Here is a 119,065-nt window from a genome sequence, read left to right on the forward strand (position 1 = left end):
ATCTGGCCTTTGATCTTTAGCATTTGAGTGGTTTTACATTCGTGAGTGTTTATTGTGCTGATCCGTGTGCAACTCTGTTTTGAGTACTTCTTGGAGGGCTGGTGTTGTCTTGGTGAATTCCCTCAGTCTTTGCTTATCTGAGAATGTCATAATTTCTCCTTCATGTACAAAACTTAGTTTTGGTGAGTACAAGATTCTACACTGGGCATTATTCTGTTTCAGAAGAGTGAGAATGGGGCCCCAGTCTCTTCTTGCTTGTAAGGTTTCAGTTTAGAAATCTGGCATTATTCGGATGGGCTTTCCTTTGTATGTTACTTGTTTCTTTCTCCTTACAGCTCTAAGAAGGGCCTCTATAGTGGATATTTTGGTCAGTCTGATGACTACATGATGTGGTGTCTTCCTATTTGCTATGAATCTCCCAGGGGTCCTTTGAGCTTCTTTTTTTTTTTTTTTTTTTTTGAGACAGAGTCTCACTCTGTTGCCCGGGCTAGAGTGAGTGCCGTGGCGTCAGCCTAGCTCACAGCAACCTCAAACTCCTGGGCTCAAGCGATCCTCCTGCCTCAGCCTCCCGAGTAGCTGGGACTACAGGCATGAGCCACCATGCCCGGCTAATTTTTTTGTATATATATATTTTAGTTGTCCATATAATTTCTTTCTATTTTTTAGTAGAGACGGGGTCTCACTCTTGCTCAGGCTGGTCTCGAACTCCTGACCTCGAGCGATCCACCCACCTCGGCCTCCCAGAGTGCTAGGATTACAGGCGTGAGCCACCGCGCCCGGCCTCTTTGAGCTTCTTGACCCTGAATATCTAGAGTTTTAGCAAGGCCTGGGAAATTTTCCTCTATTATATCTTCAAATAGCTTATCCAACCCTTTCTTATTATTTTCTTCACTCTCAGGAATGCCCATAACTCTCATGTTACTCTTCTTCACATAATCCCACATTTCTTGTGGACTCTGGTCTTTTCTCTTACTTGTTTGCTCTATCTCTGTAACTGACTTATTTAATTGGAAGGTGTTATCTTCAATTTCTGATAATCTTTCTTCTGTTTGAGCTACCCTGTTCATGGGGCTTTCCACTGTGTTTTGTAATTCTTTGAATAAATTCTTCATTTCCAGAATTTTGGTTTGATTTTTGTTTAATATTTCAATTTCTTTAGTTAATTTTTCTTCCAAGTCCTTGATTTTTTTTTTTTTTTTGGTTTCTTTGTGTTGGTTATTCATTTTTTTCTTGCATATCATTGAGTTTTCTTGCAATCCATGTTTGAAATTCTTCTTCTGTCATTTTAGTGTTCTGAATTTGGTTCATGTCCATTGGTAGAGAGCTGCTATTCCCCTTTGGGGGTGTGCTTTCCATTTGATTCTTAATACTTCCAGAGTTCTTTCACTGATTCCTTTCCACCTTGATCAGCTGTTCTTCTTATCTTTAGATTTTTGTTTGAATAATGACACACCCTCTTCAGTCTCTGAGCTAGCAGGTGGTGTTTGTGGGTGAGATTCAACCACACTCTGTATCATGAGTCAGTAGAGACACTTAAAGTGTGTGCAGAGTGACCTCCCTGTCAGCAGGTGGCACTTGCTGGGAGGAGAAGGCTGCAGTGTTGTTTTTGGATCTTGTAACCAGCTTTTGTTCCTCTGGAGAGGCACCCTAGTGCCTCAGGTGGTGGATGGTGCCCTGCGACTTCCAGGTGTGTCTTTATTCTCCATCTCAGTAGGGGTAGGTGGAGGAGTGAGTCTGGGTGGAGCTGTGTTGGCTGAGCCTGCCCTCAAGCATCACAAATGCTGTTAGCAGGGGTCAAAGTTCTGTTTTTTATTCTGGGTAAAGGTGCTAGGGAGGAGCTCAAATGGCCCCACTCAGCTGAAAATTCTTTGTGTGTGTGGGGGGGGTCATCTGAGACCCAGAGTTTGGAGCAGGCTTCACTCCTTTCCACCCTCCCCTATTCTGCGGTTTCTCCTGGGCCTCTGCCAGCTGGCAGGACCTCAAGACAGTGGTTCTCCCCTGGCCGTGATGGCAGCCAGGAGGGTCCCTTCCCAGGATGGGCACACAGCCCTCCCATGGGACGAGGGTTGACTCTGAAGAATGCTGATCTGCCCATCTTCCCTTGAAGGTCCACACACCCCAGTAGGCTGATTCAAAAATATCCCTTCTGTGCTGCAGGGCAATGTGATCAAGACCTGGATGCAGGGGATCTGATATGCATGCCTATCCCCTGGGCTCTGGAGATCAATCCTGGACCCTGCCAGGGAGAGGAGTTCTGGTCTCAAGTCACTCATGGGGCACCCAAGATGGATCAATGTCTCTCTGCCTCAGGAGTTTCCCCAGTCTCCTGGAGTCACCAGGTAAGCGGAACCTGGGAGGGCTGGCAGGTAGGGAGCTTATAGTCTGAGTATTCCTCCGTCCACTGGAGGGCCCCAAAAGGAAAGATCCCATTCCCTGCAGGTGCCTCTGGGTGGTGGCTAAATTGTCTCTCTCAGTAGCCGTGGGGAGGGCAGGAGAAGGGGAGAATGAAGCAATATGGTGCCTGTCTATTGGCTTGGGTCTGAGGGGTGGGAGGTGCCCTGAGAGAATGGGAGCCTGTGCCCTGTCCACAAGAGGCTCACCACTCACTGGCAGCAGCAGTCTCTAGGCTGGTGTTTGCAGGTCTCTCCAACAGCTCAGGAGCCCACCAGCAGTCCGAGATGCAAGGGAGGGGAAGTTTAACCGCTCCACCTGCCCTTGTCGCTGGTCTCCAAGCCTCTCTGGGGCCTTTCTCCTTCCAGTTCCCCTCCACAACTTCTTCCCATGCAATCTCCTGTATTTTCAGGCACCTTCCTTCTGACCCTCATCAATTCTGTGTTTGTTTGCCTGTTGATTTTTTTTATTTTTTTGTAAAATCTGTCTTTCTTGCAGAGACACTCTGGCTGGTGGTTTTCTTGTCCATCATCTTGCCCCTCCTTGAAAACTTTGACAGTTAAATGTACATCTAACAATATGCCCTCCTGGGTGTTTACAAATAGTAAAGAATTTTGTGTGTGCAAGACTTTTATGTGAAAAATTGCGATTTTTAATATGCAGAACAAAATTTTACCACAAATACTGTAAATCACATGTTTAGAGTTTAATTTCCTTTTGTATGCTTCTAAATAAAATCCTTATATTTTAACAAAAGAAAATGTAAACATTAGAAGTGCATTTCCTGAGGCAGGAAGTTAGGATGATGTTTTCATTTGTATAGATATAATACCTCAAAGTAGATAATGTAATCTATGATGCTATGAAAAGCAAAACTTGGCCTAATAAACTATCAAAGGAAATGCCCTTTAAACATATAAGATTTAAACACAAATGGGTATGTTATTTTAAGTTAAAATGCTATCAAATACAAATTCAAATTCATGTTTCCCAGGTAAATTATTTACTTGTGATAAAGACTGGGTTCCTAGTTCTGAAATTTTTTTCTGAAAGTATGGTTTTTGGAGGGAAGTATGGTTTTGGAAGAAAAAATTAGCCAGTCAACTAAAAATAGAAACAAAAAATTAGCCGAGCGTGGTGGCTCATGCCTGTAGTCCCAGCTACTCACAAGGCCAAGGCAAGAGGATCGCTTGAGCTCAGGAATTTGAAGTTGCTGTGAGCTAGGTTGACGCCATGGCACTCACTCTAGCCTGGGAAACAAAGTGAGTCTGTTTCAAAAAATAAAAAAAAAAATGTTGTGGGAGGCATCTTATTTTTTAGAGTTGACACATCATATTATTTAAAATGCCCAATTCTTAACAAGCAATTATGAGTCATGCAAACAAACCAGAAATTATGGTCTGGACACAGGGGAAAAAAAACTATTCAATAGAAACTGTCCCTGAGAAGTTCAGTCATTGGACTTACTAGACAAAATCTTTGAACTAGTTAATTTTAATATGTTCAAAGAATTTTTAAAAAAATTCTAAAGAACTAAAGGAAATCATGACAATGTCTCTCCAAGTAGAGAACATCAATAAAGAGGTAGAAATTATAAAATAGAACCAAATAGAAACTCTGAAGTGGAAAAGTACAATAACTGAAATGAAAAATTCACTGGAGAGATTCAATAGCAAGTTTGAGTGAGCAGAAGAAAGAATCAGTGAACTTGAAGATGAGTCAACTGGGATTATCCAGTTTAAGGGACAGAAAAAAAAAATGAACAGAGACTAAGAAATCTGTGGGACACCCCCAAGCACATCAACATATGCATAATGAGTCTCAGGAGGAAAGAAGAGAGAGAAAGGGGCAGAAAAATATTTGAAGAAATAATAGCATAAAATTTCTGAAATTCGATGAAAAACATTAACCTATACAGCCAAGAAGCTCTACAAACTCCAAGTAGGATAAACTCAAAGATCCATCCCTAGAATCTAGACACATCATAATCAAAGTGTGAAAATCCAAAAACAAAGAGAGAATCTTGATAGCTACAAGAGAGGGGTCACTTATGTACAGGGATTTTCAATAAGATTAACAGCTGATTTCTCATCAGAAACCATGGTGGACAGAAGACAATGGGATAAGATATTTAAAATATTGGGAAAAAATAAACTTGTCAACCAAAAAATACTAAAGGGAGTCTTTTATGCTGAGACAAGAGGACACTAGGTAGTAATCAAATCCACATGAAGAAACAAAGAGCATAGGTAAAGACCTGTCATGGTCCATTGTGTGTTATTATAACAGAATTCCACTAACTGGGTAATTTACTGAGAACAGAGATTTGTTTCTTACAGTTATGGAGGGTGGGAAGTCCTAGGTGGAGGAACTGGCATCTAGTGAGGGTCTTCTTATGGCATCATTACATGGTGGAAGGCGGAAGGGCAAGAGATCATGACAGAGCAAGAGAAGGGAAGTGAGTTAAACCCATTCTTTTATCAGGAATCCACTCTCAAAATACCTAACCCATAACCCATTCCACGACAATGGCATTAATCCATTCAAGAGGTCAGAGCCCTCATGATTTAATCACCTCTTAAAGGTCCCACCTCTCAACGCTGTTGCATTGGGGATTAAGTTTCCAATCCATGCGTTTTGGGGAGACACATTTAAACTATAGCTGGAACTACATAGGTAAAAATAAAAGAGAGTATAAACATATTTTTCATTTGTAAATTTTCCCCTATATGATTTAAAAGACAATGGCCTAAAGCAATACTTATAAATCTGTGATGACAGGCACATAGTATAGAAAGATGTAATTTGTACAGCACAAACACTATGGAAAAGAGGGAGGAACAGAGCTATATTGGATCAAAAATTTTATATAGCATTGGAATTAAGTCAGTATTAATACAAACTAGTTTTTTTTTAATAAAAACCACTAAGAAAATAACTTAAAAATATATAGTAAAAGAAATGCAAAGGAAATTAAGGTAGAAAATTAGAAAATATCTATTTAACATAAAAGAAGACAGTAACAGAGAATAACAAAGATATAAAACATACAGGAAACATAGCAAAATATCAGATGTAAATCCTACCCTATCAGTAATTACATTAATGTAAAGAGATTACTCCAGTTAAAAGGCAGAGATTTGTAGAAGGGATTTAAGAAAGCCATCCAAATATATGCTGTCTATAAGAGACACACTTTAGATTCAGAGACACAAGAAGATTGAAAGTAAAAGGATAGCAAAAGGTATTCCACACAAACAGTAACCAAAAGAGAGCTAGAATGGCTACATTGTTATCAGACGAAATGGACTTAAAGACAAATTTTTTTTTTACTAGAGACAAAAAATGACATAATTATAAAAGGGTCAAGCTATCAGAAAAAATAATACTTATATACATGTATGAACCTAACAATAGAGCCTCAAATTGGGTTTGCAGGTATTCTGAAACATGAAACTGTTGAGAATTATACAATTTTGGGTTTCCCTTTAGATATGATAATAGCAAAAGTATTATTTTTACAATTTAAAGACAGAGTTTGGCCGGGCGTGGTGGCTCACGCCTGTAATCCTAGCACTCTGGGAGGCCAAGGCGGGTGGATTGCTCGAGGTCAGGAGTTCGAGACCAGCCTGAGCAAGAGCGAGACCCCGTCTCTACTAAAAATAGAAAGAAATTATATCGACAACTAAAAACATATATAGAAAAAATTAGCTGGGCATGGTGGCGCATGCCTGTAGTCCCAGCTACTCGGGAGGCTGAGGCAGTAGGATCGCTTAAGCCCAGGAGTTTGAGGTTGCTGTGAGCTAGGCTGATGCCACGGCACTCACTCTAGCCCGGGCAACAGAGCGAGACTCTGACTCAAAAAAAAAAAAATAAATAAAGACAGAGTTTGTTTTTGTAATAATAATTCACAGTTGGAAAATATTTTCACAGAAAAAAATGTTTTGTGTCTTAAATTGATATATCTGTAAGGATTAAATTTGGCGTCAAGGAATGGAGATGTAAATGTCAGTGGTTTAAATAAGATAGAAGTTTACTTCTCTCTCAAGTAAAAGGCCAGAGGTAGGCAGCCAAGGACTGCCAAAGGCAGCTCTGCATCCATGAAATGATCAGAGATACAGTCTCCTGAAATTTCACTGCCTCTATCTTTCCTAGAGTGTGACCTTCATCCTTATGGTTTATGACATCAACGTCTGTGTCCTAGGCAGCGGCTGAATAAAAAAACATACAAAGAAAAAGAGCATAAGCCATTTATTTCTAGGTATATTCATCAACTTTATTTATTCTGCAACTTTTTATTGTAAACATTTTCACAAATAGAGGAAGATTGGAAATATATGATGAGCTTCCATTTACTTTCCACCTAGACTCAATGGTGGTTGATGTGTTCTTTCTCTCTCTTTTGCCAAACATTTGAAAATAAGTTGTATACACCATATTTCACCCTTAAGATTTCACTTTGCATCTACTGAGAAAGAGAAATTCTCCTACCTACTCACAATATAATTATCACAGCTAAGAAAATTAACAATACTATCTGTTGTCTAGTCCTTATTCAAATTTTCCAATTGTTCCAATCAAGAATAACTAACTACATTTGTTTTTATATCTCTTCAATTTCTTTTAATCTAGAACAGTTACCTTCAATTCTTTAGGACTCATTAACTCTTTCAAGAGTCAAAATAGGTTGCTTTGTAGAATGCGTGATCTTCTGGGATTGTCTGATTGTTTCTTCATGGTGGTGTTTAATTTTTTCCTGTGTCCCTAATTTTCCTGAAAATTGGAAAGTAGGCCTAGAAACTTGATTAGGTTCATTTTAAGTTTTGGTAAAGTTTTGGCAGGAATTTTTCATAGGTAATGTATATTTTACATTGCATCACATCAGAAGCCACATGACATTGAATTGTCCACTATTAGTGATATCATTGCTAGATCATTTGTTTCAAGTGCTGTCCAGCACATCACTCCAATGTAAAGGTACATTTTTGAATTTGCAACTTGTAAGTAATCTGTAAGGTGATAATTTAGCCTGTGCATATATACTATTCCCCAAATACAGCTCGCTCAAAGGGCAATAATCCTTACCTGAATCAATGACTACATGGTGGGTTACAAAATGTAAAATTTTAAAATCTATCATTCCTGCTACATATATTGGCTTTATCCAATTGTCTCTTTTTTTTTTTTTTTTTTTTTTTTTTTTTTGAGACAGAGTCTCACTCTGTTGCCCAGGCTAGAGTGAGTGCCGTGGCGTCAGCCTAGCTCACAGCAACCTCAAACTCCTGGGCTCAAGCGATCCTCCTGTCTCAGCCTCCCGAGTAGCTGGGACTACAGGCATGCACCACCATGCCCGGCTAATTTTTTCTATATATATTTTTAGCTGTCCATATAATTTCTTTCTATTTTTAGAGGTGGGGTCTCGCTCTTGCTCAGGCTGGTCTCGAACTCCTGAGCTCAAACGATCCGCCCACCTCGGCCTCCCAGAGAGCTAGGATTACAGGCGTGAGCCACCGCGCCCGGCCCCAATTGTCTCTTCAAGAGAGTTCCTGGAAGATGTCACATCTGGAGAAAGACACCTGCTTACATAGCAGTGGTGTGCGTTCCGGCTGAATTGTGTCTTCTCTTCCATTCATATGTTGAAGCCCTGATCCCCAGTACTTCAGAAGTGACTGTCTTTGAAGATAGAACTTTTTTTTTTCTGCTCATTATGGGGGCACAAAAGCTCAGGTTATATATATTGCCCATGCCCCCCCATCCCCCGGAGTCTGAGCTTCAAGCATGTCCATTCCCTAGACAGTGCATATCGCACTCATCATGTAGGTATACACCCAACCCTTCCCCCCAGCTTCCACCTCTGTCCGATACCCAATTGGTGTTATTCCCAAATGTGGACTTAGGTGATGATCAGGGAAACCAGTTTGCTGGTGAGTACATGTAGTGCTTATTTTTCCATTCTTGGGATACTTCACTTAATAGAATGGGTTCCAACTCTCTCGAGGAGAACCAAAGAGATGCCATATCGCCATTACTTCTAATAGCTGAGTAATATTCCATGGTATACGTATACCACATTTTGCTAATCCATTCATGAATTGATGGGCATTTGGGTTGTTTCCACATCTTTGCAAATGTGAATTGTGCTGCTATAAACATTCGGGTACAGGTGTCTTTTTTATAGAATGACTTTTGTTCTTCTGGGTAGATGCCCAATAATGGGATTGCTGGATCGAATGGTAGGTCTACTTGAATCTGTTTAAGGTATCTCCATATTGTTTTCCACAGGGGTTGCATTAGTTTACAGTCCCACCAGCAGTGTATAAGTGTTCCTGTCTCTCCGCATCCACACCAACATGTACTGTTTTGGGACTTTTTCATAAAGGCCATTCTCACTAGAATTAAGTGATATCTCATTGTGGTTTTGATTTGAATTTCCCTGATGATTAGAGATGTTGAACATTTTTTCATGTTTGTTAGCCATTTTTATATCTTCTTTTGAAAAATTTCTATTCATGTCCTTTGCCCACTTTTTGATAGGGTTGTTCGATTTTTTCTTACTGATTTTCCTGAGTTCTAAATAGATTCTTGTTATCAGTCCTTTATCTGATGTGTAGTATGCGAAAATTTTTTTCCCATTCTCTAGGTTGTCTGTTTATTCTCGTGACTGTTTCTTTGGCTGTGCAGAAGGTTTTTGATTTAATCAGGTCCCATTCATTTATTTTTGTTGTTGCTGTGATTGCCTTAGGGGTCTTCCTCATAAATTCTTTGCCTAGGCCAATGTCTGTAAGAGTCATTCCTACCTTTTCTTCTAGAACTCTAATAGTTTCCAACCTAAGGTTTAAGTCTGTTATCCACCGTGATTTGATTTTTGTGAGAGGTGAAAGCTGTGTGTCCTGTTTTAGTCTTCTACCTGTGGCTATCCAGTTTTCCCAGCACCATTTAATAAATAAGGAATCTTTTCCCCAGAGTATGTTTTTGTCTGCTTTGTCAAAGATTAGATGGCTATATGAGGATGGTTTTATATTTGGATTTTCTGTTCTGTTCCACTGGTCTGTGTCCCTGCACTTGTGCCAATACCAAGCAGTTTTTATAATCACAGCCTTGTAGTATAGTTTGAAGTCTGGCAAATTAATACCTCCCATTTTGTTTTTGTTGCTTAAAATTGCTTTTGCTATATGGGGTCTTCTCTGATTCCATACAAAGTGTATAATTATTTTTTCTATATCTGTGAAAAATGATGTTGGTAATTTAATAGGGATTGCATTGAATCTGTAGATCACTTTGGGCAGTATAGACATTTTAACAATGTTAATTCTTCGGATCCATGAGCATGGTATAGTTTTCCACCTATTTACATGCCCTGTGATTTCCTTCCTCAGTGTTTCATAGTTCTCCCTATAGAGGTCCTTTACTTCCTCAGTTAAATATATTCCTAGATATTTTATTTTCTTTGTTGCTATTTTGAAGGGAACTGAGTCCTTAATTTGGTTCTCCGTTTGACTGTTATTGGCATATATGAATGCCTCTGATTTGTGTGTATTGATTTTGTATCCTGAGACTTTACTGAATTCATTGATCAATTCCAGGAGTCTCTTGGTTGAATCCTTGGGGTTTTCTAGATATAACATCATATCATCAGCAAAGAGTGAGAGTTTGATCTCTTCTGTCCCTATTTGGACTCCCTTGATTCTGCTGTCATGCCTGATAGCTCTCACAAGGACTTCCAATACTATGTTGAAAAGTAATGGGGACAGTGGGCAGCCTTGTCTGGTTCCAGTTTGAAGTGGGAATGCTTTCAATTTTTCCCCATTCAGTATGATGTTGGCTGTGGGTTTGTCATATATGGCTTGTATCATTTTTAGATAGGCCCCGTCTATGCCTATTTTGTTAAGTGTTCTTATCATAAAAGGGTGTTGAATTTTGTCAAATGCTTTTTCTGCATCTATTGAGAGGATCACATGATCTTTATTTTTGCTTCTATTTATGTGGTGAATTACATTTATAGATTTGCGTGTGTTAAACCATCCCTGCATCTCTGCGATGAAGCCCACTTGGTCGTGATGGATTATTTTTTTGATAAGCACTTGGATTCGATTTGCTAGGATTTTATTGAGAATTTTTGCGTCTATATTCATAAGGGATATTGGTCTGTAGTTTTTTTTTTTGTTTGTTTCATCCTTTCCTGGTTTTGGTATCAAGATTATGTTGGCTTGGTAAAAAGTGTTGGGGAGAATCCTATCCTTCTCAATATTGGGGAATAATTTATGTAGGATGGGCACCAGTTCTTCTTTGTAGGTATGGTAAAATTGAGGTGTGAACCCATCTGGTCCAGGGCTTTTCTTTTTGGGAAGGTTTTTTATTGCTGTTTCGATTTCAGATCTAGATATCAGTCTATTCAGGAATTCTGTTTCTTCCTTGTTGAGCCTGGGAAGGCTGTGTGTTTCTAAAAATTTGTCCATTTCCTCCACGTTTTCTAATCTGTGTGCATAAAGATTTTGGTAGAATTCATAGATGATATCATGTATCTCTGTGGCATCAGTCATGATTTCTCCTTTCATGTTCCTGATGGAGATTATAAGAGTTTTTTCTTTTCTGCTCTTGGTTAGTCTAGCCAGAGGCGTGTCAATTTTGTTTATTTTTTCAATGAACCAACTTTTTGTTTTATTAATCTCCCTTATGGTTTGTTTGTTGTCCTTTTCATTTAGTTCTGATTTAATCTTAATAATTTCTCTCCTTCTGCTGGGTTTGGGGTCGGTCTGTTCTTCCTTCTCCAGCTCTTTGAGTCTATTCATTAGATTGTCTATTTGTAAGTTTTCTGTCTTTTTGGTGTAGGCATTTATGGAATGAAGATAGAACTTTTAAAAAGGTAATTAAGTTAAAAGTAGGCCATTAAAATCCAATCTGACTGATGTCTGTATAAGAATAAATTTGGCCACAGAGAGAGACAACAGGGGCACATATACACAGAGGGACAACCATGTAAAGTGGAAGTAAGAGGGTGTCATCTGCAAGCCAAGGAGAGTGGCTTCAGAGGAACCTAGTGATGCCAGCACACTGATCTTTGATTCTAGCCTCCAAAATTATAACCAAAAAAAAAAAAAAAAAAAGCTGTTTAAAGTCACCCAGTCTGTGGTACTTTGTCAGGGCAGCAATAGCAATTTACTACAGATTTTAGTATTGAGAAATGCAGTGCTGCTATAACATGTCTAAACATGTGAAAATGACCTTGGAACTGAATAATGAGTAGCGGTTGCAAGAATTTTGAGGTACATGTGAGAAAAAAAGCCTAGATTGCCTTGAAGAGACTATTGGTAGAAATAAAGACACTACAGTCCTGGTGAGGCCTCGGATTGAAATGAGGACCATGTTATTGAAACTGGAGAAAAGCCAACTTTTGTTACAAAGTTGCAAAAAACCTGGCTGAACTGTGTTCTAGTGTTACGGAAAGTAGAAATTATAAGCAACAAATTGGTTATTTAGCTGCAGAGATTTCTAAGCCAAGTGTTGAGGGTGTAGACTTATTTCATCTTGCTGCTTATAGTAAAATGCGAGAGAACAGAGATGAATTGAAGAATGAATTGTTAAGCAAAATGGAACCAGAACCTGAAGATTTGGAAAATTCTCAGACCATCCATATTGCAAAAAATGAGAAAGTGTGTTCTGGAAAAAACATCACGTGTGACTAGGCAATCACTCCCAAAGGAGATCATGGGTGTGATTCATGGGTCTAATCAGCCATTTCAGCAGAAGCAAGAATAGAGATGAGGTTTTTACCAGCAGAAACAGTTATCTTGAACTAAAGGGGGACAAAGAGAACAAAATGAATAAAGGCTGCTGAACTTCTGAGGTTTTGTAGGACAGAACAATAGACCTATTCAGCTATGCACATGCATTATACTTGAAGAAGAGGCAAGAATGAGGTGGGACTGTCTCCTCTTTGGTTTCAGAGTGCACGGCCACCTCCTCTGTTTCACTGGGCTAAGCTGCCACCACCCAGGGTCTTAGGAGTGACCCTGCCCCCAGTGGGCGTGGAAGGTGGGGTCACCACCCTGGTGAACCCAGAGGGCCAAGCATTGAGGCAAAAATGATTATTTTGAGCCTTAAAATCTAATGGACTTTTCCCCACTAGGATTCGGACTTGTTTGAGATCCACGATTCCCTTCTTTCTGATTTCTTCTTTTGGGGAATGGGAATGTCTGTTCTATGCCTATCCCACCATCGTATTTTTGGAAACAGATAACTCGCCTCCGTTTTACAGGTTCCCAGCTAGAGAGAAATTTTGCCTCAGGATGTAAAGTACCTTGGCCACCCTTGATTTACACGGTATTTAGATGAGATTTGGAACTTAGAGTAGATGCTGAAATAGGTTAAGACTTGTGGGCTATCGGCATGGGGTGAATGTATTTTGCATGTGAGAAGGACATGAATTTTAGGGGGCCAGTGGGTATACTATTACAGGATGAATTGTCCCCCCCCCAAATTCACATATTAAAATCCTAAGCCCCAGTACTTTAGAATGTGATGGTATTTAGAGCTGGGCCCTTAAACAGGTGATTAAGTTAAAATGAGGTTGTTAGCATTGGACCAAATCCAATCTGACTGGTGTTCCTATGAGAAGAGGAAATTTGGGCACACAGACATTGGGGCCATGCGTGCACAGAGGGATGACGATGTGAAGAGGCAGCAAGAGGACAGCCACCTGCAGGCCAAGGAAAGAGGCTGCAGAGGAACCCAGCCCTGCCAGCACATTGGTGTGGACTTCCAGCTCCTTGAACTATGAGGAAATACAGTTTTTTTTCTGTTTAAGCACCAAGTCTGTGGTACTTTGCTATAGTAGCCTGAGGAAACTAATACAGTGTGTTACCTGCGAACACCCAGTACAAGGGGGACTGAAAAAGGTAATATTCTAAAAGCAGGGGTTCTATTTGAATGAAAGAAATGGAGAATTGATATTGTGGGGTACCCGCGACTCTGTCATAACCCCTGTAGAGATTTTGGAGGTGAAGAAGAAGAAACCCTTTTTTTTTTTTTAAGGGTTCATGTAGTGCTTAAGATTCAGAAATGCTGAACTAGAGAAACATCTGCAATTAAGGGCAAAGCTAATGTTGCACCTGCTCTGACAGAAGAGAACCTGAAATTCTTTCAATTGTTCAGTCAACAATAATTGAGTGCCTACTGGGCCGGGCAAGCCAGGCTGAAGTAGGTGGATAAAGGGAAGACTTGAACTGCACCTTATGAGGGTTGAGAATTGGGACAGGTAGTGGGAATTTGGTAAGAAGACATTCCAGATATCCTTTCAGATACGGAATTGTATTTAGACCAGGCTCTAGAGTTCAGACCCAAAGGCCAAGAAGTGGATGCAGTCCATAGCAATTATAAACATATTCTCTTGGGCCAGTGTCCTGAAAATAATTAAATGGGCCTTTGGTGAGACACCTAAGGGGTGGGTCACAGTACCCACCCCTCCCTATTGTCCTACACTGGGCTGCTTCCTGGTTAAGACAGTGGTTCGTGCCTGGACCGTGAGGACCGTGTGCTGGCTCTCCCTGATGTGTTCCAGATAACATGGGAACATGGTAGGCAAGGGGAAAGGTGGGCTGGGTCCTCACAGAGTTATTGTTTATCACTTGTCTCCTCTCCTTGCTCTTAAGAGACAGACAATGTCCTGAAATGATATGACCTTAATCAGGAGAGTTTGCTTGAGTAGAAAAAAAAGAAAAAGAATCAGTGGCTATACAGCATAGTGATTTTTTCTGAGTTATCTGTGGCAGACAGATAAAGGTGAAAAATTGCATTAAGGAACTAAAGTGACATAGTAGATATTAATCAGAAACTATGAAATCAAGGCAAACAACCAAGAAACACTGGATCAAATGTACACAGCTCATCCAGTGACCCTTAATGCAGCCCTGGACTTTGAAGAGTGGCCAGGGGGACACTAGAGGACAATGGGAGGACAGAGGCTATGCTTAGGCTTTGGCCCAATTTTAATAGTATAATTGTTATTGGATTATTAATGTGGCTTTTATTTGCTAAACTGTTTCTAAAGCTCTGACAACAAAATCTTTCCCAACATTTTAATCCCTGGGTCAAAGTAATAATATAGAAATTTCACTAAGATTGTAAAATTTAGCAAAGAGATATCTTAGGAGGGAATTTAGCAGAACTTTAAAACTCACATTTCTAAAACTCCATACTCCTAACTCCCTTTCTTTCTTGCACTTCTGTCATGAACTCTTTCTTCCTTTAATATCTGTTCAACTCTTGTCATTGTGCCAGGTTGCAGGGATACAAAAATGAATCTGATGTACACATGCACCTAAGTGATCACAGCTTAGTTTTTAGGCAGGAGAAGGAATAGAGGTTACAAGAAACAAATATGTCAATGCCGTGTTAGATTCCAACTGTGAAATAGATAGAGGCACATGACCACTGAATGGTCATGTTGTTTGTCCTTTAAAGCACCTTGGAAGACCTCGTCTGACTGAACTGGACATGCCACACCCTGTGTGTGGCTGCTGGCCACGGGTACAAGAGGCTGCTACTCTGACTCCAAGTGAAATGAAGGGGGAGCACTCGCAAGAAGTGGAGATGTTCTTGTCTGGTGCAGAGATACCAGCTTCTCTGGTCATTAGAAAACATATCTGAGGTCTTTGGTGCCAAACATGAATCCAAGGACATTCACTCATGAAGCTCAGAGAAAGTCCTAATGAACACCCTGGTTTCTCATTATTACTTGAGAGTAACTTTTAAGCTCCCTGGTAGCAAACAAAGCCAAAGAAAAGTATGGCTGTAATTGTCCTTTGAATGGAGGAGACATAAAATCATGCCCACATGATGAAATGAGGCATTACCAAAGTCTCGATGCTTCAGTATTACAGTGAACTTACCTAAGACTTCATGAGTTTGGAAATGCTTTCCCCAGATTACTGCTCTCGAGGGAACTTCTCCATCAGCGTAGAGAGGGTGTATGGGCTTTGGAGCCAGATGAAGCTCAGTGTAGCTGCTCCACCTACTAGGTGACAGGTTTGGGAAGGTTACTTTTTGTCTCTGAATGGTGAGTGACTAATGTGTGAAAAAGGCGTAATATTTACTTTCCAGAGTTGCTGAATGATTTAATTCTATATCATATTCAAAGGGTACTTACAGTATAGTATAAAACTTATTACTGAAAATTTCCTCTTCTGCCCCTAGCATTTAATAAATTCTGTTGTTTTAATTAAAAAATTAAAGAGAAAAGGCATAATAAGTAGGCATAATGGCAAAAGAAAGATTAACAGGAAGAATTTAGCTCACTAAATGGTTAAGATTAGAGGCTTACACAGTATACCTAACTTAGTAGAAAAGGAAGGGGGAGAAATTTGTTCTATAAGAAAAACACATAGGTTTCTTTAGGAAAGACAACTAAGTGGGGTTTCAGGAGGGAAAAAAGGAAGATAAGAAAGTTTGTGATAATGTATGTTTATGCAAGCGGTACTGGTCTTTCCCCTCGTCTTCCTGACTGTGAAACTGCATCCAGAGAGGAGATTTATGATGGGTTTATTCTCGGTTTTCTTCCTGGGAATAGACCTGCCCAAAGTGAGAATTTACGGCAGCCTCATTTCCCAGAAGTTGCTTCTTTGAGTCAGATAGGGGAAGTTCTGAGGCTTCTGTGTCTGTTGAAATTAGAAATAAGGCCTGCCTGGTTCCTTTCACTCCTCCCTTCCCTCCCCTCCCCCACTTTTAAGAACGAAGTTAAGATAACCCTCAACAAGCCTGTCCAGACCCACATTACTTTCTTTTATAAGCTCTTCTGAGCTTGTAACTTTGTTTACCTGAATGGGTCAGGCCTTTCTTGCAGTTCTTCTAGAACAGGATTCCTGAAATCTGATTCCTGCTAACCTTTGGGCAACATCCTGCAGATGTGTTGGGCGGGATAACACACTCAAGGTTTTTCTAATTTTTAAAAAAATCAGAACAGCTACATGTTAGTTTCCCATACTCATCATTAAAGTCAGCCTTTAGATAGGAGCCTCCACCTCAACCCTTGCCTGGAGACCAGATGGAAAGCTAGTCACTTAAACAACCATGACACAGAGTGCTGAGTGCAGAGACCAGGGAATGTGAGGACTGCACCCATCCGTCCCCTCCTTGCACTTCCATTCTCTGCCCTCCTCTCAGCCCTGCCCACCCCTGCCCTAGCCTGTTTTCTACATTGCACTCGGGGTGATCCTTTTAAAGCTCAGGCGAAATTATGTTACTTTTCAGCTCAAAATCCTCAAATGACATCCCATTTCTTTCGGAACTAAATCCAAAATCCTTACAATAGACGACGAGTCTGGGCCCTCGTTTCCTCTTTAAATTCAGGTCCCACAACCTATAGGGGAGCACAGGGCTCCAGCCCCACTATCCTGTCTGGGAAGTCCCCCCGGCTCCGGCTGCCCAGCCTCATAGCTTTTAAGTTGAGTCTGGTTAGGCCCTTTCCTACCTCTGGGTCTCTGCTCCTGGAAATTTGCCTTAGGGGCTTGACCTGACCCTTCTGTTTGTAATAACACTCAGCCATAACTCTTAAATGCTTTACTCAATTTATTTTTCTCTTGGCACTTGCCACCATCTGACATACACACATTTATTTATTTATTCTGTTCTGTCACCTCTCTCTAGATTGAAGTCTATGTGAGGGCAGTCACTCTGCTTTTCTTTGCCACTGCTTCGTTTATTTTGTCCTCTGCTGTATTCTCAATGCCCAGAATGGTGCCTTGCCCACAGCAGGTGTAGGTAAGCATGTGCTGAATGGATGAACACATGTTCATCATTCAGGGGGACTCCATGGAGCTTTGCAGGGCAGCAGAAGGTCAAGCAGTCTCTCTTTTATTTGTTTCCTTTGGCAACATAAATGGCCCAGGTTCTGGGTCCTCATTCCTTAGGGGTAGCTGAGCAGACCCAGGAGTGTCCAGTTCTGCTCCAAACAACTGATCGGAGAATTTCTTCTAACCCCAAGTCATACTCTCCCTGAGAGCTGTTCTAGTGAATACAGTTGTCTTCATCTTGTTACTTTTTTCAGTGATATTTGATGTCCTTATAATTTATGCTCAAGGAAGCAGCCCGGGTGGCTCCTTCCCCCATTCTCCAACTGTGCCAAACAGGCACCGGTCACTCAGGACCAGACAGAGAGCACACAGGACAGGTATCAGACTGAGGGGAAAGCGTAGGCAACATTCTAATTTTCCACTTTGAAAAAAATTTATACAAACTACAGGAAGTTGAACTCAGCAAGAGTCTTCTAGGTGGAGATACAGAGGCAGGAGGGAGGTTATGTTTGGCATTAGTGTATTGTTTAAAATGTAACAGAAACATAATTTGCATATCAGTATATAGTGACCATATGCCAAAGTTCCATTTTAACCCATTAAAGAGGGAACCAGTAGGATGACAAAGCTGCTTCAAATGAGAATGCAGGCAACTGACATATATATAGCCAGTTAAAAAAAGGGGTAAATAAAAGAAAACTCTTGGAATGTGGTTGATAAATTAGATAGAAAACTGGTTATGGTTCTAACCCTAGCCGGGGTCATTTGCATTTTTACAGGACAAAATCACTTACATTGCCATAGGGAGAAAACGCTTGTGTCTCTTCCAAGCTTTCAACTTAGTTTTCTACAAGTTAACTTTTGCCTTAAAAAGAGTTGTAAACTGCCCTCATTGTAAATAGGGAGTCAAAGTTAGAGTCCAGCGATATTTGGCAGGCTTGTCAGACGGGGCCCTAGCACGACAATGAAGGCCACAGGCACCCTTTCTGCCTTACTTGGCAAGTTCTGGTTCTAACAGGTGTAGTGCGGTGGTGCAAGTTCTACGTTGAACAAATGAGTGTGTGCTTTGAAGTCTGGGAGAGCGGGCCTTTCCTCAGGTGACACCTGTTTCCACGACCCAACTCCTTCCATTTCCAGTTACAGGTAGTTAGCGCCCTTTATCTCCTGTTATCCTCACATCTCCTGGTCTCTGCACTCAGCACCCTGCAGGACGGTGTGGTCTGAGCGACTCTCTCTCCCTCTAGACTCCAGGTGCGGTTTTCTTGTCCACCTCCACACACTCGGCCTCCAGTTCAGGGTCCAGTCCATCTCAAGTTCAACAAATGCTTGTTGAAAACCCTATGAATGAAGTGGGATCTGAGCTGCACTGTGAAAAAATAGTGACTTCGAGGAAGTGGGGTGGTCAGCACTGACACCGCACACTCAGCAGCGGTTCTCTGCGCGGGAGAGTGGACTTGGGGCGGCCGGGGGGGGGGCGCAATTGTGGTGAAGCCCAAGGAGGGTCGGGGCAGGAGGATGCTGGCATAAAAGGTGCCGCCATCTAAGCGGGGTGAGGCGGAGGGAGCCTTCTACTTCGGTCGGCCTTCCTCGCCTTTGGCTGTCCTTCCAATCACACGCGGGCAGGCGGGCGCGCCGTCCCGCCGGGCGCGGGTACCCAAAGGAGGGCGCGGCTTCAGGGCGCCGGGCGGAGCGATGGGCTGTGCACAGCCACCTCCCTCGGAACAAGCCTCACCTAGGCGACCCGCCTTTGCAAAATCTTCCTGGGTCTCCCTCCGGGGAGGGGCGCCCGGCAGCCCTTGCCCCGCCCCCGGCGCGCGCACCCCGGCCTCGCGGGCCCCCGCCCCGCAACCGCGCGTGGGGCCCGGCCCCGGGTTCCTGGAGCCCGCGGGCGCGCGCCGGGCAGGGCGTGTCGGCCGCGCGCGCCGGCGGGGGCGGAGCTGCCGGGGCTGCGCGGCGCGTTCCCGTTCCCCGCCCGCTCGCCGCGGGGCCCCCTGCGCCCGCCGGCTGCCGGCTGGAGTCCGCCGCCTGGGCCCCGGCGTCCGGGGAGGACGCGGAGGAGCCATGAGCCGCCGGGCTGGGAGGGCGGCGGCGCTGCTGCTCGGGCTGCTCCTGGAGGTAGGGCCGGGGCGCGGCCGGCGTGGCGCCGCGGTGCTGGGGCGGGGCGCCGTGCCCAGGCGCCGGGGAGGCCCTTCTCGGAGAGCCCGCGCGGCCGAGCGGCGGGAGCCGCAGCCCCGCGGACCTGGTGCGTCCCGGGCTGGAAGGTGTAGGGACGCCGGTGCCGGGGAGGCTCCCGCGGCCCGTCCTCGGCTCCTTTGTGTGCTTCCCCTTCTGTCCCCGCACCCCGCCCCAGCCCCCCTCCTGGAGGGCTCATTTCTCGCTCCCGGCTCCGGTCTGCCGCGTCGGGGAGTGACCTTTGTGCGCTGCGCGACCCTGCCCGCCGCGGGGCCGGCGTGCGGGTGTGGTGCGGAGTCCCCTGGCGAGGCGCCCGCGCTGGGGTCCTGGGCGCCGGGCTGTTCGGGGTCCCGACGCGAGCGCGGGGGCGGCTGTTGGAAATGTCGTGGGAATGCCGGAGAAACAGCAGAGGCGAGCACGAGGAGGAAACATTACTGTCTGTGAAAATGAGGCGCAGAGGCTTCAGATGCGGGCAGAAGATCCCACGGAGAGTCTGCGGGGCGGGTGTGCTGGGGTGTGCCCGGAGAGGGACCCGGCGCGGAAGTTGCGTTCTCTGATGGGGCCGCCTCCTTCTTCCTCAAGCAGGTTCTTTAAAATGGGAGCTAGTGGAATTCTGGGGTGTGGGGTCTGAGTTAGGGTTTGTTCAGCTCCCTCCTCAGCTTCATTATTTTGAAGGAATTTTGCATTAATGAAGTCAAAGTCAATGGGTAAAGAGTAACTTACATCTCTTCGGTCCTCTCTGTTTTGGAAAGTCAAACTTTTTCCGTTAGTAGTTGAAGATTAGTGCTGGAAATGACTACTTCGTTTTCTTCATTTATTCAAGAGTATTGTTACAAAATGTTGGAGGAAAAGGCTTAGCTCTCTTGAGAAGGTTGATGACATAGCCAAGATTTCCTGTTTTTGGAAATACCCTCCTAGCTTGGTATTTAATGTTTTTGTGGAGTGCCTCCTCCACTTGCATTCTTTCCGTTTGTTCAGAATTTTAAGACCTTAGGAATCATATCCTCTCAGCGATTGCCATGGGGAACCAAGGAGAAGTGACTCAGAGAGCACTGTTTACATGAAAACAAATGTGTGTGTACCTGAATGCATCTGTGCCTACACTTGTAATCCTTTCTGTAAAAAAAAAAAAAAAAAAAAAAAAAATCGGTGCTTGATGAAATTACCGAGAGTTCCCTTCATTCTGGTGTGTGCCACCCATGTGTCCCAGGCCTTTAGTCTGTGTGGAACTGTGCCCTGCTCCGAGCCTAAATGGCCTGCGGACTCACTTCTTTCCAAAATAGCTGATTTATTGCATAGAAATTTATCTGTCATCTTAATAGGCGTTCAAGTTATGTCTGAAAGGCTGAAACGACTTTACAAGAAGAAGTGTGACATAAAACTGAAACCTCAGTGACTAAGATGATACTTTCACGAAGTAGAATAGCTGGATGATTGGCAGTTTTGTTTTCAAGGGGGGTGGTGTGGTGTAACCCACTTCTACAGGGTGATAATCCTAAACGCTTTATCTGTGGTGGAGAAATATCTTTCTGAGGAATTAAGGAGATTCTTTTATAATCCATCACATGGAATTTTGCTGCATGAGATTTATATCTGAGATTTTGCATCTTGAATTGTTTGCCCTGAATGTATTTTATCAGAATACCTTTGATGCTTTTGAAGTCCCGAGTCACATACGTAAATGTGCATTTACAGTTGCAGAGGCTGTGAGGAGGCCAAGGGTTCCCTTCGAGTGGAGTGCATAGAAACAGTCGAGGGAGCTGTTCGATGACTTCTAGTTTCTCACTGCTGACTGCGGCTGCAACCTGGGACATTTGCTTTGTGTCTTCGTTCTGCTTGAGCTGGTTTAAAAGTATAAATTTGCCGTATAGTTCATCATACACCACCTGGAATGAAGGGGGCCTTGTGGCAGTGGCTGTCCCAGTCCGTCCCACCCTCGGGTACCCTGTCTGTCTGACACCATCTGGGATCACGCATGGGGGTTTTATGTTAGTGAGAGGTCCTTGAGTAGGGAGGGATCTAAAAACTGCTTTGAGAAGGGCTTCCTCCCCTGCTTCACCATCCCTTTATAGAAATTTACTTTCTTGTTAGACGCAAAACTGCACACGTATTTTCATGTATTAGTAGCAAACACTCGTAGAATGCTTACCCTGTGCCAGGTAGTGTTCTGGACACTTTACAAATATTGTTAATCCTCTTAGCAATTACGTTTATCCTCATTTTTTATTTCAAATGGAAGCTGTGGAATAACTTGTCCCATGTCTCACAACTGTGAAGTGTGAGGGCTGAAGATGTAAACCCCAGCCGTCTGGCTCCAGTGTGGACCCTCATGGTCTCTGTACACACGGAGGCATGTAGAGGATTTGCACGTTGTTTATCCCAAGGGCAGTGGTGTCCCTGGAGAAGTGTGTGTCCCGTGACATAGGTAAAATCAGCAAAATACTCTTTAAAAACTCAGTCACCCTTCCTTAGAAGGACTGTATAACGTAGTGTACAAACTATTGACAGTTTGGAGTATAAAAATCTGACGCTGTTAATACCTGTGCCTGGACAGCAGGCCTTAGCAGGACTGTGCCCAGAAACCCTGGTTGCGTGCTCAGCCTGAAGCCGGCCGGGCTTTGGGGAGGAGCAGGCAGGGAGGCATCTTACAAGCTCATTACCAGAGTGACCTTTTCTATTAACTTGGAGTTTCCTGTGAATGACAGGAGCAGCCAGTGAGGGCCCTGATTTTATTTCCCTGCCCCAGTCACTTCATGCCAGCTGGTTAAGTCCCAGTACCTGGGTCACAAATGTTGCAGATTCTCAAGGGTGGCCACAGGCTCTAGTTCCCAAGATTAGGGGAACTTCAAAGCCCTTTTTGTTTGATTAAATTCTAAGGTTCTATGCTTTTGTCCTGCTGGCTGGCTTGCTTATATGAGGTCCTGCAAACAGCCTTTGCGGGAAAAGAAGGTACTAAGCTTTCTCCTAGTAGCTCTGCTGAAGCCGTCCCGGTGGCGTGCACTTGGCTGCAGCCGCACTTTCTGATACGCTTGTGGAGCCTGGGGTGGGAAAGCAGCCACAGGCACTGCATGAACAGGGGCACAGCTGTGTTCTAGTAAAACTTGGTTGACAAAATAGGTATCACACGCTGCAGTGCCCTGACTCCTGATGTGGAGACCACATAGAGGTGCCACGTGGAGGGCAAAAGGCCCTGAGACTTCGTGGAGAGACAGAGAGAGGCCAAGTTATCCCAGAGTCCCAGCTGAGCCCAACCTTCCAGCCAGGGCACCAGGCATTGAGCCATCTCAGACATTCCCTCCAGGAGAACCCCAGATGACTGCATCCTTGGCCAATGTCACATGGAGCAGAGGAATCCCCAGCTGAATCCAGTCAACCCACAGACTCCTGAGCAGTAATACAATGACTATTGTTTTAAGCCACTAAAAGTTTAGGGTGGTTGGTTACATTGTATAAGGCAGGGTTTCTCAAATTCAGCACTATTGACATTTCGGGCTAGATAATTCTGTGTGGTGGGAGACTGTTCTGTGCATTGCAGGCTGCTTAGCAGCGTCCTGGCCTGTTTAATTTCCTCCAACAGTTCCCAAAGAAAATCTCTCCATCCCTGAGGGAAGACTCCAGAAACTTGGGCAGTAGCAACTGATGGATCCTTGTCCACATGGAAAAGCAAAGCTTACATTCCAAAACAGAAACTCAAACGGGGAAAAAAAGAAAACACTAATGTAATCATCCGTTTTCAATCATGGCCTCTTAACAGGACTCCCCAGGGAGCCTCTTCAAAAATATGAAGCAGTTCCCTGGAAGAGGCTTCCCTTCACTGAGGATGGACTCATTTTTGTTGAAGGGACCAGCCTCATAAGCTTTCTGATCCTTCCCTGGGACCAAAAGCTGGAAACCCTTAAGCCAGGTTGACTTGTAGTTCAATGTTGTTCGACAAAAGAACAGCTCTACTTTGACTGGAAAAAGGAGAGGTCATCTCTCAGAGAGAGACGGTTGGAAAGTAAATACTATCTTTTGAAACTAGGGAAAGTAAAAGGATTACTGAGTGTTTTCTGAAGTCCTGTATGTTTTGATGCCCAGGATTCTCAAAATTAGAACCAAGTTACGTTTAAGAGTGTTTTTTATCTTTTGCCAAATGATTTTTCGTGCCCTGGAATTCCAACAGGTGTGACAGTCCCTGGCTGCCAATTTTCTGAAATAAACCTTTGCAACCCCCCCCCCCCACTCTTCAGAGTGTTTAGAATCTGGGCAACATGCAATTTGAAAGAAGATGGAGCCCGTCTGGAGTCTGTTGTCTCTGGCAGCTCCATGGGAGGCCGGGTTCCCATGCGTGAGAAGTGGCAGTGATAAATGATGCTGGGAGCAAGGACTCTTCTCTGATGTGGGGAAGGCCTGGGTCCAGGTGTCTGAGCAGGCCCCAGACCAGGGGCTGTCCTTGGCCTTTGCTTTTCTCTTTTGCTTACGCACAGCCTTAAAGGCTAACTGCAAGGAAAGTGACCTCAGAAACACATGGCAAGGATAGGATCAGGCTACTGGCCCCTTGGTTAGCCTCCAGTGCAGTTAATTTTCCTAGAACTCACCTATCCTGTCCTGTTGATGAAGCCCCTCAGATGTCAGCCTCTCAGCGAGGCCTGTCTTGACCACCCTGTTTAAAATTCCATCCCCATTCCCTTCCTAGTCTACCTTACTCTGACCAGTACCCTCCTCTGCCTCTACCTGTTATCTTCAGAATATGGTGGAATTGACTTTCCACCATGTAAGGACTTTAGGGGCAAAGATTCTGCTCTGTTTTATTAACTGAAATATCCTCAGCTCCTAGAACGGCGCCTGGCCCTGAGTGGGACTCAGTAAATATTTGAGTAAATAGATCAATGGATAATGGGGGGAAGGGCCTGAGTGAGACTACATTAGTGGGGGGGAGTAGGCATTTGATTAGCTGTGGGCTCTGAGGGGGAGGCACCTGTGCTAGGTGCTCCTGGACTTGGAGCTAACCGATGTTTCAGCACCTCTAGTGACAGAAACTCATGTCTCTCAAGACAAAGCATCAAGGCTTTGGACAACTTCGATTGTCAGTTTTCTGTTAAACTGAAGGGCAATGACTGTACTGTTTCCACCTGGCCCAGTTCTGCTTCTCAGCCTGTGGACAGAGCTGCGTGGTCTCCGGCAAGGGTGTTCTGCTCCAGGTTCTGTTTCCTTCTGTTGTTCTCCCGAGATGTGGTTTCGAATCACCTCACCATCCTCATAGCCGCAGTTTGAAAATTCTGCTGAGCTAGAAAGCGAACAAGAACTCTCATGGTCTGGAAATGGTGGCTTCTAGAAAAAGGCCACTTAGAGTGAATCCATGTGAACCAGGGATTAACATTTCATAGTTAATAGTGGGGAAAAAGTTTGATTGGGACTTTGTTTTGAAAAACAGAGCTCAAATTGTAAAATTAAGTTAATTGCATCCTGAGTACTCATTTTAGAATAGAGAGTCCATTTTGGGGGTGGAGGAGAGTGTAATTTTCCCTGATGCATAGAGTATTAGGGGTGCTCATACCGTGGGCTGAGAAAGAATTCTTGACTCAAAGATTAAGATAGGTTTTAAAGCAAGTTCATTTTGCTTTCCAAGGGAGGAAGGGGATGGCTTGAAGGGAAGAAGAAATGCCGCCTGAGGATGAGTAGCTTAGCTTTTTATTGGAGTTATGAAGAGCAAAGCAGTTGTTACTATGAAAAGCAGTTTGCTGTTCGGAAATGGGAATGGAAGGCCGTTGTTTTATCTGACTTCTTGGAATGGGGTCTGGTAGGTGCTGAAGGGGCTACATGCCCCCTTTTCTGTTTGTTCAGTATTTTCCAGTTCCGCAAAACAACTCTTAAAAAAAAGCAAGGTAAGCCCCCAGGCGGTCAAGAAAGAAGCCGAGCTGGGGCCAGCACACCTTTGTGTGCAGCAGTGTGTTTGTGTTAGATGATTGACTAGCAGTGCCATCTTTTCAGAGAGGATGGTTTTTACTTGACTTCACACTTTAGTGGCATGATCACAGTTTGTTTTTCTTTCAGAATCATTTACTCTAGTCAGTAAACCCCCACCCCCACCTCCAGCTTCTCTTAGTCCTTTTTAGTCGTTTTCATTCATATCATTCTCCTTTGGGCACCTTTTGGGTGATTATTAAATGGCTTGACTGCCAAGTCTTTTGTCTGTCACTTTCGTTGGTATCTCGAGCTGCTGTGTCTCTGTGGGATATGAGGCCAGTTTGCTGTGTGCTGGTGTGGTGCTCGCGAATACTCTCCTGTGGTCCTGTGATCAGAGATTGGTTTGGGGCAGCCAGTGTTGAGTGGGCTGTGGGGTTGGTGAACTGTTCTAGAAGGAATGAGTGCAGTGGTGAGTACTCTTGTCACGAGACCTTGGGCTCCCCTCCAGCTCTTCCCGATTGGCACTTACTGGAACAAGTGAGGATGCTCTGGGGTTTTTTTTCCTTCCAAAAAAATAGTTAGCTTTATTTAATATATGTTACACCTTAACATTTAAAATATCATGCACTAGTTAAATATTTCATCAACAACAGTGTACACAAATAAAATATTACACAAAATATATTCAAGAAAATGTTTTGGCCTTTGATGCTTTGTTCTATAGGTGTGGTTTGGCACTGTCACAGCTTTTGTTTGGACCTCATCATAAGTGGATGAGATTATGACGCCACCCCTGCAGCTGGGAGGCTCACACTGAGTTTGTAGTGAGACGTAAATCTTGCAAATCTTGCTAACAACATGCGTTGCTGCTGCACTTCAGCTCCTCACGAAAGTTGTGAAGCTGTTTGCTATTTTTTTAAAACACAAGTGGAGGACTATACGTTGATTCTAATTATGTTTCATTTTACTTCATTTGTCTTAACTTCTTAAGCCTGTCAACTTCTGTCTGAATACTGTTTTTTAAAAATCCAGTATCCCATATTGTTTTGTGCGATAAACAAATTTGGTTATCATGCCATGGTGGGTTTCATCCGACTGATTAATAGAAATGTTGAACAGAGCGGAGTCAGATATGCAGACCTCTTCTGGATTGAGACAGGTGACTGAGATTTTGACTTGGAGAACAGGGATATCTTTAATTTTTAAAAGTCACAATTTAATTTTAAATGCTGGTTGGAGCGTTTGTCCTTGGTGAAAAGAGATCTAACAAATGAGAGTCTGAATTCAGGAGCAAGATACCTAAATTTGGGAGGTATTTGTACCTGGATACTGTGGAGCAGTTGAGAAGGAGCCTTCCAGAAGGCTTTTGCATTTGGGAATTGGCAAACTGTGACCTTCACTTGTCACGGTTAAAGATAAAGTGGTCAGTGAAGACAGGGTGGCAATGAATAAAATATGGGGGGGTGTGTGTGTGTGTGTGTGTGTGTGTGCGCATATATATACATATATAAAAATAAAATTTCGGGAAGCATGGCAGTGTACGTCAAAGTTCTTGACAAGAGAACAGTGTCCTCAGACCAGAACAAAGATCCCATCTTATAAATTGGGTTTGAAATTACATACTTGCTTGTTTCCAGCATGTAGTATTTCTGGGGGGTAGGTTTCATGTTTGGATGGTGCCATGACCATGTATTATGGAGTGACACTCTGTGTGTTGGCTGAGAGTCTTTGAGAACATTACTTAAGCTGTTGCTGACTCAGTTGATTCGTCTGTAAAAAGAGAAATGCCGCAGCATCGATGGAGGCCCTCGGAATTTAACTCATGACACAGGCTGGATTAACAGGGTGTGAATATTGTCCATCATTGCCAAACAAAGTCCCTCTGCCCAGGTTCCCTGCACATCTACAGAGAGAGAGGGTTTTGATTACCCTTCTGTTTAAAAATTGTGCGTGCTTGTTTTTTTTAGTCTATCTGTGACTGGTTTGAGATGAAACCTGGTCAAAAGTGTCCATAACAAGGAGAAGGAAGACTGTGAATACTGGCATCCATGGCTCTTAATCCGTGCGCTGGGTGAAGCAATACAAGGGCACAAACTGGCCCTCTCCCCCCCGGTTGAGCAGAAGGCAGCAGCTCCTTAGGTCACATCAGGACTTCCGATGAACTGGGAGTAAAGATGAGTGAAACCCTGTGGCTCTCCAGTTGGCTTCAATGTCTTGGTGTTGTAAAGGAAAAATAAAAATCCCAGGACCCCCCAGAATTCATTATGCCTGAGAACTGAGTCACACAAGCACTGCCATCCTCTCTCCAGTGAAGTGCAAGGGTCTTCTTTTAAGAAATGAAGCGGCTTAGAAAATGGCCTCAGCAGGGTTTTTCTTCCTTGGTGAACTGGGTGTGGTAGGGAACAAGGAAGCCTGGCTGGCAGGTCAGCCTCACAGCAGCAGCCCTGGGAGAAATGTTTTGTCCAGACCTCTGAGGGTGTCAGACTCTGCAAACCTGTCCCAGATCAAAGGGGCGGGTTCTGGCTGCACTTAACCAGTTCTCTACAGATGGGACCCCCGGCATCCCAGCCTGCCCTCAAACAGCCTCCCAGCATTATTCCTGTCTGCCTGCAGCCGTCTCAAAATATGACTAAGAAATGTATTTTCAGTTAAAACATTTATTTCCTTCAGCCCTAGAAAAACCCCCTTCAAGATATACAGCCCCTATAACATGAGTGCATATCAGTTATAACCTTAGGACTGTGGCCTGCGTAAATGTTGATTACAAGTTTATCTCCACAGATGCCAACCCTGGAAGAGATATGGCCACTCGTCCACCCACCCTGAGGTGACAACATTGACTATTTCCTCTGTCTGCTTTTGTGAAATGTTAGGTAGATTTCCTGAGTAACACATAACTCTGCTCACCTCCTTCACCCTGCCTTTTTCCTGGGCACCCCTATTTTTCCTTTAAATATGAAGTGCTCGACCTTCTACAGCAAGCCCTGTCCACAACAGATACTTTGGGGGCTATATTTTTTCCAGGCACATCCTTGAAATCTTGGCTTAATAAACTTCAATTGAGTGTGACTCTCGTTTTCAGTCACTTATTATTTAACTCAACAGTGTTTTGTAATTTGTTTCAGTATCATCAAGAGTCAAAATGTGACATTCTGAAGAGGTGAGGCCAGACCCTAACCCTTATGGGGAGTAGGGTGGGACGGAGTGTGTGTGTGTGGAGGGGGGGGGGGGTGCTGGTGAGATTACCTGTGCTCCTTGTTCCTCTCTCCCTTAGTTGGAGAGAAAGCAGCCGGTGTTGGGAGAGAGGAGCAGGGTCTCCACAGCCTCAGCCTCACTGGGATAAAATCTCTGTAACCTCTGCCCTTCTTTGCTGCCCTCCAGGTAAATTCCAAACACTGCCTCTTGCTTTAGAATCTTTTGAGAAATCTTCCTTTCTTTCCTTGGTTCTTATTGCTTATGTTTTATCTTGAATCTTTTTCTCTAGCTCAGAGGTTGTCAGAATTTTGTTTGTGTACTGTCTTAAGGAATTTTAAAAAAGTATATATCCTCTCAACGTACTTTTAAGTTGAACATACAGGTTGAACCTTCTTAATCAGAAAATCCAAAATCCCAAATGCTTCAAAATCCAAAAGTTTTTGAGAGCCAACATGTCACCACACCTTGGAAAAATCCACACCTTGACCTCATGTGATGGTTCACATCAGAACTTTGTTTCATGCACACAATTATTTAAAATATTGTAGAAAATTACCTTCAGGCTATGTGTATAAGGTGTGTATGAAACATAAATGAATTTCATGTTTAGACTTAGGTCCCATCCTTAAATTGTACATGTACATATATGCAAATATTCCAAAATCCAAAAAAATCTGAAATCTGAAACACTTCTGGTCCCAAGCATCTTGGATAAGGGATAATCAACCTATATAATCTTTTTTATCATAAATTTAAAATAGTTACAATAGATTTGACTTTCGTGTATTCTAAGAATTGTTTAAAATTAAACTACAATATCTCTCTTTTAATGTATTCTGTGGAATCTAAATACCATTAGCAATTTGATGCTGATTATCATTCCTTTAAAATTATGCAGTCTTCTCTAACAATCGCAATTATAGCATTCCGTTTTCTCTTTGAACTTCTACTTTCCCCAAAGAATTTTATTCTAATGAAATATAGGCCAGGTGCAGTGGCTCACGCCTGTAATCCTAGCACTCTGGGAGGCCGAGGCGGGCGGATTGTTTGAGCTCAGGAGTTTGAGACCAGCCTGAGCAAGAGTGAGACCCTGTCTCTACTAAAAATAGAAAGAAATTATATGGACAGCTAAAAAATATATATATGGAAAAATTAGCCAGGCATGGTGTGAGCCCAGGAGTTTGAGGTTGCTGTGAGCTAGGCTGACACCAAGGCACTCAAGCGAGACTCTGTCTCAAAAAAAAAAAAAAAAGAAAAGAAAAATATATATTTATGCTTGAAAACCTGTTTTTGCTCTGTCAGTTTTTGGTAACAATATGCATCTGAATTAATTTTAAAACATTTCCTTAGATACACCTCTTAGATTAAAAAATGACTGACAGATGGATTTAGCATTGTAGTTATTGTATAGTTGAAACTATAAATGTGTTACAAATTGAATATTACTAAACATAAACAGTAAAATTTACTGGAAATAAATTTCTGAGTGAGATAGATGGGGAGTTTTTCAATTAGGGCATGTATTACTGATGGACATAGAAAAAGTTTCATGTTAAACTTGTGAGTAATGTGCCCAACTAGCATCCTGATCTATGATTAAGTTAGCTTTCAATTTAACGGAAAGCAAAGAATTTGAAAACACCTGAGATGCAAGATATGTGTGACAAAGAAGCCCTCCCTCACCTGGCTTTAGTTGACATCCTCCGAGCCCTCTTAGGCCTGCACCTTGGCCTTCTGTGTCTGTCCTCGCTGAGCTGGGTTTTAGCAAGGGCCCTGCTATGACATCCTCCACCCTTGATATCTGATCACCTTGGGCTGTCTACAGCAAGAATCCGCCCTTACCCGGACAACTCCTCTTCGTCATTTTCCATTCACTGACGCCCTCACTCTGCTCCTTGGCTGTAAGTCCCCACTTGTCCTTCTTGTACTCGGAGTTAACTCAGTCTCTCTCTCTCCCCTATTGCAATAGTTTTGAATAAAATCTTCCTTACTGTTTTGACAAATGTCAAAATAATTTCCCTTTAGCAGTGTCGACACCAGTATTTGCAGTGGCCTTAGGCTGGTACCTTGGATAGTTTTCAGTTCTAGACCAGCACATCCCAGCAAGATTAGAAACTGGAGGGAGGTGTGCCTGTCTTTGTCAAGGGTGTGAAGGGTGATTGTGGAAGGGGAACTAGCACTGCCACTTGAGCAACATCTTGACCACCGCCTGTGTCCTCAGGCAGGTCAGTCTTAGGAAAGAGGACCCATGGGAGTCGAAAGTTTGGAAATTGAGTCCTTTAGCCATATGGAGTGCCCATTAGAAAGTTTCTGGTACCGCCAGAGACTTCCCTGCCATCCTCAGCTTTGGGTGCATGTTGGAATGAGAATGGGCAGCTGTTACCAATCACCTGCATGGGGCCCGGGCCGTCTTTGCTTTATAACAGCTGCGCATTGCTTCTGATGCTGAGGGCTGCAAGTCTTCACCCTGCCCAGCCAGACTAAACTGGTTGCTATGCACAGGTCCCTGAAGACACCACACTTTCTCCACCTGCCCCCGCCCATTGTTCCCTCAGGTATGAGTTAGGTGCCTGACCTGGACAAGCCACTCCTAGGTGCTCTGAGCTCAGATATTTTAATTGCCTATTTGTTAGCTGTGAGTTCTGTAGACCTTAAGTCCCTGGAGGACCTGCCTGTTTCAGAAGATTTTGGCAGATGCAGAGGGGATGGGATCAGGAACTCACACGCAGAGGGTAGCTTCAGGAAAGAGGAGGGGGTTTGAGGGAGGAAGTGAGGACGGGGGTAAGAGGGAAGGTGCAGATAAGAGCTTGGGGCAACACTGGTGGGATGCTTGTACCTCTTCGTTAGGGTGAGCCGTGGAGGAGAGCTGGGAAGCACCCAGGCCTCCCAGTGGTGGTGAAGGTCTGAGAGCTGTGGTGGGAGGGGTGCTAGGAGGGGTGCTGGTAAGGTGTGTATGTGCGTCTCAGAGCAGCCGTGGTTGAGGCTGAGTCCTGTGGCCTCGCAGTGGTGCAGGAGCAGAGGACTAGGCAGCCAGCGACGAGGAGACTGATGCGGCAGACGCAGCAAGCTGTCAAGGAGGAAGAGTTCTAGGGAGTCATTGTTACAGTGGCTGAGTTAGAGTCATTTCTGGAGTGTGTGAAATCAGAAGGAAGTTGATGGAACATGAACAGGGCATATTGGTAGAAACTTGGAGGGTGCATGGGAGCGAGGCGAGGGCATGTGGGCCTTGGAGTGCAGGGAGAATGAGGACGTTGTGCTACTAAGAAAAGAACTTGCAGCGAAGTCTGCGTTAGTTTCCTGTTGCTGCTGTAACAAATTACCACAAACTTGGTAGTTTAATCCAATACAGATGTATTCCGTCGCAGTTCAGAATTCCTAAATGGGTCTCACTGGGCTTGATTCAGGATGTCAGCAGGGCTGCGTCCCTTCTGGAGGGAGACCTGTTTTCCTGCCTGCCTTCCCTGCGGTGGTCCCTTCACGACCTTCAAAGCCGGCATGTGGCGTCTCCCCTGACACTGTGTGGACTCCGGTGACTGCACTGGGCCCCTCTGAGTGAGCCAGGAGAATCCCTTCATTTCAAGATCCTTAACTTAATCACATCTGCAAAAAAGTCCCTTCTGCCATGTAAGGTGACATAGTCACAGTTTCCATGGAATAGAATGAAGACATCTTTGCGGGTAGGGGAGGCATTATCCTGCTTACCACAAGGTTGAAAAAATTATTGCTTAAAATGTGTATTGTAAGTAAATCACTGTCAGTGAAGGTTTTTACACCCATTACCGCATTCCCAGGTTCTTCTGGAGGGCGCTGTGCAGGTCTGAGCCGAGCTGCGGCTGACCGCACTGCCTCCTGGCGGGAGGTGGGTTAATTAACAGAGGTGGGGGTTCCTGGTGAAAGACACAGTAGCAAGACGTGGTGGTTTTATCAATTGCTGGAAGCTGAGGTTCAGGTGTGACTGAATTCACCTCTGTGGCGCTCTGGATAAATTGCAGTAGGGAAAAAGCTTCATCTCCTGAGGCCTCGGACAGATTGAGACCACAGGTTACTTGATGCTTTTACACTTCCTGGCAGGAAAGGAACCATCTTCAAAACCATGGCGTCTTGGGAGTCCACCCACTGTGGTGGCTGATCCGTCTGCCCAGGGCACAGCCGGTTCTGGGGGCAGCGGTTGCTCTCAGAGCCGTGCCGCTGGGGAGGTGCCATGCAGGGGGCTTCTTAACTGGCAGTCAGCGTGGTCAGGGGATGTGTCCAGTGAGGCTGCCGAGAGGGGAGATGGATCTATCCAGTGACTGTTGTCACCACTAGAGCCAGTACCTTTGGAGCTCCCTCCTTTTGATCCGAATGCAGTTGTGTGTCCAGTTCTTTGATCAGGTGGCACAGGGTCACATCGACGCCGTTGTCCAGGGGATGAGGGGCCCAGGCTACAAGAAACCTTTGCTATCCACGGGGCAGTTGTTGAGCTGGCTAAGTTGTTGACAAAGTTTGAGCACAAATAAAATTAATACAGTTTTTTAGAAGGTAGAATCCAGCTTTCCAGTGAGCCTAGCTCATTTCTAATCTTGAAAACTGACCTTTTCTTTGCTTTCTCTTTTGGTTTTTAGCGAGTCTGCATTAACACTGCTGAAAAGGTCTCAGAACACTAAAATAGCTTTCTTTGTCAGCTAGCTTTACTAATGACGCCAGGGTTTGGTGTCGTCCCTTTAGCTGTGCTATATTTTAGGCTGTGGTCTGAAGTCCTTACTGTGTCTTTTGGCTCATTGGCTGCAGAGGGTGGGGTAGGACATGGGTTGTGGGGGTGGGTGCATCTGGGAGGTGGGGAGACTCCAGGCGTGTGGCACAGCACAGTGGCCCCCGTGCAGGGATGCACAGCTCCGGGGAGGCCCAGCAGAGCCGGTTGGAATTAGTATTAGCCGGGCATTTCCAGGGCGGGAGGCTTCTCTCCGGGTTAAGGCAGTATCTGCCCTCCCTGCAGTTGTGCACATGTAAACAAGTTAGCAGGTGTGAATCACACCCATCATTTGTATAAGTTTCCATTTGGTTGTCTGGAGGAAGTTTAAACATCAAGCAATTGAAGGATTTTCTTTTCAAATTCAACATTCTTTTTAATTTAATTTTTGACATGCAACAAGGTGTAGGTAATTAATTTATACAACTTGCTGAGTTTGGAGAAAGCTGTGCACCTGGGAAACCATGTCCACATCTATGCCATAAACCTTTCCGTCACTTGCAAAGGTTTCCTCCCACCCTCTCCTGATGATGATGATGTTGATGATGGGTGTGATAAGAACACTTAACATAAGATCTGCCCTCTTAGCAGGGTTTTAAGTATATACTACAGTACTGTTCATTATAGGCACTGTGCTGCCCAGTAGATCTCTAGGACTTACTCATCTTGCATAACTGAAACTGCGTCCCTTTTAACTGACACCTCCCTGTTCTCCCTTCCACCAACCCCTGGCAACCACTTCTCTGTCTCTACTTACAGGGGCCTGCAGCGCACTTGTTAGACTGTGAACTGATTAGTGATAGGAAGCCCACTTGGAATGGCACCGACTGAGGACGTGCATCACCTGGCATGATGCGGAGTCCCAGTGTTGGGGTCACCAGGCCTGGCTCCTCAGAGGCTTGGTGCCGTCCCCAGGGGCTTTCTGCTTTCTGTCCTGCCATTCTCAGGGGCTAGTCCGGCCCTCAAGTTTCTGTGGTGGGTTGTAGCAGCTTCTCAGGAGATGCACACGGTCACCATCCAGAGCAGCTCTGAGGACATGTGCGCCTTGCTATGTTGTGGGCTGTAGTGCTTGACCTCTCTCCAGGACTCCCTAGTGGGACACTCATTGTAGGTGAAGATGCTGTCAGATGGGTCCTTAAGAATCAGTATTTTGAAACTCAGAATCAAGCCAATTCAAATATAACCAGACATAGAAACGTTGCTAGCATATGCAGTTCTTTAAAGTTTTTTTTTTTGAAGCTTCATTTGAGTGTTTTTTTAGACCGTCCAACATTGTTTCATTTCTCCAGATGATGGTGATGACGTGATAACTAGCACTTACTAGGTGCTTACTATGCTGCGAACACTGTTCTAAACACCTAGTGTGTAGTCTCTACAGCACCGCCCCAGACTCAGTGCTGCCCATAGGCCCATTGTGCAGACCTGCAGGCTGAGGCACAGGGGTTAGGGAGTTTGTCCATTCTAGCCCACCCAGGACACCAACTCCAGGGTATTGGAATCACTGTTCCCAAGTAGGGAAGTTAGGGTTTCATTTATATGGGCAGACACAGAGGAGTTTTAGCAGGATTGCAACATTATTCATGCAAGGTTTGTGCATAGTTACAGCAGTTGATTGGTTAAGGCAGTGTTTCTTTGGGGAAAGGGTACATTTAACTTTTTTTTTTACAGAGGGTATAGTAGTCATGGGTTTTTCTGTCACTTGGTCTAAGCAAAGCAGGACAAGAGAGGGGGAATTAACCTACAACACGGGTCATGAATTAAGGCAGCAGGAGTTTAGTCCCTGATGTCCTTTAATTCTCTCTAGTCGTTGTACAGAAGAAACATAAGAAAGGGAGTTAATCTGTAGTCTGAGAACAGAAGTTGTAACCAAATGTGACTCAGATCACAGTCACATCTCTCACAAGGCTCTAAGTGTTTTGTGGGGCTCCAGCAGCTTTTAGATTTTATTTATTTTCACAGACTTTGGAATCTATGTTCTTAAATACTGTGCTGTGCTCTCCCCACAATGCCCCCAGCGTGTAAAGTTGATGTAATCACAGCATTTTTGTCTGTGAGGTTCCATCACGCTGGCCCGAGAGGAGTTCTTGCTGGTGATTCACATGTTAGGCATTTTGGTTGTGTTATGAGACAGAGAAATTCAGTTGTGTTACCCTAAGTGATGTGTCTTTACTGTAAATGGGATGTGGAAATTTGGAAGATGGGAGTTTGGCTCATGGAATCCTGAGGTGGATGGTCAGATGTGTGAGCTGGAAGGCAGCTTGGGAACCGGCTCACGGTGGCCGTGGAGACCTAGTGCCGTCTTCGTCTCTGCAGGGCGAGCCCCTGCTGCTCCCTCTCCAGCCTCTCTGGGCAGCCAGCAGCCACCCAGTCCTTTGTGCCAGGGTGCAGGGCTCAGAAGGGGCTCGGCAGGCCAGCTGGGCTAAGGGGACCCCAGAACCAGTCTGCAGAGGTTCCAGGCGAGTGCAGCGGCTGTCTGCGTCCTGCATGTGAGTGTCATGCGTGTGAGTGCCCGGTCCCCTGCACAGGTGGCGAGCCAGAGCGCCCAGCACACAAGCCCGTGTTCTCATTACCATGTACGAATTATTAGGGAGGGGAAATCTAAGAAACATCTTAGAACATATAGAGAACAAGCGAGTTTTGGTTTATGGGCTATTTTGGCTTATTCACTAATTTATGTTTATTCTGTCTTATGTTCATTAGCAGAGCTCGTTGAAGAGAATCCAGTGCTAGCAGTCTTTATAATATTATAGTCCATGAAAGGCCTTTGTACGTAGAAATTATGTGAGTGAAATTTGGCTTACTGTTTCAGGCTTACCACAAGGAATTATGTTCCCAGCCAGGAGCCTGCTGCCTGTATAAAAAATAACCCACGACTCCTAATAATGAGAGGCATGGGCTGGGGGGATGCAGCAGAGCCCCCACCCAAGGATCTCTGGGTGCTCGAGTTTAGGAAAGGGCCCCTGGGAGCGATAGACTGTACCAGCGTGGGACTTCCACCTGACATCTGCTGGCTAAGGATTGTCACTCATTTTACAGCTGTGCAAACAGAGGTTGAGAAGTGATTTAACAAAGGTCATCTGTGCAGTAAAAAGTGGTGGTAGGAGTTGTTTTTTCCAGTTTTTATATGTGGGGAAACTGAGACACTGCAGGTTAGTGATTGTGCCCAGTACGCCTCCAGGGCCGGATTTGAGATGGGAGTGGGGTGGGGAGGGCTGGAGCTAGGGGAGGGGTACACACAGAGCCCTCTCTCTCCCTCCGTGTCTTTCATTCCCAGCTCCTGTGTTTTGCTTTTCTTTCTCTTTCCTTCTGCTCCGTCTAAATCTTCAATGACAATAAATTCTGAGCAGGGTAGGCAGCAGCTAGGGTTGCCAAGATGCATCCCTCTGGGACATGCCTGTCACGGTATAGGCTTTGTAAATGGCACCCTCTGAGCTGTACAGTGCACAACCTATGTGGCTGAACAGATCTGGGAGCAGTCCTGCTGTGAGGCTCTAGGATCCGGAAGGAAACAGTGCCTGGTTGCTAGGCCTAGGAGAGGTGTGTGTGGTGGGAGTGGAGGTTGCTGAGACTGAGGGCAGGGAGTGGGGGCTTCTGGAAGGGTGGAGAGAAGTGTCTGCTTTTCACCCTAGTTTGTCTCACTGGTTTCTTTAAGGAAAATATTTAAACCGAAACCAAAATCATTAGGCCTAGATATATAATCTAAATATTATTTGTTTTGTAGTAAATGACTTGGAGTTTATAGCCAAGCCTTGGGGTCTGTGTCATAGGAAAACATCCTGTGGCATCCCAGGCTGATCTTTTATTGTCCTCACTTTGGGAAGCAGGCCCCTTACAAAGATTTTTTACTGGTACAGCACAAGTAAAAATGAAAATGTATCCCCAGTAAAATTCTGCTAGGTGGTAGAACTAATTGCCAGGTACTACCTTGAAAACTTCCCCGCCAAAATCCTCCTTTTTGAAAAGCAAAATTTATGAATCCAAAATTTAAAAATAGCCTGTATAACAGATGAACTACAGTTCCTTTCTAACAATGCCTCCTGCTGGGGCAACACATATATTGGGAATGATGTTACGCGATATAATTAACTCGTCTGCCTGTACTGTTAGTCCCTGAATGTTTCCAAGTTTGATTTATTTTAGGCAGATTGACAGTTGTTATTACGTTGTCAAGCATTTGTCATTTTTGTTGTAGCAACAACGCTGAAACCCAGACAAAAAGCTCCAACCTGACTTTGATTAAAATAGTGCAAGGGACAGATTTGGGTTGCACATCTTTTCCTAAAGCATTTGAGCGTTTGTTAGTGATTGGCAGCCAGCAGCGTGTATGATTTTTTCTTTGGGTCAAAGAGCACAGTCTGTGAAATCCTGTCTTGTTTCTGTAGTGCTCCTTCACCTTTGTGGGTTTAGCACAGCGGAGTGACTCAGACCCTGGGAGGTCTCTTGGGAGAGCAGGGCTCCCCTTGCTGGCCTCCTGGCTGGCTTCTGCAAGTCAGTGCCGTGGGCCAGCCCCGGGGCAGCAGACCCCTGCCCTAGGAGGAAACGTGGGCTCCATGAGTGCCCCCACCCAGTGTTCGAGGAGGCGTGATGTCGTAGGAAAAGGGCAATTTGGAGCCACACAGACCTGGTTCCAGCATTTCCTCTTTGCAGGTCTCACTGTCCTAGCTTTTTCCTGGGCTTTGTGACACTGGGAAAATCATGCTTGTCTTACAGAGGTGTGTGAGCTTCGAGATCCTGTGTGAGCGTGTAGCTCTGACAGGTCATAGACGTCTAAAAAATGTCAGCTGCTGCCCTTGATGTGCATCATCGGCTTTCTGGTTGGGACAGCCATTTAATTTAAGGTAGGAATGGGAAAATATTTGCTACCGCACTCCTGGAGAGTGTGACGAGAACAGCTTCTCGGGAGGAGAGGCATTTTGTACTGTGGTTTTAAAATCAGCTCACGTACCTTCTTTTTCTCCTTGCTGTTTCCAGATCCGTAAGGTGCTGGTATTTGTGCATCTCCCTCAGTCCCCAGGGGCCTGGCACACACAGTGCGTGTGAGTAACCAGCGAGGTCAGACCTCGGCCTGTCCGGCCACGCCTCTCCAGGCGTCACTGTCCCCGGCCAGGCACCCGACGTCTCTCTCCACCTTAACACTTTTGCCAACTTAACACCTGTTTTGTGTTCATTCTCCTGCTTCAACTTAACGCCCTTTAATGTTCTCCTTCAGTGTTTTTCTGTTTGCCCTCCTGCCGTGTGCAAAGGGAGGACCGGCTCTCTTCCCCTTCCTCTGCCCTGAGACGTCACCTAGTTGACGTCTTTGCCACATGGTGTTTCTTTCCCTTGGGAGAAAGGAAGAAGACCTCCCTGCTCTCTAATTTTGTGCATTTAGACATTTGCTTCAGATGGGAGAAGTGACTTTTGGAGTATGCTCCAAGGAATATGCGGTCTGATTTAGCACTGGAAGCATTTTGTGCTGCTTCAGGCCTGAGGGACGTTTTGGACAGCGGAGGCACACAGAAGGGTGTGCTCTCCGTGCCCGTGGGGTTCTGGTGTCCCATGTCCTGACATTCCAGGGCATTACTTTGATCTCAGTGAAAACCTCTGTTGACTCTAGGAGCAGTCAAGCTGCAGCAAGCATGGCAAATAGGTTTTATTTTGTGCGAATACCTGCTCATCTTGCCTGCTCGTCTTGCCGGTAGCAACAGCCTGGAGTGTTTTGCTGGCGAGAAGTCGGGAAGAACACTGGGACTGCTGAGGGAAGGCAGCTAGGGGAGGGTGGGGCTTGCAGCTTGTTTTCCCTGCAGAGCAGATAGGCGATTTGCCAGCCAGACCAGAGCACTGTCAGGAGCCCCTCTGCTTCTGATGGTGCTCTTCCTTCCTGTGGGGATGTCCTCCCTCTCTGTCTTCAGTGCTTGTTCCAAATACAGCCTCCATCAGGAAGCCCACCCTGATCCCTTCAAGCCAGTGAAACCATTGCTTTATTTGTTGTGAAAATAAATGATGCATTCTCATTGTGGAATAATTGGAAAGTAGAGAAATATACAAAGAAACAAAGATATGACATTCATATTTCACCACTCCAAGACAGCAGCCTTAACATTTCCTTGTGTTTCCTTCCAGCCATTTTTTTTTTGCATTTTCCATACAGTGGTCATTAATGTATGTCCATTAATGTGTGTACTCTCCTATCACGACCATTTGCATTCTGTTAACGATTACCCTCCAACATTTCAGTGGCTTTGTGATTCGTGATTTTGCTAATGATTGACTCACCAGTGCTCCTGATGTTGAATAGCTTGTTCACCACTTTCCTGTATTGTAAGAATCCTAAAATGAACATCTTTGTAAGTTTTGGATTTTTTAAAGGATGGATTTCTAGAAATGGAATAACTAGACCCGAGCTTATTGACAGATTTAAAGACATCCAGTATGTCTTGCCAGCCTGACGTTGAGAAGGTTTATTTTTTTAACCAAATTTATATTCCTTCTAGCAGCATATGAAACCATGGGGTTAAATATTCTATCATTGCTTCTTTGGGCAAAAATAAGTGTTCCCTGTGTTATTAGATGGAGATTTTTAAGATCTTGACACTTACTTGCGTACACTGGCGTTGGCAGATTTGTCTCCCCAAGAGAGGCTGTCGAACGCGGCACTTGCTGGGTCCCCGCACCTGACAGACTGCCTCTTGGGCTGCAGTTGCACCTTCGGTGCTGATGACTGCATTATGCTGTACCAGGAAGTGGATTCTGCCAGGGGTTCTTGGACAGATGTAGGGAAGGAAATGCTGTGTTCTCCCCCAAGCGTTTGCCGGTCCCCCCACCCTTCTAGGGAGTAGCACCGCAGCACAGGTGTTTGGTTCCCTTGACCTGGGCCACGTGGCAGCACCCAGGCCCATGCACTCGTGATGTAGATGGACGAGGGAGTTTTCCTGGTCAAGGAGGGCAGTCTCTGCGGCAGAGCAAGTCTTCTCCTATACAAGATTTGGGGACGCTGTTCTTTTCTTCAGAGAGGAAGCAAGTGCAGGCTTTAAACATGGGACTTTTTAAAAAGGGGGATTTCTCTCTTTTTTCTTTTTTTCTTTTTTCTTTTGGCAGAACTGCCTAGATCTGAAAACGGGGATTTCTTATAGAATGGTCCCGTACTCTCTTCTCTGGAAAGAAGAAGTGTTCTTTCAGCGGTTGAATGTGTGTCTGTTTAGAATGCACCATTTGGGGCAAAGGAAGTAGATAAAACTTTCTGCTCAGGGCAGGTGCTTCCTCCTTTTGTTCTGTTCCCAGGGTGGCTGCTCTGTGCACAGGGTTCACAGCTGGCTTTGCTGCAGTGTCAGCCAGCGCGTCTCGCTCCCGACAGTCACCTGGGCGTAGACGGCTGCACCCAGGGTGGAGAAGAGGGAAAGTCCTCTGCAGGAGGCTGAGCCCTGCTCAGTCCCAGTCGAGAAAGTGATGTTCCAGGCCTTCCTCAGCTTTCGTCCAGACCAGCTGTAGGTGTGAGAATTTTAGCAGAAAGGAAGCCGTGGGTGGTGTACATCTACCACCAGTCTGCCTGTTCCAGGGGAGGCTGTGCACCTGACCTTGGGGTCGCCTGCCCTGAGGGAAGGGTGAATGATGGGGAGGCTCAGACCCCTGCTCATTTTTTTGTTCCATGACTGTTGATATAAATGAATGGGCTTTTAGTGTTTGGGAGTGGTTTGTAATGAACTGGTCCTTTCTCGCTGGTCACACCTTTAGGTAGTTCAGGGTCCCTTTGGAACAGCTGTCTCTAACTCTGTGGACTGTCGTGGTCTGTGGCAGCCTCTTGGATGTGGTGATCTCCCTGCTGGGCAGGACGCCCTGCTCCTCTCTGTGCCTTGGGGGTGGGTCTGCCCCCAGGCCCTGTGTCTCCAGGTGGCCAGTCCTGCCGTGGTCACCCAGGCTGCTCCTGCACACAAGTGGTGATAAAGCAACACCCCCTTCCGTGGGGTGGGAAATGCTGAGATCTCACCATCCTAAAGTACCTATTGCAGAACCTGTAATGTTTGCTGCTTTTCCTCCGTCTTTCCTTTGCTTCCTTCTAGTCTGTCACGGAAGGGTGCTGTGATTGGACTGTGTCTCCCAGGCTTCTGTATGTGGTCTTGGGCCGAGAGGAGTGTGGTGAACTGCAGCACATGGCGGGTCGGGTAAAGATGATGAGAGTCTGTCAGGGAAAGTATGCATGAAAGAGAGCTTCGTGATCACAGTGCTGACGTGCTCACCCACACGCTGCACGTCCTCCTGGGTGGCCTCAGCAGCCAGCCTGCTCGGGAGTCTGTGAGTCATCTCAGTGCTGAATAGGTTTGCCCCCAGTGGAACTCATGCAGGTCCACATCTTAGCCTTAATGGGAGAAAATGAGCAGGGAGGCAAGCCAGGGGTCCTCCCAGATAGCCCCATGTCCTGAGGGCAGAGGGCCGAGCCCCTGAAGACAAGGTGGTCAGTAGCTGATCTTCTCAACCTAGGGTCACTGTGGTGTTCTGGGAGGAAGGGAGGACTCAGCATAAACCTGGCATCTCCTCGTGGAGTCTCCGTTTAACTTGAAACTTAGGGGGTATATAGTCTTTTAATTGATAAATAAGTGAAAACATATATATGAAATTAATTGCAGATATATCATGGAATAGAATACAACTAATGTAAATAGAATGTGATAGATGTGAACTTTTAAGATAAAGCTCGAGATGTCAAAGAAATTTTGCATTCCGGTGAATATCATTAAGACCACATCTGCACTCACCCAGCTCCCGTTCCCAGAGTCTGCAGCTGTGCTCTTGGATGGCTGTCAGGGGCATTTTGGTGGAGAAGTTCTGATAAGGAATGAAGCAGGTGACTGCAGCTCCTGGTGTGCTTTTCAGAGAAGTTGGAAGAAGAGAGTCTGTGTGCAGAAGGTGGTGGGTGCACTTGCCTGCTGGGCTTGGGGGTTGCACGGATGCACAGCCTGCCTGGCAGGATGCACCAGGGAGTGACAGAATGGGAAAGAACTCACCATGGGAATGGTACCTCGGGGACAGGAGGGGCACCGGCAACTCTTAGGTCTAACTGGTTGTTGATTTGGATTTTTCGGGAAAAGTGGGACATCTATTAATAGATTTTTGTGTAGTTTCCTTATCTTAAAGCTATATTGGGTGAAACAAAATGTATCTGTGAGTAATGAGTAGGAGATGATCATTTCTGACTCAATTTCCAGGAAGGCCTGTTGTCCCAGGAAGGGGTTGAATGATTGGCACCCTTAGTTCTGAGTGTATGGAGGTCTTTGTAAAGGAATTTTGGGGCTGTTTCTTGAGTTTATGTGAGATTCTGTTAGCTCCCAAGAAGTTGGCACGATTTATTGGTACCCAGAGGCTTAGGTTTAAATTATAGATCCTTAGGCGTAAATGTCCAAGAAGAACAGGGCTTCACTAGAAGTTAGCCCAGATATCCCTCCTAGCCTCAGTGTTTGTGTGGCATCAGAATTAGAAAGCCTCAGAGGCCACCTGGCCACCCTCCTCATGTGCATCCTGCCCTGTAGGGTTGCAGTCTTCTCCCCCGCAGGGGTTAGGAACCGGGCCTTCACCGCAGGAGGTGAGCGGTGGGCCAGTGAGCGAAGCTTCATCTGTATTTACAGCTGCTCCCCAGCGCTGGCATCACCGCATAAGCTCCGCCTCCTGTCGGATCAGCAGCAGCACGAGACTCTCACAGGAGCGCGAGCCCTGCTGCACACTGCGCATGCGAGGGGTCTAGGCTGCGGCTCCTTATGAGAATCCAATGCCTGGTGGTCTGCGGTGGAGCCGAGGCGGTGATGCTAGCGCTGGGGAGCGGCTGCACATACAGATTGTCATTAGCAGAGAGGTTTGACTGCACAGTATATGTAATCTGCTTGAATCATCCCAAAACCATCCCGCCACCCCCTACTCCCTCTCAGTCTGTGGAAGAATTGTCTTCCGTGAAACTGGTCCCTGGTTCCAAAAAGGTTGGGGACCACTGCTACAGGGGAATCACCCCTGGAGTCTCTCGAACCCTCCCAGTCTGGATGTTAGAAGGCATCAGGTGAGAACAGTAGAGTCAGCCCACCCACCACTACTTCCTGGAGCTGTGTGGACCTCACAGCTGCTAGGGCTGCTGAAATCCGGGTCAAAGGGATCATGCACTGCCTGGCCTTCTGCCCAGCTGGGCAGTGGGCACAGTGTGGGCCAGAGAGCCGCGTCTGCTGAGTAATCTCTGCTCCTGCTGGCTCGTATATCTGCGAAAGGAAGGCTGTGCTTCCCCTCCACGTCCCAGAGGCATCGGGGGAAGATGCCTGTGGCTTCCACACGTGGAGGCCCTTCCCACTGGTTTGGGGGTAAAGACCTCAGTCCTCATAGCAGGGGCTCCTAGGCCTGCATGACCGCACCCCACTCCTGCCCAGCCTCTTCCCATCACGCCTGCCCTTGCCACTTTTGTGTTTCTAATCCACGGCCTTGATTCAGGTGTTTTCTTGTTATTGTTTTTCAGTGGGGGGCACAATGTCTTTGTATTTTTTAAATCAATTTTTAGTTTTGGAATAATTTTAGATATACAGAAAAGCTGCAAAGCTAATACAGAGTTCCTGTATCAGCTTACCCGGTGTCTACAAATTTAACATCTTCCATTGCCATGCTACATTTGCCTGAAAAAGCAACCAATGTTGGTCATTGCTATAGGCTTTACTTGGATTCCCCCAGTTTTTCCATTAATGTCTGATTTTCTGCTCCAGGATCCAGTCCAGGGTGCCATATTGAATTAGGCTTAATTCAGTTTTTGAAAACATTTCTTGCTTCCTACCACCTCATGATCTATAAGATCATATAATTACACCTTTCCCTTTCCTTAAGTGCCCTCTTTGTAAAACCATTCTCAATTTGGTGACTCCCTGGGAATTACATCTTCATCTGTGTGCCGGGTTCTCTCTCTGTGTCTGCCTCCCGTCCTCACTGCCCTGCGACTCGCCTGGGTGGCACCACCCTACTCTGCCCTCTGCTGTGTTCTCAGCTCTAGCACAGCCCAGAGATATGGCTTGCTCAGTACATATCTGGGAGATGAGTGAACAGCCGGCCTCAGTAAGACCTTCCTTTATAAACATGGCTTCAGCTCCCCTGAGTGATAGATCTGTCAGCATACGTGGAGCTTGTTGGGCCAGCAGCCTGAGACACAGAGCAAGAGCAGGTGGTTGTATCTAAGCACAGCTAATCCCCGAGGTGTATCAGATGGGATGTGTGACCGGGGTGATCCGCAGGCTGTGACTACAGCTGCAGTCACGCCTGTTTCATTTTTCTAGTCTTGCTGGGATGTGATCACACCTGTGTTTATCTTAAGGCGGGCCAGAAAGGGGGAGCAGAGGAGAATGTACCTTTTCCTTCCTGGCCAGTGGGCTTTTGAGTGCCCCTGTGCTGACACACATCAGGTGTGTTGCTGCTTTGTGCTGACATCAGCAGAGGCCAGGACTGACCAGGCACAGCAGGCTCATCTACCTCGGAGCACCAGGGGCTGGAATAGTGTGGCTGGATGACCCGCCCGCCCCCACCACCCCATGGAAGAGTGTTTTTCTCCTAGCGTGGGCTCAACCTGTGCCTATCAAAGAAGTGGTGGTCACAGGTGACGTTGACCATAAATGACTTTTGCTGTGTGCAACAAGTTGATTTCATTTTTAAAAATTATTTTTTAAATTTTAAATAAAGTAATATATGCATATAAATTGAAAAGCTTAATAGTGCCGAAGTTTAAAACTAAAAATAATGGGCCCCTTCCCTGTGCCTTGCTCTCATAGTCTGCTTCTCAGAGGCAACTACTTTAAACTCTTTTTGTTACTTTTGCTTTTGGTATTATGTCTTTTTTCCTTGTATTTTTAAATGGCATTTATTTCTGTAAGCCTCCTCAGACCCTTTTTGAGATTGAAGCCAGACATAAAAACAAAACGAAGCTGTTTAGCGATGGCATTGCCTCTGTCCCGGTGCCATCTTGGCAGTGAGTTCAGCAGTAAATTGTGCTGACGTCTCGGCCAGCATCCATGGTGTCTGGAGGGCTCAGGGGCCTTCAGCCAGTCTGCCCTAAATGTTCACATATCTGGCCTCTGCCTCAGGTAGGACTGGACTCGGCAGCAGCAGAACCCGGAATGTGGCGAATCCTTGAGGCTGACGGAGGACAGGACCCCAGCCATGTGGGCACTGCCTCCGTGGTCTAACCAGCTGGCCTCCCTGCAATCAGGGCCGTCTCCGTCTGTGCAGAGATGGGCTGAGGGAACTTACAGACACACGGTGTCCTCAGCAAACAGCCTGGGCCAATCAAACGCAAGGACAGAATGGGAGTTAATTTATTTTGTGAGCTAAGTGGAAATTTGTTGGCTAGCCAGGGAATTTAGCCAACATTTATGCCATCATTTCTGTGAGAAAATGAGCCCCAAATTCTAAATCATCCCTAAGTTGGGGACTATTTATGTTAGTTCTTTTTAGTAGCTGTTCCATTATTTGGGAGGAGCTGTGTGTAGGCCATACCTACGTTGCCTGTATAACATACATACATAAATAACATGCTTATCCATTGGACCCGATTACTGTCCATGTAGCTGGCTCAGCCATTTTCTGAGCCTGCCCATGGCGTCACTGCCCTATCCAGGGCTGGACGGCAGACCGCCCCGGCCTCCGCCCTGGCCTCCGCTCCGGCCTCCGCCCTGTCTGCAGACCTGCCGTCTGAGAGGAGTGCGACTCCATCCACATCAGGCTCTGTGGGGCTGTGGTCTGGCTCATGGCAGAGCTGATTATCCAGTTGTGAATTATTCAGATCCTTTGTTTCCCTTCCTCTCAGCCTCACATTTGGCCCTTTCACTGCTAATTAGTTTTGTTTTAAGGACAGACAGAGAGGGAGGAATAGGGAGAAACTGAATTCAGTTTGTTTGAAGCTTTGTCGGAAAGGGGTGAATGCCAATTGAAATGGCATGCGTAAAATCGTCTGGGGTTTCATCTGTGTTGATCTTTTTCCTTGTTTTCATAGATAATTGGTTTGACGGTTTTAGTTTTTTACACACAATAAATGCACATACGTGGTTTTAAAAAAGGAATGACACAAAATGTGGGGCCCTTTTGCTCCCTGGTTCTTCCTCAGCCGCAGACTCTCTGCAGAGGTAGCTACCATTAAGTTTCCTGTGCAGCTCTCTGATATTTGTTTCATTTGTATACTCAAATATTTCTTAAAAATACACACACAGATGGGATCCTATTATACACAGTGATTCTGCATCTTGTTTTTTCTCATAAGAGATGTTGCTTGGAGACACTTCCTGAGCAGCAGCAGGAACCCACTGCGTCCCCTGGGAGTGACAAAGTGGCCTTCACAGGAGTGGTCTGATCCGCTCTCCAGATGGACAGCCAAGTAGTTTGTAGCTACTGCTGCCATCACACACGATGCTGGGTGAAACTCTTGGGTAAGTGTCTATCTTATGCCCTTTTGCAAGTTCCATGGGTGGGTACGTTTGTTGTCAGACTGTGGAAGGGTCACTGTTTGCAGTGATTCTCAGCTGGGCCACAGAATCTTGAGTCTCTGGACTATATGGAGGGTCATTGAGTGTGGTTTGGGTGCAGCCTGGCAGAATAGGCTTGTGTCCAGATTTTGAGAAGATATTTGAACATTAAGTTCCAAAAGGACCTATACATGTTGTCTCTTTCCACAGTAAATCTGAATAAGGTGCTAGACTTACTCTTTGCAACTTTGTAATCCTTTGGAGGCTGGAAGCACCACCTGGGCTTTGAGTAGGAAGGGAGAGGTTAGTTTGGTTGGAGACTGTAAGGCAGTAGTCCACAACCTTTTGGGCACCAGGGACCGGTTTCACGGAAGACAATTTTTTCGTGCATGGGGTGGGAGAGGTGGAGCTCAGGTGGTGACGTGAGCCATGGGAACAGCTGTAAGTATAGATGAAGCTTCCTTTGCTCTCTGCTCACTGCAGCTCACCTCCTGCTGTGGGGCCCAGTTCCTAACAGGCCATGGTGGTCCACGGCCCAGGGGTTGGAGACCATAGGCATAAGGGATAGTATTTGCAAACGTGTCCTGGCTTATAGCAAAATAGACTTTGCAACATTGCATGTTCCAGAAGCTCTTCTGCAGCGACAGGGGTGGCAGTAAAAGTTCACCACTTCAGCTGGTGAAAAGAGGTGTCTCGAAGCCAGGCAGCTTAGTGTGGCCAGGCCAGGCTGGAGGCAGATGGTCTGGCCGAGTGAGCCGCTGCCAGGCACTCTCCCTCTGGGCTGCTGTTTCTCTGGGCCTCCCCGATGGCTGGTGGAGAGGACTGGCAGGCGGGTGGGCAGGAGACAGTGCTGACTCTTCCTGGCTTCTGCCCCCACCTGGCGTAGCATTTGGCACTTACTAGTACTTACTCAGTAAGTGGTTTTTGGGAGAATGAGCTTTTGTGGGTGGTTTGGAGCAGTCGAAGCAGGAGGGAGAAGTGGGGTCTGTGGGAAGGTGGCTGCTCCTTGGTGGCCTGGGAACAGGACAGACCCATTCTTCATGCTTTCACAGACATCCTTGTCACGTCCTCAGTGAGGTAGACGTTATCTGCATTTGACAGGCAAGGATATTAGAGTCTGGAAGCGTCAGAGCTTTATTCCTGTGTGCTCTATAGTTGGCATTGTGCTCATGCCCCAGTCAGTGGCGGGTAACCAAGGGTGAGCTGCTGGCTGCGCCCCTCTGCCTGCATCTTTGCTGGCTCCTGGCATGCCGTGGAGTGGAACACAAAGGATCACACGCTTGGGTGCTTGGTGGGCTGATGGTTGAACTTGCTGAAGCCTGGCCCAAAGTTTGTGCTTCAGTTCTCGAAAGAAGAGTGTCGTTGAAGTGTTGTACATTATCTTCTACTTTGTCGTACTTATACGCCTCTGCTCTCTCAAATGCCAGTGTCCTGTAGCTGTGACCTGTGGGGCCTGGTTCACGTAGATTTTCTCATGGTACAGACACCCCTGGGTATAATGTGGGGGCTGAAGTGCCTAGTGACTGGTCTGAGGGGTCAGTGTGATATGTTCCCAGACACTGCTGAACACACTGGGTGCCCAAGGGTGCAAGACATGTGGTCAGCTAGAGGAAGCCAGGGGAGGCTGGTGGGGACAGAGGGCAGAATGTCAGTGCTGGCCGTGAGGGAAAGAGGACAGTAGAGAGCAGAAGCCCACCTGGGGAGCCGCCCTCCACACAGGTGCTGCTCAGGGTCATGTCGAGAGGCCAGGGAGTTACATCAGTGTTCAGTCTGATCAGGGCCAGTCACCAAACTTCAGGGTGTTTAGTCTAATCAGATTAAAATTTTGGAGCATGCAGAGGAGGAAGAGGATGTGTGAGCGTCTCCATGAATGTGTGTCCTGGACACTTGGCCTGGCCCAGACACTGGGGCACACAGACTGGAGAAGTGGGGCCCTTACACTTCAGATGCCCCTGAAGACCCTGCCCTGGGAAGTAGGCAAGGCCCTGGGTGCATGAGCCTGGCACGCGGAGTGTGGGGCAGGGCATGGCCTTCGTGGAAAACCTCAGACCAGCGTGGGGCTGGTGTCCACGCGCTCAGCCTGTGCACAGAGGGACAGCCCCCGACCGCATCATGGGGCTGCAGGCAGCGCTGCGCAGGCCTCCTGACTGACGGCATTAGGACCAAATAAGTTAATGTAAGCGGAAGTCCATGGTAAGCCCAAGTCTGATAGTTATACTTAAATACAGTCAGGGGCCCCAGGAGAAAATTAACAACTCACCCTCTGGAAGCGAGGGAAATTTTCATCCAAGTGACACTGAGGCCGGGCCTCCAGTGGCAGTGAGAACTATGAAGAAGCACCTTCCAGGTGCAGAGAGGTGGGCCTGGGCTCGTCCAGGGTGGCGGCTGGCAGAGGAGGCAGACAGGGACAGGACGTGCTGGTGGAGGGGGTGCAGCCAGGCCCGGACGTCAGAATTCAGCCTCCCAGGGAGGCCCGCATGGGGGCTTTGCCCAGAGAGCCCCACTCTTTTGCCTGTTTGTGTAATAGAGTCCAATGAAGATAAAATTGCATTAGGAAGAAAGTGATTTGGGAACCTCAGAGCTATAGGAGTTTGGTGATATCCTTCCAGAAATGAGTTGTTTGGGGTGGAAAAGCCATTGCTTATTTACAACACTTAGAACGAAGAGTTGTTTTGCTTTTAGACCTGAGTTCTCTGCCCTCCTTCCTGTGGGAGCTGTCCTCCACCTCCCTGCCCACCTGCCCCACACCTTCAGGAGAGAGAAGGATAGAAGGAAGAGGCCGGTGGGGTCATAAGAAACTGAGATCAGTGCTCAAAGTGGCCCGAGAGGGCGAGATCCTGAACTCATCCCTGGAAATACGTCGTCTGTAGCCATAACTCAGAGGAGAGCAAACGAGCTCCCTCAGCCCATGTGCCCAGGCTGTTCTGTGTGCGTATTTCCTTTAGTTCTGTAAACACACCCGTGTGTCCCTGCCCTCCTGTTCAGGAGAATAGGGGAGGTGAGCAGAAGTTAACACCCAGCCCCTGAGCCATTGTAATTACGGAGGCCCTGGAAGGGGGTGCAGGACTTGTAAACGGGAGGGTCCTACTGCCTTGGGGGAGGGGAGAGGAGAGGGCAGCAGAGTCCTCCTTGGTAGATTCATGCTTGGGAATAAATTCATGTTTTAAGTTCAGGCCTGAGGGATGAGTAGCGGGGAGGTGGCACTGGGGCAGGGAGGATGCGGTGGGTGGGTGTGGGGATGCATTGGTAAACTGAAGCCCCAGGGAACAACAGCATGGGACGTTTGGGGACAGAGAGGGGCTGGAGGTGCTTGGCCTACGATGAGCCTTGGAGGTGGGCTCGCAGGCCCAGGGGATGCCCGGCCTGTTCCCGAGGAGCCCTGGGAGGTTCTTGGTGGGGCAGTGGCAGAATCAGATTTGAGGCTTTAAAACCTCAGTTTATTCTAGATGAGGGCAGTCTCAGAGGTGTGAGTTGATTAGCATATGAAACATGCTCCATGTGATGTTATTCCTATGTTGGTGGCTGAGAAGGGCAGGCCAGGTGGGGATTTAGGGTTAAAACCCCTCTTTCCTAATCTCCTTGGGGAGCCCTTTGGTGGGTGGTGTGAGGGCTTCTCTGCGGCAGCAGCGGAGCCCCTACTGTCTGCATAAGTCGAAGCTCAGGGAAGGTCCCTGATGTGGTATCTCCCAATGTGCTGCTTCCTCTTTGGTGGCTAAAGGGAGGGAGACAGCACACAGTCGACAGTCCTCATCCCGAAGGCTGACTCAGAATGGGGAGTTTTTCTTCCTTGGCACAGAGAAATCTAAGTTAGAGAGAGATGATCAGTTATGGCCCTGGAATCCCCTAGAAGGGAGCTTCCCCAGATGGAAGCTGCTTGTGGGCTGGACAGTGGCTGCCTCTCCCACCCACCATGGACAGCACAGCGTGAGCGGCCCCTGTCCTTCCATGTCCATTCACGTCATTGATCTGGGCTGGAGACAGCTGATTGGGCGTTGGAAGTATTTGTGTGAGTTTGCGTTAAGCAGAAATGATCAAGTTGATTGGGTTCAGGATAGACACAGAATGGAAGCAGAAATCACCTTCCTAGCGCTTATGTTCTCAGTCCTCACAGTTTTGCCTATGTTTGCATAGCACTTGAGAAGTTCCTGAGTACTTTCTAATACTTGGACGGTGGTTGGGCCAGCGTGGAACTGACCCTCTCTTTCCCCCCAGATTCGTCTATGAAAGCTTAGCCCCTCACCATTGATAGTAAAGTCAGTTCATGATGGGAAATAGAAAGTCTCCTAGGTGCAAGGAAATAGCTTTTTGACTCTAGGTAATATATTACCAGATTTAATGAAAATGTGTATTGTCAGAGTTGAGGGGTGTGAAATTTGGTAGTAGTGAAAAAGAAAGAGGGAAGTATACCCTGCAGGGGTTCCCAAGGCCCTCCTGGGAAGGCACTGGTGACAGGTGTGCCATGAGCCACGGGGCGTTTCATGGGAGAGAAATAGGCTCCCTCAGGTTGCCTTAGTCGCGCGTTCCCCACACCAGGGCTGGACCACCAGGCTGGTGGTTGTCTTAGCCGTGGCGGTAACCAGTGCAGTTCCTGAGCTTCCAGTGTGCTCTGACTCACCGTGGGTCACAGGACCGTGTTCCCACCTGCCATAGAGACATGAGCAATTTGCAGTGAATTTTAACTGGATCTTTAGGTTTGGTTTTGCTAGAGCGTGATTCTCAGGAGTAAGCCCACACAGTACAGAGCACGACCAGTCGCTGGGAGGCACATGTGGCAGCCGCCGTGTGCCAGGCAGTCTGCGTGCATTGTTTCATGTAGCCCTCAAGGGGAGCTGGGAATGCTTCTCACCATTCTGTAGATGAAGAACTCAAAGCTGAGAGGCATTTGGTAACCTGACCAAGGTCATGTTGTGCAGGCACAGGAGCAGAGTGGGGCAGGAATGAACATCATGTGTTCATGCTAGTAAGTCACATTGTCTTTAAATATGGGTGACACCACCATTTATTCCACCTTTAGTCATGTTTTAGTCAAATCTCAACTCTTTTCAGTGTCTTGTACTCTTTACAGCTAGAATCCAGATTTATAGAAATTTATATGTCATCAGAAAATCCAACATACTCTTCTTCTAAAATGTAAGTCAGGCTGGGCGCAGTTGCAGTGGCTCATGCTTGTAATCCCAGTGCATTGGTAGGCCAAGACGGGAGAACTGCTTGAGCCCAGGGTTCAAGACCAGCCTGGGCAATGTAGCGAGACTCCATCTTTACAAAAAATTTAAAAAATTTGCCAGGCATGGTGGTGCATGCCTGTAGGCTCAGCTACTCCAGGAGGCTGAGGCAGGAGAATCGTTTGAGCCCAGAAGTTGGAGGCTGTAGTGAGCTACAGTGATGCCACTGCACTTCAACCTGGGCAACAGAGGGAGACCTTGTCTCGAAAACACACACACACACACACACACACATAATATATGGGGGGAGAGAGAGAACGAGAACACAACTCAGGTGAAGAAATCTTTATCCATTTTTTGGCATTTTGCTCTTGGAGCTGCTATACTTACTAATCTTTCTGCCATTTCTGTCTACAGAAGGTAAGAAGTTGATATTTTATCTTTAGTCTGGTGGTTAAGTTTTGGATCTGCTGGCAGATTTAGGCCCAAGTGGAGAGAGTGGCCTTTAAGTGTATATCTCTGTTATCCCATTTTTGGGACACGGTAGTTGGAAACAACCAGCCTTTCACCATTCTCAGTCACTTCTTACGACATCAAAGCAGGGTAATCAAGTTATAGATCAGGTGGTTGCAGAGCTGATCTGTTGACTTTTTTTCATAACATAGCTCTGGTGCTCTGTGCAATTATGTCAAAAATAGTGACTCTTCTGGATTAGGCCTTTAGGGAGAGCATCTGAAGGTTTGATCTCAGGTCAGTACTTTTGTTGGAATTGGTCCCATAACAAAAGTTGACTGTATTCATTTGTTGCCAGCAAATAACAGTAGCACTGTTATTTCCAGCTGTTATCACTGCTTTCAGACCATTCTAATTAAATCTCCCAGTCATTAGTTTTTGAATGAATGATGTTTTGTGGCATTTGGAAAATTTGTCGCATAAACTTTTTGACTGCAGCTCATGTGTTCATTTCAAATTGTTCTGTGCCCTAACGTTGTGCCTCTCGGTATTTTTAGCAGCTAAAAACTCGTTTCTGAGAGTGAAAGGAAATGGTACCATGGTTTTCCCCTGGATGGGATTTGGGCTCCTTTCCTTTGGCATTTGGTGGGTTAGCCCTTCTGAACACAGAAATCTCCTTAGCAAAGTTGCTCAGCACCTTTGTGCTTTATTTTTGCTCCAGAGATTTAGTAAATGATAGTGTTTCAGGGTAGAGGCATGCTGAAAGATATAATTCCTAATTACTCATCAAAGGTTGTTTTTGGCTGGTTGCAGTGGCTCATGCCTGTAATCCTAACACTTTAGGAGGCTGAGGAGGGAGGATTGCTTGAAGCCAGGAGTTTGAGACCAGCCTGAGTGAGAGCAAGATCCCATCTCTCCAAGAAATAGAAAAAAATTAGCCGGGTGTGGTGGCTGTAGTCCTGTAGTCCCAGCTACTCGGCAGGCTGAGGCAGGAGAATCGCTTGAGCCCAGGAGCTTGAGGATGTTGTGAGCTATGATGACTCCACTGCACTCAAACCAGGTGACAGAAGGAGACCCTGTCTCAAAAAAAAAAAAAAGAGGGGGGTTATTTTGGGGGCCAGAATTGGGGTCTTCCATGTGGATTTTCATTTTCTTCTATATAGTGAAATAATGCCTATAATAAATCTCATTTCAGTTCCTTGTGTGAGATGTGACAGACATTTTAAAGGATGGGATTATGGATTATGGTATCACAGGAAATGGCAGCATTTATGCACTGCCAGAGGAAATACATGGACATTGGAAACCAGCAGACCTTAAATCAAATTCCAACTTTCTGCTTGCTTCCTGTATTATCTTTGCAAGTTAATTCCCCTTTCTGAGACCTTAGTTTGCTCATTTCTCAATGCATATACCACCTAATTCCCAGGTTGTTACAATGTTAAATTAGATTTTCTGGAAAAGCACCTGGTGGGTAATAGGCATTCTATAAATGGTAGCTACTATTCTTACTTTCTAATTGAGCTAATGAAAAGATGTTCTGTATCATTATTCATTAGGGAAATGCCAGTTAAAACCACGATGAGATACCAGTACAGTGCCAGATGGCTAACATCAGAGAGACAGATAGTAAGTGTTGGTGAGAATGCAGAGTGACTGGAGCCCTCTTGCATCACAGTGAAAGTGTCCAGTGGTATAGCTGCTCTGGAAAACAGTTTGACAGTTCCTCAAAAAGTTATAATGGAGTTACCATGTGACTGAGCAGTCCAACTCTTAGATATCTACCAAAAAAATGAAGAGACATGTCCACACAAGGACCTGCATGCCAATGTTTATAGCGGCATCATTTGTCATAGCCCAAGTGCAGAAATAACCCAGATGTCCATTGGTGAATGGATAAACAAAATGTGGTATGTTCATTCAGTGGATACCACTCGGAATGAACTGCTGGTATCTGCAGCAACGTGGATGGACAGAAAAGACCATCAGTTGTATGGTTTCATTTAATTTAACTTGTAGAAAAGTCAAGACTAGGGACAGACAGACAGATGAGTGTGGCTGGGGCCTGGGGTAGGAGCTGGGCTGTAGAATGGCATGAGGGAAATTTTTGGGGTGATGGAAATGTTCTAAAGCTGTATTGGGATGATTGAGATGCAGCAGTAAACATTTCCTAAAACTTACCAAACATTGAAGAGGAGTGATTTTAGGGTGTATAAATTAAACCTCAGTAAATTGAGCTAGAATTTGAATTACTTGACTGCCTCATAAATTATGCTTTCTATTGATAATTGCGTTTTGAAAGGTGGCGTGGTTTGGAGCTCTTGTTTCCAAACGGGCACGAGTGTGTCTTGCATCTCCAGTGCATCCTGCCCTCTGCACCGGCTGAGGGCTCCTTGCCTCTTGGCACAGCAGCCTCGGACTGGCATTGGCAGAATTTAAGGCTTAAATAGGGAGATACTTTTAAGATAATCCAAAAGAAATAACACCATCCACGAATAACACTATAAATTTAGCCTTATGCTGTTAACATTCTTTCTCCTATGAATTTCTGCTTGTTTTAACATTGTTGAAATATATGTAATGTGTTTTAAATTAGCTCTATGAAATAAGCATTTTCCATGATGTGGAAATAAACGTTTTCCACTAAGTGGTTTGCTTTTTACAGTAAAAGCTAATTGAGATTTAGAAACAAATGTTACAAGTTCCATACAGAAAACTTGTCACGCCTGTAATCCTAGCACTCTGGGAGGCCGAGGCAAGAGGATCTCTTGAGGTCAGGAGTTCGAGACCAGCCTGAGCAAGAGTGAGACCCCATCTCTACTAAAAATAGAAAGAAATGATCTGGACAGCTAAAAATATATAGAAAAAATTAGCCGGGCATGGTGGCTCATACCTGTAGTCCCAGCTACTCGGGAGGCTGAGGCAGTAGGATTGCTTAAGCCCAGGAGTTTGAGGTTGCTGTGAGCTAGGCTGACGCCACGGCACTCACTCTAGCCCGGGCCACGGAGCGAGACTCTGTCTCAAAAAAAAAAAAAGAAAAGAAAAGAAAAGAAAAAACTTGGAGACTGATTACCAAAATGTACAATGGAAAACAGTCATTTCTTATACCACCCAAAAGATACTTTATTGTCAGTATTTTGGTACATATCTTTCAGTATTATTTTCTCTCTCCTATAATGTATAACAAAAACATGCAGGTCTATATATTGGCTTTTTTCTTAGTAAAATATTCATATAGTATGTTTTTCTATACTCTGATAGTGAATGCCTACTAATATATCTTTCAGATGTCTTACAGTTTTGTTACCAAAACTTGTATTTTGAAAATTTTGGTTATTTCTAGTTTTTTTTAAAAAATAATACTTGTTCACAGTTGTTTATATTACTTCCTTGGCATAAGTGTAATAATGCTAAAGTTACGCACATTTTAAAGATTTTTGGTATGTCTTGAAAAATTGGCCTCCTGCGACATTACATTTATTTGGTTACTAATGAATATTGTCTCTTAAAATAGGTTTATTGGTCTTTTGTGTTTCCTCTTTGAAAAATTCTCACATCTTTTATTTTTTTTCCTGTTGGAATTTCTTCTCTCTTTCTTATTGAATTGTGTAGCAGTATCTTCTTATTGTTGAAGATATTAACTTTATTATATTTGGATATTTTATTCTGTTTTTTGCCTTCTAATTTTGGTTATTGATTGATTTTTATCCTCTGGAGATGAGGATTTTTACCTCCTTGAATCAGGGACCTTGAGGAAGTCTGCTCCCCAACCTTTGTGTTGTTAAAAACGAAAGCAGATAAAGCAGCAGAAATCGTATGCAGAGTCAGTTATGAGAGTTCCCAGGATTTTTCAGGGATTTGTGGCAAGGATTGATTGGTGTCTCACAGTCTGCATGGCCCCAGCATCTTCAAGGTGTTGGTGGCCAGAGCCGCAGCTCTGATCCTGCCCACAGGCAATATAGGATGCTAGTGTGGTTCCTTCCATCAGGCAGTTGAGGATCTCTTATTTCTGCTTTCTTGACAGTTTCTCTGCTTTCTTCCCTTTAACAAATGATGCTTGTGAGCAGCCTTGTACTTTTATTTCAAAAATATCAAAGTTCCTTCGAGATAAGGTGTTCCTGAAGAACAGAATGTCCATAAACCCAGGGATTAAGTAGTTATCGCTTAGGGAGTTGATTGAAACTCCTGCCCAGGAATGGAAGGCATGATCATTCCTATGTATTAACTGAAATCCAGAGACCTTGGCTGTCATTCATTCCCTGCATGAATTCTTGTTCTGGCTTAACAGGCTTCTCTCTGCCCTCTGCCTCTGTCCCTGGTCCTGAGCGTCAGACCTGTCAGCACGGCGAGGCTCCCTCTGTGGGCGTCTGCCATGTGAAGTGCCCACTCTGATCGGACTGGACCTGGAGGCAGCAGCATCTTGCTGCCTGTGTGTCGAGTTCAGCTTGTGACGGGTGTGAAAGCAGCTCCGTGCGCAGCAGGGGCCTCTCCCCTTTGACAAACACAGGTCCCTGCCCTGTCCTGCCTGGTGCGTTCCACCATTTTGCAGCAAATCTGGCACTTTCTGGCCCAGGACAGACTGGCTAAAACTATTGCTGTGATAAGTAAAATCAGGATCTTCCCTTTCCAGGGGTTGGTGGGAGTAGTTCTAGCTCATTTGCTAGTTTGTCTGCTGTTTATCTAAGGATCCTACCTCATCCCTCATGCTTAACAAAATGAGAAAAAGGGGAATGTGGATAAAATCCATATTGTTTTTAATCTCTTAGACCCTGCTCTCCACTCCCAGGAGGACACAGAGTCACAAGCTTTAGTTCTCAAAAAGTCAACCATGTCTTACTGTGGCACAGCTATTCTTTTAAATTAGGATACAAAAAGGATGTGCCATTTCATTACACAGTGACGTGCCGGGACCCTTTGTCCAGTACACACAGGTGTGGAGTGAGTTACGTCAGCATGAGGATTACTGTTGGGGATTAGCAAAGGTTTGTTCTTCAGGCTTATCTAGATCCTGGCTAAAGAGGGATGACTATATTTAGGATGGCTTAACCACATCTGTAGATGTCCTAGTCCGGGGATAATGGGCCCCTGGAATCTTCCCTGAGTGGAGACATGCTACACGCCTTTCCAGTTTACATCGTAGTTTCCCCAGCTGAGCCGCTGCTCACAGCAGGCACTTCCTCATGGCCCCACACCCTCTGCTTTGTTAACAGTTTATACATTTTATGTTGCTAATCGTTATGATCTGTGAGCTAAAATAGAGTCCTACCCCCAGTCCTTGCTGACTAAAGAGACCACCTCTCGGCCAAGGGGACCCCAGAGAAACCTTAAAACTGACTTCCTGGCTGTGACGGGGTGTGAGGTTGGACACGCCTCCTTGCACCCCTCCCTTGATCAGGGCTGGCAAGTTCTTCTGTCTAAACAGAAGGACTAAACAGAAACCAGTCTCATGATCTGCTCCTCCCTGTGTGCTTTCCGCACCACAGCTAGCCAGCATTCCTCCTGGGGAGAGACCGCCAACTGCGGAGTGGCTTTAACCAGTCCACAGAGCTTGCGCAGAGAGGGATTCCCTGTCACCTTTGGCACCAGAGGGCCACTGTTTCCTGAACACAGACCCCATAAAGGGGCATGAAGTTTGACTGTGCATGTGTGTGTTTCTCCTTTCATACATACTCATGGCTTCCCCTGTAGCTTTTTAAATATGTATATCTGCCCCCCTCGGCCTGCCCCCACACCTGGCTAATCTTTTATTTTTTGTAGAGATGGGGTCTCACTCTTGCATGTTTTATGTGGGTAGCTGGTGAAAAATGGTAAAAGGTTATTAGCAAATAACTGTGAGCAAGAGTAACCAACAGGTAGGTACCAGTAGAGTTACTGAACATCCCAGCAAAAATGCCAGAAGGAAAATTTTAGGAGATCAGAGAAATGGGATAGAAATGGAGCCCTTCACCTGGGAGGGCCCCAGGAAGGTGCCAAGAGGAGAGAGTGTGTTCTCCGTGTGAGTTTCTTGTGAGTACTGACTTCCCAGGTGTCCTCTCTGCTTGGTTGCTTCTGGCCAGAAAGTCGTATGTGTGTTCATGCATTGACAGTCTTCAGTAAATATTTTCAGTCTAAGCAGTGTGTGTTTTTTTAATCCTTTGGACTTTATTTTTTTGAATAGGAAGAACACTAAGTTCAAAAGTCAACTATATAAAAAGATATACTCAGAGAAAGAGATATCACCCGTCTGTTCCACCCCACCCCACCATTAGTTTTTACTTGTCAGAGTCAAATAAAATATAGAGATGAATCTCTCAATTTAAACCGTTTTATGTGGGAAGTAAGAATTGCAGTTCAGGGCATACCCACAGACCGGATTGGTCTTCAGTATGTGTGAAGAACAGAGAAAAGTTTGTAAGTTTTATAATAAGGAGAAATATTATATATTATGGTTTTGAAAGTAAGTTCATTGGCACTTGTAAAGTTTTGGGAGCCTGTGAGCTGTGATTGGTGAGTGTCAGTGGTGGCTGAAACTAGTCTTAGAGCAGATCTCAGCAGCTGTTTGGTAGAACTGGCTTCAGGTTCCAGCAGGCGGTCCCAGCGGCCAGGCCTGCAGGAATTCCATTCTGGAGCAAGCTCTCTCCCCCGGCCTCACCACTCTGTTTAGTTGGGTATGACAAGAATGACCCAATTCTTATGATCAACTTTCACATACTTTCACAACTTTCACATCCTTCCTATGGTTCTTTTTTTTTAAATTTTTTATTGATACATAATAATTATACATATTTATGGGCTACGTGTGATATTTTGATACATGCAACCTATGATTCTTTTTGTAAAAAGCAAGCCAAATGTACAATTTTCCTTTTCCACAAAGGATAGCATACTCTTCATACCCTTTTGCATGTTGCTTTTTCACTTCCATGGTATCTTGGAAATCATCTCGTGGGTTCTCAGAGACCATCTTCATTCTTGTTGGCTGCAAAATACTCCATTGTGTGGGACATCATCATTTATTAACCAGCCTTCTCTGGGCATTTATGTCATTTCCAGGATTTTGCTATTAGAAATAATGCCATAATAAATAACCTTGGTCATGCAGTGTTTTGTATTTGTGGAGGAAATCAGTTATTAAAGAGAACTGCATCAGTAGTTTTCCAGATATTCCTAAATTTCCTCCCAGCAATCATGCATGAGAGTGCTGGGGATTTCATGTCACAATGCATTGCTTTTCTATAACCTTGTGTAGCTTTAAAACACCTGCATACGCAGATTAACACCCCCCGCACAGGTGGCTGCATGTGGGGGAGGTCGAGGCAGGGAAAACATGCCTGTGCCGGGGTCCTCCACGCCTCCCTGTGGCTCTCTGCCCTCTGTCATCTCAGGGCAGCAAAGTGGGGTCTCCGGGGTAGCGCTGGTCAGTCTAGGAGAAACAGTGCTGGGGGCTGTTGATTCTGCCACCACAGAGGAGCTTTGTGCCCCTGAACGAGACACCCACCAGGGGCCCGTTTTTCAGTCTGTAGAATGGTATTCTATGTTCACACATCCCAGAGATAATATGAATTCAACTATGTGACACTATTTTGTTTGGGGAAAAAAAATCCTTTCTAAAATGCAATACATTAGGGCAAGTTTTGTTGCTACCTTAAGAGTTAGCAGATGTGCTGGAGCATCACACAAGTGGCTGCTTTGATTAGGGAATCCTTTAAATTAAGGGAAACCCCACCAGAGGCCATGAGGAGGCAGGAGCTTCTGGTACTTCCTGCACTGTCCTGTGCTCCTGGCCCTGGCTCTCAGGCCTGCGGGCGTCTCTGTGGGGCTGCCATGGGAGGAGACAGGCCCCGGGAGCTGATGGAACACGGGAGCTGATGGGCCCCGGGAGCTGACGGGCCCCGGGAGCAGACAGGCCCCGGGAGCAGAGGGTTTCAGGCTTGGGCTCTGCCTTCCCTGAGTTTGGGGCTGCTCACAAGGGGGCTGTTTCTTGATTGTGTGGAACTTGAGCTTCAGGTTCCAGGAAGTTTGCCCCCCTCTGGCGGTGATGGACAATAAAGAAGGCCTGCTTAAGTGCCACGCGGAACACAAACTGGTTTCTCAGTTTGTCACAGAAGACTGTAGGGAAATGAGTTGTAATTTGGGGCAGAGACCTGAAATTGCCATTCCATACCAAAATAAACTGATTTCTTCAGCTGCCTGAACTTCATTTCTGAAACTGGACAGCAGCTAACCTAGTCTAAATTAAACTCATTTTCCATTAATAAAACTGGGTCACTTCAGGCTGCCTGAGTATGCTTCTGAGTATGTTAAAGCACATTCCAAAAAATCCAGCGTTTCATGCTATTTTCATAACCCGTCTGTTTGAGCCAGTGTAACGCTGGCAGCCACCTCCCTTGGCATGCTGCTGTGGATTCGGGTCTGTTTCTGACTTGCTCGCAGCCGTCAGGCAGGCTGTGGCGGGGGCATCACTGTGCACTGCTGGGGCTGGGGGCAGGCACTGGGGGGAGCTGACCTCACGGGCGGGGCTTGGGCAGGACGGTCAGGCCTTGCCTTGCCCAAAGATGGCTTTGCTTTCATTGTGCCTTTGCCAGTGTTCCTGCTGCTGGTAGCTTTGCACTATAATGTTTTGAAGGTTTTATTTACATACAGGCCCAATAAACTAGATCATGGAGGTAGGAAGTTGTGAATTTTTTAAAAAAATGATGGCATGAATGGGATAAATTTTGGAAAGCCTTGTTCAGATGGGCTTTTCTGCTTAGAGACCTCCCTGAGTGGCTGGTGACGCTGGCTTGGTCTCATGGTTGTAGGTGGGTGGGAGCACGAGGCTGGCCCCTGGGCCCTGCCCCAAGGACTGTGGAGCCCCCCCCCCCCCCCCCGCCTGCCCCACCTGCCCCGCCCACCCCGCCCTGTGGGGCCCAGTCCCAGCCCTGGAACTTGGGGATCGCACTTCCTTGGACAGCCAGGGAGGCTCCCACCGCCTCTCCTTGTTCCTCCTCCTCTGTCTTCCCTCATGAGAGAGGGAGGCGGGAAGTGACCCCCGACTCCGTGTCCGCCAGCTGTAGGTCTGAATGTGGCTTTTGGAATATTCTGAAATATAAAGGTGTAGAAATGTTAAAACTGTGGGAGTAAAAATTGGGGAGAATAGAAGTCTTTGTAGTGAAACTTTAATGTTCTTTAGTAATCTGAAATATCATGCCAAGTAAATTCTAAAAAATAGATTGTCTCTAATTTACCTTTTTAATGAAATGCTCACACATCGTGTGCTTAGAGATATTGAAAGGCTAGAAGAATAATGGGAAAATAGGTATTTTCCTATGTTTTCTTCCCTTGTAAGAAATTTTAAAGAAATAAGTCATGGGGAAGCGGCTCTCCCTCTAACTGTCTGCCCCAGTCTCCCAGCTCTCGCTGGGTTTGAGCTGAGGCCTCTCCTCCTTCCCTGTTGCCCATGTGAGGTCCTCTCGACAACGTACAGACCACTCGTCACTGACAACGCTTCTCTTGTTCTATTTCCAGTGCACAGAAGCCAAAAAACATTGCTGGTATTTTGAAGGACTCTATCCAACATACTACATGTAAGTAGTTGTATTTTTCTGTTGGTTTGACTCTGGGCATTATCTCTTCGATGGTCTTCACTGGTCTAGGTGCAGACCGTGGGCTGGCGAAGCCCGGGCGCGGCCCTCCCTGCCCCGCAGGGCCACGAGCAGCTGCCTCGCTGGCAGCTTCCCACCTGCCCAGGCCAGTTTCTCTGAGGACAGCTTGGAACTCTGCGTGTCTTGTTCTGTGATGCAGATGGGCTCATATGTGATTGGTAAAAAGGGGCAAGATGTCTGTGGAAGGCACAAGTTTCGTTGGTTTGTATAAATTTTCCTAGGCAAAGGGAGCAAGGAGAATAGGAGTAGACTTATGTATGACCTTGAGCAGGACAAGAAAGAGTCCTCGGTTGAGCTACTGTGTGTGTGTATGTGTGTGTGTGTGTGTGTGTGTGTGTATGTGTGAAATCGCAGTGACTGCCTGCCCCTGAGGGGCCCCCCCAGAGAGGTGCCGGCACAGCCTTGCGCGGCTCGTCTTTCTGTGCCCACCTCGGCTCCTGCCACTCTGCTCTGATTAAAGCACTGCTGTGTCTCCTCTGCTCTATGTGCTGTTAACATTTGCTGTGGTGACCAGCTCTGCGGGGCCACCTGCCTAGATGGCCAGGTTAACTCTCTGGGTTATCCGTTACTGTTTTTGATTGTGTTTGAAGTCCCGTGGGTTTTGAGTAGAATGATCCAACCAGATTTTCCCAAAAGCTCTATTATTTTTCAGTACTGAATTTTATAAAACCTGAGACTTTTCCAGGAATGCACAGGTATCATATTACAGTAGAAATACTGTATATTCTAGCACATAGGCTAATTGGACAGGAGATACATAATAATAGCAAACAAGGTTAATTTTTTAACTGGCCAGGGTATTCATTCTTTTTACCTGTCCTTCTGGAGGAGCCCAGTGCAGGCGGCGGAAGTTTGCCTGCCTGTGAATGGGGACACGTGCAGGGAAGTGGACAGTGTCCCTGTTGTGGTTCCGTACCAACAAGCTGGGGTCCCGGTGCCCCGCGTGGCAGTTGTCCTGGCAGAAAGCCTGTGCGGCTGCAGAAAGCAGAAACCACTTGGAAAACCGGGCGGCGGCATAAGGACTTTGACTGTAATTACAGAGTTTGTCAGGTTGAAGCAAAATGGTTATGGGATAAGAGGGAGATAAAATAATTTTGTTCTTCTCAGTGTAATGAATTTTCATCAGTAAGCTTTATTTCCTTGATTCAGCTTCTTACACAAATGTGGAGAGGCCACCTCCTCTTGCGTGTTCTTTATGGAAAACATCTTTCTCCAGTTGTTCAGTAGATCAGCTTTGTCAGAGGTTGGGAGGCAGAGGTCATTGCTGTTCTTGTATTTGCCTGTTCATTTGTTCCTTCGTGCATTCCACTTGTCTGCCACGTGTTTTGAAAGTGTCTGCATTGAGCTAGAGATGGGGAATGCAGAGACAAGTGGCCCTTGTCACTCAGGCCTGCTGGGTTGGTTTCCTCACACCTGTCTTCTCGAGGTCCCCAGGTGCACTATCCTAAAAAATGAAAGTCAAGTCACTCTGTTAGAATACTGAAGCTCAACAGGTACCATGTGAGACAGGCGACATTTATCAAGTACTTAGTATAGGCCAGGCATTATCCTGTGCCTCTCACGTGAATTAACGTCTTGTAATCTCACACTCCCTGGAACACCCCAGCCACACCCACTGGCCTTCCTGCTTCTGCCTCTGCTCTCTCTGCTTCTCTCCTCTCCCCAGTCCCTCACCCAAATCCAGGTCTATTAACACTCATCTGAATCACTGCAGAAACTTTCCATCTCTTCTCCCATCCCGTTCTCACTTCTTTCTAAATTTTCATATCACTTTTCTGCTTAAAATCACCAGGAACAAATTCCAGCTTCTGAGCCACCTTTAAACAATAGGTTTCCGAGATACTTGCCCAGCTTTCTCTTCTTTCTTTATTGCGCGTCTCATAAGGTCAACAATTTATAAACATTTGAATCCCCAGTGCCGGGGACAGTGCCTGGCATGCAGTGGCACGCCTGAACGTTGAATGGTGCTTTTCCTTGCAGTTCCCACCATACCGTGCGTGTTGACTTGCGCAGGTGACTTTTCCTCACTCCCCAGTTCTCCGCCTGGCAGACTCCCCGTGCTGGGGGGGAAAGCCTCCCATGACTCAGTCCCCGCCGTGAGGATTTGTTCCTCCTTCCCCATGCTGGCTCCGACACAGCACCCTGTTAGTGTTAGCACACTAACAACACGAGTGTGCTGTGTCACTCCCAGGAGTGTGTCTGGAATGGGGTCATAACTCAGGGGTTTGTTTAACCCCAGTGCCGGCTACAGTGTGTGCACTTGATGTTTGTCTTCACGTTTGCAGTTTATTTTCTCCCGGCTTGCTCTGCCCTGTCTTTGTTTCCCACATTCTGGCACCTTTCCTCAGGCAGACTTTTAAGTGTATAGGTTCCAGAGTCCAAAAGATCAGGGTTCAAATATTTGCTCTATTACTTTATCTTTAATCAAGATGAAATTCACAGAACTGATTTAACCATTTCAAAGTGAACGATGTAGTAGCATAGAGCAGCGGTCCCCAAACTTTTTGGCACAGGGACCAGTTTCATGGAAGACAGTTTTTCCATGGATGGGGGAGGGGGGATGGTTTTTGGAATGATTTAAGCTCATTACATTTATCGTGCAGTCAAACCTCTCTGCTAATGACAATCTGTATTTGCAGCCGCTCCCCAGCACTGGCGTCACGGCCTCAGCTCCACCGCAGACCATCAGGCATTAGATTCTCGTAAGGAGCCGCAGCCTAGACCCCTCGCATGCGCAGTGTGCAGCGGGGCTCGGGCTCCTGTGAGCATCTAATGCCGCTGCTGATCCGACAGCAGGCGGAGCTCCGGCGATGATGCGAGCGATGGGGAGCGGCTGTAAGTACAGACGAAGCGTCACCTGCTTGGCTACACCACAGCTCACCTCCTGCTGTGCAGCCCAGTTCCTGACAGGCCACTGACCAATACTGGTCCTCAGCCCAGGTGTTGGGGACTGCAGCACTTCCTCTGTTTAGCACCGAACATTTCCATCCCTCTGCTCTGTTATTCACCATCTGTTTGCCCTTGTCGGTCAGCTGCTTCTATAGAACATCAACACGGGTTCTGATCATCCGGGTGTGTAGCACAGGGCCCACGTCAGCACTGAAGTCCTGCATGAGTGCACACATACCCAAGGCCAACTTGCATCTCTGCCACATATGCTCGTGAGCTCAGTTCTTCTACAGACCGAATCTTCTGCTTCCCTGAACATGCAGGGACGACAGACGCAGGCAAGGTGCTCCCTGACACAGCTGGGAGCCCAGTGTGGTGTCAAGGGGGACAGTCGGGCAGCCAGCACACATGGGGTGTCTGGTCCCCAGCCCGTGTGGTTGGGGTCTTTAACACTCACAAGCTCTTTCTCCTGCTGTCCATCAAGTTGGGATAATGAAGCATTGTTATCCAAGGGGAATGGGGAGAAATTGCTTAGCTGTGTTCTACTTCAGCTGAGCTTGTCTCAAGGATGGATTTGCCGCAGGCCAGACAGTAGCCCCGGAAAGATCGTAGCCCATGCTAGAAGTGCTTGGCCTGCAGAAGACACAGCTGCCCTGGCAGTTAGCCTCGAGGGGAGTGTTACTGTTGGTCCCTGAAGCCGACTGCGTGGTTTCTGCTGAGCTGGCACAGACAGTGGTGCAGGGGGAGGAGACTCAGATCCAACCGAAGTTCACCCTGCTGCTTAGGCCTGGCCAGATGTGGCATCCAGGCTGGTGGCCAGCTGTCTGCACACCACACCTGGCCTGGCCTCTGGACACAGGTTAGTGTGCAAGGTGTGAGTCTAGGGTGGACACAGCTGCACTTCATTCTTTTAGCCTACAGGTATCTGTTGCATGTCTGCTGTGTGTCAGTTGTGGTATGCCAGGTGTGCAGTACAGGGAAGGTCCTTGTGCCCTCTCTGGCTGTGATAAAATAACGTGAGATTGCCCAGGCTGTGATAAAATAACGTGAGATTGCCCAGTTATTTCTGAAGCACCTTTGATAATTACATTAAACAACCCAGAAATTATAACAGATCTCATTTAAAAAGTACATTTCCCATGTATTCTACCTTTCATTTCTCCTGGGTAAAGGGCTTTATATAAGATTCTCCAAAATAGGTAATTCCTTACAAATACGTTGACTCAAGGCGATGTCCTCATTTATTTTTCCCCTGCAGAAAATATATTTCAAATGCCATGTCTGTTTTGTGATTATAACTTACCATGTGGAATGCTTTGGGGAAAGAGCACCTAGTTTGCAAACTTGTTTCACAGATTTTACTCTTATATTTGAAAATTTAATTTCATTTAGTCTCACCAAAAATTCCACATGGCACCCCTTCTTCTCATGGCTCTTCATGTCCCTGAATTTCATTCCAGCATTCTGGTTATTAAGCTAATAGAGGCTAATTTTTTTAATGACACTTAGCTACCTACACATACAAAATTACTCCCACCTGTTCTGACTTCTTATGCTAAATGATTTCTCTCTCTTTCTACCCCCTCCCTGTTCAAGGTTTTTCTTTTCATTTCTTCACTTGTTATTTGTGTTACCACTGTTGTGCTGGGAGACTGCATATATGTGTGTACAAACAAGATATTCCTGTTTTTCAAGAAAAAGATCTTTTGGGATCCGAACAGAAAAGCAACACATACTTCAAATCTCTCTAGTATTATTTTTTCTTTCCCCTTAGCCTTCACTTCACTACCTTTCATTGGTGTTGCAGGTTTCCTTTTTAAGAGCTCTTAATTAAAATGTGCATTTTTTGTGCTTTGGTTCAGGGCTTACTAGGTATCTCCTCTTAGCAAGAGTGTGGTTTACAAATAGCAAGTGGTCATGTGGCCTCACCAAATGCAGTTCCTTTGCCTGCATGCTCTACTTGAGTCCCCTACCCCGGACTGCTCCCCCAGCCCCTTTGTCTGCAGGCTGGAACACAGTGTGAGCTCCCGGAGGCAGGAGATGAGAAGATAAGTAGGACCTTGCCGGGAACATCCCCGCTGCAGAGATCCCAAGGAGCGCCCTTTCTTCCCAGTCCAGAAAGTGCCGCACAAAGGTGGCATTTGTCAGAGAAGAGGCCAGATGCAGTCTCACATCCCGGAGCTCACTTTGACGAGGCGCTGAGTCCTCCCCCACCGTCAGGCGACGGGGAGCTCCTGCTCCGCAGAGAGGGTGCCTGGTGCACCCGCATGTGTGAGGGGCAGGCCTGTGGCTGCTCGCACCACCGAGAGGCTTGGCAGGGCACTCAGCCCGCAGGCTTTAGTGCCCTGTGTGATGTAGACGTGGTCGTAGTACCTGCTGGGCTGGGTTGCTGGGAGGTAGAAGTGCTGCCATGCATGTGAGATACAGAGTAAGGACTCAGTCACCATTTGTAATGTCTGTGCCGTCACTGATATTTGCAATTTCGTGTGGCAGATTTTCACACACTGAGGCTTGGGGAGAGCCCGTGGGTCTGTGTACAGAGGTGCCTGAGTGGGTGCTCCGACTTTACCTGGGGCCCGCTGCCCTGGGGGTCGGGCCCGCCTCCCTGGGGGTCGGGCCCGCCTCCCTGGGTGGCATGCTCCTGACCACTGACCACTCTGGGAGGAGGCTCTTCCCAGCCTGGGTCCAGTCTCTGCCAGAGGTCACCTGGGGCTCTTTCCGTGCCTGAGTGGACACTGCCATGGCCACAGCAACCCCTTTGCGGGCAGTGGGAGGCCTCTGAGATCAGGAGCCGTGTCCCTCTTGTCATACTTTCCACTAAGATTTCCAGCCCGAGAGCCCCCTGGGGCCCAACAGGCCCTTCTCCACCCACGGAGGGACTTGGTGTCTGGAGGAACAGAGTGGAGGAGGCTTGGAGGCAGAATCAGGTGGAAGGTGGTCCAGTGTATGCCTGTGTGCCAGCGTGGGGAGAGGGACCCCAGGCGCCTCCTCCAAAACTGACAGGTGGGAAAGTATCACACGGAGGGGGCACCCCGTGCGGACAGCAGCGCACGACCCAGCTGTCCCCCAAGAGCTGCCAGGACCCACTGCTTCCCTGAGTCTGCCTCACACGGGTGAGGCCGGGTGGCCCTGCGCTGTTCCAGTCCAGCTGAGACAGAGCCGCCCTGTGCCAAGGGAGGCCTGGGGCCCGCACACAAAGCCACGGATGCAGCAGCTGTGCGGGGCACTTTGCTTAGCATGTGACACGTGTCATCTCCGGAGAGCATGTGACAATTGTCTTCTCTCCTCCATCCCTGTTTCAGCTGAGAGGGGTATACAATTTTCTTGTTCTTCATTGAAGTGAAATGCATCTGTGTCCCCCAGATAACCAAGGGTAGGTTAGAAGGGGTCGAGTCTTCCTGACTGGGTGCAGTGATTTAAAAGTGAGAATAACTTCATGGCTCTCTGAAGAACTGCAGGCAGAAAAGATTTGGCCCAGAAGTGGTTCTTGACTTCCCTGTTCTCTTAGAATGCAGGGACCCTTAGGGCTGTTCCCACCCAGGCTTTCCAGATACAGCCCCTGACACCAGGGATGCAGCGTTCGTGCTGGGCCTCGGGGACTGCAGAAGCTTTTCCTGATCAGGTCACACCTCTGGCTGCCACGGGCTGGAGCAGAGCCTCAGGCACTGGGGTTCTGGGTGTTCTGTTTGCCCTGTGTTTAGTTTTTCATTCAGTTCTGAGTCCTGTTGGGGGAAAGAACGTGGGAAGCTGCTCGGAAGTCAACTCCACTGAGACCCTAGGGGATGCTGCCGAGCTCAGGAGAGGACGGCATTTTGGTCATACCTGTATGGGAGGAGGTCGGACCCGTGAAACAGGATCAGAGAGCACAGCACCAGGCCTGCGCTAACCGGCTGCCTGTTACTCCCAGACCCGCACTCCAGGGAGGGGCGGGCGGGGGAGGCCGGGCTGCCCCCGGGCTCACATCAGGCAGGCCCACTCCTTCCAGCACTCCTCCTCGCTGGCTGCCCGTCTCCACCAGACCACTCTCAGGCCGACTCCCAAGTCCCCCGTCGGAGTGTAGAGCTGCCTTTAAAGTATTTACATTACCCTGTGCTGTTGTCTCTCCCTGGGTTCATTTCGCTGCTGTGAGTAATTAATGCTGTGCGTGGGGGAAGTGCTGTTCCCAAGTGGTCAGATTGAGATCCGAGAAGCCGGCTTGGCGGAGCCAGCGCCCACCTGGGCTGCTTCACCTGCCTGCTAGAGTTAGAGGTGCCAGGGTCAGCTTCTGGGTCCCTAGACACAAGGCTGCCTCTGACCGGCAGGAGACGTTAGCAGACACTGGGCCTGATGGGGTGTCCCCTCTGTGCAGAGGTCAGCTGGACGGGCCACAGCAGCGCTGGGGACGAGCAGGATGCACAGGAGGAGGGGCGGTGCCTCCCTCCACACACCCCTCCCTAGACCCGTCCTTCTGCGGCCCAGCTGCTGAGCACAGCCGTGGAGGGGGCCGGAGTCTGGTCAGGGACAGAGACTCAACAGTGAAATATCTCTTCTTCCTCGGTTCTTCTTGTGGCGTTTATCAATGGAGATTTCTGGTGTAAGTTGGAGACATTTTCTTCTCCACAACGGGGAGAAATATTTCACTGGTGATCTTCTACTTAAGAACCTTAGACCCCTATAATGTGCTCTTTCTGTATATATTGTACCATGTTTTTTTTCATTAACTATACATATAGTGAGCATTCTACTAAATCAGTAGCAATCTCATTCTTTTTGATGGTGACAGAGTGTTCCCTGGGGGTGTTCTGTAATTCATTTACACATTCCCTTATAGTTATTGTCCATTCAAGTGGTGCCAGTTTTAGGGTTTTTTGTTTGTTTTTCACTATTGAAGTTTCATAGTTCCTTACCTGTAATTCTAAAATTTAAAGCTGTGCTCATAAACAAATTTTTGTTGATTTTTCTTGGTAGCAAGAACAGATTTGAACAGATATGAGGCCATTTATAGTCTTTTTAAAATTCAGTTTGGTATGATGTTTTGTATGTTTCAGCGCAGATCGTGCTGGTGGTGTTGTGAAATTCATGGTATTACATGTCTCCTCTCTGCTGACTCCAAACGGTTCTGAGTCCCAGGAGTTTGGAAAGGATTACGGTCTGGCCTGGTACTCAGCAGACATCTTCCTACATACTGTGTCTTTGTGCACTAGAACTTATTTTGTGATGGCATGAATTTCCAGAAATAGAATTGCGGAATCAAAGGTTATGCTTATTTTACATTTTAATAAATATTGCCAGGCTACCCTCTTTGGAGGTCTCATGGCACAGTTGGCCGTCACTGGTAACAGCACCTGTTTCAAGCCATCCTTGCCAGTACTGTGGGCTGACACTTTAATCCGAGTCCTTTGTGCTCTTTGAGTTCATGTTAATTACTGCATTTTTCCCACCTGTGGTGAATCTCCTTTCTGCTACAACATCCTTCCTCCTTTTTAAGGCGAAACAGTGACAGGGTACCAGAAACCATGGTAGGCACCTGGGCTGCCCGTAGGGGAATGAGACAGAATTGCTCTTCAGCTCATGTCTGGTGTGGAAGACGGATTCCTTCAGCAGTATCATATGTGGTGAGAGCCGTGTAAACGGGGATCCTGCCAAGGGAGGAGCGGGACGCATGGGGGAGGGCCAGGGTGGTGTAGGGAGAGACCTCCCAGGGCTGATCTTTGGAGAGGGAAGAGCAGGGTCCACGTGTGGGAAGAGTGCAGGTGAAGCATGGAGGTGCACCGGGGAACCAGGGGGCTGAAGGTAGGGCGCCTGGCAGGTGGCCGGGACGAGATGGAAGAAGGAGGGAGAAGCTTAGCGAGAAGGGTCTCAAGTGGCCGTCGGAGGAGCTGAGACTCCTGCACAAAGCCAGGTAATGCCTGCTTGCCTTCCAGAAGGGCGTCTGGCCACCGGGTGGTGTGGGAGGGGGGTGGAGACAGGAGGGGAGGAGGTCGTGGCTTCCTAACGGTGAGACCGGAGAGTCTGATCTCCCGTGGAGCTGGGGCTGCGGGAGACACTCCTGGCAGTGTCTCGCAGAAGAACTGCTGTGGGGATCAAGGGAGTCGGGTCACTCCAGCTCCCAGTTAGGAAGACGATGAGAGAGAGACTGTAGAGAGAGCAGGTCCAGGGAAAGACTGAGAGGAGTGAGAGGAGAATGTCAGTTGTGCTACTTGAAGTTTGGAACATCCAGGCGGTAGAGCCAGGAATTCGCTTTTGCAGCTCAGGAGGGAGTCCAGAGAGAAAATGTTCTGAGCGTGTAAGTAATAGCTAACCAGCGGCTGTGGTCTGAATGTTTGTGTCCTCCAAAATTCATATGTTGGAACCTAATGCCCAAAGTGCTAGTATTAAGAGGTGGGGTCTTTGGTGATGTGATTGATGGGTTAGTCCCCTTATACTAAAAGCTGAAGGGCGCGCCCCTGCCCTCTCCTGCCACGTGAGGATGCAGCAGCGGGGCGCCGTGCGTGCGGCAGTGGTCTCGCCAGATACAGAGTCCGCTGGCACCTTCATCTTGGGCTTCCCAGCCTCCAGAACTATGAGCAGTGAATTTCTGCTGTTTATGAATTACCCAGTCTGTGGTATTTGTTATAACAGCCTACAGGGGCTGAGACACCAACTCAAGTAAAAATAGAGCTGAGAGAGAAAGCTTGGCGTCAGCCTGGAAGTAAGAGCGCTTCCAGATGGTTGGCTCTGGAGTCGGTCTCGTTGCCCAATCTCCTTGCCAGACCCATGCCACTGTGTCTGTATTTGCCGTGCCTGTGTGATTCCAATGGTAGGAAATTTATTATTAGATTAAAATACTGTAAGATCCTAGGTGGACTTCTGTTTTTCATTTTCCATATTGCCTCCATATTCGGCTAGGATTTATTTTTTTAATCTTACAGGTAATCAACCAGAAACCAGAAGAATTGTTTTCCAGGACAGAGTTGAGTAGAACTGAATTTGAGTGATCAGCAATTTACTGAAAGGACAAAAGAGGGAAAATCTCTGTCCTAGAAACGTAAGGGCAGAATCTCTAAACTCTGGAGGTAGCCAGGTTCACAGCTGTTTGGCAGCCCCGCTCCATCTTGCCTCATCTCCTTACCTGCACTCTGGGCACCTCTGGGCTCCGGGCAGCAGCTGCTCCAGAGTTAAAATGGCAAGGAAATGAGACTTTTTTTTTTTTTTTGACACCGTGTTGCCCGGGCTAGAGTGCTGTGGCGTCAGCCTCGCTCACAGCAACCTCAAACTCCTGGGCTCAAGCGATCCTTCTGCCTCAGCCTCCCGAGTAGCTGGGACTACAGGCACTCGCCACCATGCCTGGCTAACTTTTTCTATATATGTTTTTAGTTGTCCAGTTAATTTCTTTTTCAGTAGAGACTGGGGTCTCGCTCTTGCTCAGGCTGGTCTCGAACTCCTGACCTCGAGCGATCCTCCCTCCTCAGCCTCCCAGAGTGCTAGGATTACAGGCCTGAGCCACCGTGCCCAGCCCAGAAATGAGACTTTCTACTCTATTTGCTCTGTTAGTTTTAGGGATTATAAGAAGCATTTATAATGCTTTCTACCATAGTAGAAATAAAAGTATGATTTCCCATATGCCAGCCAGAATGGAACCAGTTTGAGTTTACACAATTTAGAGGTGTTTTCTGGTAATAAACATGTCTCTGAAAGATGCTGTTCTCCTGCCCGCAAAGCCTTGGGCGGGGCGTCACCAGAGCCACTGTGGTCCCCTCCTTAGAGCCCAGACATGTTCGACTTTGCCGTGGGATGTGTCTGCCAAATCAGAGTTAAAGGATCATCAAAATGTGACCATCTGTCTCAGCAGACAGGCACGTCCCTGCCCGCCAGGGAAGCCACCTCAGACCAGGAAAGACGATTCTGATGTCCAAATTGTCAACTGAGGTTGACAGAAAAGAAAGAGCCATTAGCTCATTGTCAGGTCTGTGAAGTTTTTGACTTGATAACAAGACAGATAAAAGACCTAAAACCTTATGTTTGGAGAGAGAAAAGTTATTAGAAAAAAAAAAGAAACTTTTCTCACAGGTATACAATATTAAAACCAATCAGAATGTGTCTGTTCCCTTGATTGTGGTGATAGTATCATGGGTGTTTGCATGTGTCCAAACTCTTCAAATTTTATACATTAAATATGTGTAGCTCTTTGTATTATATTTCAATTATACCACAATAAAGTTGTTTAAAAAATAAGGAAAGCCAAAACAGCATTCCCAACCCACCCCCGCCTCACTCCACACTCATACTCGCTGGGTCCCCAGAAAGCAGAGACGGGCAAGAGGGCTCCGGCTTCAGGGCATTGTTCCTCAGTCCTGGCCGTGTGGAGAATCACTGCTTTCCAGCCTGCTCATCACAGGGTGCCCACGTGGAGCTGCCGGAGGTGGGGCTTTCGCCTGGCCACCCTCCCCGTGTGAGTCTTGTCCACACATGAAGCGCCCTGCAGGGCGGGCCTGACTGCCGCTGCGTTCAGACGGAGAGGGCTTCCCACAGCAGGTCGGATCCTAACAGCAAAGGGATGCGACCTCCCAGGCTATGCCATAATAAGGCTGGAAATAAATAACTATGTTAAATGATGTAATAAATAAATAGTTAGAGCCAGGCACGGTGACACACACCTGTAGCCCCAGCCACTTGGGAGGCTGAGGTGGGAGGATCTCTTGAGCCCAGAAGGTCGAGGCTGCAGTGAGCTATGAACATGCCACTGCACTCCAGCCTGGGCGAGACTTGTCTCTTAAAAAACAAGAACAAGCTTGTTGTAGGAAGGCAGAGTCAGTGGTGAGCAGTAGATTTGTGCACGGTAGGCTCTACGTTGGGAGAAAGATGAGTGAAGCATTGGTGTGTGTCAGAAAGGGCATAGTGCTGGAGAGAGTTAGTGGGAACACGTCCAGATGGTCACAGGTGACTTGTTCAGGAAGGAAGAGGCAGGTACACCCAGGGCACCTGGACGCCTGGGAGGCAAATGGCCCACCAGGCTGAGATCTCTGGACATGTGAGAGATGGAAGGTGGGCTCCATTTGAAACTGACTTGGGTTTGCCCCTTGAACGTCCTGTTGGTTGGACTTGCTTTCCGCAGTGGGACCATGAGACTCAGTATCCGACTTGACGGTGTGCCTGGCCAGATTAGATGACGTCTCAGCTCATAACATGGAGAACTCCGGTCTAAATAAACAGGGCAGTTAGGTGGATTTGTAACTGTTGTAACAGCTGTCCCTGTGAAACTATGGTTGCTGAAATCTGAACATGGAAGGGGGGTCTCTAATGGAATTCACCATTGGCTCCATCATCAACGTTTCATCGATTTGAATGGAAATAGGAAAGGTGTGCCAAGGTGAGCATATTCACGTGTCCTAGGGAGAAGAGGTCTTGATCTATCTCTCTTTCTTTCCTTCTTTCTCTTTTTAAATTAAGATGTAATGCACATGCCATAAAATGCGCTCACCATTCTTTGTACGCAGGCGGTGAGGCCAATCTGCTTCTGAGTAGAGGACGTCAGCTGTGGGTTGCACCATGTGAGGGGTGCTCCTCTCCCTCTCCCTACACCTGGCCTCTTCCCTTCAGGACACCCCCAGCCCCTCTCTCGTACTCCAGACCAGGGCTCACATCGTTGTGTGGCCTTCTCTCTGCTCTCGCGGTTTTCTGACTCGGCAGCCTGCTGGACCTTGGGCAGACCTCAGGGTTTGGATCCTGGTCTCGGGGCGGGGAAGATTCTGCCCGGTCCTGGGCCCCAGTCTCACGTCGCCCTGCCATGCTGTGGGGCTACGGGGAGCGGCCACGCCGAGTCACATGCACGGTGTCAGTGCAGAGAGGAGCAGGGTCGGCCATCTTGGGCCCCAGCAGAGCCTGATTCATGCTCTTCAGTGACAGAAAGGCCGAGGGAATAGTGGGTGTTTTGAGTGACAGGATGAGAACCCCAACACTCTCAATAGGAAAGCATTGTGGGCCAGGTTTCGTAAGTTTAAATTTTCTTGTGGATGTTTAGGTCCTCAAGACCTACGGACAGGATGGGAGCTTACTGAGAAAAGCTTGGAAGTTTTGTTGAGATTTAGCTGTGTTGTGACTGCTGGAAGGTTAATATTGTCTGAGGCTGCAGTTGAGTGTGGAAATGCGAGTAAAGTGGGATTCTTCCTGATGACAGAGGCCAAGATTGTACCCAAACTGGGCATAGTTTCCTGGAGGAGAGAGGGCTTGGGAAAACATAAGTCCCTTCAGACATTAAAGGACTGGCTTTGCGAGTGGAGAATCAGACCGGTGGGGCCAGTCTTAGATTCTGCCCATTGTCGTGGAAGGTGTGAGGGCGGAGGGGGGGGGGCCTGCAGCAGGGCGTGGCGGCCTCCATGGGCCGTGGGAAAGGAAGGCCGGTCACTGAGTGGTTGGGACTGGATTACTTGATAGAGGAAGGCACAGAGCTCTCCAGAGTCCTGGAGATTTACCAAGGGCGTCAGGCGCGCTAAGGTCAAGTCATCCTGTTCTGTCCCCAGAGTTTCACTTCCTGTGCAGAGTTTTCTACTGAACGCTTGTGGAATTCTGTGTTTAGCTTTTCCAGAGATCCCAGCTCTCACAGGTAGGTGAATGGAGGCCTCTGGTACGTGTATTTCCAGATTCTAACTCAGGAAGCCACTTTCAATCATCTACACATGCTTAGCTCTAGGGGAAAATGCAGACGATAATAAGAATAGTATAAAAAGCAGGTCCAGGGGCCCAGATATCAAGGTAAGTGGAGTACGACTGAGGGGACCAGACCAACTGCCGGACCAGGACACTTGGGACGCAGGAAAAAGCGTCGGACCAGCAGGTCTGTAGAAGGAAGAAAATGGTGTCTTGAGACGTAATCCTGCAATGGAGAAAGGATTGGCATAGTCAATGGAATGATATTGACAGGAGTTCACTGAAAACTCTATAAACGTTTTCTTTTTTTAGACATACCTTGTCATTTATTTAACAACAACAACAAAGTTACAACCCCCATGAACTCTATCTCCAGACCTGTACCCTGAACATTCATGTTTTAGTTGCTCTGCCAGATGTAGAGAAGATTTTCTACAAATTCATTTAAATATAATTAGTTACCACTTAACACCTGTCTTAAGTGGTGCTTAAATTCAGGCTGCTGTAACAATACCAGAGACTGGGTGGCTCAAACAAAGAGTGTTTATTTCTCACGGTTCTGGAGGTTGGAAGTCCAAGATCAGTGTGCTCTCAGATGCAGTGTCTGGTGAGGGCTCCCCTCCTGGTTTGCAGACAGCCGTCATCTTGTTCTGTCCTCACGTGGAGGGAGGAGAGAGAGGAGCAGGCTCTCTCATGCCTCTTCTTAAAAAGCCCGAGTCCCATTCAGGAGGGCTCCATTCTCATGACCTAATCACCTAGTACCAGCCCATTGGGGATTAACCTTTCAACATAAGAATTTGGGGTAGGGGGACACAAACATTCGAGCCATAGTACCACCACATGAAAAAGTTTACATAGCAACATTTGTCTATTCTTTTTAAATAGAAAGATTTTGTAACTTTAGTAGCATTAGATATTCCCTGACCTAGTAGGTTAATCCTTTTGTACCATTGAGATTTTTGTGGTCTAAAGGCTAAGACTAAATGTGTCTATTGGCCGTACCTACTTCCCTCCTGGGCAGTGCTAAGCATAGCATGTGCTTATTTCGTAGCCTCTAAAACTCCCAAAGGGACCATCCCATTATGTTTGCTTTGAATTGCTGCTATGACAGATTTCCAGCTGGTGGTCCATATACTTTCAGACATAAGCTTCCTTTTACATTATGCATCCTAAGGACTCCCCTTCTATGTGCTGGGGGAGAGGCTAGACACCTGATGTTATTTCTGTGATATACTTAATTACAAATTAGCACCTGCTCAGGTTGGACTGTCCGATTCTCTGACCTTATCAGACTCTGCCTTGGATCCTGGGGTGTAATGAGGGATACTTGGCTGACGGGAAGCAATTTCAGGGCCCCTTTCTGCTGATTTATATGCTCTTTTTACTCTTGTGAAGGATCATGTGTATTTCAGAATCCTAGGCCTATAATTAGATGTGCAAAAAGTGGATTTAGTTAAAAGTGATGTTTGTTCCTTTCTGCTGCAAATCTGAGAATTTATACATCTGGCACACACAGTAGAACAAGGAGGAAAATCCTGTCCTGTAGTCCCCACCCTCTTCTGCTTGGTCTTGCAGGTGTCCTTTGGAACCCCAGTGCCATTTCCAGTCTCAGGCACTAGGAGCATTCGACTGGATGTGTGTGGTGATGGTGTATTTCATGTGCAATGTGTACTGCTGTTAATTAAGCTCAGTGTGCAGTGAACATTCTTTTTATAATTGCAGCTCTCTGCAATGCCAGCAGATATGTACTTAGGGCTCCAGTTTGCCTGCAGCATCACTGGGAGAAAGCAGCAGAGAGAAAAGGGGTCACAGTGTCACCCATGCATTGTGTGTTCCTTCGCGTGGCTGGGGCTTGCTAGCATCCACACTGGGACCAGGCCAGAGCCACAGGGGTGCTGAGGGTGCACGGGTCCCCAGCTCAAGGCGAGAGCAGAAAGGGTGCCCTGTGTTTGAGGAGAAGAAAGCAGGTAATCAGTTGACAGTGAGTATTTGCTGCTGGTTTTCCAGATTTGGATTCTGAAAACGGAGCTAAAGAACTTGGGTGTTGAATCTTGCTCACAAAGAGGAATTTGACCTAGAAACTTGTAATCCATTTAACTCCTAACATTCCAGGGTAGATATGTTCTCAGGCCGAGGTGTGCTCTGTGTGTGTGTGTGTGTGTGTGTGTGTGTAAATATATATATTTATAAATATAATCTCCCATGATTCTGGACAAGGGACCCTAAAAGCTGGTAGATTCTTGTCTGCTTCTTCTAACAAGGGGAATAGGATGCTGCAGGGCTTCGGTTTCAACACAGTGGGCTTCCTCACGAGTGTGATGCTGAAAGGGAAGCTTTTCATTAAATGCAGCTCTTGAAAGACGCCCTAGTCGCTGACTTTATTACTGTACACCTGCTTTCCTCTCAGCGCCGCTTCAGTCCTGGCCATGCTCAGAGCTGGGGCAGCCCTTGCAATAGGCGGGGTAAAGCCCCGAGGGACGCACAAGGAGTGCCCTGGTGCACAGGGCGGTGGGGCAGTGGCACCGGGCTCGGAAGGCCCCAGCCTGGCTCCTCCTAAGCCACAAGTGTCTGTCGTCTGTCCCCTGCCCCTCCTCAGCCACTTCCTTCACCTGCAGCAGAGGCTGTTGATGGCCAGGCGGGAGGCAGGGTATCCCCTTTGAGAGGGTCTTCATGAGAGTTGTACCTTCTAGAGTTTGATCGTTGCAAGACATCATAACGTAGAATTAGGAACAAAAATGGCAGTAGCCATGTGACTAAACTTGGTGTCACCAGGCAGAAGACATGAGCAGAAAGAGACCGCAGCCCAGCACTAGTGCCAACAGGAGTGACCTCACAGTCAGGAGACCTGGGCTTGAGGCCACCCAGACACCCCAGGAGGGTGAAAGAAGCTGATCTGGACACAGAGGAAACTTGGGCCTGTCTGCTTTTTGACTTGGGGTTTCCACAACGGTACGTTTGAAGAAGTATGCTTTCTGTTGTAGCCTAGCACACATGTCTGTGTGTGTGTGTGTGTGTGTGTGTGAGAGAGAGAGAGAGAGAGAGAGACCAAATAAGGTGGGGGTTTTTTGCTTTCAATTACATTGTCTAATTTAATGAGTCATCAAGGAGGATTAGGAAAAGTGATAAGAAGTGCAGCAAATATAGCAAAAGACGCAAGCGTGGGAAGTTCCCCAGATGGTGCTGCTCCTGCTGCTGGCGGCGTGATCAGCGTGAAGGGGGAGGCCTGCAGGTGGGCAGCCCGTGGGTGCCGGGCGGTGAGGCAGAGTCAGGCAGGATCACTGGCACACATGCCCCCCTGGCACGGTGCCAGGAACTGAGCTTCTCCGAGAAGCAGCCTCTGCAGACGCCTGGCGCCGAGGCCTTGCATGTCTGCCCTGTGCTGCGTGCATCTGCGAGGAACTGCACCCGGGCCTCACTCACATTGGTGCGTTGCAGAGGGTGAGAGCGGCGGAAGGGACACAGCTTGAGCGTGTCTCTTGGCCTGACATTGTCCAGCCCCTTTATAAATCTGATCCCTGGTCATTACTTTCAGACAAGCGACCCCTGCCCTGGATCACACTGGCATTGTCACTGTGGTCTTCCATGTCATTCCCTGGAGAAAAGTGCGAACAGGGAGGTTCTCCAGCAGTGGTACTATTGGAAGACTATTTTGGGCAAGGGACTTTTGGGGGTCTTTCCAGACATTCAGAATGAGGCTGCTGAGTTCAGTGACGTCGGCCCAGGCTTGTCCTCAGGTTTCCAGGGATGGCTTGGGAAGGGGGAGGCAGCCCACAGAGCAGCTCTCTGGCCAGCCCCGAGGCTGGCTTCATGGAGAAGGGTCGGGCTGAAGGGACAGTGGGACAGGACTCCTCCTTCATCTGCCACCAGGAGTGGGCTGGCAGGCATGTGCTCCAGGCGCACCACAGCAGTGAAGTGTGGCACTGCCAGGGCTGCTGCCGGACATGGGGGACGCCGGCGCCATCCCGCCATGACGAGGTCTCTGCAGGCCCCTCCTGGCCGTGTGTTCTGGGGCCCAGTCCCCCTGCTCTCAGGTGCGGCCTCTTATCTCCTGATGATCACAGTTATACGCGATGCCCTCTGATGTTTTTTTCAGTTGATTTTCACCTTTATAAAATGCCTCTAAATAACTTGATTTCAACATCTACCAGTGGGGTCACAACAGCTGTTCTGGTGACTAATGTTGTGGGAACGTTAGTGATTCACTCCAGATCAACACCATGCTTTTGCATAGTGCCACGTCCTACTGCATTAATATTTGCCTTTTATGATTAAGTTATCTGCTAACTGTAGAGAGTTATTAACATAGAACGATAGAGGCTCTTCTGGGCATCTTTCTGGTCAGTGTGCAGTTGTGTTGTTAGAGACTTGCTACCAAGTTATTGCTGAATTCCCACCTGCGGGCTCTGTCCCAGGGACCTGCTGCCACTGGCCCGGGAGTTGCTGTGCTTTCTTCACACCATGCCTGTTGCCGTGGTCTTTCCGATGTCCACAGCAGTTTATACAAGCAGGGCCCAGACAGGGTGGCCCTTTCATGCGGAAAGACTCAGTGTCTCCCGAGAGGCAGTGTCTGTGCAAAACACTTTCCTAAAACGCTGGCGAGTCCATTCTTGGCTTCGACAGACCGTGACCTGGGCTGACAGGATGTGTGACATCCCTAATGTCTTGTTTTCTAAGCTTATTTCCAACATGGCACTAATAATACTTCCGAGGTGGATACTTTACATACCGACCAGACATTTGTGAAGCACTTGACCTGGGGTCTGTAGTGTGGGAAGTACTCATAGCCTGCAAGCTTTGTTCTTGTTCATTATGCTGCTGTGTAACAAATGACTGCAAGCGTAGCAGATTGAAACGACACACGTTTATTATCTCACAGTTTCCGGGATCACGAGTCTGGGCATAGCATGATGGGTTCTCAGGGCCTCACAAAGCTGCACTCAAGCTGTTGGCTAGGTTGGTTCTCATCTGGCACTTAGGGTCCTTGAAGCGCATTCAGATTATTGGTGGAATTCACTTCCTTGTGGTTGCAAGACTGAGGTCCAGCTGGCATTGCCCTCAGCTCCTAGAGACCATGGTCCTGAGTGCTGGCCACAAGGCCATCCCAGAGCATGGCAGCTCCTTCTTCGGAGCCAGCACGGGCATCTCAGTCTGCGACAGCAGGGTCTCATGTGATGTGCCATCCCAGTTGATGTTCCATCATCATGTGCGTGACCACCCCTCCATATTTACAGGACCCTCCATGCTGATAGGAGGGGATTGTGTAGGGCATGTGCCCTCGGGGTGAGGGTGACGGTGAGAATCCTGGGGCCATATTGAATTCTGCCTACACCATTACTCTTGTCATGGACCTACTTCAGTTTGCACATTCATGGTAGGAGACAGTCCCACCTCTTTTAGTTTAGTTAGTTGTCTGAATGCCACCAGGCCTGAAAGTAGGAAGCCCTTTATCTCCCTACTCCCCTACACACATGCATACACACAACCCCCCTACTCACCTACACAGATACAACCCCCCTACTCACATACACACAACCCCCCTACTCACCTACACACACACAACCCCCCTTACACACACACACACAACCTCCCTACTCACTACACACACACAACCTCCCTACTCACTACAAACACACAATCCCCCACTCACCTACACACACACAACCTCGCTACTCACTACACACACACAACCCCCTACTCACCTACACACACACAACCCCCCACTCACCTACACACACACAACCTCCCTACTCACTACACACACACAACCTCCCTACTCACTACAAACACACAATCCCCCACTCACCTACACACACACAACCTCGCTACTCACTACACACACACAACCCCCTACTCACTACACACACACAACCCCCCACTCACCTACACACACACAACCTCGCTACTCACTACACACACACAACCCCCCTACTCACCTACACACACACAACCCCCCACTCACCTACACACACACAACCTCCCTACTCACTACACACACACAACCCCCCACTCACCTACACACACACAACCTCGCTACTCACTACACACACACAACCCCCCTACTCACCTACACACACACAACCCCCCACTCACCTACACACACACAACCTCGCTACTCACTACACACACACAACCTCCCTACTCACTACACACACACAACCCCCTACTCACTACACACACACAACCCCCCACTCACCTACACACACACAACCTCGCTACTCACTACACACACACAACCCCCCTACTCACCTACACACACACAACCCCCCACTCACCTACACACACACAACCTCCCTACTCACTACACACACACAACCTCCCTACTCACTACACACACACAACCTCCCTAATCACCTACACACACACAACCTCGCTACTCACTACACACACACAACCCCCCTACTCACTACACACACACAACCCCCCACTCACCTACACACACACAACCTCCCTACTCACTACACACACACAACCCCCCACTCACCTACACACACACAACCCCCCTACTCACTACACACACACAACCCCCCACTCACCTACACACACACAACCCCCCACTCACCTACACACACACAACCTCGCTACTCACTACACACACACAACCCCCCTACTCACCTACACACACACAATCCCCCTACTCACTACACACACACAACCCCCCTACTCACTACACACACACAACCCCCCACTCACCTACACACACACAACCTCCCTACTCACTACACACACACAACCCCCCAATCACCTACACACACACAACCTCGCTACTCACTACACACACACAACCCCCCTACTCACTACACACACACAACCCCCCACTCACCTACACACACACAACCTCCCTACTCACTACACACACACAACCCCCCTACTCACTACACACACACAACCTCCCTACTCACTACACACACACAACCCCCCACTCACCTACACACACACAACCTCCCTACTCACTACACACACACAACCCCCCTACTCACTACACACACACAACCTCCCTACTCACCTACACACACACAACCTCCCTACTCACTACACACACACAACCCCCCTACTCACTACACACACACAACCCCCCTACTCACCTACACACACACAACCCCCCACTCACCTACACACACACAACCTCCCTACTCACTACACACACACAACCCCCCTACTCACTACACACACACAACCCCCCTACTCACCTACACACACACAACCTCCCTACTCACTACACACACACAACCCCCCTACTCACTACACACACACAACCCCCCTACTCACCTACACACACACAACCCCCCACTCACCTACACACACACAACCTCCCTACTCACTACACACACACAACCCCCCACTCACCTACACACACACAACCTCCCTACTCACTACACACACACAACCCCCCTACTCACTACACACACACAACCTCCCTACTCACTACACACACACAACCCCCCACTCACCTACACACACACAACCCCCCTACTCACTACACACACACAACCCCTCTACTCACTACACACACACAACCCCCCTACTCACTACACACACACAACCCCCCTGCTCACCTACACACACACAACCCCCCTGCTCACTACACACACACAACCTCCCTACTCACTACACACACACAACCTCCCTACTCACCTACACACACACAACCCCCCTACTCACTACACACACACAACCTCCCTACTCACCTACACACACACAACCCTGCTACTCACTACACACACACAACCCCCCTACTCACTACACACACACAACCTCCCTACTCACTACACACACACAACCCCCCTAATCACCTACACACACACAATCTCCCCACTCACCTACACACACACAACCCCCCTACTCACTACACACACACAATCTCCCTGCTCACACACACACAACCTCCCTACTCACCTACACACACACAACCCTGCTACTCACTACACACACACAACCCCCCTACTCACTACACACACACAACCTCCCTACTCACTACACACACACAACCCCCCTAATCACCTACACACACACAATCTCCCCACTCACCTACACACACATAACCCCCCTACTCACCTACACACACACAACCTCCCTGCTCACACGCACACAACCTCCCTACTCACCTACACACACACAACCCCCCTACTCACACACACACACAACCCCCCTACTCACCTACACACACACAACCTCCCTACTCACACACACACAACCTCCCTACTCACCTACACACACACAACCTCCCTACTCACTACACACACACAACCCCCTTACTCACCTACACACACACAACCCCCCACTCACCTACACACACACACACAACCCCCCTAATCACCCACACACACACAACCTCCCTACTCACTACACACACACAACCCCTCTACTCACCTACACACACACAACCCCCCTACTCACTACACACACACAACCCCCCTACTCACCTACACACACACAACCCCCTACTCACCTACACACACACAACCCCCTACTCACTACACACACACAACCCCTCTACTCACTACACACACACAACCCCCCTACTCACTACACACACACAACCCCCCTACTCACCTACACACACAACCCCCCTACTCACTACACACACACAATCTCCCTACTCACTACACACACACAACCCCCATACTCACCTACACACACACAATCTCCCTACTCACTACACACACACAACCCCTCTACTCACTACACACACACAACCCCCCTACTCACTACACACACACAACCCCCCTACTCACCTACACACACACAACCTCCCTACTCACCTACACACACAACCCCCCTACTCACTACACACACACAATCTCCCTACTCACTACACACACACAACCCCCATACTCACCTACACACACACAATCTCCCTACTCACTACACACACACAACCCCCATACTCACCTACACACACACAATCTCCCTACTCACTACACACACACAACCCCTCTACTCACTACACACACACAACCCCCATACTCACCTACACACACACAACCCCTCTACTCACTACACACACACAACCCCTCTACTCACCTACAGACACACAACCCCTCTACTCACTACACACACACAACCCCCCTATTCACCACACACACACAATCTCCCTACTCACTACACACACACAACCCCCCTAATCACCTACACACACACAATCTCCCTACTCACTACACACACACAACCCCTCTACTCACCTACACACACACAACCCCCTAATCACCTACACACACACAATCTCCCTACTCACTACACACACACAACCCCCCTAATCACCTACACACACACAATCTCCCTACTCACTACACACACACAACCCCCCTAATCACCTACACACACACAACCCCCCTACTCACCTACACACACACAACCTCCCTACTCACTACACACACACAACCCCTCTACTCACCTACACACACACAACCCCCCTACTCACCTACACACACACAACCTCCCTACTCACTACACACACACAACCCCTCTACTCAGCTACACACACACAACCTCCCTACTCAACTACACACACACAACCCCCCACTCACCTACACACACACACACAACCCCCCTACTCACCCACACACACACAACCCCCCTACTCACTACACACACACAACCCCCCACTCACCTACACACACACACACAACCCCCCTAATCACCCACACACACACAACCTCCCTACTCACTACACACACACAACCCCTCTACTCACCTACACACACACAACCCCCCTACTCACTACACACACACAACCCCCCACTCACCTACACACACACAACCTCCCTACTCACTACACACACACAACCCCCCACTCACCTACACACACACAACCCCCCACTCACCTACACACACACAACCCCCCTACTCACTACACACACACAACCCCCCACTCACCTACACACACACACACAACCCCCCTAATCACCCACACACACACAACCTCCCTACTCACTACACACACACAACTCCCCTACTCACCCACACACACACAACCTCCCTACTCACTACACACACACAACCCCTCTACTCAGCTACACACACACAATCTCCCTACTCACTACACACACACAACCCCCCTACTCACCCACACACACACAACCTCCCTAATCACCACACACACAACCTCCCTACTCACTACACACACACAACCTCCCTACTCACTACACACACACAACCCCCCTACTCACCTACGCACACAACCCCCCTCCTCTTGACCCTAAAAGCCGGAAGCCCTTTATCTCCCTGACTGCTCCTCTCCCTCTGCACGTGTGTGCACACACAGGCCTGCCTGGCCCAGGTTCAGCGGCCCCACTCGGGGCATTTCGTTCCCTCCCACATGTATGACCAGAGGGTCTGGTGCTCCCCACGCCCTGAGTATGGAGGCCCGTGTTCTTGCCAGGCTGGACTTCTGTGTCGCGTCTGCTCAGACGCCCCTTCTCCATGAGTCACCTCAAGCAGCCTGTTTGACAGCGTCACTGCCACCCCCCCTGCCCGGGCTCTCATCCTGCCTCAGTGGACTCCATTTTTCACAGCAGAACCTACTACCATCTAAAACAGTTCATATTTTTCTTGTTTACTGTTTGTTTCCGTCTTCTAAAGGGAAAGCTCCTCCCCCACATCGGTGTCCCCCCTGAGGACCCTGCCCAGAGCCGGTCCTAGCAGCTCCTGGGGGCCATGGGTTGGATGCAGGTCGTCATCTCAGCCCTCCTGAGTGCCCCTTTAGGTGGTTCTGCTTGACGTTGGCTGCTTGAAGCAAGTTAGGACCAGCTCTGGCTTACAGAGCGTCTCACAGAAACCCTAGCAGTTTGTGCACTAGGGAGAAGTTCCGGTTCGTGGGCACGGGAAGACTGGATGTGGCATCGTCCTATTGTGTGTGTGCCTGTGTGTGCGCGCATGTGCGTGCCTATAGCGCGGTTGTGTGTGTGAGTGAGTAGGCAGTTGTGTGTGTTTATAGGTGAGTAGGGGGTGGGGCGCATCCACGGGGGAGTGAGGGGTGGTCGTGCGCGTCTGCGGGTGAGTAGGGGGTGGTGCGCGTCTGTAGGTGGGTTGAGGGGGTTTCTCCCAGCTCAGTTTGTCCTGGAAAGGAAGGAGGGCTGAGTGGCAGGTGAGTTCTGGGTGCCCCCGGGGCGGGGAGAAGCCCAGGCACCCTGGTGTCCTGCCTGGTTGCACAACCAAGAGAAGCACTTTCCGAGCTGGGGTCTACTGAGTTCCGGGCTGCTGTTCTCACCACTTTGCACCTTAGCTAATATTTTCTACACATATTTTTACATAAAAGCCTATTTGTACTGTGATAATGTATAAATTTAGTGCCCAAGGTGGACTTGTGTATTTCTTCGAAGTACTTTGGTTTTAAAGAAAAACAGAGTTGGCAGGAACCCTAGATCACACACAACTAGGTGATCATTAATGTTGTCCACCCTGCAGTCCCTGCTGCCTGGGCTCAGGCTGCTCCGTGAGGACGTGTCTGTAAGTACCAGAGTGTGGAGCCAGCGGTTGTGCTTTCCAAGGGAACGCAGGTTTGGGAAGGGCGCGGCCGCCTAGGGAGCAGAGCTGCTCTTCTGCGCCATGCTCGGTGTGGCTGAGGAGCAGCCCTTGCGAGTGTCCACCGGAGCCTGCGCCCTGCCCGGGACCGAGGCCTCAGCAGGGGCATGCAGGCGGGAGGTGGTGTGAGCATCAGCAATCCCGGGGGCACCGTGCAGGGCCCCTCCCTTGCTGAGGGAGAGTAACTGGCGGGACGCCCCACAGCTAATGAGTGACAGGGCCAGGACCAAACCTCCTGATGTGTGTGACTCTGCTTTTGACCTCGGTGCCCATGGCTGGCTGTTGCCCTCGGCACCGTGGTGCTGCGGGCCTGTGCGGAGCTGCCTCTTGGTGGGTGTAATGTCCGTCTTTGGTCGTGACGCCTCCCCAGGGGAACCAGTCGGGGTTTGGCACATGGGGCCTTGGGGAACCGCAGTGCTTGGAGTTGCTGTGACCACATCCATCTTGGCACCATGCGTTTGGGCCCCAGCCTGACGACAGTCAGCTCTGCTAGTTTTGTGAAACACAGTGGAGGCAGTTCTGATCTTTTTACTCTTATTTTTCCCTTCTGAGAATGATTACGTTGAAACCCGGGCTGGACGTGTGACTGGCCTGGCGGCTCCTTCCGACTCAGAGTGGTGACCGGCCTGTGCCCTCTCTCCACAGATGCCGCTCCTACGAGGACTGCTGCGGCTCCCGGTGCTGCGTGCGGGCCCTGTCCATACAGCGGCTGTGGTACTTCTGGTAGGTCGCACTCTTCCCCTCGTTGCCCGGCCCTTCCCCACCACTCCCCCGCCCCGGGAGCTCGGCCCGTCAGCACCGTGACACCCTCAGCTGCGTCACCCTCGCCTTGGCTATGGCCTTGGGACAGCCTTGGTCAAGAACACAGGTCTGTTCAGTTGGCATCGTGGCCGGCAGTGGAGCCTGCGGAGTTGCAGGAAGCGTGTTCCGTTTCTGCCGGCTTTTGGCCGGACGACAGCAGCGGCCCCTCAGCCAGGTATTGAAATGCAGCCGAGTGTTTGTCGTGAAGAATCAGCAGATCGAGCGTGGAGATGCCCCATTTTCCTGTGTCGGCTGCATCTTCGCTCTCAAGACAGGCAGCCCGTGTGCTCGTCCCTCCCACTCCTCTGAGGGAAGCGTGCGGAGCGGTCTGGAGGGTGCGAGGCTGCGTGAGACGGGCGAGGGAGGGTGTCCTGCTCTGTTAACGGGGAGCCTGTTGTGGCTGGTGGTCCTCAGAGGATGCCTGTCGGGGGCGTCTCTGGATAGGTAACAGGTGTTGCTTCAGGGGTCGGGTGGCAGAGCACAGGTGAGAAAGTGTCCTCGCCCTGCAGTGGCGATGCCCTCAGGTACCCTCCACAGGCGCTTAAGACTTCGCTGTCTTCATGACTTTAAGATTCTGTCTTTACTGACATTTTAAGACATTAAGACCTTACTGAGCCTGTTATTGCAGCCACTTGAGCGTTTTGGTGAAGTTTTGTCTTTCCCTGTTGACAGCTATGCCCAGGGCGTGATTAGGGACGACCGTGGGGAGTAGGGACTCCGAGTGTCACACGACCCACGTGCTCCTTAGTAGTAGTGCCTTCTTTCGTTGTCACCATCACTACCTCCTCAATAGGTGTTTGGGCATTTCGGGACTGGGCCTCCCCTGTCACCTTAGCCGCCGGCCAGGCCTCCCTTAGGAGCAGCTCAGGTAACCCTGCGGGTGTAGCCCGTCCCGTGATCGAATATGGATGTTTTGTAGCCTAAGATTTTCCAGACCTAAACGCCTCTGTGTACATCTCCAGGGGAAGGGGACCAGGACCCAAGCCAGGGAGAGGAGGCCGGGCAGGCGGCACATGGGAGCACTGCCGGCGTCGGGGCAGGCTCTCCCCGCTTGCTCCTCCCTGGGGCCCAGGAGAGGAAGGAGCAGACTGTGTGGGATAGGAGAGCCGGGATCCCGAAAGGTTTGCAAGAATGCTGGGTTGGTCTGAAGCTCCAGATGAGTGATGATGATGAGGTCGTGGGAATGTTCCTAAAATGAAAAAACCTTGTCAAAGAGAGTCTAGAAGACCTGTTAGGGCCTGGCAGCTTCCTTGGGCTTCTCAGGAAGCTTTTTCTGAACTGGCAGCCAGGCGCTTTGGCGCTGTAGGCCAGGGCCTGCGTCAGGGGCCGGGCACTTCCACGAGGCAGCACACGAGGGCTGGCCGGAGCCCACACGGAAGCACCGTGGTGAGTCCCGTCCAGCGAAATCAGGCTCTGGCAGGGTGAGAGTGCCAGAAGGTTTGGTCATGTTGTTAGAACTGAGATTCTGACATGAGGCTCCAAATTGGAGACAGAACCAGAGAACACCTGGCGACGTGAGCTTGCACTGCCCCAGCAGAAATACAGAGGGCGCAGGGGTTCCGCCCGTGTGTTCCCTCTCTGTGAACATTGAGTACCCACCAGGTTCTGCGAGGGTCCCTTGGGGAGGCCCTCATGGCACTCAAACTCCTCAAAGAGACAGATGTGTAAGCAGATAATGACACGTGGATAGTTGTAAGTCAGAGCACAGAACCTCTGATAACCAGAAAAGCTGGGAAAAGCTGGAAAGCTTTTGCCTGGGTCTTCAGAGAGGGCGTTTGGGCAAAGGCACAGCCCCTCGCAGAGACGGGCGTCAGAAGATGGATGTGGTAAGAGAGCAGTGTGGAGCGGAGGGAGCAGCTGCTCTCCAGCCTGGGCCCTTCTGCACCCTGACCATAACACAAAGATTTCGGAGAGAATGTGTTCGTAGGTCTCTGCCAGCTCCAAAATCTCGAGCGATCCGTGGCCTGGGAGGTCTGAGAGGAACGGCCAGGACTGGGTGGCCGCCCGCACCCTCAGGGGCTGGGAAGCAGCTGCCGAGGTGAGAAGTGCTGCACTCGGGCCGGGGCGGTGAGGAGGAGTCAAAAACCAAACGGCATTGAAGACACCAGGTTACTTATGATGACAGTAATGGCACAGACCTCCTCCCTCCGTCCTTGGAAAGCTGCCAAAACCTGTCGAGCACACAAAGGGGACACCTTTCGAGCACCGAGCACCGTGCGCTCCAGCACTTTGAGAACTGCTCTTCCTCCTGGGACCACGGCTCTCCCCAGCCGACCCCGCCCTCTCTCTCCTTGTCCTCACGAGCACCTCTCCTGCCCCTGTCCGTGCCTCTCTTTTAAAGCAAGTCCTCGGACTGACCTTCCGGTAAGGAGTGAGTCAGACCCTGGGTGACCCCTGAGCCCCGTGACCCTGCCCTGCCCTCCTCGTGCCTGCTTGCTGTCTGTCCTAAGGTGTGAGGTGCAATGCCGTTTTTCTTTGTCCTGGAGAAGAAAAGTGTTCCACTGGGCAGTGTGACAACATTCTGGCTTACCTCGTGGAAGAGGCCAGGAGTTCAGGTGGCCTCTGCATTTTTGAATCTGGGCGGAGGACCTCTTGGGAGTGACCGGTAGTGTCACTTGAGAAAGTAAAGCCTGTGCGTATTTGGCCTCTCAGTGCTTTGTATATTTCTACTCAGATGTTTCCCACTGGACTCGGTGTTGAATGGGAGATTCTCGCTGAGTCCACCCCAGGGAAATCCGTTTTAAAAGTGGACGCTGTGCCCTTTGTGACTCAGTGTCCTTAGTGCTGGCGTCACCTTACTTTGCCAGCCCCGTGCGGCGCGGAGCCTTCTTGCTCCCTGAGGCTGCACCCCGTTGCCCCCCACCCAGCCGCCTCTCAGGGCTTCTCTGTCCCCGGCCCCTGGGCCTGTGCTGTTCTCTCCACCCGGAACACCCCTCCTTCCCCTCAGCCTGTCTCTTCGCATCCTTGGGCAGATGTCGCTGAAGGAAAAGAAGCTTCTCTGGTCCTCCTCGCTGCCACAGATGCCTTTGTCATCAGCACTCTTGCTGCCCTGCACTGCACTCACAAATGGCTGAACGGGCACATTGCATGTTGCGTGTGCGTCACCCCCACACGCAGCTCCTTCCTGTGTCCGTCGTCCCTTCCTGGGCGCTGACGGGGGCTGTGAACCAGCCACCCTGTGCCGTCGCCCGGCGCCACCCTCCCCTGTGGAGTTGGGGGCTCACCCGCCTCACCACGGCACCCAGCGTGGCGACGGGGCAGCAGGGCCCCTAAAAGTCACTTGTCGAGAGAATCGTGAACTAGAAGACAGATCGCAAAGGCCGGTCTCGGCCCTTTCCTGAGTCACTGCCTGTCTCGTGCCTCTGACTTTTCTCCCCACGCCACGCTCGAAGGTTATCCAGTCAATATTCATTGCCTGACGGTGGGCTTGCTCTGAACCTCGTGTTAATATTCTTGTCTCCCTTTCCTGAAATCTCTTTAGCATGTGGACTGGCGCCTCTGCCTGTGAGCAGCTCTGCTGTGTGCTCAGCTGTGCCAGGGCAGCGGCCGCCCACGCAGGGGCCTGTGTTGTGTGGGGTTCTGGAAGGCTCCATGGATCCCATCGTCATTTCCGTTCAGAGATGGGCCAGAGTTCTCAGTTTTGTCTGTTCCTTGTTTGGTCTGTTATTTTTGGACCTTCTCAGAGTGCCATCCCCCTGTTCTAGAAGCACGGTGTAGTGCCAGAGAGTCACTCACTCGTTTATTGGTGCACTCGCCAAGTGCGATGAAGCGACAGCCGGTGAGAATTCCTGGAGGAGCTGGACGGAGGTCCTGTCCGTAAAGTGCTCAGCTGCACCGTGGGGTCAGGCCGGGGAGAGTATTCAGCTGTGCTTACAACCTAGAGTTTCCTAAGTCTTCAGCTTTTTTTATTGATTGCATTTTCTCTATTCCTGTCGTTTCCCTGTCGTTAGGGTGTGCTGTAGGAAGGGCACTTATGTTTCTTTATGGACATTCACGTGATAATGGAGACGCAGCGTGAGGAAGGATGAATGTGCTCGCCCTTGGTGCTTAGACAGTGCAGAATGGCGTCTGGGCTGGGTCAGCCGCGGTGTTCAGACACGACTTAGATGGCATCTCCTGTTGACTAAATGCTGAGTTGAGGTCAGAGCTGTGGCCAGGGAAGCGATTGCACCAGCGCTTTGAAATGAACTAGCAGTTTGGAGCTGAGACAGCTCACAGCGCTTCTCCATTAGTGGCCTCACCCAGGGGACACCCTAGGAGGCTGCAGCCGGGCGTCACCCACCGGAAGAAGGTGCCTGGGTGAGAGGTCCTGGGAGGACCGAGTCCCGGCACCTGAACCCCCTGGCCGGGTGCATTCTGGAGTCACCGTTCCCGGACCGAGGGGAGTTCCCAGGTCTTTGAGTCCCTGGGCCACGTCCTCGGGGCGTCTCCCTGAGCCCCCTCACGTCTGTGCTCCCTGCAGGTTCCTCCTGATGATGGGCGTGCTCTTCTGCTGTGGCGCCGGCTTCTTCATCCGGAGGCGCATGTACCCACCGCCGCTGATCGAGGAGCCCGCCTTCAACGTGTCCTACACCAGGCAGCCCCCCAACCCCGCCCCAGGTCAGCCAGCCCCTGTCCTGCCTCTCCTCCCTGCGGTTTGTGTGTCCTCTGCAAACATTCATAACGGGCACTGCCCAGAATATGCTAGAAGGGGGAACACTCAGGCCTTTTATTCAAGTTCTGATGATCAACTTCATTGTACATTTGTGCTGTTAACAAATGTGTCATATATTAGATTATATGCCTGTTGCCTCATATTCTACATAATTATTGGTGCACCTTATGTGGATATTATGCAGTTTGTAGATGCATATTATTTGCTCTCTGCCTTTTTCCTTAAAAATTATTTCATGTACAAATTTCTATGTAGGAACAGTAATGTCCCTGCCATTCTTAATGCCTCCACACTAAATATTCATTATATTACTAAATGGTAATTTGCTTATATATTTTATCATTGCTGATTTTTTGCCTTTTATTTATTCATTCATTCAACAAGTATTTATTGTGCATTACTAGCATTCTGAGTACTTATGAACAGTGCAGCTATCGACATTTTTGTACAAGTTACGTTTGGCCTATTTAGGGCATAGCACCCAAAGAGATGTCCCAGGGTAAAAAGAATTAGCTGTTTCTTAATTCTTATAAAACATTGCCTTAACTAACTAAAACTGCCACATACCATGGTGGGTAATGTGGGCTCCCTTAGGACACGGGCTCTCTTAGGACACAGCGCCCTGGTGTTGACATTGTGTTTGAGGTGTCCCCTTCCTTAGAGGGGAGCCCAGTTCCCAGAGGGCTGGGCAGGCACCACTCAGGAGAGCTCTGGTCTTTCGGGCAGGTGTGTGGTGAGGCTGCGGCAGGTATGGCTGGTGTCTGTGCTGCTCTGCGCCCAGCTGCAGTCCCCACCTGGGGGGGAGGGGACTCTGGGATTGCACGCAGCAGTGGGCAGTCGATTCTCGGAGCAGTTCGTGCCTTGGCTTTTACAGAGTTTCAGTTACGAGAAATAAGTAAGTCCTAGAGATCCACATATAGGGCCTACGATTAATGGACTGTAATGGATAATTAAAAATTTGCTAAGAGGGTAGGCTTTATGTTAAGTGTTCTTGTCACACACACAAATGATAATAAATAAGAGGGCAGAGAAAACTTTTGGAGGTGACAGCTATATTTATGGCGTAGATTGTGGTACTGGTTTTGTGGATGTAGCCTTGTCTCCAAACTCATGAAGTTACACACATTAAATACGCACTGCTTTTTGCATGTTAGTCATGCCTCAATAAAGTGGCTTAAAATAAGAGAGAAGTAGAGATTTTATGTAAAAGGAGAAAATATTCTTCTCTCTTCTGTTCTCCTGAAGACAGGCTATTCTCAAAATGCAAAGTCATTTGTGTATTTGTTCTGTGACAGTTTTCCTCTACTAGTGATTCCACAGCGTTTTCCTTTCAAAAAGGAAGGAATTTTTAAAAATTTTACTGGGAAAGCTATGAATATAGCCAAGGCGGGTGGATTGTTTGAGCTCAGGAGTTTGAGACCAGCCTGAGCAAGAGTGAGACCCTGTCTCTACTAAACATAGAAAGAAATTATATGGACAGCTAAAATATATATAGAAAAATAGTGGCACGTGCCTGTAGTCCCAGCTACTCGGGAGGCTGAGGCAGAAGGATCGCTTGAGCCCAGGAGTTTGAGGTTGCTGTGAGACAGGCTGACGCCACGGCACTCTAGCTTGGGCAACAGAGAGAGACTCTGTCTCAAAAAAAAAAAAAAAAAGAAAGAAAGAAAGCTATGAATATAGATTTTCCACAGCAGTTCAGTGGGAGCCATACCTTAAACTTTCACTCAGGGTTAGTACCATTTTGTATCTGTAAGTGAGTTTTAGTCTTTCACATTTGTAAATAATTTGAATAGTTTCAAGTTTGTGCTCTGTCCCGGGTAAAGTGCAGATTTTCAGTTAAAATGGGAGGCGAAGCGCTCACTGGATTTCATCTGGATCAGTCAGAGAGATTTTAGCACAGGGAGGAACAGCCTCTGCCCCACTGGGCACATGCGGCCCCGGGGCCCGCCGGTGCAGGAGGCCACCTCCCTGGTCTGCGGTGCTGTCCCTCCTTCACGCCTGGGAACTCTGGGGCCCAGAGAAGAGCTCGGGGTGTGATGAATATCCCGTGGCATCTGTGTGCCCAGAAGAGGCTGTGTCCCCGTGTGCTCTGCATGGCGGTGCACCTGTCTGGTGGAAGCCCCAGCAGCTAGGCCAGCAGATACCCCAGATCCTGCTCCGGCCCTCGCCTTGCTGCAGCGGCGCCTGCTCACAGTCTGCCAGCACTGGGCTCCGCCAGCGCCTGCTGTCTGCCACATGGCCACCAGAGAGTGCTTAAAAACAAAAAGGAAAGCACATAGGTCCTGTTACTCTTCTGCCTCACGGTCTCTGCCAGCTCACGTTGCTTATACTTAATTCCACTCCGTAGCCGCCCCCGGCCCCTCTCTCCAGTCCTGCTGTAGTGCTGGGCCCTGTGCACGCCCCCCTCTGGGTGAAAAGCACCGACTCTTCCCCCGACCCGCTGCTCTGTGTTGCCCCCACAGTGAAACCGTCCTTGGCCATTTCCATTCCTCCGCTCGCTCCCCGGGTGCTCTGTCGGCTACTCTGACAGCTCTTACTGTGGTTGGCTTTGGTCCTTCACGCATGCCCTGGGCTCCTCCACCGGGCCGACAGCAGCACTCATGGCTCTGGCACCAAGCAGCTGCCTGGCCATGTCCTCGGTCCACGTGAAGGGCGGGTGCCCATATGGGTTTGCAGCTTGGTAAGCCTGGGGTCGGGGTACATTGCGGCCACACTCAGAGCCTGAAGCCTGAAGTGTCCTCTTGGCCCATATTTACTGCACACCTGTTCAGGCACCTGCAGAAGCTGGGGACACCAGTGCACAGCCTGGATGCAGCCCTCACTCGCCTGTGTGCCCTGCACAGCTTGCATACCATGGTAGCCCTGCGCACTTGCACGGAGAGCTACATAGTTACCATCGTGGAGCTGTGGGAGAAAAGTCCAGGATGCTGCGGAACCATAAGTGGGAAACTGCATCTGGTGCATAGACCCCAGAGAGCATGGAAGGGCCCTTTGGACTGGAGAGTGAGGCCCGTTCACGGAGGGTGAGGCGGGGAAGGGGTGGAGGCTGAGCTGGCGGGTGAGGCCCGTGGTCCTGCTTTCCCCGCAGTCCCGCAGAGCCTCCTGAGCTACATAGTCCCACACGGCTGCTGTCAGTCCGGGCAGCCCCAGAGCTGGGTCAGTTCTGAAGGTGAGATAAGTGTAAGAACCGAGGGGAGGAGGGTCACCAACCAGAAAACGCTGAGTACCTCTAGAAGGACCAGCGGGGACTCTGCCAGGGAAGCCGACGAGGGCAGCGCAGCCTCGTGCTCTCTCGGAGGGTGGACAGACGGATGCACCATCAGGGTGGGGGAAGAGGCAACCAGCTCTGCGCCACGGTGTCCATGGAAGCATTCCGAAAAGCGGGTGCTGTGGATCTTCTTCCAGGACCACCAGCGATGCAGACGCCATCAGAGCTAATTGCAGCAGCCGGGCCACAGCCTGCGGGGAGACGCTGGCCTGGCCCCGCTCTCTACAGCAAGTACCACTTGCCATAGACTCACCGTCTTCTCTGACCAAAACGCAGACTTCGTTTGCCATTGCCCTTCTGTTTTTATACTTCTGACAGGCCTGTGACAGTGTGAAATAGGAGATCCCCAGATATACCAGAGTATCACGAAGACAGATACTCACGGGAGTGTGCGGGTTCCATAATTTCACTGCAACATCAAGGGCTGCTATCATTTGTTAATAGCAGAAAGCCTGGGAAGAATTTAACTGCTTTGATTTAACTCAAATCAAATAGTAATAGTCATATTGAGACATAGTAAACATTGAAAATAAAAAGAGGGCCTGTTATTTTCTGCATGCTTCTGGGCAGACACCCCACTCATCCCAAGGCTGGGGATTGTCCCCATGCAGCTGTGTGCCGAGGCCCCCTGGCATCTGGGGTCCGGGGGCCCTTGGGAGTGTGGGGTCTGGAGGCTGGTGGGGCTTCGCAGACTAGAGGAGAGAAGCCGGGTGCACGAGCCTCCTGCAGTGGCCATGGGTGTATATCACACCCGGAGGCCTGGTCAGTGTGGGCAATACAGGTGTCTGCGCAAAGCAGGGGTGGTTATTTGTGAATTTGCTGGGGGCCTCCACTTTTCTTATGCTGGTCTGAGGGAGAGGAAGTGGATTCTGTGCCTGTGAATGGAGAAGAAAAGGCAGGTTTTAGAAAACCAAAACTCACCCACTGAGGGCAGGGAGAAGGCAGCAGCTCATACACTGGGGTGCAGAGGGGCTTACAGTCCTGCTGGGACCAGTATCCAAGTCCAGCTTCACTAGTGAGTGCAGAAAAGCAAGGAATCAGAGCATTGGCACATTGCAAAGATGCTCCTCATTGGGGGAAGGGGAAGTGGCAGCATCGTGGCTCTGGGGGGTAAGTGTGGGTTGGGCAGGACCGTGAGTGTAGTAGGAATAGATATGAGCCTGAGGTGCAGAGGTGGGGCTCCAGGCCAGCCTGGGAACCAAAAGAAACAAAGGCTGAAGCTGCTGGTTGAAGGGCTTGGGACCTGGTGGGGCTATGCAGAGGACAGCGTGGAGGGCTGTGGAGTAGCTGTGGGAGTGGGGGGTAGCTGTGGGGGGGTAGCTGCAGGGGCATGGAGTAGCTATGGGAGTGGGGTGTAGCTACAGGGGTGTGGAGTAGCTGCGGGATTGGGGTGTAGCTGCAGGGGTGTGGAGTAGCTGTGGGAGTGGGGGGTAGCTGCAGGGGTGTGGAGTAGCTGTGGGAGTGGGGGGTAGCTGCAGGGGTGTGGAGTAGCTGTGGGAGTGGGGTGTAGCTGCAGGGGTGTGGAGTAGCTGCAGGAGTAGGGGTAGCTGCAGGGGTGTAGCTGTGGGAGTGGGGGGTACCTGTAGTCTGGGGAACAACAAGATGCACCAGACAAGGGAGTTAAGGGGCCTGAGGGCTGTAAGACCCAGGGTGGTCCAGGGACACTTCTGAGCCTCAGCATCTCACCTACAAAATGCAGTTGTGTGGAGAGACGTGCTCCTTGCTCTGTTTAGTCTGCACCTGCCACAAGAGAAAGTCACATCCTTGGGTCAGGCTCTGGCAGGGCCCCATCAGTGTGCCCTCCAGGGTAGAGAGGAAGAATAGCCTGCCTGCCTTCCTCCTCCCCCTTCCCCCTTTCTCCCCCTTCCCCTTCCTCCCTTTCCTCCCCCTCCTCCCTCCTGTCTTCCTCCTCCCTGCCTCTCTCTCTCCCTCCCTCACCTGTCCTCCCCCCTGCCTCTCTCTCTCCCTCCCTCACCTGTCCTCCCCCCTGCCTCTCTCTCTCCCTCCCTCACCTGTCCTCCCCCCTGCCTCTCTCTCTCCCTCCCTCACCTGTCCTCCCCCCCCCGCCTCTCTCCCTCCCCTCCTTCCTTCACTCACCCCGGCAAACTTAGCTAAGAGGCTCCCTGCCGTGTTCCCAGGGTTGGAGGTTCTGCATGAGCATCCCCGGGGCCCTGCAGATGAGTGGGGCAACAACACTGAAGCCCCAGGCAGAGGCCCTGCGCAGATCTGGGGGGAGGGCTGGCCTTCAGGAAGACCTTGGGGCTGCATGTGGGGGATAGTTGACTACAGAGGGAAAGATGACCAAGTGATGGTCTATCTTTGTGCAGTACTGTGTGGCCACCGGCATGACGGGCAAGCTCGGGGCTGCAGACCCAGACTGTGTGGCCGGCAGCGGAGGGTGCTGGGCCAGGGTTTCCGCAGAGTGGCCCAAGGCCGGCAGTCATCACACACATGCGTGGGGGACAGCAGGGATGGGCAGGAACGAGATGTGGTGTTGATGTGATTTAAGGTTTCTTTAAAAACGGTTTCCTTTAATGTGACTAGTACTGATTTCTTTTATAAATAAAGAAGTAGATAGAGTATTCCCATTGGGAGGTAGAGTTTTCTTCCTTTCTGGGGCGTATTTGTGGTGAGTTGGTTGATGGTTTCCTACAGTTCTGGTGTCTCAATCCTATAATAAACCTGTCAGCCTGCAGTGACGGTGGCCTGACTAAATGACACCAACAGCAAGAAAAGGAAAACAGGGAGGGAGCTTTGACAGTCTAATACCCGCCAAGTCAGCACCAGCAGGGCTGCTTTGGTTGTGAGGACGTCTGGTTTCAGAGCTGGTGGCGTAAGTGTCATTTCTTTGCAGCGAGACAGTGCTTCACCTGTGCAGGGCGGCATCAGGACAGCCCTGCAGGTCACCTCTCCCCGTCTCCAGCCCCTGTGACTCTGACATTTCTATTCTCAATTTCTGGGTTTTTTCCTGAAGAATCAGTGGGGCGAAAGGACCCAGGGTGTGCAGGCACGGGGGTTGTCGGGGACGGTGCTCCCTGGGGACTAGCACCCACTGAGTGCCACTCCGGGTGGCCTCTTTCACGATTGAATTATTATTGAGTTTATAGTTTTTTTTTTTTTTTTTTTTTTTTTTGAGACAGAGTCTCACTCTGTTGCCCGGGCCAGAGTGAGTGCCGTGGCGTCAGCCTAGCTCACAGCAACCTCAAACTCCTGGGCTCAAGCGATCCTCCTGTCTCAGCCTCCCGAGTAGCTGGGACTACAGGCATGCACCACCATGCCCGGCTAATTTTTTCTATATATATTTTTAGCTGTCCATATAATTCTATTTTTTTTTAGTAGAGATGGGGTCTCGCTCTTGCTCAGGCTGGTCTCGAACTCCTGAGCTCAAACGATCCGCCCACCTCGGCCTCCCAGAGAGCTAGGATTACAGGCGTGAGCCACCGCGCCCGGCCGAGTTTATAGTTTTGGTGAAAGAAATTAACTAGAAACATTTCAAGTTGCTTATAAATTGCAAATTCCAATCTATTCATATACTCTTGTAGCTACCAGAATATTCCTTACCAATTCATCCCTGAAGGCAGAAGGGCACTGGATGGCCAGGAAATTGGGGTGAGGGTGTGGGTGTGAGCCAGGGAATGGGGCCAGCGCACAACCGGCACTGCTGGCAAGCCGGGGGCAGGTTCCCACCACGCCCGGCGCGTGGCTCCGACTTTCTGTGTGTCTCCCGCCATCAGTCCTGCTCTGTGATCGCTTTCCAGCTCAATGCTGTCCCTTCCCTTCCCATAATAGCTGAATTCCTGTCATGATCTGTACGATCCAGTTTGCATACAGTAGATACATCTAAAATGTTCTGCCATATAAAAGTGGGAGGTGGTTTTGGGTTTTGGTTTTTTTTTTTTCTTAGGTAAAAGTATTTAATGTCCTTGGCCACCGTGAATAGTGACAGATAATACACTTTGCACACATTGTATTTCCAAAAGAAAGGCATTTTTTTACAGCCTTCCCTGTTCTGAAGACAGTTCATATCATTACATTAATCACAGCAAACCCTCTCATGTCTGTACACTTCTGTGATCAGTGGGAACAGAAACTTCCAGCAGTTTACGTCCCTTGCGTCTTGTCTGCTTGGCTTGTGATAAGCTGGAACAGAACCTGAGCCCGTTGCCGGTCCGATCCACGTTCATGGGGGGTCCCCGTCTCAGGGAGGGTGCCGCAGGCGCCAAGGGTCTTCCTCGTGTGCACTGAGGAGGACGGAAGGCCGGCAGGCTCCTTCAGAGCCCCGTTCTCTCTGGTTTCCATCCTGGAAGCCGCCTCCTGACACGTCATCCTGGACTCCCTCCCTCATCGCATTTGCAGTGGCTGTGCCTGGTCCGGGCGGGGCGGGGCGGGAGTCTGGGGAAACTCGGCCAGACAAGACGGGGCTCCTCATGCGGGAGGCACCGTGCCCACGCGCCCACCTCTGGTCTGTCGGATGCTCCACGAGTGCCCACCCTGTGCTGGCACCGAGGGGCTGCAGGGCACTCGAGCCAAAAGTGGGAGACTCTGAGGTTTGAAATCCTCAATACCCATTCACATTGCCTGTGGAACGTGAGCAAAAATAGGCATTTCCCATTTCATCTGCTTTTTACCTTCTCAGTTAACCTTAAGTAAACTTGTAGTTTCCTCTAAAATGTTTTCTGGTTTTTTGGAAGACTTTCAATGACTTGGGAAAATACTTCAAAAGGGCGTGAAGTAGTGTTTTCCGGTCTGCTGTTTGCTGTGTGTCCATATTTTAAGCCCCACTTCTCTGCGGAGGAGCAGCCAGCATGGGAAGGCGCTGGCTGCTGGCAGGAGGCCAGGTGGGAAGGACTGTGAGGGAAGGGAGGGAGCCTTGAACCGGGTGCAGAGCCATGGGGGATGTTTCATCAATTCCTTGGTCTGCCCTAGGCAAGAAAATCATGAGATCACAGAATCTCCGGGCTGGACCTAAACAAACAAACAGAAGCTTTGCAAAATTTCAAACTATTTCTGATCATTATATTTTCGTAGCAGTGTTGGTTTTATTGTTTGGGGACTGCCGCGGTGCGAGGCTTCCTATTGATAGCAGGGCAGAGGGGTACATGCTGCTCAGTCTCCTAGGACAGCCCTAACCAAATCCTGCACACTCAGCGGCTTACAAACCGCAGAAACTTACTTTCCCACCGTCCCAGAGGCCAAGGTCAAGGTCCCAAACCAGGGTTTCAGCAGGGCTGGCTCTTTCTGGAGCCCCCGAGGGAGAATAAGTGAGTAATTGTTTATGATACTCTTTCAAGTCTTTTAAAGCAGCAGTTGTCTTTTTAGTTATTTCTCCCTTTTCATTCTATTTTTTGGGGTGCCTTTTGTCTCCTTTTTTTCTTAATTCATTTTGCTATTATCTTTGCTGTTATCTTACCATTAATAAATATCTCAAAAAAATGTAAAAGACTCTGAGGGCTGAATGGGATCTTCGGGGCACCCAGGTCCAGCCCCCTGGTGTGTCCCCAGCTCACAGCCAGGCCCTGTGTCACCCGAAAGCTTCAGGGAGCGAGGCCAGCTCTGCCCAGCATGGCTGCCCTGGGGCTGCTGCGTGGAGGAGCCCGTGAGGAGGAGAGACAGGCGGGCGCGGGTCCCCAGGTTCAGTGAGAGACAGCCACCGAGCGGCGGGAGTGCACAGGGCTGGATTTCCACGCCAGCGTCTGACGCTGTGCGTCGGCAGTTCCTTCTGTCTTTAGAGTATGTACTCTCGGAAGCAAAGCAGCATGTCCATGCTCTAAATCACTGTCAAAGATAGTAATAGAAGTTTAAAAAAAAAAAAAAAAAGGCAAGAAGATAATACGAGAAGCAGCCAGGAAACATCTGAGCAAAATACAGCAGCAGAGGAAGACAGTCCACGGTTGATGTGGCAGTGAAGGTGAATGTTCTAGAACTCTCTGTAAGAAGAAAGAGATCAAGTTGTTAAACTCAAAATCCAATTATATACTGCTTTGATGATAAGTGCTGAAGAGTAAGTATGACATGGAAAAGTAACAAGGATTCATTAGAGGGTGTTTGGCAAAGAAGGGGCACGAACACCAAAGGTGTTTTGAAGGCGATGTGAGAGCCACACGGGAGAGCTTTTGGCGAGAATCACAGATTCTCTAAGAAAAGGAACTGGAGAGACGGCTGCTGCCATCTCGGGGTGAGGCGCCTCAGTTGGGCAGGGGGTGGTGGGCCGGAGCAGTGGTGGGGTCCGGCTTGGCGCTCTCAGGACTTGCTGACCTGGGTTCCGTGGCAGGCAGGATGGTGGTAATGCTGTGTCACAAGTCTCTGGCTCCTTTCCTCAAGTGTGGGCTGAAGACACTCTGGTCCCTGGGAGCTTGCTGGAAGTGCAGGCTCTGCTGCGTCGGGCCTGTGCCGTAACAGGATCCGGGTGACGCAGGGGACTTGGCACCTGCACAGACAAGGGCTGCCAGGCGGGTGGTGAAGCACCGGCCCTGGCCACGGTGGCAGGAGGAAGCATTCAAAGCCATGAGAACCTTGGAACTCCACAGGACTGGAGTGAAGGTCATTCCTTACCTCTGATGGCTCTGCTGTCAGTTCAGGTTTATAGTCAGGATGTGGTCGGGGCATACAGTTATTTTTGCTTCTGTTTTAAAACATCATTGGTAGTAAGCAAAACTGTTCTCTCCACTCACTTCTGATTTATACAACCAGGAAAGAAAAAGTGCAGACTTTTCGTGGGTAGATTTCATTTCCTACTGAGCTCACTCACAGCTTGTCTCTGCCTTTTCCTGTGAGACATCTGGCCCCGCTGTCTTAAACAGCGTCCACATGCGTCTCAGCCGCGTTCCGGCCATTTGGTCTCTGCGGACCCTGCCGGTGAGCCCAGGAGCCTGGGTACCCAATACCACTGTGTCCTCTGACTCGCGCCTGCCCAAACGCAGTAGTACACGGTCCCTTTTGGTGATGGATGATACTCGCGTCTCAGGAGTAAACACGCAGTCTCCTCCCAGCGTCCTCCTTCCAGCTTATCCAAAATTGCCTGGGTTTTTCTGTATCCTTTAAGAAATATTCCATGGATTTACTAAAAAGGAAATCCTTTTAATACTGATAAAAATAACCTCTTATAAAGAAGGTATAATTGTCCTGAGTCATCTATTAAATCTTCAAAGTATATAAAAACTAAAACTTAGAAATAGGAAAAACCGATGGAAACTGTATGAGTGTCAGTGCACTGTTATCAGTTATTTTATTTGGCACTACAAAGCAAGTCTGAATACATTCATAAAAGCAGAAATTGTATGTAACTGAGGGCGTGGACCGGGATGCTCTGGGCTCCGCTCTGCCGTAGGCCACTCGGGCCTGAGAGAGTCCCTGGGCTTCAAGCCTCCGGCCCTGACCGTGAGGCTGCGCTCCTGCGTGTACCCCTTCATCACCCCACAGGGCCGAGGGGCAGCAGTTACTAGTAGTTCTGCAGTTAGTTTTTAGATATCTGTAGATTAGTAAGTGGATATTCCACACCCACTTGAAAGTAAAAGAATATTCCCCTAAATTCTGTATTGAGTCAAAGAAGGCAGGGCTGGGGGAGGGCCCTGAGGTGCTGCCCAGGCTCCCAGCTCAGTCCAGGGACTCTGCTCTTCCAGGGCTCAGGCCTCCTGGGCCTCCTCTCCTCCCCGACCCCCACTGCCACCCCCTCCACGCAGAGTCTCACAGGAGCTTCCTAACCGGCCGCCTGCGTTGGCCTACCCCTGCTTCAGGCTCTTCCCAGCAGCGCAGCCAGAGTCAAAGCAGCAGTCAAGGGCTTCTGTCCCAGCCCTCCTGGGTTACCTGGTCAAGGTCCCTCCCTGTCCTCAGCCTCACCCCTGCCAGCAGCCCTGCGGGGCCTGAGCCCTCCTGCTCCTCTCCTGCACACTGGCCTCCGGCTTGGTCTCCAGTCTCCCAGCTGCCCATTTGCCACCTCTGCCCGACAGGCTCTTTCTTGACCTGTGGCCACACAGGTGTGTGTGGCATGCTCCCTGTCGCCCCCACGTCTGCGTGGCGGGCACCCTGGCGTCTCTCAAGCCCTGCACCTGCCCCTGAGGCCTGCCCATGTGAACCGTGGAGCGCTGACTCCCTTCCCCTCCATTTTCTTTTCTTTTTCAACATCCCTGTTTTATTTTCATTTTTAGCACTTTCCCCCAACTACCATACTATGTATATTTCTTGCTTATCGTCTCTCTGAACTGCAAGTGGCGTGGGAACTGGAGATTGTCTGTTTTGTCCTTGCTGTGTCCTGGGCGCCCAGAGCAGTGCTGGCACCTGGAGCTCAGTGTTCGCTGAACGCACAGGTGAGTGAAGGAACCGACGACAGGAGTGCAGGACATCTGCGTGTGTGTTGCAGTGAGGTTTAGAGGGAGAGTCGTAGCCTTATTCTTTGTTAGAAGTTTAAAATACGAAAGCAAATGAACTGAGCTCGCCTCAAAAGCAGTTCAAAAATCAATAAAACTCACAGAAATTTATAAATAGTGGGTAAAACAAAGCCCTGGAAGAGGAGATGGGAGGAATTATAAATAACATATAAGCTAATTATACAAAACAGAAAAACAGAATTATAAATCTAAAAGTTAGTGCTTGGTAAAAAGTGATAAATAACATTGCATGTCTTCCCCTTGATAAGTGTAATCAATAAAGGACAAAGCAAACATAAAATCATAAACTAAAACTCTGCAGGTTCGAAGGAGGTTCAGAATTAGAAAGGAGTGTTCATGGGCTGGACGATCTGGTGCACACGGCCACAGATGCACCACGGCACTGACAGTTTCAGTAAACCTAAAAGCAAGTGAGAGTTTGAAGAAGTTTTCAAAGAATTACTTCCTAGAAGGGCTCTGAATTCAGATGGTTTCTTTGATATTTTTAAGAAACAGTTCATTTCAATGAATACATAAATTACTACAAAGCATAGAAGATTATGGAAATCTACCTAATTCATTTTATAAAGGTAGTATAACTTGAAAACAAGCACCAAAATAAAATTATTTTGAATTCATATTTAGGAAACTGAATTAAACAACATGTCAAAATAGTAAACCATCATAACTAAGCATGATCCTTCTAAGAAAGAAAGGATAGTAAGCTATTAACATTATAAAGTATATCAAAAGGCGATGATTATCTCAGTGCTGAAAAGGTTGTCATATAATTCAATAATTATTCATTTTCAAAACTCGTAATGCAAGGCCCTTTCTTACTATAACGAAGACTTGGAGTGTGTGTTCCTTGAGGGTCTCAGAGGCAAGACTCAGTCCCCTGCTCTGTACCCAGATGTTACCAGCTCTGCCTTTTGAACAGAAATGTCAGTAATTGTTGAATAAATTAAGTATGTATTTTAGACCCACTGCCAACATCACATTTAGTGAAACAGTAAAAGAATTCCCATTAAAATTAGGATGCTTGGTATCATATTTAATATTTAACACTGTTCTAGAATTTCTGGCTAAAGTTTTAACATGAAAATAATAATTAACCATTAGGAAGGAAAAATAAAACTATCCCTGTTTGTAAACAGTGTATCAGTACTTAACTAAAAATCTTGGAGAATGATCTGGGAAATAGTTTTAATAGCCAAGACAGTTTAGCAAAGTGAATAGATGCAACAGAAACTGAGTCAGACCAGACGGCTGAGCCGAGGACGGGCTGGTCATGGAGGGGATGTGCCTCTGGGGAATGACCCGCTCAGTGTGTTCTGCCAGCGTGGAAACCGAGGCAGAGTCATCTCCTGTGCAGACAGTCCCAAGGTGGCAGGTCCCTGGTGCAGCCCCTGCCGCCCACTTCAGCTGACCCTGGCGGCTCTCGCTCCTAGGGAGCCTGGCTGTCCAGTGGGGGGACTCCTTGGGCAAATTGTGTCATGTGTTTGGGCTTCTGCATCTATAAAATGGGAATAAAAAATGTGGATCTTGTAGTATTGCTCCAGGCCTGAGTGACATGCTGTGCGTGTCAGAGTGCACGTGGCGCGTGACAGGCCCCTCATCGGCCGCGTCCTCCCGACCGCTGTGCCCAGTGCTCTCCCCAGAGCCCGGCCCACTCCTTTATCTTGCTCCTTTGTTTTCCCTCGCTCACTCTTTCTCTCTCCGTTTCAGTTTGCAAACCGTTCTCTTTGGCAGAGAATAAGATTTGAGGTCTCCTCTTCGCCATGTGTTTTGTTCTTTCATTCTCCACAGGCGTGGAAAGGCGCTGTTTTGTCCAGGGCATCTGCTCTGAGCTTCATCTCCCAGGGGCCTTGTTTTTCCTGATGCCGTTTCGTATGTTTGTGGTAATAAACCCACTCTGCCACTTTGTCCTGTAGACTCCATCCCACGGGCTTCATTCGGAACCTTTCAGATTTGGCTGTCCCGCGTACGTGCGACTGTGGAGTTGGAACGAGGAGGCCAGGTGCTTGCAGTCCCGGAGCCGTGGAGCCAGGCGGCGCGGGGGCTGCCTTTGCAAGGACACCTCGGAAGCCTGTGGGCACAAACCCGCTCCCCGCCTTCTCTGCGTGGGTTTCACACACACGGTGCGGCCACCCTTTCTCTTTCCTAAATGAGTCTCTCTATCTTCTCTCAGTTTCTCTTCTCTGTGGGAGCCCGAGTGGCACCGTGGTCAGGGTCTCGTCCAGCCACACGAGCAGGACTCCAGCGGGTGTCTGGGGGCGTTGCCTTGCGGCCGCGTCCTCGGCTGAGCTGGTTTGGTTCCTGTCTCGTTGGCTCTACCTGGCCGGGAGCCGAACACACAAGGCTGCGCCTCTGTCCCTGCTGTGCTTCAGCCTCACCCACAGGCTTTCCAGCATGTTCTGTCCCTATGGTTGCCAATTTTTCCACCTATGTGCTTGACAAGGACATAATTTGTCCGTGTCCTCTCTGTTCTCTTTCTTTTGTAGTCAAAGCCTGTCCATCTCTATGTTCAAGTATTTCAGTCCCACCCTACCAGTTCCTGGCAATGTACATGAGTTGTGACTTTGACGTGAAAATACCAATTCAGCTGGACACAGGTGTCAGTGTTTCCCATTGTTCACCCAGCGAGGGCCATGCTGCAGGGGCCTTGCAAACACAGCTCGAGCCTCGAGCCACTTCTCTGCTACAAAGACCACATTCCCGCCCACCCTCACCCAAGGTAGGGAGTGGGCCCCTTCCGCCAGCCGAGCAAGGCCTTGGCACAGGCCGGCTGGGCAGGCGCAGCCGCCTGTCCCACCAGAAGCAGGTGTGTTGCAGGAAACTGCCCAGTGCACCCAGCACAGTGTGGCAGAGACAAAGCTCAGACGCACATGACCGTCCACCCCTTCCTCAGTCACTCGTCTCCCGTATTTACAGGCCGTCTGCCACGCGCCAGCTGCGGGTCTGCGCTCTGGGGGCACCAGGACGCGCGGGACCCTGTCCTCACGTGAGGGTGCTGGTGCGGACAGGCGTGCCTTGCTCTGGGTGCGGGGAGAAACGGGCCTGCTCTAGCCAGGAAGGGGCGATAGGCAGTGACATGTGGCTTCCTGGGATCGGTGATTCTGAGCTGAGACTTAAAAGAGAAATGGGAATTAGCCAGAAGGGAGGTTGGGGAGGAGGCTGGATGGAGCTGGGGGTGGGCATTCCAGGCGGTGTGGTCTGACGCCGCAGGCCCAGCAGGTGCTGTCTGGGGAGGGTGGGCAGGACACGGTGGCTGCTGTCGGGAGGTAGGGAGGTGAGGCTGAAGCAGGCAGGAACCTGATTACAGCGGCCTTTCCCCCTCAGGAGAGCACCTGGCTCCTGCCCCGTGGAGGGGCACGGTGGGGGGCCACGGTGGGGGCCACGGTGGGGGCCACGGTGGGGGCCACGGTGGGGGGGCACGGTGGGGGGGCCCGGTGGGGGGGCCGCGGTGGGGGCCACGGTGGGGGGGGCACGGTGGGGGGGGCACGGTGGGGGGGGCACGGTGGGGGGGGCACGGTGGGGGCCACGGTGGGGGGCCACGGCGGGGGGCACGGTGGAGGGGCACGGTGGGGGCCACGGTGGGGGCCACGGTGGGGGGGCACGGTGGGGGGGCCACGGTGGGGGGGGCACGGTGGAGGGGCATGGTGGGGGCCACGGCGGGGGGCACGGTGGAGGGGCACGGTGGGGGGGCACGGTGGGGGCCACGGTGGGGGGCCACGGCGGGGGGGCATGGTGGGGGGGCAGGCCACGGGCTGGGTGGCCGAGGCCTCGAGTCTGCTGTTGCGTGTTGAGACACCCGCCGACATCTTGGGAAGCAGCCTGGGCCGGAGGGGACGGGTGGAGCCAGTCTGGACGTGGCCTCTGACTTCGGCTGCGAGGGCTCGGGCAGTCGGGACAGAGGGGTGCGTGGAGAGCGCGCTCACTTGGGCAGGGGCTGACAGCAGAGACACGGGGACCCTGGGGAGCAGGAGCACTGCTGAAGCGCACGGTCCCCGGTCCCCTGCCGTCCCTCAGGGCCACGTGTCTCTCCCCAGCCTCTGCTGCCAGCCAGGTCCCTCTGCCTGCCCGGAAGAGACTGGCCCAGCTCCCCTGTCACACGGCGCCGGCTGGCATGTGGTCGAGGCGCCAGGTCCCATGAAGAAGGCAGGGCTGCTTGGCTGTCCCACGGCCCCGCCGAGAGGACGGCTGTCAGTTCCCGCCCTCGGTGCGTTCTCCCCCATCTCGGCTGAGTGCGGAGTTCCCTCTCGGACCACATCAGGACTCTCAGTAAGGAAAGAGGTGGTGACATTCAGGAATAAAAGGACTCTAGCATCTCTGGGGACAGGTGACATGCCAGGGATAAGAGTGGCCCAGCCTGGAGGCCTGGCCTTTAGTTCCTGGGCAGTGGTCAGAACGTGTGCCTGCGGCGTCCCGTCCGCTGACCCGCCCACCCTCGCCTGAGCGTCCTCCCTTGCGGCACAGTGGGAGGGTCTGGCTTCCCCGTGCAGTGCTGGGTCCCTGTCCTGGCGCTGCCCAGCACGGCTGTGTGGCCGTGGCAAGGTACTTGCCCTTCTTCAGAAATACGTACGCATGCACCCCCGTCCCGTGCCACTGCGTCTCCAGCCACCCCACGGCACACACACGGCACAGACTGACCTGGTGGATGCTTAACGGAAGAGGCAGCTGTGTGGCCGCCATGGTGCCCCCCAGCTCTCCCGCTGGAGAAAGCCTTCCTGTAACTCCCGCCTCTTCCGAGGGTGCTCTGTGTGTTTCCTTTCTCTAACTGAACCCTGCACGGCCACCCTTCAGAACTGAAGGGCTGGTTCTGTCCTCCCGGGCCACGCCTGCTGTGGGGTGAAGAAGGACGTGGTGGTGTCCCCTTGCTCCTGATCCCCGGTCCCCCACGCCCCCCCCCCCCCAGTGTATTAACGTCTCCTCCAAGCTAAATCCCATCTGTGTGCTCTGTCACTCCCTGACACTTTTTTTGTTGCCATCTGTGGCCATTGTGGACGCCTCCCTTCTTCCTTGGGTACTTTGGACTCTCTCTGCTCACACCTCCTAACTGTACCTTCCCACGCCACTGTCCGCAGACGAGCAGCATGGCGCCTGCCGTGCTACCCTGTGCCTGCGGCCCCTCTGACACCCGGTGCGGCGTCTCTGGTGCCTTCCTGCACTTCAGGCAGTGCGTGCGGCAGCGGAGTCCACGTGCCCCACACCCGTCTCGTTCCCACGCGTCCGTCCCCGCCTGTGAGCACCTTGCAGGGGGCAGCTCCCCACACCCTGCCTCTGGGCTCCCGCCCGGCCCCCTGTCCAGTCTCCCCCACAGCCCGAATTGACCTGGAGAGTAAGTGCCGCCACGGCTTCCTCCCCTGTGCTGCCCTGAGGTCCAGCCCCGCCTCTCACGGCTTCTTCCCAGCCACCTCTGCGTCCTTCCCGTCAGCCTCGTGCTTGCTGTTCTCCTGCCTGGAGCCCCGCACTGTCCTGCAGCTTCTCCCTCCCTGCACGTTGCCTTGGTGGCTCCATGCTCACCCTGTCCACAGGAGGCTCCAGGAGCCCAGCGTGGACCTCCTCACCTGCCTGCCCTTCTCCTGTGCCCCTTTCCTGCCAGGTGGCCCCCATTTTGAGGCCAGAAGCCAGAACTTTCTTTTTAGGCCTGTCTCAGACATTCTTCACTGAGCAGTCCCGGGCAGGCCGCTGGATACACCCTCCGCCGCCCCCACTCTCCCCTCTCCTTCCTTCTCTGATACTCAGAGGCCTTCACCATGTCTCGTCTAGGCTATTGCAATGGTGTCTTTTTAAAAAATGTTTGACTTTTTAATTGTATAACAAACACAAGATCCACATATAAATAAAACATAATCTCTGAAGCTCGCGGCCGTGGCTGGCGGGTCACTCGCAAACAGAGCACATGCAGCAGTGGGTGAGGCGTGTGCGCGGCGGCAGGTGCAGGGCGAGGCTGGCCCCCACCCCGGCCGTCTCTGCTGCACCCTGTCCTCCCGACACCCTGGGGTGCAGGTCTCAACTGTATTTCTGCTCTTTCTCTCTTTCAGCACTTTTGTAGATTTCCAGGATCTGACGTACGCCAGCTTGGAGTTTGGGACATCTTACGTACTTTGCTGGGTGTCTTTCTAGGAATCCGATCTTTATCAGTGGAACTGTATCAGAGGGAGCTTTGCTAAAAAATACCCTGCACAATATTCGCACAGGGGCAGCTTCTCTGACACTCGAGGATCTCCCTAGGTTAAATGAGGCTTCACTTCAGATAGATCTGAGTCTGCTCACAAAATTAACTCTATCCAGGACATACCCAAAGCTCTCACAGTTTCTTTTTTTTGATTCTTTATTTAAATATTCAGTATTCTGTAGTGTTATCCATAGGAGAATTATCAGACCTAAGAAATAGGCTCTAAAACAGCAACTCGGGGCTAGATTTGGGGCAGGGTGGCCAGCCTGCTTCCTCCTCTCCCCTTCCCTGGACCCCCTGTCCTGCAGCCAGGCCATAGCTGGGTGTCACCCTGTGTCTTAGGTCCTCGCCCGTGGAGAAGAGCATCTCTGGCAGTATCTGGGGGAACCGGAGCTTCTGTCGACCCGTGGGCTGCAGCCCTGCCACATGGTTTCCCCTGGGAGGTTGTCTCCCTGCCTGGGAGTTGGGCTTCTCTGGGTGGCAGGTGGCAGAGACCTTACTTGAGAGCTGGGCACCAGCAGCCTGTGTTCAGAAGGGCTGTTGTGCTGCCAGTGACGGTGCTGAGCTGCAAGTTGGGAAACCAGGATGGCTTTTCTGGTTCTTCCCACAGTTACCCGCAGACAGCCCAGTTTTCTGCACCGTGACATTGCACTGGTAACGTGTAACGTGTTCTAGAGGAACAGGAGCTCCATGAAGGCAGAGACTTGCATGTTGCATTGCTTGTCACCACACCCCAGGTGCCCTGCTCTACTGGGCATGTTGGGTCCTTGACACGCTTCAGTTGAATGGTGACAGGGGCATTTCTGCTTCCCCCTCCAGCCTGGACCTGCCGCGGGTGTGATGGGGGTGGGTCTTCTCACCTGTGCTCACACAGGATTATCTGTCTTGCAGGAGCCCAGCCGCCAGGGCCGCCGTATTACACTGACCCGGGAGGACCAGGGATGAATCCTGTCGGGAGCACCATGGCAATGGCTTTCCAGGTCCAACCCAACCTACCCCAGGGGAGCACGGCCTGCCCTCCCCCTCCTTCCTACTGCAGCACGCCACCTCCCCCCTACGAACAGGTGGTGAAGGCCAAGTAGCAGGTGCGGCCGCATGCGGAGGAGAGACAGGGGAGGGCTTCCCACCAGCCTCTCCTGTCCCCATTGATGTTCGCATCTAGGGACGGCCTGATGAGCCACTAAGGGCAGATTGCTCTTCGATGTCTTCATAGCAAGCACAGCTCCCTTTCAAGTTTTCCATGGAGGACAGTATTTGAACTCACACTGTCTCCTCTGTTCCTTCTGTTTCTGATGTAATCTGTTCTCTCTGGCAGCGTGTGGTGACAGTCCCCAGGGGTTGTCGTTCTTAGGATGGCATGACCACATTCCCAGGAGGGGGACTCAGGAGGAGGAGGGCAGAGCGGGAAGGTCAGGTGACATGGAGGAGCCAGGCCCAGGCGGCGTCCTCCCATCAGATGGAAAGCCCTCCCACACACAGCAGGCAGCGTGGCGCAGGCAGGTCAGCTGCGCCAGCCCGTCCTCCCGTCAGTCTTCCTCTCCTGGGAGCCGCCAGAGACATGCAGGGGAGAGCCAGCACCCTGAATGTCACAGCCCGGTGACGGGCTTCCCTCAGCTCCACCAGGGCGGGGCAGAGTGTGCAGCTCTCCTGGCACGGTGAGGCCCGGAGCCTGGCCGAGCTGACGTCTGCAGTTATCCGAAGATCACTAAGGAAAGCTGTTTAAATTCAGGGCAAATCGCTTCCTGCTCCAAACTGGGACACTGCATTTTATGAGTTCTTGGTCTGACTTGGAAAACAAATGTTGCCCCCTTTTTAGTGTTCATAGAAGTGTGTAGTGTCCTGTCCTTTGACGCCAGACTGGGAGTGTCTCTTTCCTGGCTGTCGCTGCCTCCCCGGTGTTCTTGGGCCCAGGGGGCTTCCGCACCCCCCCCACGCCCCGAGGCAGCCCTGGGGGGCGTCTGACGGGCTCTCATGGCAGAGGGAGAGGCCCGAGAGGCGCCTTTAGCAGGGAGCTGTGTTCTGCCACGTAGTTAGTAGTGTTGATGTGTATTTAAACCCAGGTTGAGACCTATGTGTCGTGTGATACTAAGAGCAAAGCCGTGTGGCCCAGGGGCCCAGAATACTGTACGTGTAGTTTTGTGGGGAAGGGGGTGGGGGGCACTTAGTATTTAAATGAACTAATCGGAGCCTCTTGAGGAATTGTTACTCGTTGAACTGGAGCATCACGACATCTCCCCCGAGGGGATGTGGAGTGTCTTCCCCCAGACCAGGAGGCTTGTGGTCCACACTCCGCCTGGGCATTTATGTGGGGCGGGGTGAGCAACGCGAGGGCAAAGTAACCACTTGGACCCACGTTCCTCTGAGGACGTAGACTCTGAGAGCTCCAGGGAGTTCCGAGGGAAATGCTCGGGAACAAGAGGAGCAGCCTTGGAAACACGGTTTGTGCACACAGATGCCGGCACAGGCGTCTCTGGACGTCCTCGTGTGACCTCTGACCTCACGTCCCAGCGGCAAGACCTCTCCACACTCCAGGCCTTGATTTAAATGAGACAACAAAGCACAACTTTTGCTGTTTACAGTGGAGACAACTACACGGGTCCAAAATGATTCTCTTCTTCCAGGTCATTCGTTCCGCATTTTTAACTTCAGTCTCTCCCTTCGCTCTTTTTAATGAAGAAGCACAGTAAGAGCAGCCCCTGGAATCGGGTCGGACACAGCCGAAGAGGCATATAAATGTCCAGGACTAAACCTCGTGCATCTTTCTGATAGCAAATGAGCTCAAGCGACCGAATGATGGGTGGGGCTCACCGATTTTACATTCCCATATTTGTGTAAGATACGTTTTGTTGTCCCCTGAACCCAGTTAGAATCCTGCTGCAGTGAACACTGAAACCGTATGTGGAAGTCCTGCTTCTGGGGACATTGCTGTCGTCGTTTCCTTTGTGCTGTTGGTGGGTCTCGGCCACCTCCTAGAGGGAGTCCAGCTCTGTGTGTGGGTGTCCTGTGGAGTCGGGGTTAGGAGGGAACTTGAAGCAGACTGTGCATGCTCCCTGTGCAACACCTGGCTCCTTTCTCTGTTCTCTTTTGATAGGGTCCTGTTTCCTACATACGCCAAATAAAAACAAATTTGGGCATGTGCTTTGCTTGTTTTACTGGGGAGTGGGGAGGAGGGAAGGGATGCAAGTTCTGATGAGGAAGGACACAGAGGTCCCGGGTTCAGCCTTGGGGGAGGGGAGGACGGTGCACCCCATCTCAGGAGAGGCAGAACTAGATGTTATCCGAGGATATGAGGTGCTTGTGGTTCACCAATACATTTTAAAAAGCTAAGGAGAAAATTTTCCAAGGCAAGGAGAAAGACGGAAGCATTGGCAAGGTGAACGCAGGGGACTGGGGAGGTGAGCCTTCATGTCAAAATCCAGCTCTGCTTGGTCGGAAGGTACTTCTCTCACGACGCTACTGAGGGATATCGCTGCTACAGTGAAGCTGCATTTTAGAGGAATCACTAATTGAGATGTTAGTAAAGAAGCATTTTGTATTTTGCCTTCTTAGAACGTTAGTCCTAGATCATGGTCCCTGCCTAAAAGGTCTTCTGTGGACCTAAGTTTGGTGCACTGCAGTGTGTCTGTCTCGGCGAGCCCAACCGTGCACACTGGTGTGTCGCACACTCTGAGAAGCATCTCCGTGCTGTTTAATCCAGCCCTCCTTAGATTAGATCATGAAATCTTTTTCTTGTGTGTGTGTAGGGATGGAGTTGGAGGTAAACACACCTTCCCTTCAGGCCCCCCTGAAGTGTGTCTGCCAGCAGAACCCATGGCTGTCGATCCAGCTGAGAGATTTCTAGCACATTACACCCCAGCCAGGAAGGATTCTGACCTTGGTCTATCCTCGGGAGCTCCTTGGCACCTCTGCAGATTTGCCCGGCTCCAGCCTGGGCTGCCAACCCCGCAACCCTGGGCCATTTGGAGGGAGCTCTAGGATCCAAAGGCCCTGCAACATGTTTTCCCCAAGGCCTTTCTTTTATTTAAAAAATGTTTTAGGAGGACCAGGTGTGGTGGCTCAACCTGTAATCCTAGCACTTTGGGAGGCCAAGACAGGAGGATCACTTGAGGTCAGGAGTTTCAGACCAGCCTGAGCAACAGTGAGAGACCCTGTCTCTACCCAAAATAGAGTACATTAGCTGGGTATGGTGGTGTGCACCTCTAGTCCGAGCTACTTGGGAGTCTGAGGCAGGAGGATTGCTCAAGCCCAGAAGTTTGAGATTGCAGTGAACTACGATGACACCACTGAAATCTAGCCGGGGTGACAGAGTGAAACTCTATCTCAAAAAAAAAAAAAAAAAGTTCTAGTTACTCTTCACTTAATTACATATTCTAAAAAAGAAAAGAGCAGTGTAATTTGTTTTATATATTGGAATACTGCCCTCAGTTTTACGTGATAGAAGGGCTATGTTGCAAGGACAGGTTCGATAGATATTAGTCCCATCTGAGGCCCTGCCATGCAGACAGGAAGTCGTCCGGCATCACAGCCACCTCCCGGGGAAGGACGCCCTGCCTAGCCAGCTTCCCCAGGAAGGTGGAAGCAGGGTCATGTCTTGAGATGGCAAACTGAGTGCTCACTTTTATCTGTCCTTCCCAAATTTCACTGAGCCTCAAGCTGTCAAGAGTGCAGGGACAAAAATGTTGAGTAATTTGTGAAATAGAAGAAGACCAGGGGGATTGACTGATGGAGGAAACAGAGAAGATGGCATGGAAGGTGGCGTGGGAGGCAGCACTATTCCTCAGAGAAGCCCCTACAGCCAGCAAGCGCAGAAAGCAGGAGAGGCTGCGGCAGATGTCGGGGATCAACCAGCAGCTTGTTTGAGTCTCCAGCCAACTCCCCCGACCCTCCACCAAGTGTACGAAGAGCAGCTGGCTGCAGGAACTAATGAGCTGAAGCTCGCTGTCTCACCAAGAGGACACTCTGCGTGGTAAGGCTCTGGGCATGGGTGAGGTGGGCTGTATCGGTTAAAATGTTCACAGGATAGAGCTCCCATGGCTTTCCTGCAGCCCCTAGGTCCAAGGTTGTAGGGAGATCTTGTGCAAAGTGAAACTCAGGGACCTGGGACAGGTAGTGACCCAGTCTCCATCACCACGGTCCCTGTGCTTCTATCCACATGGCTCTGTGTCCTTTTCCACAGAGGATTAGCATGCTCTGAAATGCTTGCTCATAAAGCCAGAGTCTTCCACCCCTCTTGCTGTCACTGAGTAGGAGGGGAAGAGTCCCTCCATTTTGACACTGAAGTTTTCTCCTGACTTAAGCTGCACCAGCATTTCTGCCGAATCACCCACTCATTTCTCAACTAAAATGATCTTTGATAGTTTAAATTCTTATCTTACTCCATTCAGCTATAACAAAATATCATAGACTGGATGGCTTATGAGCAAATTTATTTCTGTGTTAGTACATAACTGTAACTTACTACAGTCAGCAAGGCAGGGAAGTCCAAGATCAAGGTGTTGGTTGATTCAGTGTCTAGTGAAGGTCTGCATCCTGGTTCATAAACACCTATCTTCTTATTGTAACCTTACTTGCCAGAAGGGGTGAGGGGGTTTTCTGGGGCGACTAATCCCATTCACAGGAGATCCCCCCTCATGACCTAATCACCTCCCAAAGGCCCCACCTTCAAACACCGTCACATTAGGTTTCAACGTAAGAATTTCGGGGGGTGCACAGACATTCAGTCCATAGCAGTTCTCAACTTCTAGTACTCTCTGCATGCCAAAGAGGACAAAGTATATGTGAGGGCAGTCCATGTGGCCATAACTATCCATTGCTGGCGTCGTGGAAAGACCATGGGCTCTGAAGGTGGACAGCCTGCTCCAGTCCTGAGTCTACTAATTGTTAGCTGCACGTCTTCAGGCAAATGATTGAACCTCAAGTCTCAGTTTCCCCAACTATAAAAGGCAGATTGCACTACCTGTTGCTTATACAAAGCTTGCACGTAGTGGATAATCAACAAATGTGAAAAATCCTCTACTCTGTCTCATTCCACAATTCCCTGAGCAAGAGAAATTGAAGCATAGTGAGAGAGGGAATGAACTCTGCCTCAACCCTCTGCTCATTGTGAGGAGTCTAGGTCCGTGGTGTAGTTAGTCAGAGGGGTGTGAAGAGAGGGATTTTCTCTGACACATTCTCCACATATTCTCCATCTTCTGTACCAAGATGATGTAAAGAAGGAAGCCAAGAGGTTGCACGTACCCCACCAGCACTCCACACATCCCCTTCCTGTGTGTTGCCCAGTAATGGGTGATGAGCCAGTCAGAGCTAGAAAGAGAAGCTTTGCACAACTATCTTTTTATCCTTACCATTTATGTAGGATGAGATCTGTAAGCATCTGAGAACAAGCCATGAACTGTAAACAATATGTTACACATTCAGAGACAGGGGCTTCAAGATGGCTGACTAGAGGTACACTTGCCTCCCCCACAAAAAGGGACCAAAACAGCGAGTAGATAATCACACATCCAATAGAGCATCTAAGAGAGGACACTGGAATTCAGTAGGGAAGTGACCGGGACCCTCTGAGGCATGGAAGGAAAGGGAAGCAAAACAGCCTGCCCAGCTGGGATTGGCTCAGAGCCAGAAGAAACTCACATGCAGGGCAAGGTAAGTGAGAGGTCCATAGTGGTCCACATTCCCACCACAGACTCCTGCAGTCCTAGCCATGGGAGAGCCCCTTGGCCCTTGTCGGCCCTGAGACTAGAATAGGAAGCTGCTTGTAGTCCACATGACCACACTGTTCCAAGGAGGGAGTTCACGCTGGGTCCTTCTCACTCCTCAAAACCCAAGCAGCTGCAGCATGATTTTGAGAGCCCAGTCTCCTCCAGACTGTCCTGGGGCTCAACAGTCCCTGCACCTCCACATCCCTGGACCCTTGCTGACATTCCCACGTCCACCATCACAATGCTGGCTAAACCCGAAGGTGTGGCTGGGTCCCCAGCACTCTGGGCCACACGGCGTCCTACATCCTAGGGAACAGGCAGTGCAGCACAATGGAGAGCCTGATCCCTGGGCAAAGGGAGCCAAAGCGTGTGCTCCCCAGAACCTGAGAGCCACCTGCTTGGGGCTGCTGCTGCTGCTGACAGAAACCCTGCCTTGCCCAGCAGTAGGGCCACCACGCCTGCACAGGCCTTCAGGGGACCTGGGGACCAAACTGTCTGGGTGTCTTGCTGGGGTCTGAGGATAGGTCTGCCCCACTCATTGCCACCAGCACTGCCCATGTATGCCATCCAGGGGACTTGGGGATTGATTGGCCCCACCCACACATCTAGCATTCACGTGCATTATTAGGGGGGCTGAGAACAGGCCCACCTACCCGCTGCCACCATCAACTCCCATGCATGTTGTCCAGGGGGCTGGTGGATTCACCCACCACCACTGGTGCCGACGCACACCATCTGGGGACCTGAGGACAGGTCCATTGTACCCACCACTGCCATTGGTACCTGAGCTGATCTAAGAGCCTGGGGATTGTTCTGCCCTGCCTACCACAGCCTGCACCTGCATGCACAATCAGAGGGCCTGAGGACAGGTCCACCCACCAGTGCTACCCCTGCCAGTGCCTGTGCATGTTGTCTATGGGCCTGGGGATGGATCCATCCTGCCTGCCACTGCTGGCATGTGTGCACACCATCAGGGGCCTAACAACAGACCCAACCTGCCTGCAGCCGGTGCCCTAGCATGCCATCTGGGGCCGTGATGACAGGCCCATCCAGCCTACTGGCACCTGCATACATCATCTGGGGGTATGGGGATCAACCTGTCCCACCCGCCACTGCCATTGTTAACGTACTCCTCCCAGGAGCCTGAGAACAGGCCTGGTCCAGCTTAGTGCCACCACCTCCACCAGCAGCCACCTGGGGGCCCACCCAGCCCACTGCTGCCATTATTGGTACCCACACATCCACCTGGGGACCCAAAGGTTGGACCATCACTACTACTGCTATGGCTGATGCTGTACATGCTGCCCAAGGGCACAAGGACCCACTCACCCACCCACCTAGATCACTACTGCCACTGATGAAACCTGAGCAAGCCACTTGGGGGCCCAAAGATTGGTCTTCCCAGACTTGCTACCACCAGTGCCCGTGTATGCCACTCAAGGAAGGGCCCAAGGACAGGCACACTTGGCTCACCACTGCCACCACTGGCACCACTGGCATCTTCATCCCCAGCAAAGCCTCTTTACAGTCTCCACTAACAACTACAGCCTAAGCCACAGAGGAACTCATAGACATTACTGATCCTAATTATAGCTGAAGAAATCCTATGGAGACTACACTACTGCACCTACTCAGAATCAAAGTCAAAGCACCTTACCCAACCAACACTAGAGACACATCTGTAGGTAAAAGTCTTTCACTATGAGAGCCAATTCATACAATCGAAAGAGGCAACTATTACACCAGTTGAACAGATATCAATGTAAGCAAACAAGAAATATGAAAAAGGAAACATGACACCTCCAAAGGAATACAATGATTCTTCAGCAATAGATTTTAATGAAAAAAATTATGAAGTCTTCAAGATATTATTAACGAAGCTCAGTGATATACAAAAGAACATGGGTAAACAAAGAAATAAGAAAAATGATGATCTGAATGAGAAATTCAACAAAGAGATGTCATAAAAAAAGAACCAAACAGAAATCCTGGAACTGAAGAATTCAACGAATTTAATAAAAAAATATAATCAAGAGCTTCAACAATAAAACAGATCAAACAGATCAAACAGAAGAAAGACTTTTTGAAGTTGAAGACAGGTCTTTAGAAATAACCCAATCAAAAAAGAAAAGAAAAAACATCAAAAAAGAATGAAGAAATCCTACATGACACATAGGACACTACAAAGCTAACAAATATTCAAATTTGAGGAGTTCCAGAAGAAGAGATGAGCAAAAGCGTAGAAAACCC

The 119,065-nt window shown here is 49.1% G+C and overlaps 1 protein-coding gene across 1 annotated transcript; it reads left to right on the forward strand.

Moving 5' to 3' along the window:
* The first annotated feature begins 19,136 nt into the window (after window positions 1–19,136).
* Window positions 19,137–113,239, forward strand: VOPP1 (VOPP1 WW domain binding protein). Its single transcript, XM_069461481.1, has 5 exons — window positions 19,137–19,292; window positions 61,697–61,755; window positions 87,493–87,570; window positions 92,111–92,247; window positions 111,006–113,239. The coding sequence occupies exons 1-5, from the start codon at window positions 19,239–19,241 to the stop codon at window positions 111,194–111,196; spliced, it is 519 nt and encodes a 172-aa protein (XP_069317582.1). The 5' UTR covers window positions 19,137–19,238; the 3' UTR covers window positions 111,197–113,239.
* Window positions 113,240–119,065: the final 5,826 nt, after the last annotated feature.

This window comes from Eulemur rufifrons, chromosome 29 (assembly GCF_041146395.1).
Source record: "Eulemur rufifrons isolate Redbay chromosome 29, OSU_ERuf_1, whole genome shotgun sequence".
NCBI lineage: Eukaryota > Metazoa > Chordata > Mammalia > Primates > Lemuridae > Eulemur > Eulemur rufifrons.

Excerpts from the sequence above, each read along its gene's own strand:
- VOPP1 (XM_069461481.1), top strand. The coding sequence starts at position 19,239 with ATGAGCCGCCGGGCTGGGAGGGCGGCGGCGCTGCTGCTCGGGCTGCTC. Across the intron at positions 19,293-61,696 it reads TGCTCGGGCTGCTCCTGGAG|TGCACAGAAGCCAAAAAACA; the intron begins GTAGGGCCGGGG and ends TTCTATTTCCAG. Across the intron at positions 87,571-92,110 it reads CAGCGGCTGTGGTACTTCTG|GTTCCTCCTGATGATGGGCG; the intron begins GTAGGTCGCACT and ends TGCTCCCTGCAG.